Source organism: Mobula birostris, chromosome 9 (genome assembly GCF_030028105.1).
Source record: "Mobula birostris isolate sMobBir1 chromosome 9, sMobBir1.hap1, whole genome shotgun sequence".
In the NCBI taxonomy this organism is placed as follows: domain Eukaryota; kingdom Metazoa; phylum Chordata; class Chondrichthyes; order Myliobatiformes; family Myliobatidae; genus Mobula; species Mobula birostris.
Window position 1 is genome coordinate 116,631,335 of NC_092378.1, and position 144,179 is coordinate 116,775,513.

General features: G+C 41.0%; 2 protein-coding genes across 9 annotated transcripts; both read right to left on the bottom strand.

The window, feature by feature from the left end:
- Nucleotides 1–27,793: 27,793 nt before the first annotated feature.
- On the bottom strand, nucleotides 27,794–79,416 carry fbxl18 (F-box and leucine-rich repeat protein 18). 8 transcript variants are annotated; one of them, XR_011887256.1, is made up of 6 exons: nucleotides 78,894–79,415; nucleotides 63,035–64,614; nucleotides 60,745–60,882; nucleotides 56,048–56,099; nucleotides 55,761–55,881; nucleotides 54,402–54,480 (listed from the first exon to the last, which is right to left on the bottom strand). XR_011887256.1 is itself a non-coding variant. In XM_072268667.1 (4 exons), exons 1-4 carry the CDS (start codon nucleotides 79,200–79,202, stop codon nucleotides 29,150–29,152), a joined length of 2,265 nt encoding a protein of 754 aa, XP_072124768.1. In that variant the 5' UTR covers nucleotides 79,203–79,382; the 3' UTR covers nucleotides 27,794–29,149. The 8 variants fall into 8 exon arrangements, 3 of the variants coding, with proteins under 3 accessions (XP_072124768.1, XP_072124770.1, XP_072124769.1); XR_011887257.1 differs by lacking the exon at nucleotides 55,761–55,881 and having other exon boundaries at nucleotides 54,397–54,480; XR_011887258.1 differs by lacking the exon at nucleotides 60,745–60,882.
- A 48,762-nt stretch (nucleotides 79,417–128,178) lies between these two features.
- actb2 (actin, beta 2) lies at nucleotides 128,179–131,930 on the bottom strand. Its single transcript, XM_072268670.1, has 6 exons — nucleotides 131,828–131,930; nucleotides 130,466–130,601; nucleotides 130,145–130,384; nucleotides 129,222–129,660; nucleotides 128,935–129,116; nucleotides 128,179–128,808 (listed from the first exon to the last, which is right to left on the bottom strand). The coding sequence occupies exons 2-6, from the start codon at nucleotides 130,586–130,588 to the stop codon at nucleotides 128,665–128,667; spliced, it is 1,128 nt and encodes a 375-aa protein (XP_072124771.1). The 5' UTR covers nucleotides 130,589–130,601; nucleotides 131,828–131,930; the 3' UTR covers nucleotides 128,179–128,664.
- Between the last annotated feature and the right edge of the window lie 12,249 nt (nucleotides 131,931–144,179).

Sequence of the window (144,179 nt, forward strand, 5' to 3'; positions counted from 1 at the left end):
GCTTATTTTCTCTGGAGCAAAGAAGGCTGAGAAATAACCGGAAGAGATATGTAACATTACAAGGGGCACAGATACAGTGGACCAAATAGCTCTCCATACCTCTCTCATCCATGTACCTATCCAAATTCTTCTTAAATGTTATAATTGAACCACATCTACCATTTCTGCTAGTATCTCATTCCATATTTGCACCAACCTCTGAGTGAAGCTCCCCCTCAGATTCCCCCTAAATATTTCACCTTTCACATTCAACCTATGACCTCTAGTTCTAGGCTCACCCAGGCTGAAGGGAAAAAACCTATGTACTTTCAACCTACCTATACCCCTCATTATTATGTATACCTCTATAAGATCTCCCTCATTATCCTGTGCTCCAGGGAATAAAAATCTAACTTAATTAACATATCCCTGTAACTCAGTTCCTCAAGTCCTAGCAATACCCATGAAAGTATTCTCTGTGCTCTTTCAAGCCTATGGGTATGTTTTTTGTAGGTAGGTAACCAGAACTGCACACAATGGTCTAAATTAAACTGCACCATCTTCTTCAACATAACATCCGAACTCTTGTACTCAATGCTCTGATTTATTAAGGGCCATATGCCTAAATCTCTATGATCCTATCTATCTGTGATGCCACTTTCAAGGAATTATGGATCTATATTCCCAAGTCCCTCTTCTACTGCACACCTCAGTACCCTACCATTTACTGTATGTCTCATTCTGTTTGTTCTCCCTAAATGCAACACCTTGAACTTGTCTGCATTAAATTCCATTGGCCATTTTTCAGCCCATTTCTCTAGCTGGTCCAGATGCGGGTACAAGCTTTGATGGCCTTCCTCACTGGCTACTACACCTCCAATCTTCATGTCATTCTCATTATCATCCAAATTGTTCATATAGATGATAAACAACAACGATCCCTGCACCACACCACTAGTCAGAGACCTCCTGTCAGAGTGACAATTATTTAATACTATTCTCTAGTTTCTTCCACTAAACCAGCCTTGAATCCAATTGACTTCTTCATCCTGAATGCTAAGCAACTTAACTTTCTGGATCAGCCTACTGTACAGGGGTTTGTCAGAGCCCTGCTAAAGTCCATGTAAACAACATCCACCTCCTTCCTTCATCAATCTTCTTGGCAACCACTTGGAAAATTTCTATAAAACTGTTTAGACATGATCTGTCACACACAAAGCCATGTTGACCACCCTAATCGGTCTTTGTCTATCCAAATACTTATATATACTGTCCCTCAAGTTACCTTCCAATACTTTACCCATGACTGATATCAGGCTCACCAGCCTACAATTTCCTTGCTGATAAACAACATTAGCTATCTACCAGTCCTCTGGCACTTCTCCGTGGTTAAGGACTTTTAAAATATTACCACCAGGGCCCCTGCAATTTCTTCACTGGGCTCCCACAAGATCCAAGGAAATACCCTGTCAGACCCTGAAGATTTATCCATGCTAATTTGCCTCAAGATAGCAAACACATCCTTTTGCATAATCCAGATATGGTCCATGACTTCACAACTCTTATTCTTCAATTCAGTAGATTCTGTGTCTATCTCCCAAGTAAATACAGATGCTCAAAACTTATTTAGGATCCCCTGAATCTCTTTCGACTCCATGCATAGATGACCACGCTGCTCTTCAAGAGGACCAGTTTTGTCCCTTGCTATCATTTTGCTTGTAATATAACTATAGAAGCCTTTGGGATTCTCTTCACATAGTCTGTAAGAGCAATCTCATGTTTTCTTTCAGCCCTCCTGATCTCTTTCTGAAGTGATCTCTTGAATTTCTCAACTACCTCATTTAATCTTAACTGCCTATGTTCCTCCTTCTTCTTTATCAAAGTCTCAATATCCCTCAATTAACCAAAGTTCCCCAAACCTGTTAGTCTCACCTGTTACTCTCACAGGAACATACAGATTCTGTATTCTCAATATTTCACTTTTGAAGGCCTCCCACTTACCGAGCCAGAAACAACAAATCTTAATCCATGTCTACCAGATCCCTTCTAATACCATCAAAATTGGCATCAGGTTTAAAATCAAAACCTGCAGACCAGACCTATTCATCTCCATAATTATATGGAAACTAATGGCATTATGATCACAAGATCCAAAGTGTTCCCCTATACACCTTCTGTCAATTGCCCTATCTAGTTCCTTATGAGGAGATCCAGTATCACGCTCTCTCTAGTTGGGACCTCTACATATTGATAAAGGAAATTTTCCTGAATACATTTGACAAACTTTGTTCCACCCAGTCCTTTTTACGGTATGGGTTAAAATGCATCAAACAAGAGACCTGATCTCAAATGAAATGTATAGATTATTTACTGTCTTAATCTATTTGGCTGTTCTCAAGATGACCAGCCAACAGATGACAGTTCAAAACCTAAATATATCATTCAAAGCCATTGGATGGTAATACTTCATTGAACCAATCAACTAATCAAATTGAACAATTCTTCCACTTGCATTCAGCACAAACATTTTAATTGAATATCAGCATATTTAATCAAGATTAAGTTCAAATATATGGATTCTTTAGCTTTCACATGCTCGGCATGGCAACAGTGTCCTAGAACACTCAATCAATTTGGTCATTAGTGGCCATTGAGGTTCACCACCCAAAGGACAAGTCATATTGAATTTGTTGTCATATGTACAAGTACAGTGCGGTACAGGTACAATGAACAATGTGCTTGCAGCAGCATAACCGGCATGTAGATTCAGGCAACACGATTACCTACCATCAGGGCTTGTTCCATATAGCCTTTAGCATGAAGCAGGGCTGATTCTTCCCTGTCCACATCTCACTTGATGCTATGAGGTTGCATGGCATCCTGAATCATGACTGAAGTCTTCCAGGGCTCTTAATGACAGCTTCTGATGAATCTGCCCTTTGCTGAGACTTGATATTCAGCAATTGTGACCTGTTTATTAGCTGAAAAGCAGTACTCTTACGTATGACAGTTTTTGACAAGTGTATATTACATCTCTAATATGCACAAGATTGAGTTGTGAGATCTTTCTAAATGTTTCATCTGATTTTGTTCTTACTTCAGCATTTTATTTTTTGTACTTCTGCTTGATATGACTTTTCAGAAGGGAGTTAAGGGTCAACTGTTCGGTTGTGGTTATAGAGTTATATGTATGCCAGCCTAGCTAAGAATAACAGATTTTTTCCCTCAGGTGATTAGAGAACCATATAGGTTTTAAAATGAATATTTATTTACTGAATTTGAATTTCTGAACTTGCACAAAAGAGATCAAACCCATTAGTTTGGCGATACTATGTTAATCTAGCAAACTAATTCCCATTGCTCCACAAGGTCACTGGAACCTTAACCCACAAACTTGTAGACTCAGATCGAGTGTGTTAATACCAAACCATGGCTGTCACTGTACTGAGTTTTCAAAATTGAAAGTTTAAAGTAAATTTATTATCAAAGTACGCCGGTGCCTCTGTACATTTATTATCCTGAGATTCATCTTCTTGTGAACATTCATAGTAGAACAAAGAAATACAATAGAATCAGTGAAAAACTACATGCACAAACAACCAATGTGCAAAAGACAAACTGCAAATACAACCACCAAAAAAAAGGTAACTAATATTGAAAACCTGAGTTGTAAAGTTCTTGAAAGTCAGTCCATAGGTGGAGGAATCAGTTCAGTGTTGAGGTGAGTGAAGTTATTCATGCTGGGTCTGGAGCCTGACGATTGAAGAGTGATACTGTTCTTCATCCTGGTGTTTTGGGGCCTACTGCTCCTGTACCTCCTTCCCTATGGCGGCAACAAGAAGAGAGCATGACCTTGATGGTGGGGTGTCCTCGATAATGGATACTCTTTCCTTGTTGTTGTGTTCAATGGTGGGGAGGGCTTTTCTTGTGATGGACTGGCTGACCACTTTTTGTAGTCTTTTCCGTTTAAGGGCTTTGGTGTTTCCATACCAAGCTGTGATACATCCGGTTCAGATACTCTTCACTGTACATTAAACAGAGAGGGACTCAACTGTAAATCTTTCCACTCCAATAGGTTGTAAATGCAAAAAGATTGGTTATATGAAAAGACAGCCACTGGTATCCGTGCACGTACTAAGGCAATATCTTCATTGAAGAGGAGTAAATGGGAACCCGGTTCATGTTACACCTATAGTCATTGAAATTCCTACATTCAAACCCTTAATGGATTGAACCAAGAAAAGTACTATTTATGGATCGAGTAGGCTGCTCACAGCCTTTGCAGCCTACATATGTTCTGATTAAAGCACAGCTGCATTCAGTGTCCAAAACTCACTTCCAACAGAAACCCAACTCGGGCAAAATAATTTCAAAATAATGGATACCTGGGAATGATTATAAGACTATAATCTAATTATAGGGTTAAATTGATGTCATTAAGTCTAAGTGCAAACCTCATGCAGTTCATGAACATCACATCAACCCTTCAATTAGACTACTGCTTTGTAATTATTCCCAGATCTCCATAGATATTATGTACACACTATTTATTGGGAAGTTTCAGTTAAATCCAAATCATTTTTTGGGTTTAGAGTAACTATCATTTCAGTATCAATTGTCCAGATGCTTCCACGTGAATCAGCTCTCTTAACCAATTTGTGCTCTTTAGTCTTTAAGGTTTCCCAGTACTGATGAAAACCCATTGATCTGAATAATTAGGAAGTAGAAGGAAATTGAGATTCAGTGAGATTGGGCTGGTCCTCTGCCTCAGGTCCAATCCTTATATTCCAATTGGCAGGTATCATAAAATCTCTGAATTCCAAGGATTAACAGACCCCTGCACAACAGAAGTTCAAACCTAAAATCCTTTTTCTAACATGGTGACTCTCAGTTGGACCCTCAATTTTGCAGCACAGAAATGAGCCCTCAGACCGTCTTGTCTATACTGACTGAAGTGCCTTCTTGAGCTATCCCCCATTTACCTGCATTAGGCCCATATCCCTCAAAACCATTCCCATTGAAACTGACCCAAATGTCCTTTAGACATCCTTATTGTACCCACGCCCATCACTTTCCTCTGCTCCTTCCATACACCCTCCACCCTCTTTGAGAAAATCGTGCCACTCAGATTCACTTTAAAGCTTTCTCCTATCATTTTAAATTATGCCATCTAGTTTTAGGTTCCTCTACTCCGGAAAAAAAAATGTCTATGACCATTCATTTTATGTATGCCCCTTATGATTTTATAAACCTCTGTAATGTCACCCCTCAGTCTCCTTTGATCCATGGAAAGCAGGCGCAGCCTTTCCAGTCTCCCATTAAAACTCAAGCCTTCCAATCCCAGCATCATTTTTGTCTAATTGGTCTGCATCTTCTCTCATTTCATCACATCCTTCCAATAACACAGTGACCAGAACTGTGCACAATATTCTAGTGCAGACTAAAATTGAATATAGAGTCATAGTGCCACACAGCATGCTTTATGTCAACCTGACAGTTTTCAGGCCACACCAGTCAGGAACTTGTGCTAATATTATTCTTTGACTGTATGTGCTGGATTGTAACTACTGTATATGTGTTGTGTGTGACTATATGTTCTGTGCTATGCACCTTGGCCCCAGAGAAATGACATTTTGTTTCATGTCTACATGTGTGTGGTTGAATGACAATAAACTTGACCCTTTGGCAAACAAGGTCTACGCCAGTCACCGACACCGGTCCCATTTTATTCTGCCTAAATTTCCATCAATTTTCTCCAGATTGCACAACTCATCTTCGCACTGAAGGCATTTAACAGTGGCCAACAATCAGCATACGTTGAGATCTAGGACGTATCGTGAGCTCCCAGAGGATGCCCACGTGGCCACAGGGAGAATGTGCAAACTCTACACAGATAGCACTGAAGGTCAGGAATGAACCTGTGAAGCAGGAACTGTATAAGCTGCGCCATTGTGATGCCCCTATACATTACTTCAGATCTGCTTGCACCATCGCCTTATAAAATCTCAGCAAGCCTTCTTTGCAATAAATATGTTTTCTTTATTGCTTGCTATACATAAAGATTACTTCATGTACCAACATGCCCAGATCCCTCTATACTGTACACCAATATTTACTCAATGATGGGAAGGACCATAATAAAATAAATACCCTCTCATTTTTCCACATTATACTCCATTTGACACCCCTTTGCCAAATTTGACAAGCTCCCCTGCAGACTTTTTGCTCCCTCTTCACCATTTAATTTCCTTCTTTGCATTGTTTCATTAGCAAACTGGAATACATTACTCCCCAACCTTTCACATATGTCATTAATATAAATTGTGAACAGCCGAGGAGCCAATATCTGTCCCGTGGCAGTCCATTAACGGAAGTCTGACAACATAAAGACAATTCATTCATACATTCATATTCAGTTTTCTGTCTTTAACTAATATGTTATCCATTACTTCTAAACCCAAGAGCCATTACATTGCTGCATTTTGTATGATGTCTTATAAAAAAAGTTAATTTGTTTCCTTTCCTGACATATTCCACTTGGTCTCCTGTGTATTTCACTCCTTATTACTGATAATCAATGGTTGCATCAACAGAAAGTTCATCCCTGCTTTGCCTGCCTTGGTATGGCAACTACTCTGCATATGACCACAAGAAACTGCAGGGAGTTGTGGATGAAGCTTAGCCTCCCCTCTGTGGGTTCTGTCTATGCTTCTGACTCAAGGCAGTCAGCGTAATCAAAGACCCCACCCAACCCAGATATATTCCACTGGGGGAAAGATACAAAAACCGGAAAACACATACCACCAGGCTCATAGTAGCTTCTATCCTGCTATTATCAGATTCTTCAAAGGACCTCTTGTATGATAAGATGGACTCTTGATCTCACAATATAAGTCGTTATGATCATGCACTTTATTCTTCACCTGCATTGTGCTTTCTATGTAGCTTTTATACAGTCCAGCAACATGGGTGGGTGACAAAGGACATCCTCAGTCCAGGTCACCAAGCTGTGCTTGAAGACTACGCGAGCAGAAGGCATGAGAGCCGATCAGTTGATGCTCCCAATCTTGAGCCTGGAGTTTGTCTGGAATTCGGCATCACATCATCAGTTGATACTGAAGATTGGAGCATAAAGGACAACCCAAAGTCCGGAAGTTGAAGTCTGATGACTGAAGCCTGGAGGCTGGAGGACTGTCGTTTGTGTGGGTGGGTGGGATGGGAAAAAGGCTTGTTTTGCTGTTGTTGTTTTTTTGCTTGTTGTGTCAAGCACTGTGGGCATGTTACGTTGGCGCTGAAATGTGTGCAACAATTGCGGGCTGCCATCAAAACATCCCTTGGTTGTGATGGTTGTTAATGCAAACAGTGCATTTCACTGTATGTTTTGATTCAAGGTTCAAGTCATTTATTATCAAAGAATGTGGAAATCATACACTTTGAAATTTGTTTGCTTACAGGCAGCCACAAAGCAAAAGACATGAAGAACCCAATTAAAAGAACATAAAAGAAAGGAAAAAACACATACATCATGCAAACAAAAGAAGCAGTGTTCCAAACCAGATTGGGTCCTTAGATTCACTCCCCAGAGCAGCCCCAAACCTCAATCTCAGTTCATCATATTAGTTAAACTTAATAGTTAAAGTCTGTCCCGAGCCTTATAGGCCCATCAAGCCGGTGCTTATGCTGGTTTCTGTGGCGTGAAGTGACTGAGAGTACGAGACGACCCCTCCCTCCCGGGATAGGACGCCAGTCTATCACAAGGTTAACCCCCAGCATTTTGCCGGTACGCATTTTCAGCTGGGTGTCCTGGAGCAGTGTGTGGTTAAGTGCCTTGCTCAAGGACACAACATGTTGCCTCGGCTGGGGCTCCAACTAACGACCTTCAGATCGCCAGTCCAACACCTTAATCACTTGGCCATGTGCCACACATATTAGTGGGAGCAAAAATGCTGCAAAACTCATAGAGATGACAGCTGCCAGGGAGAGGAATGAACAGCATGAAAGAACAAGCAAAATCAGGCCGACCCTTGCCTCCCAGTCCTGACACTCGGGCTTTCCAGTCTATCTGGACTGGCAGTTAAGTTGTGCAGGTAGTGCCTTGCTCTAGGACCCAGGCCCCAGCATAGTGACTCACCTGGGCAGCACGGCCCAAAGCCGTTCTTGATCTCACCAAATCGGCTCAGTGCTTGGAGTGATCTAACCTCACACCTGGGTTAGGTGGATGGGCATCGAAACTCTTCTGCGTCAACCCCTCTCCAAATCGTTCACTCCAACAGTGACAGCAATACAGACTCCGTCTGCAACCCCATCTTGAACACGTTTCCACTTTGCGATATACCAGCATGGCTCATTCTTCCAATCAGCAATTTACTTTAGAAAGAGTGTTACTAGTAATGTTTTTAGTCACATTTCTTGCCTTCTGAACTACCGGTAAGCTGTCGCACAACTTCAGTACTGCCAGATAAATAAATCTGAATCTTAATCTTTATCTGCTTTGCTATTGTTTTGCCTTATTCTACCTCAAAACATTGCGTAATGATTTGATCTGTATAAATGGTATACAAGACAAACCTTTCATTGTATAATGGTACATGGGACAAATAAGTAGAAATAGGAACCTATATACCACAACCTAGGTGTGTTGTATTTTTATATATATAAGCATCCGTTAGTCTCGTGAGACCATTGATTTGCGCCTTGGAAGGTTTCCAGGGCGCAGGCCTGGGCAAGGTTGAATGGAAGACCAGCAGTTGCCCATGCTGCAAGTCTCCGTTCTCCATGGCACCAATGTTGTCCAAGGGAAGGGCATTAGGACCCATACAGCTTGGCACCGGTGTCGTCGCAGAGCAATGTGTAGTTAAGTGCCTTGCTCAAGGACACAACACAACACCTTCAGATCGCTAGACGAACGCCTTAACCACTTGGCCACGCACCAACATGGTGTGTTGTAACTGCAAATTAAAAATAGCAATATGTGTATTAAGGCAAAGGTTTCCCTATAATAAATTCATTAAATAATAATCAACTGTAATGTGAATTGTTGCAGAATTGACAGTAGTCAAGCTTTTAAAGGTCAAGAAAAGAATTTACCTGCTTGAGGTTCAGCTGACATAAAGACTAAATTACCTTAACATTTTAACATGCAGCTTATAAGGTGTAAATAAAAACAATCCAAGAAAGTAATGCCCACTGAATTAAAGCCTTATATATAATACATAAATCTAATGTACAATATTTCATCAATATGGAGCTGCATTTAATATAAACACTTTGGAATGGTAACCAAATTATCAAAACTGTGCCTTGAAAAATATCAGCTATATATTTTGAAGAAAATAATCACAGCAACCATTTTTATTAAAGGATCCCCTTCCTAAGGATCCAAGCCAGCAGTGAAATTTGATTAATTTAAAAAAAAGATTTTTTTCACATAGCAATGAGTGACATTCTGCAATAACTTTACTTGAAGGCATATGATTGCTGTAATTCTGTCGTACATGGCCAAATATTGAAGACTCCATTTTCTGAGAGGGTACAGGACTGCAAAAGACAAGAGTTGTGAGATAACTATAGTGGGGATAATTGGATCAATCCTGATAATGAAAAAAAAAGAGGTTCCAAGATAGAAAATAATAAAATGACAAAACTTCGTAGTTGGAAGTTTCGATTATAAAAGACATTGAGGTTCAAACATCTGTCAGGAACACTTGTGAGCCAGGCAGTATGAAAAGCCAAGAAATGGGAGACTTCTCCCTAACACTTGGCAATTAAGTATTAAGAACAACATAAGAACATTAGAAATAGGAGCAGGAGTAGGCCATCCAGCCCATCAAGCCTGCCCCGCCATTCAGAACGATCATGGCTGATCTGTCTGTAAACTCAGCTCCATCTACCTGCCTTTTCCCCGTAACCCTTAATTCCCCTACTATGTAAAAATCTATCTAACTGTATCTTAAATATATTTAGTGAAGAAGCCTCAACTGCTTCCCTGGGCAGAGAATTCCACAGATTCACCACTCTCTGGGAAAAACAGTTTCTCCACACCTCCATCCTAAATCTTCTCTCCTGAATCTTGAGGCAATGTCCCCTAGTTCTAGTCTCACCTACCAATGGAAACAACTTTCCTACTTCTATCTTATCTATCCCTTTCAAAATTTTGTATGTTTCTACAAGATTCCCTCTCATTCTTCTGAATTCCAGAGAGTATAGTCCCAGGCGACTCAATCTCTCCTCATAGGTTAACCCCTTCATCCCTGGAATCAACCTGGTGAACCTCCTCTGCACTGCCCTCAAAGCCAGTATATCCTTCCTCAAGTATGGAGACCAGAACTGCACACAGTACTCCAGGTGCGGCCTCACCAGTACCCTGTATAGTTGCAGCATGACCTCCCTGCTCTTGAATTCAATCCCTCTAGCAATGAAGGCCAACATTCCGTTTGCCTTCTTAATAACCTGTTGTACCTGCAAGCTAACTTTTTGTGATTCATGAACAAGCGCTCCCAAGTCCCCCTGCACAACAGCATGCTGCAATCTTCCACCATTTAAGTAATCATCTGCTCTTCTATTATTCTTTCCAAACTGGATGATCTCGCATTTACTGACATTGTATTCCATCTGCCAGACCTTGGCCCACTCACTTACCCTATCTATATCCCTCTGCAGACTCTCCACATCCTCTGTATAATTTGTTTTTCCACTCAGTTTAGTGTCATCAGCAAATTTTGCTACGCTACACTCAGTCCCCTCTTCCAAATCATCAATGTAAATGGTAAACAGCTGTGGGCCCAGCACTGACCCCTGCAGCACCCCACTCACCACTGACTGCCAACCGGAGAAACACCCATTTATACCAACTCTCTGCCTTCTATTGGTTAACCAATCCACTATCCATGGCAATACACTTCTTCCGACTCCATGCATCCGTATCTTATTTATAAGGCTCTTGTGCGGCACCTTATCGAACACCTTCTGGAAATCCAAGTATACGACATCCACAACAGGACCTGCTCTTTCTGAATCCATCTAATTCTGAATCTGTCTAATGGAACCACACCTTTCTAAGTGTTTCGCTATTTCTTCCTTAATGACAGCTTCAAGCATTTTCGCGACTACAGATGTTAAGCTAACTGGCCTATAGTTGCCCGTCTTTTGCCTACATACTTTTTTAAAAAGTGGTGTGACATTTGCTGTCTTCCAATCTGTCGGGACCTGCCCAGAGCCTGGAGAGTTTTGATATATGATAACCAACACGTCTACTATAACCTCCGCCAATTCCTTCAGCACCCTGGGATGCATCCCATCAGGACCAAGAGACTTATCTACTTTCAGGCCCTCTAGTTTGCTCATCACTATCTCTTTAGTCACAGTGATTTTTTCGAGGTTCTCACCTCCCATTTTGTCCATAACATCCTTATTTGGCATATGAGCTCAGAAAATACCATGGAACATCAGTGGACCTATATCAGCTCTGCGCTCTATGAGGCAGCAGCCCAATCCATCGGCCATAAGAGCAGGAACCACCAAGACTGGTTTGACGATAACTCAGACACCATCCACAGCTTGCTTAAGGAAATGCACAAAGTACACCGGGCAACTTTAGACAACCCTTCATCCACCAGCAGCAGGCAACATTGGCAGGCAGCTTGAAGGAATGTGCAAAAGGCAATAAGGCCCATACAAAATGAGTGGTGGACTGAAAAGGCACATGAAATCCAGTCCCTTGCCGATAATAATGACATGCATAATTTTCACAATGCTGTCGAAATCATCTACAGCCCAATAAATCGATGCATTACTCCCCTGAAAACAGCAGATGGTTTAACACTTCTGAAGAATTAGAATATCATTCTGTTGAGGTGGGCTGAGCATTTTAACACCCTGCTTAATCAGGACTTTGATGCAGACCCCACCATCCTGGACGAACTGCCTGAACTTCCTCCTATCCACGACTTCAGTCTATCACCAACCTTCCAGGAGGTTCTATCAGCTGTCCATTCCCTTAAGAACAACAAGTCCCCTGGCACTGACAATATCCCTGCTGAGTTACCGAAGAACGGAGGGTACATGTGTATGCGCACCCTCTACCAGTATATCACCAAGACCTGGACTGAAGAGAACATCCCACAGCAATGGAGAAATGCAAATATCGTTATCATTTATAAGAACAAGGATGACAAGGCCATCTGTGGCAATAGTAGGGGCATATCACTCCTTTCTGTTGCTGGAAGCATCCTGGCTAAGGTGATGCTTCAGAGACTCATCGGTAACATCACCGAGTCAATGCTGCCTGAACCGCAGTGTGGATTTAGGAAGAACAGGAGCACGATCGACATGATCTTCATAGCCCGGCAGCTTCAGGAAAAGTGCCGAGAGCAGCATCAGGACTTGCTTATGGCCTTTGTCGACCTCTCCAAAACATTCGACACTATGCAAAGAGAGCTCTTATGAGATGTCCTCCTTAGGCTTGGCTATCCCAACAAATTTGTTAACATCCTCTGCCAGTTCCATGATGCTCAGGTGACCATAGGAGGACAAGAGCCCGAGCCCTTACTTCTACGCACAGGAGTGAGGCAGGGGTGTGTGCTAGTGCCAGTGCTCTTTAGCATCTTCCTCGTGTGTCACCAAACTTCTCCACAACGAGATTGAAGACAGCAGCAGTGTGGCAGCAGACGTCAGATAAGAAGGCAACCTCTTTGACATCAGGAGGCTCCACGCAACCACCAAACTCCACAGAAGGCGGCTCCTGGAGCTGCAGTACGCAGACAACTGTGGTCTTGTGGCCCATACACCGGAGGATCTTCAGACTGTCCTTGCTGTAGCGGTGAGAGCGTACAGCAAGATGGGGCTGACTGTCAATACCACCAAGATGGAAGTGGTTTGCCAGTGGGGTACCAGTGTCCCACCCACTCTACCTGCCTTCACTGTTGGTGATGAAAAGCTGTCAGTGGTGCCATCTTTCAAATATCTGGGGAGCATTCTCTCTGAGGATAGCGGCATTGACAACAACATCCAGAGCCGCATTAAACAGACATCAGCTGCCTTTGGAAGACTTCAGCGTAGAGTCTTTCAGAACAGGAGCCTTCGTCCCTCCACAAAGGTCACAGTATACCAAGCGGTCTGTGTTACCACCCTCCTTTATAGCTGTGAAGCTTGGGTAACCTACAGCCATCACATCAAGTCCTTGGAGTGCTTCCACATAAGCTGCCTCCAGCGCATCCTGGGAATTACCTGGCGTGAGCGGATGCCTCACACTGAAATACTTGTAAAGACCAACTGCAGGAGTATTGAGGCCATGATCACCCAGCGTCAGCTTCAGTGGCTGGGGCACGTGATAAGGATGCCCTCATGTCGGCTACCCCGCAGATTGTTATACGGCCAGCTACATCATGGTCAATGCTCAGCTGGAGGGCTGAAGAAGCGCTATAAGGATCAGATGAAGAATGCTTTAAGGAAGTGCAAGATCAGACCCAAGGACCTGGAGGAGGTTGCTGCTGACCGTACCACTTGGTAACAGCTCTGTAGGGATGGGGTTCATATTCTGGAGATGGAAAGAACAACCAGAAGACAGCAGAAGAGAGCCAGGAGAAATGCAGCCATGGTTGCCACCACTACCACATATACATGTCCCACCTGCAATAGAGATTGTGGGTCCAGGATAGGTCTGCACAGTCATCAAAGTTCTCACCGTTAAAGGAATGGACATCATCATTGGATTTCGATGGACAACCGAAGAGGACATGTCCTCCACCATGAAGACCAACAAAAAGTAGTTATTCAATGCCTCGGCCATTTCCTTATCACCCAATATCAATTTCCCCTTCTCGTCTTCCAAGGGACCTACGTTCACTTTAGCCACCCTCTTCCGCTTTATATATTTATAAAAACTTTTGCTATCTGTTTTTATGTTTTGTGCTAATTTACTTTCATACTCTATCTTCCCTTTCCTTATTTCTTGTTGAGTTGTTCTCTGTTGCTTTTTAAAGTTTTTCCAATCCTCCAGTCTCCCACTACTCTTTGCGATGTTGTACACGAGCTTTTAATTTGATACTGTCTTTTATTTTCTTAGTTATCCAAGGCTGGTTCTCCCCACACTTACTGTCCTTACTTTTGACTGAAACATACTTTTGTTGAGCACTGTGAAAAATCTCTTTGAAAGTATTCCACTGTTCCTCAACTGTCCTACCAAATAGCCTGTGTTCCCAATCCACATTAGCCAACTCCTCCCTCATCCCGTTGTAGACTCCTTTGTTCAAGCATAAATCACTGGTTTTGGATCTAACTACTTCATCCTCCATCTGAATGTGAAATTCAATCATACTATGATCACTCTTTCCAAGAGGATCCCTGACTACAAGATCGTTAATCTTACCTGTCTCATTGCACAGGACTACAACTAGTATTAGTTGTGAACAGATGGGAATGGCAGGTAAGTAGCCTATTGAAAATTCCAAAACTTCACATATTGCTTTGTCCAACTAACAAATAAAAAGCAACAACATAAGTATTTGTTCATCATGCCTGTTCCCATCACTTTGAATGACACAAACCTTTAGTCCTACTCCCTTTCCCTTCCCCAGTATTCCTAGCAAATCTTTGCTTTTCAATTTTCATCAATTTCCTTACAGAAAGCTGCGCCTGAATCTACTTCACCTTACTTTCAGGCCATTCCAAATTATAATGACTTGCTGATATTATCTTCACCTTTCCTGGTTCTTTTGTAAACTATCCTAAAGCCATATCCTCTGGTTAGCAACAGCTTTACCAGTGAACCTCTTTTTTCCTCATTTATCTTATAAAAACGCCTCAAACTCTGAAAAAATGGGCACATAATCTTTAAATCTTTTGGGGTTGAGGGAATTGGGAGGCAAGACCAAAAATGTACTGGAAGATATTTTGTGCAAATTAGTACAAGATATTTACTGTGAAGTTTCCATAGCAAGACTGGTTTCAATTATAAAAATAGCATCTCTTAACATCTGTGAAATGCAAGGGAAGAGTGAGCAAAAAAATAGAACCATTATGGATAGCTGTTTGATCATGGTGAAAGTTTAGGTCGGCACTATCCAGAAAGGTCAAGTTTGAAGTTACTTTAACAAAGCATTGTACAGTACATGTACATTTTGTGGAAAATATTGTCATCTTAAACATCACAAGGAAGCTGAAGCCACAGGAACAGAAAAGTATAAGTTTATCTGGTCTGAAATTAGCCCAGCGCAGATAGTGAACTGAGGGATCATTGAAAGAATTGATTTATTTTTCCCATCAAGTGTACAAACCTAGAAATAGTGGGACAAAGGCTCTCAGTCTGTGTAGTGCAGGTTACGGGTATTCTGGTTTCTGATGTCTTCTGTCTACATTTGAACCTCAAGAATACAACATATTGAAAGACTTCTGAGTTTCAAGGACTAGTTTTCAGCATTATATAAAATCTAAAAGGATAAGGATTTACAGGTCACAAGGTGCAGCAGACCACCTTTCTGAGGCATAGTTGGGAAAAATGAGGAGCTCTAGGTAAAGAATGGAAGTTGAGATTATCTGTGGATTGTACATGTCACAGATAAAGCTAATCTTTAATTTTATTTCTAATTGGGTTAATTAATGGATGATCAAAATCAGATCTGCAGTGAAACAATGGATAAAGGAACTAGGACATTGGTTTGTGTGATCATAATAAATAAAAGGATATTAATATAATTTAGTCCATCTTAAATTGTCAGATTAAGGACATGTATCCTTCTCTAGGGAAAAATAACATCATACATTGATGCTAAACAGGAGTTCCTGAGCTCTTGTGCTTATGCCCAATCCAAGAATAGGCTTTAAAATTTGTCCCACTTTCTCACATTTTCCTATTGCCCCGTCACATTCTCCTCCTCAAGTACTTATACAATTCACTTTTAAAACTTATTCCTGAAACTGTTCCCGTTATTGTTTCAGGTAAAGTAATGCATTCCAGATCATAACTCTGTAGATTTATTTTTCTCCCACATCTGTTTCCTTTGGCAAAATCACTTCAGTCTTACATTTTGATTACCAATTGTTCTGCCAATGGAAACAGTTTCTACTTCAGTTTTTTAATATACCAAAGGATAAGGGTAATAAATCAATTGAGTTAAAAGACCAGAAGTCTTCAAATAATGGAAGATTGAGAATGGAGTTTATTGAAGCATTTCACGATGTTAAATTGAACCCTATGGGAAATGACTCACCCTGGCTCTGATAGGACACAGACAGCAATTCAGGAAAGAAGGTAGTGAAGATTTGGACTGGACCGTCCAGAAATGTGGAAGAGATAGACAGCATTAGGAATTTTAAGATAAGCTCTGTAAATTAGGTGAGAAATTCAAGTGAACCAAATGGGGACTCAATTGAACTTTGAGCATTTTAACTATGAAGCTTTTAAAGGCCCTAGACTTTCTTTTTAGCTCTGTGCATTCCTAAGTAGCTTGTCGATATAATACAGGTTGTGATTTGTCAAAAAAACAAGTATAATAGTTTTTAAACCTGCTAAAATAAGACAAAAAAATGTTAAGTGTAGCAAGATGTACACACGTTGCTTTTTATTCACAAGTGATTCATCTGCTCCAAAATAAACATCCCTGCAGTTTTGTATCATATTAGGCAACAACTGGTAAACAACCAAGGTATGCCTTGTGGGTTGCAAAGGTCTTTACCTAAACAGAAGCTCCCTTGAAACTTGATTTCCATTACAGTAGTCAAATTAGAAAGACAGCAGAACCATGTAGCATGGCCATCAAATGAAATTGAACTGGATAACCAATCTCCATATGGGGAAATATCTACTAGCAACAATTCATCTTTCCATTTCATTTGGACAGACATATCCTAAAATATTCTTGTGCTATTTTTCAGCAGAAATAAGGAACACCAAACGGCTGTTAGTCTGAAGTATTTGCAGTAATGCAGAATATACATGTTTAAAGCAGTGAAATGTCAAGGAAAACTTATAAATATCTAGAACTTATGGATAAATAGCTAAGCGGGCTTTGTGGGGAAATTCAGCTAAAATATGTAAATATGAAAAAAATTAACTTAACACAACATGCCCAAGTTTGTATATACAAAAAATAAAAGCAAAAAGAACCAAAGATAACTGAAGCAAGTACTGGGAAGTTTGCTTCATCCTTTGAACTTGAAGTCCAGTCCAGATGCTAGTTGTTTCAATGGGAAGAATTGCCGCAGCTTTCTTAGGTAGAATTAAGGCAACTAAAGCTGATGGCAATTTTTGTTCCTATTCCATTTATCCAAAAGTACATAAAGATGATCATATGTGAACTACTGGCACATTCATTTGATAATCTAGACTGGTCCCAACAAATTTCCGGGAGTCAAGAATGATTCCATTATTTAAGAGCAGATATCAAACTCAGTGTTGCTTTGTTCTTCTTAGCATATGTCCTGGGTCAAAGAGATCCACACTATTTTAGTTGCAATCAATTTTTACTATGAAATACAAACAGCACAGCAAACACAGGTGGATGTAGTTTATAAAGCTCTGAAATGTGACTTCTTTATAGTATGGAACATAAATGTTGAAATATCTGGGTTACGCTTGAAGGGAACTGCAACTGTCCTGCCGAAGGGTCCTGGCCTGAAACATCGACTGTACTTTTTTTCCCGCAGATGCTGCCTGGCCTGTTGAGTTCCTCCAGCATTTTGTGTGTGTTGCAATTGTCCAGGGAGATTTTAATCTACTTATTGACTGGACAAACTAAACTAGCAAGGTTATATAGAAGAACTTGCAGAGTGTATCATAGATGGATTCATAGAACAGTATGTCAGGGGCCCCCAACCTTTCTTGCACCGCAGACCGGTTTAATATTGACAATATTTTTGCGGACTGGCCGACTGAGGGGGTGGGGGGAGGTGTTAATCACGACCAGAATATAAGTGATAAGTCAACAATAAGTCACTTATAAGTGGCTAATACACTCAATTTCGTTCCTAAAAGGGCTTATCTAACGAATTTAATATTAAACACACAGCGCATATTTTCCTCGCATGAATATAGTGATAAATCAATTATAACAGTGGATCCCAACTACTGGGCCGCAAAGAATGCAGCGGTGCAGCGGTGGCCGGTACGCACCCAGTACAGCTTTAAGAAGAAAGCTGAAATAAACAAGCTAATTAATTAGGTGCCACCCGGCACATAAATGTTGGCCCAGATCAGAGGCGATGCAATCTGACCCCTCCCTCAGCTGCCTATCACCTCCCTCATGGTTCCGCCTCCTTCTACTACCCATTGTGTTTTCCCTTATTCCTTCTTCACCTTTCCTGCCTATCACCTCCCTGCTTCCCCTCCCCCACCCCTTTATCCTTCCCCTTACTGGTTTTTCACCTGGAACCTACCAGCCTTCTCCTTCCCACCCTCCCCCCATCTTCTTTATAGGGCCTCTGCCCCTTCCCTCTTCAGTCCTGACAAAGGGTTCCGGCCCGAAATGTTGACTGATCGTTTCCACGGATGCTGCCCGACCTACTGAGTTTCTCCAGCATGTTGTGGGTGTTGCTTTGACCCCAGCATCTGCAGAGTATTTTGTGTTTACCTAATTAATCAGCTTGCTTATTTTGGCTTTTGTCTTAAGGATGTGCTGGGTGCATACCGGCCACCACTGCATTCTTCGTGGTAATGTATCGGTTTATGGCCTGGAGGTTGGGGACCACTGAATTATAAGTCACTTATAAGTCAATAGCATCATAACATTTTAAGTAACTTTTGGATATTAAACACACAGCATATATTTTCCTCTTATGAACGTATAAAATCATTGCAACACACCAATATCACTGAATCAGTGAGAGCCCTGGGCTTGTTTTCCTGCAACAAGACGGTCCCATCGAGGGGTGATGGGAGCCGGCAATAGTCGAAGGGGGTTCCTTATGTCCAGTGTAGTTCGCAATTTAGTTTTCCTTGCATTCATTGCAGAAGACTCCACTTCGCAGTGATATGATGTTGGAAATGGAAGCAATGTTTTCAGTGCTTTCGTGGCTATCTCAGGATATTCAGCCTTGACTTTGATCCAGAATGCCGGCAAAGATGTTATGTCAAACATACTTTTCAGCCCACCGTCATTTGCAAGCTCGAGGAGTTGATCTTCTTCCTGCGCTGACATGGATGATATACGGGGACATTCACAAATGGGTCACGGACCCATTCCTTTGCAAGTCTTGGGTCACTGATGACCTCGCGTGTGTAATGACCTTGCGTGTGTTCAAGTTCAACAGTGGGCGTGACAAGGAATGAGGAAAGGTGCAGCTGACTCATATCGTCAAATCATATTGTTTTCTCGTGGCCCGGTACCAGTTCATGGCCTGGTGGTTGGGGACCACTGCAGTATATTATACAACCAACCCAGAAACAGGCCATATTAGGTTTGGTCACGAGTAATGAGAAAAGATTGAAGAGAGATCTGGTTAAAAATCCTCTCTGAGGCTATGACCACAATATGAAAGAATTCCAGATGCAGTTTGAGGGTGAACATCACAGAATCAAAACTACTGTTTTCAACTTAAATAAGAACAATTATAATGGCACGAAGGTCGAGTTATGTACGTTGAACTGGGTAAATAAGCTAACAAACAGGTCAGCAAATGAATGGGGGCATAAATTCAAATATCTAGCCCAAAATATTCAGCAAGAATTTATTCTAGTTAGAAAGAGAGATTCAGTAACATAACTGGCATGATCTTTGGTTAACAGAGGAGGACAAGGATAATATATTAATTCAAAAAGTAGGATACACAAAGTGGCAAGGACAGGTGGTACACCTGAGGACTGGAGACTTTCAGGATCAAGCACCAAAAAAACAAAAAAAAAGCTCAAGTGAAAACAAAAAATTGATTTTGAGAGAAAAGTTGCTTGCAATATCAAACAGCAAGTGTTTTTATAGATATATAAATAGGGTAACTAAGGTAGATGTGGGACCTCTAGAGAACAAGGCTGGTGAATTGATAGTAGGAAACAAGGAAATAGCTGATATGCTAAATAAATCTTTTGCATTAATTTTCACTGTGGAGGACACTGAAGATATTATTCAGTTAGCAGATGGACTCATTTCAAAGAACAGGGAGAAAATTATAATCATCCCAACCACAACAAACAGAAGGCTTAGAAAAACTGCATGGGTCTAAAGACAGGCCAACACCAGGACATGAGGGACTGTAAACAGACTGCAGTTCTAGAACTTTGCAAGTTTTTAAAGAAGGCTACCAGAAGATTGGAAAACAGGCACTATTACTCCCTTGCTCAAAAAATACAAATATCAGAAAACTATAAGCCCAGCAGTTTAAGATTAATCATTGGCAAGCTGTTAGAGTCAATAATCAAAGAGGAAGTAACTAATCAAATATGAAAGCTGAATATAGTCAAAGTTAGTCAGTGTTTTTTGAAAGGTAAATCATGTTTGATACTTTGCTCAAATTCTTTAAGGATGTGACAGGGAGATCTGAAAGAGGTGACTATGTAGATGTAGTGTACTTAGGTATCATACAAGAGGCTGGTGCATAAATTAAGAACCTGAGTATTGGAGGAAGTGCTTTAACATAGATTGAAAGTTGGCTGTCACATTAAAACATAGAATGGGGATAAAAGGGCTCTTTTCGGACTGGAGGGATGCAATTAGTGGAGTACCCCAGGGACTGATTCTTGGTCTTTAATTATTTACATTAATTAACTTGGAGGAGAGAATGAAATGTAAGGCTTCTAAGTTTGCTGATAATATAAAAAAAGAGGAAAGAGACATTGTGATCCTACAATAGATTCAGTGATTGTGCAAGAACCTGGAATGTGAGGTTTAATGCAAGCAATGAGGGATCATGCACTGCAGTAAGAATCAAAAGGCAGATTATCTGAATGAAGAATTAAAATGAGAGAATATCAGAGAGATCAAAATATTCTTGTGCATGAATCGCAGAAAGTTTGCATGCAGTTCCAACACAGTTAAAAAGACAAACAGCACATAGAGCTTCATTGCAAGGGGTTGGAGTTTAAGAATATTGAGGTTTTATTGTGTTTGTGAGGCTATCTATGGAACACTGCGTAGTTTTGATCCACTTAGGTAGAAATGATTCACCAGCCTAACTCCTGCGATGAAAGGGCTGTCCTGTCAAGAGAGGCTAGACACTTTGCATCTGTATGCTTTTGAGCTTAGATGAGTGAAGAGTGATCTTATTAAAACATACACAATCCTAGGAAGGCTCAATAGAGTCATAGAGGGACACAGCTGCAGAATATTGCAAGTCAGTCATTTAAAACTGAGCACATAGAAATTTCTTCTCAAGAGGGTAGTAAATCTCAGAAATCCTCTTCCCATAATGATAGTGGAGGCCAGATCGTTAGAAGATGAAGGTATTTAAATATTTGAACACAGAAATTTCTTCACTCAGAGGTAGTGAATCTCTGAAATCCTTTTCCTATTATGAAAGTGAAGGCCAGATCATTAGAAACTACAGTATTTAAATATTTGAAGGATCACAGAATTAAGAGTGATGAAAAACTGGCTACTGGTGCAAGTGCTGAGATCAGCATAGGTCAGTCATTTTCAGTTTGAAAGGTGGGACAGGCTTGAATGATTTGGTGCTTATTCATGCTCCTATTTTCTTGTGTAATATTGGGATGTGGGGGAGCTGGGGGGTGGTGGTGGGTAGAAATCACAAAATAGATGAATATTTCAAAATAATTTAGAAAAATCAGCCCCAGGTATGACAGATAACTTTCCATAACGAAAAGTACAGCATTGATTTGGTAAATAAAAGCCTCAGGTATGTCTACACCTTGAGGGGTACAAATTAACATACAACAGTATGAAATACTTAGGGTTAGTTGACAACTCCATCAAAAAGAACAGGCATTGTAGGTTAGCTAAAGGGAGATCAAATAATTATTTAGAGAGTTTTTTTTGGAAAATTATAGGCTATACAAAGACTTGTTACATGCATACTTCATCCAGTACATGTCAGTCAGTTTTGGTCTCCACACACATAAACCAGTATGTCAAATATTCTAAGTATGATGAAAGAGCTATCACATTAACATGTAGATTTAATACAAGTGAAATTATTTACAGTCTAACTTTATCTTTAGCAAGGAAGAGATTGGATTCAGATAACTGGGTAGGCTCCAGGTGGTTTGAGATATTGGCTCTGGATGGCATCTTAAAAAACTCAGTGAAATGTGAAGATAAATCCTAATAATACAACTTAGTTGGCATAGAATGGAACCAGAATATACTTGGTTGACAGATTCACAATATTACTCTAAAGTAGTGCCCCACTAGTGACACTCTGCAAGGATGTCTTGGGGCTAGAAATAACTGATACCAATTAACTGGACATGCTACAAAAACTAGGACTGAAAGAATAAAATGCTGGAAATACTCACCAGACTGGAGGTATGTTTCTGGGAATTTTGACCATCTAGGATGATTTGTTTTAAGATTAGGATATTGAGGTGAAATAGGGTAGTCAAAGAGGAATTATTCTTGCTGCCTGGGACTATATAGGACTAGAACATAGAACAGTATAGCATATTATGCGCCTTTCGGCCCACAATGTTGTGCCGACCTATAAAAATGTACTCCATAATCAATATAACCCTCCCCTCCTACATAGTCCATAACCCTCTATTTTTCTTTCATCTAGGTATACATCCAAGAGCCTATTAAATGTTCCAAATGTATCAGCCTCTTACCACCACCCCCAGCTGTGCATTCCAGTCACTAATCACCCTCTGTGTAATAAAAATCTACCTTTGATATCTCCCCTAACCTTTGCTCCACTTATCTTAAAACAGGGGTTCCCAGCCTGGGGTCCACAGACCCCTCGGTTAACAGTAGAGGTGCATGGCATTAAAAAGGTTGAGAACCCCTGCCTTAAAAGGATGTCCTCTGGTATTACACATTGTCATCTGGGGAAAAGATGCTGGCTGTCCACTCTAGTTATGCCTGTTATCATGTTATACACCTCAGTCAGGTCTCTCATATCCTCTTTTGCTCCAAAGTGAAAAGCTATAGATTGCTCAACCTTTCCTCATAAGAAAATTCTCTAATCCAGGCAGCATCCTGGTAAATCTCTTCTACACCCTCTCTAAAGCTCCCATTGCCTTCCTATAATGAGGCAACCAGAACTGAAGACAATATTCCAAGTGTGGCCTAAGCAGACATATAAAGAGCTGCAACTTTACGCCATGGCTCGTCAACACAACCCCCTGACAAATGAAGGCCAACACACCATACACCACCTTAACAACCTGAGCAACTTGGCAACTTTGAGGGACTTGTGGACTTGGACCCCAAGATGCCTCTGTACCTCTGCACTGCTAAAAATCCTACCATTACTTTACACTTTTGCAGATTGAGCTGTACCTGTGACTTCTCAGCCCAACTCTGCATCCTATGTCCCATTGTAACCTACAGCAACCTTCCATACTATGCACAACACCACAACCTTTGTGCCATTGCCAAACTTACTAACCCACCCTTCCATTTCTTCATCCAAGTCACTTATAAAAATCACAAAGACCAGGAGTCTTAGAACAGATTCCTGCAGAACACGACTAATCACTGACCTCCAGCGAGAACATGTTCTATCTACTACCACCCTCTACTTTCTGTGGACCAACCAATTCCGAATCTACATTACTAAATTTCCACGGATCCTATGTCTCATTATTTTCTGGATGCCCCTACCATGGGAAAACTTTAGTAAAGTCCATATACACCACATCCACCACTCATTTGAATATAAGAAATGGGAGCAGGAGTAGGCCATCTGGCCCGTCCAGCCTGCTCTGCCATTCAATAAGATCATGGCTGATCTGACCATGGACTCATCTCCACCTACCTGCCTTTTCCCCATAACCCTTAATTCCCCTGCTATGCAAAAAACTATCCAACCTTGTCTTAAATATATTTACTGAGGTAGCCTCCACTGCTTCATTGGGCAGAGAACTCCATAGATTCATGACTTTGGGACAAAAAAAGTTTTCCAGTTACTTTAGGACAGAGAGCATTATTAAATGCTGCATTGAAATCAATCACGAATGTGAAGTCTACCCTACTGTCCTTTCCCTGTCTCAATGGGATAAACCCATCCAGAACCCCATGCATGCTCCTTAAACAACCTCCACGCTCCTGCTGTGTCCCTGAGAACATCTGCTCCAAATTTACGCTCCCAAGTTCCTGCCCAATACCCTCGCAATTAGCCCTCCTTCAATTAAATACTTTCCCATACCATCTGCTCTTATCCTTGTTATGAATATGCTAAAGGTCTTTTCCTTCTGCCCTTTTACATAGTTAAGGATTACACAGATCTGTTTAGTAGTTGCTCCATATCTAATACAAGATAGTAGTCAGTTCAATGTCATTTTCATACATTTACAATCACAATTGAACATTGACAGAACAGAGGGAAAAAAGGTTCACCTATTTTCAGATATTGTTTGATTCAGGATCTGCACTGAACAGCTAATTGAAGGAATTAATAAAACAACTAAGAAAGAGAATGGGCAAAATAAATCTATGAATCTGAAATGCTAGCACTGATACAGGTAAGCCATAAGTCAAATGGCTTCCTTTTATAATGTAATTAATCCTATACATCAGAAAAATAATAGGACCATAAAACAAGCAGTATGTAAAACATAAATGGTTTTGACTCACTACAATACCATTATATTTAAGGTGATGTTGCTATGACACCACAGATATTTAATGTCTTGGGTGCTCAGCCAACAGGAGCTTAACAGTACTGCAACAAGTTGAGGCTACCAATCCAAAACAAAAAACACTTGGATTAATATCAGGAAGTTTGACATTTGGCTCACTAGTGTGGACAACCCTTCCCTGAATCCTCTTGCCCATGCTGGTATATGAGGTGCCCATGTCAACAGTTAAGACTCTTGAAAGAAAAATCCATGGTACGTTTGAAGATGGCTGGCCCTCTCACGTAGCCTGAGCAGCATTGCTCTGTACAGGAAGAGGAATAAACTGAGCTTTTCTTCAGCAGTCTGAACGAGGAGATCATGGTTTCCCATACAAGAGAATTGCTCCTGTACAGAGATTCTAGTGACCCTAAGGTCTCATCAGCAGGCATTGGGGTCTAGACAGAGAGGAAATGGAAGGCCAAGGACACAGTGCAGATGGCTGTGTCATGTCTGAGGCACAGGAATCTGGTAGGGACAGTGACATCTGGTTAGCTTCCCTTCAACCCGCTTTGACAGGGCCCAGAGCAGGGACAGACATAAACTGGTCCAGGAAGAGGCTCAAGCAGCTATTGAGGAAGTACCTACCACCAGGATGGTAGGAATGGGACAGCAGGGAGCTTGGACAAGGTGGGAGGGTGTGCTGAAGCAGAAGATCTCCTGGTCCTACAACAGAGAGACAGAACTCCAATGCATTAAGTTCATAATCCGGGCTGTGTACGACATCCTGCCTAGTCCATCGAACCTTTTTGCTTGGGGCAAAAGTGAGGCACCATCACTGTCCTCTCTGCTCTGACAGAAGGACCCTGAAACACATCCTTAGAAACTACACAAAAGCCTTGAGAGAAGGACGCTACTGCTGGTGTCATGACCAGGTGCTGAAGGCAGTGGCAGAAAGTACCTCCTTGGCCATTAACAACAATAAGCACCTCCGCCAACCCAGAAAGCCCATAGCCTTTGTCAACAGCTCAGCCCAGATCACCAGCAGGCTTGCTCACCATGGCGTCTGACTGGCAACTGAAAGTCAATTTTGGCAAGCAATTAAAGTTCACATCGTCATCCCTGAGGCCTGACATGGCCATTCTGTCACAAATCTCCTAACAGGTGGCCACTGTGGAACAGGCAGTGCCTTGGGAATATCAAAATGAGGTGTTTGAAAGTAAGAAAGTCAAATACCAGGAGCAGGTAGAGCAACGCCAGAGACAGAGGTGGAGGGTATGATGGAAGCATACAGAGGTGGGGTGTAGAAGTTTTGTTGGCTGCTCGCTGTGCAGAATGTACTCTCTCCTTGACCTTATGGGGGCTGCAAAAAAAAAAGCCATCAGGGCTGTCACAGAGGCAGTTGTGCAAGCCTCCAGATGCCTATGGATTAAGAGGTGGACCCATGGACCAATATTGCTGGGACACGTGAGAGCCTGATCATTCCTAGCTGGGTTGCCTGAGCAAGGATGTCAGATGTTGAAAGACCCAAAACACCCAATAGCCATGGGTTACATCACTGGTCTCTCAGTGCATCTTAGGATGTATCTCAGCATCACGTAAAAGTTATTCCTACAAGCATCCAAAATCTATTATATAATGTCAAGAGACAGCTCCCACCACCACCAAATGATATCTAGATGTTTAAATCTCAGCAGTCTATCTAACTTTGGGATACAAATCAGGAATTCTGCCTTTCTGCATTGTGTTCCCACCCACCCCCATCCCTGATCAAGGAAGCCAGCTGCAAGTATAGGTTAATGGCCCCAAGACCAGCTCCCTTGCATGACCTTGTGGGGAACCTGGAAACTGGCTGGTCCGTATGCATGGGAATTTCATCTATCACTGGAACCCTGAAAATGGTTTCGTTATTAGCCAAGTAATTCCATTCACGCACATCATACAATGAATTTCTTTTCTGAGGATTGTTACCTTGTTGAGGTGCAGACACTTGTGAGTTCCTGAGATCACAAGAGCGATGCCAACTGGAGCTTAGCACCTGGTAGGGTCACCCATGGTGTTAAGGTCAAGGGGGAGGCTTCAGACAAACAGTGATCCAACCAAAACCTCAACAGTGGAGCTGGCGGAAGATGATGGCATTACAATGGCAGTAAAGGCAAAGGAAAGCTGCAAAAGTGAAGGATCGCCATTCATCTGGCATTCCATGACACTGGACCCTGACCCTGATCTGTCGAGGACAATGTTGTGACTGCCCGTGCATCAGCCTCCACACATTTAAAAAGAAGTCCTGCACAGGCGTTCTCCATTAAGTGAATAACCCCTTTGGAGAACATCATACTCGACTTGAATGATCACACACTACTACTACCACCACCACCACTATGAAATGCAGTCACACTTTATCTCAAAGATGGTGACGAATCAGCATATAAGAGGGAGATTGAAAATCTGGCTGAGTGGTGCCACAACAACCACCTCTCACTCAATGCCAGCAAGACCAAGGAGCTGATTATTGACTTCAGGAGTAGGAAACTGAAGGTCCATAAGTCAGTCCAATAGGGGGATCAAAGATAGAGTGGATCTTTAAACTTTAAACTCCTCAGTGTTATCATTTCAGAGGATCTGCCCTGCGCCCAACATGCAAGTGCAAATACGAAAAAAGCACAGCAGCACCTCTACTTCCTTATGAGTTTGCGGAGATCCAGCACGATATCTAAAACTTTGACAAACTTCTATAGATGTGTAGTGGAGAGTGTATTGACTGGCTGCATCACATCCTGGTATGGAAGCACCAGTGCCCTTGAATGAAATATCCTACAAAATAATAGTGAATACGGCCCAGTCCATCACAAGTAAAGTCCTCCCCACCACTGAGCACATCTACATGGAGCACTGTTGCCAGAAAGCAGCATCCATCATCAGACACCTCCACTACACAGGTCACGCTCTCCTCTCGCTGCTGCCATCAGGAAGGTGGTACAGGAGCCTCAGGACTCATACCACCAGGTTCTACCGCTCAATCATCAGACTCTCGAACCAGTGGGATAACTTCATTCAGCTTCACACTTCCCATCACTAAACCGTTCCCCTAACCTATGGACTAACTATCAAGGACTCTTCATCTCATGTTCTCTGTATTTATTGATTTATTATTCTCTTTTTATTTGTACAGTTCGTCATTTTTTGCACATTGATTGTTCGTCCAGCCTGTTGCATGTGGTCTTTCATTGATTCTATTACAGTTCTTGGATCTACTGAGTATGCCTGCAAGAAAATGAATCTCAAAGATTGAAAATGATGGCATATGTGTACCTTGATAATAAGTTTACTTTGAACTTTGAGAATTTCAACTTTTATAAATCTCAGGAGCAGAAAATGCAGAACCCAATAAACAATTTGCAAACTGAGCCTTACCACACTAGAAATAACACGGTCAATAAAATACTATTCACTAGTGCTAACAGAAAAACGCGGCAATAAACTGTATCAGTTCTGCACCTACATTCAAATAGAAAATGCATTTAGCACAACAAAGTATGAAATATAATCAGTTATGTTGAAGAATAAGCCATATAATCACTTAAGAAAAATGGAATAAGAGAAATACTCAGGTTTGATGAGAAGCAGGTGGGAAGTAAGTCATGTGGATAGAATGCTGGGATGTGCTGGTTGGAAGAAATGGCTTTTGCTGTGTTCTAAACTGCCAGCAATGGGCATAACTGTGTAGCAAGTTGTATTGAGGGACATGAAAAGAGAATTGAAGGAATCATGACTTATAACATTGACAATGAAACTAAAAGCATTTTAATTGCCAAACAGAATGATAAAATATTTAGCCAGAACAATATAAAGAGACTTCAACACACTGATCAAAACACACTTGAAGTGTATTTAATTTGGTTACCAAATCACAAAGAACACACACAAATATTGAAGAGTGTGCAAAGAACTAAAATGATCCTCATATAAAGTATCTCAGCAGAAGGAGGACTGAAGTTCATGCACCGTCTAGAAAAGCACCAGTTAACGGGGACACATGCCAAATTTGGCTTCATCCAGATTTTTACAAGATCAGCCAAGAAAAGTAGAACCAGAGGATATAATCTACTGAAACATTAGTTACCTTTAAAACAGAATGGAATGCTATTCTGGGAGAGTTACAGCACAAGAGCGATGACAGCTGATGGATTATTACTTGTCCTTGGCTACGAGTTCTTAATCTTAATATTGTGAAGACTACGGCAGGCACAACAAAAAAAAAATTACCTCACAAAATCCATCACTATTGGTGCTGACCCAAATTTTGTAAAGTTTTTCAGGAAAATGTGGCAATGAAAAAAAACACAAAACATTTATGCAGCTTTCCAAACTTTTGACACTTTTACAGTTTTCACAAGACAGAAAACATTGTGCGTTTTTATTTTAAAATGACAGCGTCATCACCAGGCAGGGGAGATTCATGAAGATAATCACACACAGGATTACACAACACCAACAGATACAATTCCTCTTCCTTCACCACCAGAGATGCTGAGGGTCTTCTGCAACACGACTTTTAAACAAAGTTATTTCATCCAAATGCATCATTGGAACATCCCGGATGACATCAGCAAGTCCTTCATGTAGTAGTGGGAATATGGCCACATTCAATGCTGGCCGCTCAGACTGAAATCTGGAGGGAAACATAAGGCAACATGTTAGCAGCGGCAAAGTAATATTTATCTCCTTTAAATATTTAATGGCATTGCTGATGGTGGAGATGAATCTTTAACAGGTCAGAGTACAAGGAAACGGGATTGTTTTTTACATTCTGTGGGATAATTGCCTCTCCTAAGACGTCTGGAGGGGACATTACCAGCTTCAATTTGCTACTAATCAATATAATTTTGTACTCTATGACTTCCTTCGCTATCAGAAATTTTCATGTCATTTACACACATACTAATTGTACCTTCTACCTTCAAATCTCAGTTGTTAAATATACACCCTGACCAGCAAAGGCCCCAGCACCGATCCAATGGTTAAATACTCACAGAAAGTTCAGGTTAAAAAAAAAATGGTCTTTCACAAATGTAAAGAATAGGACAAAGTCAACTAGTTTATTGTACTACACATAAAAGTGCAAGAAAAAGTTGTGAGCCCTTTGCAATTACCTGGTTTTCAGCATTAATTACTTATAATGCTGAATCTGATCTTTATCAAAGTCACAATAATAGACAAACACAATCTGCTTAAATAACACACAAATAATTGTACTTCTCATCAATACTGAGCACACCATTTAAACAATCACAGTCCAGGTTCAAAAAAGGATGTGAACCTCTGAGGTAATGCCTTCCACAAAAACTATTTGGAGGCATGTGCTCCAATCCATGAGGTGAGATTGGAGGTGTAGGTTGTAGAGGTTAAGTCAGGTTACTGACAGAGCCTGCTCTTCTCAAGAAAGATCTGTTTATGTGCACTATGCTCAATCAAAATAACCTTCAGAGGACCTTAGAAGAATTGCAGAGATGCATGAAGCTGGAAAAGGTTGCAAAAGCACTCCCAAAGACCTGAATGTTCATCAGTTTACAGTACGAGAAATTGTCTACAAATGGAGGAAATTCAGTACTGTTGCTACTCCCTCTAGGAGTGGGCGTCCTGCAAAGGTCACACCAAGAGCACAACATGCGAAGCAGGAGGTGAGAAATAACCCAAGGGTAATGACAAAAGACCTGCAGAAAACTCTGGAACTTGCTAAAGTCTCTGTTCATGTGACCACTATAAGAAAAACACTGAACAAGAGTGGTGTTCGTGGAAGGACACCACGGAGGAAACCACTGCTCTCCAAAACAAAACATTACTGCATGTCTCAAGTTTGCAAAAGATCACCTGGATGTTCCACAATGCTTCTGGGACAAAGTTGAACTTTTTGGCAGAAATGCAAACCGCAATGTTTGGAGGAAAAAAGAGCCATGCACACCAACACCAAAACCTCATCCCAACTGTGAAGCATTGTGGAAGGAGCATCACGATTTGGGGCTGCTTTGCTGCCTCAGGGCCTGGACAGCTTGCAGTCTTTGAGGGGTCAATGAATTCAAAATTGTATCAATTTACAGGAGAATGTCAGGGTAGCGGTCCATCACCTGCAGCTAAGTTATAGTTGATGATGCAACAAGACAATGATCTGAAACACAAGAGTAAATCAACAGGATGGTTTATAAAGAAGAGTATTCATGTTTTGGAATGGCCAATTCAGAGTCCAGACCTTAACCTAATTGAGATGCTGAGGCATGACCTTTAGAGGGCTGTTCATGCTAGGTACAGCATAGGCATCCGTTAATCTCATGAGACCATGGATTTGTGCCTTGGAAAGTTTCCAGGGTGCAGGTCTGGGCAAGGTTGTATGGAAGACCGGCAGTTGCCCATGCTGCAAGTCTCCCCTCTCCACGCCACCGATGTTGTCCAAGGGATGGGCATTAGGACCCATACAGCTTGGCACCAGTGTCGTCACAGAACAATGTGTGGTTAAGTGCCTTGCTCAAGGACACACACGCTGCCTCAGCCAAGGCTCGAACTAGCGACCTTCAAATCACTAGACAAATGCCTTAACCACTTGGCCACGCGCTAACAGAAATATCCCAGAAATACTGATGAACCGAAAATGAAGGAATGGTCAAATTCTTCCTTGCCATTGTGCAAGTCTGATCAGCAGCTACAGAAAACATTTGGTGGAGATTACTAATGCGAAAGGAGGTTCTACCAAATATTAAATACAAGGGCTTACACACTTTTCTTGCCTGGAGTGTGAATGATTAAGTAATGTGTTCAAAGGAATGAACACATAGGTGTTTTGCCTTGGTGGCAAAAACAGGAAAACAGATTACTATCTGAATGATGGCCGATTAGGAAAAGGGGAGGTGCAACGAGACCTGGGTGTCATTACACACCAGTCATTGAAAGTGGGCATGCAGGTACAGCAGGCGGTGAAAAAGGCGAATGGTATGCTGGCATTCATAGCAAGAGGATTCGAGTACAGGAGCAGGGAGGTACTACTGCAGTTGTACAAGGCCTTGGTGAGACCACACCTGGAGTGTTGTGCGCCGTTTTGGTCCCCTAATCTGAGGAAAGACATTCTTGCCATAGAGGGAGAACAAAGAAGGTTCACCAGATTGATTCCTGGGATGGCAGGACTTTCATATGATGAAAGACTGGATCCACTAGGCTAATACTCTCTGGAATTTAGAAGATTGAGGGGGGATTTTATTGAAACGTATAAAATCCTAAAGGGATCAGACAGGCTAGATACAGGAAGATTGTTCCCGATGTTGGGGAAGTCCAGAACGAGGGGTCACAGTTTGAGGATAAAGGGGAAGCCTTTTCGGACCGAGATGAGGAAAAACTTCTTCACACAGAGAGGGGTGAATCTGTGGAATTCTCTACCACAGGAAACAGTTGAGGCCAGTTCATTGCCTATATATAAGAGGGAGTTAGATATGGCCCTTGTGGCTAAAGGGATGAGGGGGTATGGAGAGAAGGCAGGTACAGGGTTCTGAGTTGGTTGATCAGCCATGATCATACTGAATGGTGGTGCAGGCTTGAAGGGCCGAATGGCCTACTCCTGCACCTATTTTCTATGTTTCTATGTAAAAGTGCAATTGTTTGTGTTATTAGTTTAGGCAGATTGTGTTTGTCTATTATTGTGACTTAGATGAAGATCAGACCACATTTTATGAGTAATTAATGCAGAAAACCAGGTAATTGCAAAGATTTCACAAACTTTTTCTTGCAACAGTAGATGGGATGTGGATTATTGCTTGTTTTTAATTTCCTCTGATATGCAGTTGAGCAGGCTTGTTCATTGCTGGACCAATTTAGTGGGCAATTTAGAGTCAGCCACATTGCAGTGAGTGTTAGAGGCAAGGAGAGCATATTCTCTCCCACAGAAATTACTTTGATGATGCAAATAGATTTTTTACAATGCCTATGAAAAGCCAGCACTCCAATCTTAAATTTAGATTTGGATCCAGAAGAACAATGTGTTAACACACCTTTTGGATCAGAGTTATAGTTTAAAATAAAGGTTCCTTCAAGGAAAATGCAAAATTTTAACAAGAAGCGTTAAGGAATTGTGAAAGTTTACGAACTTGAGTGGAGGAACAGAAATTGAAAGCAGTCTTTCAATGGAAAGAAAAAAAATTCTAGAGAATATGGAACCATTCATTCTAGATTCTAACTACAGGAATTATTTACAGGAACTAGATGAACTATGTGCCTTTGCTGGTCAAAGTATTGCTGCTTTTCTTTGTAGATTACATTTGAGAAAACTTTTCAATCAAGATAAGGGCTTATCTCATGAAAAGCCGACTTTTTAAAAAATCTGGATCAGTTACATATGGGGTTTGTTTTTAAGCCAGGCCAGTAGAGTTCCAAATTTTGTGCAGGGTTCTATATTTTGTTTGGCAAAGATTCTGTATTTTTCCTTCATAAAAAGAATGAGAGGTAGAAACAGTAGAAACCATAAAACATCAAACTGACAGGGATGGAAGAAGCCATAAAGCATCAAATAATTATAGAATCCAATCACATGAAATATCAAAATTATAGTTCACCTGTGGAAATACTACATTAAAAAAATACCTGCAGATGTACAAAGTATGCCCAATTTATCATAAGCAAGGCAGAGCATTATTTTCAAGCTATTTTGGAATAGAAATTCACATTTAAGACCAATTGAAACAATTTTGCAATCTGCTTTATTTTTCTGCTCTATATTAAGGCTAGTGTTTCCTTCAATACTGTATAGCAAAATTGTTTAATGGTTTTGGCATTTACTTGCAACACTGAAATTATCCATTGTTCCCATTTTAAAATCTAGGACAACATGATGATATTCTTTTTTTTGCTTCAACCAAGGGCCTGGAATCAATCAAGTATTGTTTGGCTTACAGCTCAAAGCACCTCCAACATTCCACAAGTAGGACCACTTTGGCTTTTCATTTGACATTTAAGGATGAAAAAAGACCAGAAATACTGACAGTATGTGTTGAAGCAGTATGCAAGTACTCCATAGTACATCATGCACAGCACATCTTCTTCAACAAGTCCTGACTGCATGATATGACAAGCCAACTATATTCATGTGAACTTTATATTTGGCAGTGGAGGGGCATGTGACAGGAAGCACAAACTGCAAACTCAAAGAAAGCTGGAGACCAAATGGAGAATCATTTTACTAGCTCAAATAAACAAATTAGATGGTGAGTATGTCAGCACCTGAATTCAGCTACTGAACTAATAATGTATTAACTTAATCAAAGTAAGAAATAGCGCAAACACGTTAGTCAGGCAGCATCTGTGGGGAGAGAAAAAGAATGAACATTTCAGCTCAATGAGCTTTCATCACAACATGAGTAAGCTAGAAATTTGACGAGCTTTCAGCAAAGGAGTCCTGGAAAGGTAGGATGGCAAATGGAAACACAGCAAAATCCTATCAGAAATAAGAGCAGACTTCTTAAAGGGGAAGTGGCTGTGAACCAAACAAATCCAAGAACCAACAATAAATCTTAGAATTACCAGGTCAAGTATCATCTGTGGAAGACAGAAAAAAAAAATTAACGATACAGGTCCACAATCTATCTGGCCTGCTGAGTAGCTGAAGAATTTTGACTTGATTTCAAGATTTGTAGCATCTTCAGTGCTATACTTTTTTAAAAAAAAATCCTTAATGTAATTAATGTAAACAGATATTTGCAGTTTTTAGTTTACTCTCTTTAAGTTCATGAGCCAACTTTATAGAAACATGCAAAATCCTGGCTACCTACCTAAAGGCACACATGCATTTCCAGCAAGCAGGTTAGAGACTAACAAACTGACTTTTCTGCACTAATTTTTTTTTAGACTGCAGGTGCTGGAAATCTGAAATAAAATAGTAAATGTCATAAACACAGCTGATTAGGCAGCACCAATAGAAAGAAAAACACCTAATGGTTCAAGCTGAAGACCCTTTGATAGAAACTTACCATATGTTTCAGTGCAAGTTCACAAAGTTTAGTCATTTATTTTTACCTACTGAGGTCACGGGATTCAGCCTTGATAACAAGTTTGGGTGATTTACTTTGCAGAGATTAGAATAAGACAATATCCATTAGGCAAGTATCTCACATTTACCAGACCTGCCAGGGCCATCAATAAAAAATGTCAACCAAGATATTCCATATTACCAGTTGTTTTTTTAATCTCCCTTTCACATCATGAATTTTTTTTCAACATTAACATAACTTGCACTTGCATAATACATTATCAGACAGCAAGCAGCAACTACAAGAACAATAATTAAAAACACTCTGGTCAGTAACATTCTCCAGCCACCACATGATGATTTGTTTAACAATTTTCTGGTTGTTATCTGAACTCTGAGTAAACCAAGTCTTAAGGATATTATATTTAAGATCAGAGTTACTATGCAATTTTGGGACTCTAACCTCCACCACCAGAAAGTAAAAAGAAATTCTGATTAACTGTGAAACATCAAAGTGTTAAGGAGGACAAAAACCAACATGAAGGACACCAATCTGAAGGAACTGATCGATAAAAATTTGAGTATTTATATAATAGGGTTAGACGAAAGTGTTTCATGCTTTAAAGCTTTTGTGAGAAACTGCTTTGATGTTCAAAGTTTTACTGAAAGCAGTACTCTCCATGAAAATGCCAAGCTCCACCAATCCCCAAGTTTGACCTTTCTCCTCCACTTCGAAAAGTGTGGAATGCATAGTTCCCACCTGTGCAAATTGTGGAATTTATTATAACAGAGGGGAATTACATTTATATTAACTTAAAATGAGATATTAAGGCAATTGTAATTAAGTTGCTTTTTTATTATTCCATATGTGAATCTTAAAGTCTTTGATAGCAACTGCATGTTGCTGATCAAAAGCTTTTAAAATTTGTTCAAAAGCCTCAAGGTTTTCTCAGAACCTTAGCAATTGAAGGTTTTATACAGATATCCCCTGCATAAAGGAGAAAAGAACAACTCGGCCACCTCATTTATTCCTCAGAAACTTGCAATGTTATATCAGATTGTTGTCTGTATGCAGAGGTTGGAAGTTTGAAGTCTGCTAAGAACAGGGATGTAATCTTGAACAATCTTTTTGACACCCACCAATAGGCAGGAGGTACTTTAGCATTAGGAAAGAACTGTTAGGATGGGAAACAGCTTCTCCCCAAAGGCTATAAGACTATTGAACTCCCTGCCATCACCCAGATCTCATCAAGTATGAAGCACCAGCAGTGTTATGCTGTTTACTTAAGCTTAAAATTGTATATGCATGTTATATTTTGTTAATTTATTTGTGGTATTCATTTATTTATTTTGTGTTATGTGTGTGTGTTACATGTACTGTGTTGTACACCTTGGTCCAGTGAAGTTGTTTTGCTTGGTGGTACATGTATATACAATTGAATGACAACTAAACTGAACTTGAACTTGAAAATTAACTACACAGCTACAAGTGCAATGGACCCATCAGCCTGCTGTATGGCAGTATTCCTTACGGTACAGTGCTAATTCAACTCAGAATGAGTTCAAACAGTATAAATGGCCCATTTCATTATTTAGCAACCTTTGACTAAAAGAGGTTAAAAATAGGAAATAGGAGGCGGCTATTCAGTCCTTCATTTATGTTCTGCCATTCAAGATCATGATTAACCTTTTACCTCAGCTCCAATCTCTGCACCATTTCTTTTGACTCTTTTGGTAAACACCAGCTGCCATTCTGACACCCCACCCCAGTCACAGAAATATCAACTCTACCTATCAAGCTCCATAAGAATTTTGCTTGTTTTGATAAGATCATCACATTTCTTCTAACCTCAAGTGTATGACTAGTTGGCTAAATTTCTCCTGCATGATAATCCTGCCATCTCTGGGATCTATCTGGTGAAAATTCATTGCACTCCCTCTTTTGCAAAATATAACTTTGCTTGGGTAGGGATACCAGACTTGTACACAATATTCCAGATGCTGCTTCACTGGGGTTTCTATATAACTGCAGACATCCTTCCTCTTGTACTCAAATCCTGTTGCAATGAAGACCAATATAGCAGTTGGCTTCTAAAAGTGCTTGCTGTACATTTTTGTTTATATTCAGTTGTTTACATTACAGGATAACCCAGGAAACTACAGACCAGTGAGCCTCATATCTGCAGTAGGAAATCTGTTGGACAAGATTTATGTTCACTGATTAGAAGTCAGTAGAGTTTTGGACAGGAGAGATCATCGCTCTCAAATTGATTGAGATTTTACTTGAAGTAACCAATAAGACTGATGAAGGCAGGGCAGCACAAGTTGCCTACGTGGACTTCAACAAGGATTTCAACAAAGTCTGAAAGGGACAAGAGATCCAATGCATATTGGTGTACTGGATCCAAAACCGGCTAGGTGATAGAAGGCAGAGAGAGGTAGTGAATGGATGGGTTTTTTTGACTAGATATCTATAATACATCATGTACCATAGGGAATGATGCTGGGGCCTTTGTATACGTAAATGATTGGATGAGAATATCATGGGTATGATTCGTAAGTTTATAGACAACACAAAAATTGGTGGAGTTGTAGATAATGAAGAAGGCTGTTTAAAGATACAATGGAATATCAATCAGCTGGAAAGTGGGTCAACGCAGTGACAAATCAAATTTAACCTAGACAAGTGTGACATGATCAACTTTGGGGGCTAAATTCTGTTAAACGTATCGCAAATAAATGGCAGGGGCCTTCAGAGCATTTATGTGCAGTACTTGGGGTGTATTTCATAATTCTCTGAAGGTGATGACACAGGTGGACAGGGTAGCAAAAAGGGCATTTGGTACACTTGGTTTCATAGTGATGCCATGTTGCAAATGTATCTTGGTTAACCTGCACCTAGAGTACTGTGTTCCGTTCTTGTCACTACGCTACAGGAAAGATCAGATAGCATTAGAGAATGGGCTGTACTTATAGAGAATGAATAGGCTAGATGTATTCCCACTGTAATGTAGATAACTGAGGGATAACCTTATGGAGGTTTACAAAATAATGAGGGGCACAGATAGAATCTTTTTATCAGAGCAGGAGAGTCTACAACCAAAGAGTACAGACTGAATGTGGGGTTAAATTTTTCCATACAGGGAGTGGTGAATATCTGGAACGAACAGCTAGAGGAAGTGGTGGAGAAATATTGCAATATTTAAAAGATACTTGGACAGGCACTTAGATAAAAAAATAAGTAGAGGGTTATATACCTAATGCTAGCAAACGGGATTAGTATATCTAGACATCAGTTGTTATGGAGAAGATGAAGTGTAAAGGCCTGTTTCTGTGCTATGAATTTCTATGAACGTAACACCAACACTTTCAATAAATTCTCTGCCTTTTTTAAACCAAAGTGGATGACCTCATATTTCTCAACATTGTATTTCATCTGCCATGTCCTTCTTCTTACTTCTGTACATCTCCAAAAAACATCACTGCATCCTCTCCATAGTCCACAGTGCCATCTAGCTTTGTATCATCAGCAAACCTTTTACCTTTATCCAAGTCATTAATATAGATGGTGAGCATACAGGCTCCCAGCATCAATCCCTGCAGCACCTGATAGTCACAGAAAACAGCGTCTAACCCTTCTCTGATGTCTGTCCATTTATCAATCTTCAGTCTGTGAGGATTCAGTGCAGTCCAATTTTGTTTAGTGCAAGCTGTGTTCTTTCACTTTGTCAGGGAACCATTTTAACTTTAGCTAATCTTTTTGTTTTTATTGATCCTTAAATGTTCTAGTTTGTTTTATTTTTTCCCCCACTATCCTACCCTTCTATTCTACTTCTCCCTTCTTTGTCACTGTCTTGATGATGCATTGTGGGATTCTGAGCTTTTCCCAATCCAGAGATTTATTGCTGTTTCTGGCAAAATCATACATTTTTTCCTTTCATCATTAACTATTTTTAACTCTTCTTGATTACCACAGCTGGATCACGTCCCCCAATGAATTTCTTTTGGTCGTAAGTAGGTATATTTTACTGGTAAGCTATATTTAGTAAAATATGAACTTTGTTTTATTACTGCAATACCTCTTAACCTACCGTATAGCTAGTTCATGCTTTTGTAGTTTGTTTTATTTAGATTTAAGATTGATTTCAGAATGAACTAGAATCACTTTTAATCTTTAAACAGAATTTGTAATGGTTTGCTAAAGGCCCTTTAACTATAGTCAATTAACCCTTTCTTATTACATAACACTAGATCCAAAGTAGTCTATCCTTCATTCCCTTAATATACTAATATAGATAATCATATCTTATACTGTCAATGAACTTGTGCTCTTCATATTACTGCTTATTTAGATTGGCTTGTCTATATGGAGGCACTTATTGTATTGCCTTTGTTAGAGGAAATTTTAATTTCCTGAATTATGTTTATGGCATGCATGATTGCTTGGGAGCCTATATACAACTACCAATGTCTCTTCTCTCTTGCTGTTTCTGACTTCTACCCAAAGTTGTGCCATTATTTGATTTTCTGAGCTCATTTGCTTTCTCTCTCTTTAGCTCATTTTTTAAATTTAGAAAAGTACGTGCAGAATCAGGCAAAAGAACACAGGACTCAAGAACTATGCCCCACCCATGGGTGTGCACACATCATTTAGAAGTACAAAAACAATTTCTATTTTAATCTGTGTTCAAAAAGACCGGCATTCTTTTTCTCACTTCTTCACTGCACTGACAGAAGAAGAAAGGATGACATTTCAGGTTGGAATTTTTCCACTGGTATTCACTACCAATGCTCAAAAATCAATGAAACTAACTAAAGCAGGGTCACAGGAGGCAACTTTTGGACACCACCTTTTCTTGTTCTCTCCTCCTCTAAAAAGCTTACCTCATGAAACGTAAAGTGGAGAGAAAGCCTTGTAGAAAGGTGATAATTCCTACAATTGAGAGTGCATGAATGTCTGCAGGATATATGGTCCAACCTATGATTGAAAAGAAAATGCAAACCCCTACAGAAGGAATTCAAACATAGCAAAAAGGGCGAAAAATGCTTATTCAATATAGGCTTTAATTACACTGACATTGTGAATGTTTGAAATGAGAAAGCTGCCTACTGTTCCTTGCCTCTGTTTACAGAGTGTACCTGTGCTCCAATAGGTTAAATTGTTGCTCCAATTCTTTCATAATTGCTCAGTGACTAGTATCTAGACCTGCTCTGTCCCACTGAAAGGACTCTGCCAAGTCACTTCAAAATGAACCTCTTGTGCAATAAAATAATTTGGAAGCTGGTCAAACAACCAACCAACACTCAATAGTCTGACTCACACACACAACAAATGGTCACAAGGGGAGTGCCAAAAATGTGAGTGGACAAAGTCATCCAACCAAATTATGTCCACCTCAGAACCAAAGAAAAGAAAACAATAGACAGAAGGTTGGCAGATGAGAGATGGGTGGAAAAAAAGAGAAAAGGTAATGACATATTAAAATATAATTCAAACTGTACACAACATTACACTGCTAAGGTAAGTCTTCCTGTAAATTAGCCTCAAATTGGTTGCTGTAAAATTACTTATTAGTTAAGGAGCAAACACAAAAAGGGTTGGTCCTTTTTTTTTTGAGGCTAACTATGAAACACAGCACATAATTTAATTCAATATATTGCCAACCATGGCCAGAATACTGTTAATGGTGCATCCCATAGGAAGCGATGGAAAGTCTTCCTGGCTCATCTCACCAACCTCCTAGTGAGTAATTACAGACTGCCACTGGCAGTGTTCTGGCAGCAAACCATCTGGCCACTCTTTTGGATGAAGACTTGACAAGATGCAAGATCTGAACTGAACACAAAATTCCATAGAAGATTTAAATTGTTATTCTAACTTTTTTTGGGTTTTGATCAGAATTTCCCTTTTAATATTACATTTTCCACTAGAAAACAGAAATTCTTATTTTTCTACTGTTAAAGTCCGTTCATGAACATCCATTTTATATTAGCTGTCAAGCTTTTAAATAAATCCATGTAAAACCAGGGGTAAAGAAAATTGCTGAAATATCATTTCATTCAACTGTGTTAAGTATACAATACATACTATACTACTGGAGTATAAACTATTAAATTCTACATATTAAACCATGCCACACACTGGTACTTAAAGGGATACTTACTGTTACAAATTGCTGGGACTAAACTGGCTTCTGCAATAGACACCTTACATGCCCAATTACTAAGGTAAAGGTGTTGGCATAACAACCAACGTTAGACTAGAACTACTGAAATATTGAGTCTTAGCATTTTTCACCTTCAAAATAGACACGAAACATCCCTGTAATTTATGCAGTTACACACTGCTAGGTTTGATTACAGTTTTCCCAATTCCCTGCTCCTTCGACCTTCTACCGAAACATCAAATAGAATATGCCAGGATAACCGGGAAGAATTTATTGTTAAGGTAACGTTCAATGCAGATCAAACAAAGCACATACATTTAGTATTTTTGGGTGATAAGTTTGATTGAGCACCAACAGTACACTTAATGCAAAAAAGTTTAATTTTTAAAAATTTTTGAATGAGCAGATTTATCACATCCTACTGGCTCACAAACAAAAACAATGAAAAATTCACCAGTGGGCAATAAAGAAAACTTGCATTTAATTTTCCACTGCCTTTGGTCTTTACAGCCAATTAAAGTACTTCAGAAGTGCTTAACATAGAAACATAGAAAATAGGTGCAGGAGTAGGCCATTCAGCCCATCGAGCCTGCACCGCCATTCAGTATGATCATGGCTGATCAACCAACTCAGAACCCTGTACCTGCCTTCTCTCCATACCCCCTGATCCCTTTAGCAACAAGGGCCATATCTAACTCCCTCTTAAATATAGCCAATGAACTGGCCTCAACTGTTTCCTGTGGCAGAGAATTCCACAGATTCACCACTCTCTGTGTGAAGAAGTTTTTCCTCATCTCGCTTCTAAGAGGCTTCCCCTTTATCCTCAAACTGTGACCCCTCGTTCTGGACTTCCCCAAAATCCGGAACAATCTTCCTGCATCTAGCCTGCCCAATCCCTTTAGAATTTTATACGTTTCAGTAAGATCCCCCCTCAATCTTCTAAATTCCAGAGAGTATAAGCTTAGTCGATCCAGTCTTTCACCATATGAAAGTCCTGCCATCCCAGGAATCAATCTGGTGAACCTTCTTTGTACTCCCTCTATGGCAAGAATGTCTTTCCTCAGATTAGGGGACCAAAATTACACACAATACTCCAGGTGTGGTCTCACTAAAGCTTTGTACAACTGCAGTAGTACCTCCCTGCTCCTGTACTCGGATCTTCTTGCTATGAATGCCAGCATGCCATTCACCTTTTTCACCACCTACTGTACCTGCATGCCCACTTTCAATGACTGGTGTACAATGACACCCAGGTCTTGTTGCACCTCCTCTTTTCCTAACCATTCAGATAATAATCTGTTTTCCTGTTCTTGCCACCAAAGTGGATAACCTCACATTTATCCACATTAATTTGCATCTGCCATGAATCTGTCCACTCACCTAACCTATCCAAGTCACCCTGCATCCTCTTAGCATCCTCGTCACAGCTAACACTGCTGCCCAGCTTCGTGTCATCCACAAACTTGGAGATGCTGCATTTAATTCCCTCATCCAAGTCATTAATATGTATTGTAAACAACTGGGGTTCCAGCACTGAGCCTTGCGGTACCCTACTAGTCACTGCCTGCCATTCTGAAAAGGTCCCGTTTATTCCCACTCTTTGCTTCCTGTCTGCCAACCAATTCTCTATCCACATCAATACCATACCCCCAATACCGTGTGCTTTAAGTTTGCACATTAATCTCCTCTGTGGGACCTTGTCAAAAGCCTTTTGAAAATCCAAATATACCACATCCACTTGTTCTCCCCTATCCACTCTACTAGTTACATCCTCAAAAAATTCTACGAGATTCGTCAGACATGATTTTCCTTTCACAAATCCATGCTGACTTTGTCCGATGATTTCACCACTTTCCAAATGTGCTGTTATCACATCTTTGATAAATGACTCTAGCATTTTCCCCACCACCAATGTCAGGCTTACCGATCTATAATTCCCTGGTTTCTCTCTCCCTCCTTTTTTAAAAAGTGGGGTTACATTAGCCACCCTCCAATCCTCAGGAACTAGTCCAGAATCTAAAGAGTTTTGAAAAATTATCACTAATGCATCCACTATTTCTTGGGCTACTTCCTTAAGCACTCTGGGATGCAAACCATCTGGCCCTGGGGATTTATCTGCCTTTAATCCCTTCAATTTACCTAACATCACTTCCCTACTGACATGTATTTCCCTCAGTTCCTCCACCTCACTAGACCCTCAGTCCCCTGCTATTTCCGGAAGATTATTTATGTCCTCCTTAGTGAAGAGAGAACCAAAGTAGGTATTCAATTGGTCTGCCATGTCCTTGTTCCCCATGATCAATTCACCTGTTTCTGACTGTAAGGGATCTACATTTGTCTTAACCAATCTTTTTCTTTTCACATCTATAAAAGCTTTTACAGTCAGTTTTTATGTTCCCTGCCAGCTTTCTCTCAATCTTTTTTCCCTTTCCTAATTAAGCCCTTTGTCCTCCTCTGCTGGACTCTGAATTTCTCCCAGTCCTCAGGTGTGCCACTTTTTCTGGTTAATTTGTATGTTTCTTCTTTGGAGTTGATACTATCCCCAATTTCTCTTGTCAGCCAAGGGTGCACTACCTCCCCTGGTTTATTCTTTTGCCAAACTGGGATGAACAATTGTTGTAATTCATCCATGCAATCTTTAAATGCTTGCCATTGCATATCCACCCTCAACCCTTTAAGTATCATTTGCTAGTCTATCTTAGCTAATTCACGTCTCATACCTTCAAAGTTTACCCTCCTTTGTTTCTGAATTAACTATATCACTCTCCATCTTAATCAAGAATTCCACCATATTATGGTCACTCTTACCCAAGGGGCCTCTCACGACAAGACTGCTAACTAACACTTCCTCATTGCTCAATACCCAGTCTAGAATGGCCTGCTCTCTAGTTGGTTCCTCGACATCTTGGTTCAGAAAACCATCCCACATACATTCCAAGAAATCCTCTTTCTTAGCACCCTTACCAGTTTGGTTCACCCAATCTATATGTAGATTGAAGTCACCCATTATAACTGCTGTTCCTTTATTGTACGCATTTCTAATTTCCTGTTTAATGCCATCCCCAACCTCACTACTACTGTTAGGTGGCCTGTACACAACTCCCACCAGCATTTTCTGCCCCTTAGTGTTTTGCAGCTCTACCCATATCGATTCCACATCCTTCCGGCTAATGTCCTTCCTTTCTATTGCGTTAATCTCCTCTCTAACCAGCAATGCCACCCCACCTCCTTTTCTTTCACGTCCATCCCTCCTGAATATTGAATATCCCTGAATGTTGAGCTCCCATGCTTGTTCATCCTGGAGCCATGTCTCTGTGATCCCAACTATATCATATTCATTAACAACTATCTGCACATTCAATTCATCCACCTTGTTACGAATGCTCCTTGCATTGACACATAAAGCCTTCAGGCTTGCTTTTACAACACACTTAGTCCTTACACAATTATGTTGAAAAGTGGCCCTTTTTGATTTTTGCCCTGGATTTGCTGGCCTGCCACTTTTACTTTTCACCTTACTACTTTTTGCTTCTACCCTCATTTTACACCCCTCTGTCTCTCTGCACTTGTTCCCATCCCCCTGCCACATTAGTTTAAATCCTCCTGAACAACAGTAGCAAATGCTCCCCTTAGGATATTGGTTCCAGTCCAGCCCAGGTGCAGACCGTCCTGTTTGTACCAGTCCCACCTCCCCCAGAACTGGTTCCAATGCCCCAGAAATTTGAATCCCTCCCCCTTGCGCCATTTTTCAAGCCACATATTCATCTGAAACATCCTCCTATTTCTACTCTGACTAGCACGTGGCACTGGTAGTAATCCAGAGATTATTACCTTTGTGGTCCTACTTTTTAGTTTATCTCCTAACTCCCTACCTTCCCTGGTTCACTGCTATCATGTAGAATTTCAGCGGCTGAATTGTCTATAGTGTGGTTACATAAACTTCAATGTTATGATGACCAGATAAACCTTGTGATATTGGTTTGAAATATTAATGTTGCTAAGCCTTTGTTTTATACAGTTGATCATAACTTTGACTTGCCCTGAACTACAAGATTTAACTAATGGAATGATGCACAAATGGAATTTCCTAATTTTAAGATTGGGCAATGCATCTTTAGGTTCCAATAATATTATCAGTAACAACCATGACTGGTAGTTTATTCATTTCTTGATTTGAAATTTTGTCCAAACCAGGACCATTGACAACAGTGTAGATACTCTTCCAGACCATGCACTAGACATCATTAAAATATTAGCATTGAAACATCAAAATACTGCAAGCCAAAATTCATATTCATTGTACTCTCTCACCATGAGCATAGCAATCCAGCAAAGCTACTTCAACAAAGGAATCATTGTTTAAATCAATGGAAATCTTACTGAGCTTCAGTTCGTAGTATTTGTACCTTGACACTAAATTGGTCAAGCAAGCTCAAGTTGCTTAAGCAGCTGCTTTTGCCCGTATTCAAATGATAATTATAGTGAACTATATACTGATGCCTTGTTTTTCTGTTACTTAATTTGATTTTAATTTATGCATTTGATTGCCAACTGAATAGATTACATACTGGTCATTCAATTTATTATGCATTACCTAGCAGAATTGGTGCGATATGATTTTCCAGAATAAGCTCAAAATCATCTATTCCTATTTGCATTGTTGATCAAATAAATGGTATCATTCAAGTCAAGATATATTTTACAATTGCAGTGCTGAAGACATGAGTTAGTTTGGTTTGCTTAAACTCAGTATAAGTTATATTAGTACTTACTGGCAGTCTGCATTAAAATACATGATTTGAGGTAGCGGTCAGTGCCACCATTAACCAGGTTATTACCACACATCAATAGTGAAGATGAAAAACAACTCAATCCCTCACTGGCTTGCTTATCTTTCAATAAGGAGCTTTTAGAACAGTGAGTTATGGCTTAATGGCAGCATACTCACCTCCGGCAGAAAAGGTGAGGGGACCAACTATCCCCCCTCAGGTAGACATAAAACTTTCCATAGTGCTATCCTGAAGATCAGGGGAATTTTCCTCTTGGTATCTAGGCCAATAATTATTCCTCAACCAGAACCAAAACACAAATTACTTGCTCACAACACCTGCTTGAGAGCTCAGAGTGGAGAAAGCACTCTGGAGCAGCTGGAAGTTGTTAAAGGTATTTGCATTTTATGAATTCTACTGTAGGATGCCTCTTCCTGTGGTTCAATGGATAAATGAACATTGAGCTGTGCAAACTAGAATAATCCCATTTTCCAATTCCCACTTTCTGTTTCACTCTGCATCCATTTGGTGGTGACGGAAAAACAAAACCACCCAAGACTCCTGCTTCTCTAAAACTGTCCAAGCAATCATTTTGGACTCAAATTCCACTATTTAACAACGTACCCAAATTCTAACATGAGACTTCTATTTTGCTCTGTAAGCTTTCATTTGTTACTTAGGGATTCAGAGGAAAGGTGGTTAAAATCCTTGCTAAATGAAACAGAATATATTCAAATAAATTCATCAATTGACAGAAGAATTTTAAACACAAAGTTATAAAAATTATTACACTTCTCTATAACATTTTGTTTGAAGTTAACATCCTCCTGAAAAACTTATTTACTTCAACACATTTAAAGAGTCTCAGAATTAACCACTGCTTTCAAGATTGTGCTTGTTTTAAGAGCACGAGATCTCCATTTTTTGCAGCTAAAATGTGTTTTGTGAAATCTAGAGCCACGTTTTAAAAGGTACATTACAAAACATGTTTCCAACTCCTCACAATCTGAAGCAATAACAATATTAAAATCCTATAAAAGTTGTATTAAACATTACCATATCCAAATTGCCTGGGCCAAAAATACTCAAAATTAGAAAAATTAAGAATCACGCCGTTGTCCACAAACAGTTGAAGGCGTCTCCCCATTTCCCAAGTAAATGAATGCCTGTACGCCACCGGTAAATCCATCTAACTTAGTTAGTTGCCAGTGATGCTCATGCTGCAGAACAAAGGCTGCCTTATTTTCTTGCTTATTCTCATCTTGCTGCCGAGATTGTAGTTGACAGACACCGCTAGCTGGGCCTAGAAATCTGGTCTCCAATGAGGCGTAATGCATGGCTAATGACTGAGGAGCACATCTGTGCTTTTCTCATGTGTCAGGGCATGCTGTATTTGTGTTATAATTCTTCAGTACGGCTAAACGCTCTTGGGTTCACAATCTCGCTGATCTTATATACATATAATTTCCAAGGAAAACTACCTTAAAAAAGTTTAACATCGTAACACGAGACATACCTCCATATATTTTGTAATATAAAATATACATTAGAATTACAAGGTAAAAGGTTGTAGTCCTTAATACCAATCTACAGCAAACAAGCGGTTCAAAATTGAAGCTTTACCTTGAAGGCAAAATTCTAGGTGTCTAAAAATTATATTTCAGGATTTGAAGTAAGTCTTAACCATTTGTAGTGAAAAGAAAAACAGAAATGAACAAGAATATGAACAATGCATCCACAACATTAATTATCCTCAAGGCAGGAGTTTCTTTCCCCTCCTTCATCTTTCTTCCTCTTCTGGAGGCTGCAACTTCAACACAGTATGGATTACTGCTGAACTAGCAGCCTCATCTCTTTCCAATGGCCAATCTCCAGCCAGGATAACAAGATAGCAAAGTACATAGATTTTGTCATACATACCAACTCCTGTGTGAGTAGATATACTTTCACCACTGCTACCTTCCACATCATCCAATTCCATGATCTTGATCAATATGAAAAAGTACCACACTTAGCCATTGAACAACAGAAACTTTCATGTTAAATACAACTTCAGAGCTTGGAGACTTAGTGGTGGGGTTGAGAATAGTGTTGCGCAGTTGGAACTGGGTATCATCAACATAAATGCAGACATTCACACTGCTTGCTTGAATGTTGTAAAATTCAATGAGGTTGAGGGCATATCTTTGTAAACACAAGGGTAACTGCAAAGGCACAGGAAAATGAGCCATTTTAGCTGATTGTTTGGATACAATGTGATTGATTTGAATGGAACTGAGCACATATGATCCCACTCAGCAGGTTACTGATAGAGACACTAGAGAATGATTATCTGGCAACAGTCCCAAGACGTTCAAAATAGGTTCAGAGCACCACAAGATATTTATATTGGACTTCTTGATGACTTGATAGGGGTCCATTTTGTATTGTGACTAGAGAAGGAAACACTGTTGAAAGATTATACCCACTCAGTGAATAAATGGCACTAGAAGAGAAACTTAAGGAAGAAATAGAGGTAATCCTGGTAGAACTGCATGATGTTTTTTTAAAAACTTAATCATAATAAAAGCCAATACCATTAAGAAGTTGATAGCTCCGCAGATCAGTGAATCTTCAAAACTGCTTAATGCAGTTCAGCAAATTTCTAACTGGTCAGATTCTGCTGAGCCTCTAGGTGGCGTGCTTGTTCATCAATCAGTCAAATGGCACTGACTTAAATCACTGATCATTTAGTGGACTGGCCTTTCCATGCCTGCCCATCACCGAGTACATTCCAAAGCCATTGCAGATGACTTCAATACCAATGATTTCAATGAGCACACCTTCCAACCTATTTCAGAGTACTCCACTTCTATCGCCTTCAAATTAAAACAAGCAGAATCAAGTTTAATATCACTGGCATATGTCGTGAAATTTGTTGTTTTATGACAGCAGTACATTGCAACGCATAATAATAAAAGCTATAAATGACAATTAAAAAAACCCCACAAAATTAATTAAATAAGTAGCACAAAAAGTGGAAAAAAATACTGAGGTAATGTTCATGGATTCATTGCCCATTCAGAAAGGGCAGAGAGAAACAGCTGTTCCTGAAATGCTGAGTGTGTGTCTTCAGGCTCCTGTACCTCCTCCTTAATGGTAGTAATGAGAAGAGGGCATGTCTTGGGTGATGGGAGACGTTAATGATGGATGCCACCTTATTGATACATTGCCTTTTGAAGGCAAGCTGGATGCTGGGGAGGCTAGTGCCCAAGATGGAGCTGGCAGTTTACAACCTTCTGCAGCTTTTTATGATCCTGTGCAGAGTCCCCCCATACAGACGGTGATGCAACTAGCTAGAATGCTTTCCACTGTACATTTGTGGAAATTTGTGAATGTCTTTGGTGACATAGCAATTCTCCTCAAACCTCTAATGAAATATAGCTGCTGTCGTGCCTTCTTTGTAATTGTTGGGCCCAGGACAGATCCTCAGATATTGACACCCAGGAACTTGAGACGGCTCACCCTTTCCACTTCCGATCCCTCGATGAAGACCGGTGAGTGTTTCCTTGACTTCCCTTTCCTGAAGTCCATAATCAATTCCTTGGTCTTACTGACACTGAGTGCAAGGTCATTGCTATGACACCACTTAACCAGCTGATCCATCTCGCACATGTATGTCTTCTCATCACCATTTGAAATTCTGACAGTAGTTGTGTTGCCAGCAAATTTATATATGATGCTTGAGCTGTGCATAGCAGCACAATTGTGGGTACAGAGAGGGTAAAGGAGTGGGCCAAGCACACATCCTTGAGGGGCACCAGTGTTGATTGTCAGCAAGGAGATGTTATTCCTGATCCGCACAGATTGTGGTCTCCTTGTAAGGAAGTCAAGGATCCAGTTGCAGAGGGAGGTACAGAGGCCCAGGTTTTGCAGCTTGTTGATTAGAACTGAGGGTATGATTGTGTTGAAAACACTGAAGTGTAATCAATAAACAGCAGCCTGACATAGACCAGGTGATCCAAGGCCAAGTAAGGAGGCAGTGCGACTGCATCTGCTCTAGACCTATTGCAGCAATAGGCAAGTTGCAGTGGGCTCAGCTCCCTTCTTAAGCAGGAGTTGATTCTAGCCATGACCAACCTCTCAAAGTACTTTATCACAGTAGATATCAGTGCCACTGGGCAGTAGTCATTAGGGTAGCTCACCCTGCTTGTCTTGGGCAATGGTATGATTGTCATCTTTTGAAGCAGGTGGGAACCTCTGACTGCACTAGTGAGAGATTGAAGATGTCCTTGAATATTCCTGCCGTTTGAGTGGCACAGGTTTTCATAGCCTCATCAGGTACACGGCTTGCAAGATTTCACCCTTTTTTAAGATGTTCTGATGTCAGCCTCTGGGACAGAGATCACAGGGTCACCAGATGCTGCAGGGATTTGTCCAGGTGTAGTTTTATTATCCATTTCAAAATGTGCATAAAAGGCAATGAGCTCATCTGGGAGTGAAGCATCACAGCCATTTATGAAGTTAGGTTTTGCTTTGTAGGAAGTAATGACCTGCAAACTCTGCCATCCAGTTTCGTCTCTAACTTCAATCAGAATTGCTTTTTATACCCTAAAATAGCTTTCTGTAGGTCAGACCTGGACTTCTTATATAGTTCTGGATCACCGGTCTTGAATGCCACAAACCTAGCCCTCAGCAGACTACTAATCTCCTGGTTCATCCACGGCTTTTGGTTTGGGTATGGCTGGTATGTTTTCAAAAGCACACAATCATTTACACGTCTTGATGAAGTTCCTGACAACTATGGCATATTTATTCAGACTTGAAGATGATTCCCTGAATATTGTCCACTCCACTGACTCAAAGCAGTCCTGTAAGTGCTCCTCCACCTCCCTTGACCATAGCTCTTGGTGCTCACCACTGATGCTGCAGTCTTTAGTCTCTGCCTATACTCTGGGGGTAGGAGTACAGCCAGATGATCAGATTTCCAAAGTGCAGCCAAGGGATGGCACTGCAAGTGCTCTTGATGGTGGTATAACAGTGACCTACTGGCTTCTCTGGGTGATACGTTGGTTGGGATTTCTTCGAGCTGGCCTGGTTGAAATCTCCCACTATGATTGGGAGGGCATCAGGACGTGCAGTTTCGCGCCTACCGATGGCATTGCTCATCTCCTCCAGTGCCTGCCTGACATTGGCCTGAGGTGGAATGTACACCGCTATCAGGATAATGGCGGAAAACTCCCTCAGTAGATAAAATGGACATCTGACTGCTAGGCGTTCCAGGTCGGGTGAGCAGGACCCAGAAATAACCACCATGTTTGTGCAACACGATGAGTTAATCATAAAGCATACTCCACCTGGTCTGCCTTTAAAAGACAAAGCTGTCCTGTCTTTATGGAGAATCATGAAGCAGGATTATCTTCTGTATTGAACTTCTTTGCCTACCATACATGTTCAAAATACGTCATATTGATCAATCCCTGTATGGATGTTAAGATCCAAACAAAAATGCAGATAGTGGAAATCTGAAAAATATAAAACAGCAACTGCTGAAAATGTGCACATCAGGCAGCATCTATAGAAAAGGAAATAGAGGTAATATTTCAGATTGAAGAAACTTCATTGGGGGGGAGGGAGAGAGAGAGAGAGAGACAGAGACGGAGAGAGAGAGAGAGAGACAGAGACAGAGAGAGAGACAGAGAGACAGAGAGACAGAGACAAGAGACCAGAGAGAGAGAGAGAGAGAGAGAGAGAGAGAGAGAGAGACAGACAGAGACAGAGACAGAGACAGAGACACAAAATGGGTTAGTTTGAAATTGCTGGGAAGGTGAGGAAAAGACATTATTCTTCTGAATCTGTTATGGACACGAATCTAGTTGGTAAATCAGAGTTGTCCCTGACCAAAACATTAAAAAAGAAAGCAATCAAATATCAAGGGTGGAAATGAACGACAGACAGGAGTGCCAATTGGGTACAGATTACTGAATTAAATCATGATTGTTGAGTGGGAGGAAACAATTAAAAAAAAACTTGGCAATTACTGAGCAATAACAGCAGTGCTCATCTCAAGCCTGAGGAAGAATTACAAATCTGATTCATAATTTCTGAATTGGATTTTTCTCTTTTGCCAGTGAAGCTACATATTAATTTTTAATTCTTATCTATTTTCTACATTAACCCTTTATAATTCTATTGAAGCAGAAGCTCTCAGATAAATAGATGTCATGCTTAATGTACCAAGCCAACCATCATATTAAAATTATCTGCCAGATCTACACAGCATGACTGATAACCCATCTCATGGATGCACCGATAAATGTGGCAAGCCTGCCTGACTAGCTCCTATGCATACTCCCACCAAATGATCTGTGAAATTACAGGAAATAAACCATGTATCATGAAGTTACTGCAAATTAAAATCACAAGGGGCTGATGGTAAGATGTTCAAGAATTCGAAGCTACATCCCAACATTCACCGTAAACTAATAAGATCAATCAAACTCAAAATAAAGTGCAATGCGCTCTATTTTTAAAAGAATTACCCCTTCCACAATTCTATTACCCCTAGAAGCCAGTAATCAGTACATTTTGCCTTGGCACGAGGATTGTCACAAATAGAACTATTGCAAAGCATGTTTTATGTCAAATAACAATCCCATCACTGTATTTGGTGTGAATTTCAATGCAGAAGAAAGTGTGAACTAAGAATGCTACTGGACTTAAAGCCAGCACAGAGATGCCTTTTCCTATGATGCTCATTAATCCCACTGTTCCTCTTGTGACCGGCTGTACTGCAGTGAAAGTATAGCATGCAGAAGTGGAGGAAAAGAGGGTGAATGCAATTTTAAGAAAATAAAATAAAAATCAGCTTCAGGCTGTCTTTTCAAAAAGACATCCATAACTGAATCAGTGATTGATTCTCCAAGGGCAACATGAATTAAAATCTAAAGACATTCACCAAACAGATCTTTATTCCAATGAAACCTCAAGGAACTCAAAAGCTGACTTTACAAACCTTATGTTTCTTAAGGAAGAAAATGTACTTAATTCAAGCCTTTTGAATTAAGGGCTTGAATTAAGTATTGGAAAAGAAAGCAATTTACCATGCTGCTACACAATATATATTCTCTGCACCTCTGGTCATAGCTGTTAATTTTCACCCAATACTTCTCGACTGTAGTCTTTCCCCCTCCTTTCTGCACTTTACTATTCCTTGGTCTGAAGCCATTAATTTCTGCTTTCCCTCCTGCTTCTCCTTGCAGAGTGCAGTTACCTCAAACGCACATACATCACACATAGGAATGTAGATTACAGATAACATTTTCAGGAAATCCAGAGGGATTAAGTACCTCTATCCATTATGAAAAGGATAATGTACACATGAATCATTTATGAGTCCACATCGACCATATAAATCAAACAATCCACTAATAACTTTGCAGCACTGCTGCTCTTTTATTCACACAAAAATGTGCCTGGGTGATGCAGTACAAGAGCAAGATAGTAAAGGGAAAAATTCTGTGCTATTTGCAGCCTTTCTGCTGAAACATCACTTACAGAATATGTTCAACATGTCAGTATGCTGCAGTTAAACACTTTAGACCTATTCATATTCAGTTAGAATTGAGATTGAAAAACAGGCTCCAACTGACTGACAGCCATGTATAGAAAATGGAAATGCAACTACAAATGCCTCTAACAATGCTGCCCCCTGCTGTCAAAGCAAATAAATCTCAATATATTTACTGATTTGACTGGGTTCAAGGAGGAAAATCACTTTTGTTCAAATTAAAAATGCAGAGCAGAACGTGATAGCATTTGGGCCTGGTACTATTTTCCAGAATGGAACAACTTAAGTCAAACACAGCCTAATACATGCTTCAAGAAATTTTTTCCAACTATATAACATGCACATCACCCACTGTAATGACTGTACAGTGTTGATATGGACTGTATAAAATCCAAATAGTAGGAGCCAATTGCATTAACACAACCCACTTATTTCCAAAAGAAAATCGTTTTGGACCTCAAATTAAAATTTCTTATGCAAGTCAAGCTCCATTGTCACTGTTTATAAGGCTGAAGAATATGCTATACTCCGGGGAACTGGCTGTGACCTTCACTCATGAGAATTGAAGAGTGAAACAGACTACATGACCAGGATGAATACGAGGGCAGGGCAGTTGGAAATCAAACAATTTACTAATACAAATATAAACATATTGACTTTTAGCAAAAATTATTACAGTAATAATAGTATTTGTAGTTGACTATTTCCTTCTTCCATAGCATAGTAACACCGAGACAACCTGGAGCTAATCAAGCAGATCTGTATGCAAGGACCAAATGAGACAGGCGTTGTCATCTGCTACAAATCTGTATCAGGAAGTATAGGTACCTACACCTTAGTGTTAAAGTACCAAGTCTCAGAAAAGCTGAAAACTAGAATAGGAGATTTTCACCATGTGGCAAATTCATAAAATGTGCTAATTATGAATTTTAAAATAATGGTTCATTCCTTTAGCAAGCATTTTTAAATCCATAAAATGTATAATGAGATACAAAAATAAGCTGCTGGCTAATCAGTGCAATTTGTTTATCATTTAATGGACATATTAACCTCTGGGTATCAAGAATTCTTACTTCATTACTTCTTTTTGCATCTCATTGGTAATTTACTGCTTGTGAACACAAGCCATCTCTTTCACTTACCCTCGAATCAGTGCCTGCTGGAGCTTTTTGCAAGCCACTAGAGTTTCTCCTGTGAACATGTGGCACATGATGACATCCGGGCAGCTAGTCATAAATGAGATAACTGCATCATGCTGGAAAGTTCCATGACGAGAAACTATGCATAATCGTTTCAGTGATGAGCAGTGGCTCAGCGCCTGGAAGAATTGTGCACAGGCTGACAAGTATGGCTGTTCTAGTCTGCAGGAGAAATGAAAAGCAAACAATGAAATCTAAATCTTACAGAAGTATTCTACAGATTTATGAAGTGCTAAGTATAAAAAATCCACATAGATCTACCCCACATAAAATTTCAAATGTAAAATATTTGGCTAATAATAATGAAAAATAATAAATGTGCATCTTGAGCCATCCATAGTACTAAAGAAACTAAAGAAACCATATTGAAATTCAGAAAAATCTTACATCTCCATAATTCTCATCAGTTTCTCCAAATGAAATCCTATCCCCAATACCCAAAGTTTTAACAACATCTTTGATGGAAATTCATTAGGCAACAGTACTTCAAAATTCCCTCTCCTACTTTATCATCTTGAATCCATCAGTAAATAGCCATTGAGAATAATCTACAACTGTGCTTGCAATGCCTCTGTAAAACTCACTGAATACAGCAAGAGCACTCTTGAGCAAGGAGGGGCCTTGCAGGTATACACCTGGGATTGTATCTCAGCTTCTGTCAAAATCTTCAGATGATGTTTGGAGAATTCTGGAAGGAGGATGAAACTGTGCATGCCTCAGATCTTACAGACCCAGATAAAACATTTAGTTTTGTGATTTTGTTTTTAAAAGCACTCCCATTCAATATCATAAAGTGCTGGTTTTTATTGGAAGAAGATTTAAATACAAGAGTAAAAGCATCATATTGGCAAGTTCATAGGACTGCACATGAAACACCATATACAGGTCTGGTCGTGTTATTCATGGAAGAATACACTTTACGACAAAAGGTATAATACACTGATTTCTGGGGATGAGAGGATTGTCCTATAAGAACGGATTAAATAGGCAGGACCTAACCTCCACAGTTTACACAAATAAGAGGCAATGTCATTGCACTACTCAAAATTCTTAAAGAATTTGACAGGGCAGATGCATGGCTGGAGTGTTAAGAACCAGGGATCATAATTTCAAAACATGTGGTCAGCCATTCAAGACAGAGATGAGAAGAAATTGTAACTGTTATAAATCTCAGGATTTCTTGATGCAAGTTGGCTACAGATGCCTAGTCATTAAGACAGAGATCAACATACTTTGGATGTTAATAGAATCAAGGGATATGGAGCTAGAACTAGAAAGTGGCACTGAGGTAAATGATAAACCATCAATTTATTGAATTACAAACCAGGTAAAAGGGGCAGAATGTCCTACTGCTACTTCTACTTTTGGTGTTACGTTGTTATATTTAAGGGGAACGTGTTCTGTTCACCTCATCAGTCCAGTTAATCCATTTCAAAACATACATGAATATGGTTTTGAAGTACTTTACTGTTAAGCAGGGATTCAAAGACCATTAACCAGCGTATAGCAGAAGTGCAGCGTAAACATGCACAGTCGTGTGAGGTGGCTCACATACAGCATGCTCTGCAATAAAGGAGAAAGGGAACACTGTAGATGGAATCAGAATCAGGCTTAGTATCATTGACATACTTTGTGAAATTTGTTGTTTTGCAGCAGCAGTACAGTGTAAAACATAAAATTACAAGTTACAAAAATGAATAAACAGTGTAAAAGTGATGATGGATATGACCTTAAAAGTTACAGGGTTCTGGCTTCTGTGGAACTCTTCATTAAATCATTTCCTATAAAGAAAGACCAGAGAAGGAACAATTTTGAAACCATGCCTGCAGTTATCCTCTTTCACTAAATAGATTCCAAATTCAAATACCTAAATACTACAAAAACAATAAATTCCAATAACATCCCATCTATTGGAGCCTTGCTCTCCACATCTCTAGCCAAGCTTCGCCAAGCAACAACACAAACATTTACCCTACAAAATGGAGACCATTCAGTGGTGCCATGCCCACAATGGTAGTACAAATCCAATCCAAACAATTGCTAACCTAACTGCTGCTCTCAACAATCTGCTAAGGAAGTAGTTGAGAATGTAGACTCATTGCTCCATTTGGGATCTCTCAGGATTACTAGATTCCAAATATCATCTAGCTTGGTTCAAACACAGGCAAAAATGTCTGAATTACAGAGGAGAGCCAAGAGAGTTACCCCTTGATATTAAGGCAGCATTGAGCCCAAGTAAAAATGAAGTCACAATGTGATTGAAATCACACCGAACATAATGGAAGACATATCAGCTATTGTTCCATTGATGACCAGATGACTCAGAAGGCTGCCCATTTAAGATCCACTCTCGAAACTGAAGCACACAAATCTGGATTCATTTTCAAGTGAAATACAAGGAACTGCTGCAATCAAGGGTAGGGTTTTAAAACAAAACCCTTTCTCCACTCTTGGATAGACAAAAGGTCTTTCCAACTAAGTGTAAGTTACTGCTCTTCACTGGAACTTCATGATGCCCCTAGATATGAAAGATATTACACAAATGCAAGTATTCCCTGTTGGACAGCCACCTTCTATCCTCAGAATATCAATGTACAATCTCCCTAGGACTATATTTTCTTCCAAGCGTCTTTAGTTACTGCAAAGATTTTTTCTTCCTCATAACATGAGGAGTGGATATTTCATGAAGCAAGGTCTGCGCAAATTCATGCTTAACACATAATATTTGTTTATGCCCCCTAGGTTACTGAAAAGCAACTTAACTCAAACAAGTTAAATCTTTCCCTCATTATGTTCACAGGCTTTGCTGTCATCAAATCCACTAACCACCTGCCAGGAGGTTGGAGGAACAGTGGGCTGTACGGGGTTAATGCTGTACCTATTGACCAGTTTAATTAAACCTGGATTATCGTCACAATGCTGCAACAGCAAGTTAGAGACTGAATATACAGTGGCAAGTGACTCCATACCCAAACTCACCATTGCCTCCCTGTCATCTAAAAGTTAACCTGTTTGAATTATCACAGCACCAACAGCTCAAGAAACTTGAAAATCAACATTCACTATGTCCACTACTATTACACAGTAGCTGTTTATGCTCCAATTACAAATTTCAATGCAACTTACAGCTTCTTTGAAAGTACATTTCAAACCTAGCTCCTCAACTATCCTGAAAGATAGGGCTCCAAGAGATGTAAATGACACTTTTCAAATTGGCTATTGGAACTGCTGGCAGTTTCTTCACTGCAAATGAGTTAAAATATCAGAACTTCCTACCCAACTGTACTACAGAAAGATTTCACTACACACTCTGCAAAAGTTCAAGAAAATGGATAATCATTCTGTCCAGGGAAGTTATTTATACATTGACTTTGACAAGGCTCACATATGCAAATAGGAATTATGAAACTAGATTTCTTCCAGTTCCCATACCAACATTGACTCTTCCAGATTTTCCCAGGCCATGTATATCCACTTCTGCTGCCCAAATGTTCACCTGAACTTTCCTATATAACCTTCCCATGTAGTAGTAAACATCATTTCATCTTGTCTCTGGTATCATGGTTGAAATAGATAATGTTGTTAAAGGGTCTATGCCTGTGTTGTACGTTCTCCAATTTCTTTGATCCGGCTAGCGCAATGATAACCTTGCAAATAGTTCAGACACCAACATCTTCATAACAACACTTACAGTATACTTGATCACACTGTGTGATTTCAGTTTTCCAAAAGCCATTATTTTCATTATCATTGACTCCAATGCACAAATTAAGTCACAGTACTACCAGTTTTTCTCCAAGTCCTTTCTTCCCTTACAATTCATTTATTTCAATACTGATTGCAGCTACTTCTTAAGAACACACCTCAAATCTGGCTTAATCTGTTGCCATTTTGTTACACATCCTGGGTTTTAAAATAAGCAAATTGTACACAATCTGAACATTGGAACAACCGAGAAAGGTACAGAAAAAATAAATTAGAAAGAGACTTACATAATTACAAGAAAAAAAAAGACCACAATGACACTGATAACCAAACTCTGAAAACTGTGAAGGATTAGTACAGTGAACACAGTGGAGATCTGAAACAGCAAGACGATTTTCTTCTCACTCCTCTCCTTGGAACATCACAGAGCAGCTTGTGCTGTGCAATGCAAATCTACGGTTTTTAAATAGAGTCATAGAACACTGCAGCATAGAAACAAGCCCTTTGGCCCGTCTAGTCTGTGCTGATCTACTATTCTGCCTAATCCCATCAACCTGCACCTGGACCATAGCCTTCAATACCCTTCCCATCCATGTAACTGTCCAACTCTCTTTTAAATGTTGAAATCAAGCCCACATCCACCACTTCCACCGGCAGCTTGTTCCACACTCTCACCACCCTCCAAGTGAAGTTCATGTTCCTCAAACATTTCACTTTTCACCCTTAACCTATGACCTCTAGTTCTAGTCTCATCCAACCTCAGTGGAAAAAGCCAGCTTGCATTTACCCTATCTATACCCCTCATAATTTTGTATAGCTCTATCAAATCTTTAGGACCATATCTACCTGTGACACCACTTTCAGGGAATTATGGATCTGTATTCTCAGATCCCTCTACTTTTCCACAATCCACAGTGTCCTATCACTCACCGTGGAAGTCCTACCCTGGTTTTCCCTCCCGAAGTGCAATACCTCACACTTGTCTAATTAAATTTCTTTCCATTTTATCAGCTGGGAAAATCCAGATCCCACTGCAAGCTTTGATAGCCTTCTTTTCTGTCCACTAAGGCCTAATCTTGATGTTATTGGCAAATTTGCTGATCCAATTTACCGATTTATCATCCAGATCATTGATGTAGATGACAAACAACAATGGTCCCAGAAGCACACCACTAGTAACAACCCACCTGTCACAACCATTCCACTATCTGCTTTGGCACTCTGGTTCCCATGCTCCTGCAACCTTAACTGAACACCACCCACCCCCACAAAGTACAGCACTAGCAAACCTTCTTGCAAGGACATTAGTACCCCTCCGGTTCAGGTGTAAACTGCCCCGCTTGTACAGGTCTCACCTTCCCTGAAACAGAGCCCAATGATCCAAAAATCTGAAGCCCTCTCTCCTGCACCACCTCCTTAACCACACATTAGATTGTATAATTTTCCTATTTCTGGCCTCACTAGCAAATGGGTACCAATATGGAAATCACAACCCTGGAGGTCTTGTCCTTTACCTTAGCAACTAGCTCCTTGAACTAACTTGGCAGGACCTTGTCAACCTTCATACCCTTGTCATCAATGTTGACGTGGACCATGGCCTCTGCTCACCCTCTTACTTAAAAATTCTGTGGACTCAATCTGAGATGTCCCTGACCCCGTCACCTGGGAGGAAACATAGCATCTAGGAATCTCTTTTTCATCCACAGAACCTCGTGTCTGCTCCCCAAACCACTGAATCTCCTACCACTGCAGCTCACCTCTTCTCCCCACCCCCGACCCCCTCCCCTTTGAGCCACAGAGCCAGACTCCTAACCACTGTGGCTTTCCTCTGTTAGCTCATCCCGCCCCCAAACAGTATCCAAAGCAATATGCTTGTTATTAAGGGGAACAGCCAGAGAGATACCCTGCATTGGCTGTCCACCCCTTTTCCTCTCCTGACAGTCATCTGTGTCCTGTGCCTTAGATGTTACTGTCTCCTTGTATCGCCTGTCAATCAACCCTTCAGCTTTCCAAATGATTCATGTTCATCCAGCTCCAGATCCCATTCCTTAACACAGTCTGTAAGAAGTTGCATGCACTTCATGCAGGTGTAGTCATCAGGGACACCAGAGGTCTCCCTTCTTTCCCACATCCCACCAGAGGAGCATTCAACTGTCCAGCCTGGCATTCCCACACTGCTCTAATTGTGCAATGAGAATGAAAGGAACTTGCCTGAAATCTACCTACAGCCTCCTGAGCCTCGAGGAGCCAAAGCCTCAACATTCCATGCTAACACCGACCCACTCCAACAATGGCCTCTCTGCTTAAACCTAACTTCTCTTTATTGGACCTTGCCAAGTGCCTAATTACCCTGCAATCTGAAACGTGCAGAATGTCTCGAATGTCCCTGCTTGCTTCTGTTAAAATCTTTTATTCAACACAAGATAGAAAACACCTATTACAATTGGATCTCTCACACACACAAACACAAAAATCATAATTATCTTAACCTTCAAAGAAACCAATCTAAGATGATCTCTTTTTCTCTCTCTCCCTACCATAACTGGCTACTTCTCCTCCGACAGCATCCTGTTGGTATACAGTATTTCATTTCACATTCCCTTTGATGTAGTGAGAAGCACCATGAATATCAGTTTACAAGTATTTTAATTAAAAAACTGGACCAGCTGAAACTGGATCCAGCCCACTCTCTGGAATCCCCAGCTGCCTGCCCACACTTACCTGGTCTAGATGTGGAGCGCCAAGCAAGCTCAGCCTCTGCACCCGAGAGGTGAGCAGCGTGGCACAGCAAGATCTCAGGATTTATAGCCAGGGCTCAAACACTCTCCCTCCCTGCACTCCAAAATTGCCTAGATCAGCCTTCCACGGAAGTAAAAGATAGGTGGAATATTATCTGAAATCAAATGACTATGACATGCAGAATATTTTTAAAACTTTAAAATCGCTGTGAAGAATTAAAAGTAATATTAAATGCATATTAAGCCATTATGAAATAATTATAAATTAAGTTGAAATTAAAACAAAAATTTTTTTTTTAAACTTACTGTTTTCCTCCTAATCTGCAGTCTAGAAATCTCTTTTCCAACGAATGGGGACTGACAAGAGGTTAGGTGTGACAGGTTCAGGATCGGAGAGACAGCTTCCCCAGCTCTGTTAACCCCGTGCCTGTCAGAACCCTGAATCTGTAGCAGTTAGTTTCCGTGGCAGCAGTTGGGACTGCTGTCTACAGCTTGAATGATTAAACCCATAATTTTCTCTCCCACCTGCACACCCAACACCATCCCACACCACCCCCCTCCCACAATCCCTGCAACATGATAACAGTACTTCCAGAATTTTCTTACTGACAGATCAGGTACAAGCAATGGATAGACATGCAAAGACGCCATTTAAATTTCTATTTGTAAGCTTAATTGAGTCACTGAGAGGAGAGAAATGCAAGGGCCAGGAGTACTTAAAAAGGGAAAACAACAGGGTCAACAAAGAATGGAGAAGGCATTTTAGGGGCAATATAATGTAGAGCAGTGGTTGTTAATGGACTAGCACTTAGTAAAATGAAACAAAAGGATTATCAAAAAAAACCCATCTATTTCACTCCTTTAGGGAGGGAGGGAGAAAGAATATGTGGATGGGGTGGATGTTGTGTGGAGAAGATGAGGAAGCAATGACATAACTAAGAAAAGGAAAAATCTTGAGGATGAGGAGAGGGAAAGTGATCAGAATGTGGCAAAGAGAAACCACATTCCGACAAAGGCAAGACTGAAATACAACGTAAACTGGGAGAGATTGCAGAAAAAGGGTCGTTGGCAATGCTTTCTTCTGCCAGGGAGGAAACAAGGAGAAAAATAGCAACACATGACAAATAAAACAGACTCTTGCAATATATAAATTAATAAAGCATGCAGCAGTAAGGCTACAGCCACTTGGTCAGCTCAACTAGCATTAGGTAGTTAATAATTTGTGGCAATTAAAACCTACAGATTTTGATGCAAAATTCCCCGTAGCCACAACTCTAGTCTGATCACATAAACATTATTCAAATGTGCAGTATAACTTATGTTAATTGGACACCAGATGAATAAGCATTTATTGGGACAAAAATATTACTCCTGGGGGTCCAAGTATGTGAAGTAAAATTAACCTTCAAAATTGAACACAGCAGCACTGAACAAAACTGCTCAAGAGCAGAACAGTTAAAATGCAGTAGAAAAGAAGTAACTCTCTCTTTGATTGCAGTCATATCATTTTCCATTCTTTTAACATAAAGTAAGCAGAACATGCCAAAAAATCAGACACAGCTGATGAATAGAGTTTTGAATGCAACTGACATGCAAAGACGACCAAAACATGATGTGTCAAACAATGAATGTAATACATGGGCAGTAACAATAGTTCTACATATAATTTTCCTTCACCCAAATTTTTGACTGAACATGTGGACTGCTGACAACTAAGAAAGCTTCTGACCTGACCAAAAGATGAACTGGCTTTTTGAGATGGTTCATAGGAATGCCTGGGCACTTGGCTACTTGAGGCCTGTTTAGAATTGCTGTAAGCAATTAGTTCATCGATATCCTTTTATGAAAACGTAAATATGTTCAGCTTTAATTAAATCACCTCCTTTCCTCATAAATTTAAATTCAAATTTAAATTCTTCAGCCACTATAAAAAGGATTTGAACCTAGTTTCTCCAGATTAATTCTAACGTCTAGATTTCAAAACCACTATTGTAATGACAGCACAATTATACTTTTTATTTACCACAGTGCTACATGTGGGACTTTCCATGCATTTTACTGCCATACTTGTCAATGCAGAAAACAACTTAAAATCACAGGCTCTGATATCCTTGCAGCAACCCTAGTATTTAGTAACAATTGTTATGAAAATGGGAGCTCTCCATTTCACATGGAGGATTACAAATTATTTAACAATAAGATATAAAATTCACCCATCATTTCTGTAGTACATCTCCAAATCAGATTTCAGTAAATATACTGTATATGCTCACCTCAAGTCCTTCAATTGTTTGCAGTGTTTCAACATTTCACACAAGGCTGGCATGTAGGCAACATTCCCCAACAGACCAAGGTTTGCTAGAGACAGCGTCTGTAGCTGCTGACACTTCAATCCTATGGCAATCAGACCTGACCCAGTAAGAATGCCAGGAAGCTGAGCCAAAGTTAGAATGCGCAAGTACTGCAATTTTCCAATGAGCATCAATTCTTCATCTCGGATTCGCTGTGCTCGCTCGCAGGGTGGTTGCATGTTCCTAATGGCAGGCTCATTTCGAGGCACATTCGAGGAAAAACTGGACCCAATCAGTTCAAGTTCTTCTAAAAAGGCAAGGTTTTCCACCAGAGTTCCAAAAACAGTTGAAGGTACATTCAGTAACTGCTGCTCCTGAATATTCTTTGGATAGGTTGGAACGCCAATTCGAACCTTCTTCCCCAGACCCCGTCGCACTGACTGTGTACCCAGAGCAGACACTGTGTGATTTGGCAGCTTGTCAACATTTTTGGCACTTTGCACAATGCAGCACACAGGGAGTGATAATGAACGCAACTGTTTCAATCTCGCTAACAGCAGGCACAAGTGTTTACCTGACCCCTCGGGGCTGTGGTGGTGAGCTGCAGAAAGATTCAGGTGCTTCAGGTTAGGACAACAGTTTACCAGTGCCTCCACCACATCAAAATCAATATCATCTTTGGCCTTGCGAAAGACAGAGCAGTCTGACAGTAAGCAGTGGACACAGCCACTGAGATTTAAGCTAACCAACGACTGAACATTTTTGCCACCATTAATTATTTGATGGCTCAGCTGGCAGCCAGAGAGTATGCAGTGGCTGAAGTTTAAATACACTGGGTTACTCAAGGTAATGGTATGCAGAAGTGAGGAGTGTAGAAGTGATGACCCATTCAACCAAGAACGAGGGAGTTGCAACGCCTCCAGGCTGAAGTTTTTGGTCATGCAATCTAGGAAATTCCGCGTGGAGCATCCAGTGTCAACAAATATCCCAGGGACAGACAGGATAAAGGCATGCAGGTTCTCAGGAGTCCGAATACTCAGGACCGACAGGTAAAACCTCCCAACTTCTTGGTTAACGTAGCCTGGTGATAACCTTGCATAGAATACCTTGAGGTTTTGATAGTGGGGGATGTTGCTTTGTCCAACCATCAGCTGGCCCGACAGCATTTCACCCTCCCGAGTCCGGTCAGGGATTTCAAAGTAAAGCAACAGCCGCTCCAAATTGGTACAACAGGGTACAATGCCGTAGGAAGGGGTGAACAACGTCTGCTTGAGTTCAGTCACTTTGCCAAGAGTCGCCTTACATTCACTGCTAAGCTGGCCAACATCAAATCCTTTGTTGACATCTAAAGCAAGAGAGCGAAGATTCTGTAGTACAGACAGCATCCTAGAGAGTCGCAGCGATGTCATGGGGCATCCCGTCAGATCGAGTTTCAGGATGTTTTTGCACTTTGCTACCAGATCAATGGTTGAGCCAGACAACCAATAGCAGCCACTCAGTTTCAACAACTGAATATTACTGGCTATTTCTTTCAGTAGTGAGGTCACCTTTGCATCATTTTCCTAGGAAAGAAAAGCAGAGTTTAGTTTAATACTATGAAAACAGGAAATATTTAAAGAAGAGACTCATCTATCACAAAAATTACTCTACTTCCTTATGGGTCAAGGTACCACTTTGTCAATTTGTTTACTGTCTGCTTGTGCTGCACCCAAACTTCTGCATTCATTTTATCCTAACTACCTCACAAATGCAACTCCTCAGCCATCAAAAAAAACTTGTCAATAGGTGAAAACTTGGCAACTTAGTTAAAAGATCATTTATTGTAACAAAAGTTTGTAATTATATCTAGAAAATCCAAGTTCAGAGCATGGATTATAGTTCAAACCACTGTTGAAAGTGCTGCATCTTTGTCTTAGGGAGTAGAAACACAAACAATGGACAAAGAATATTATTTGCATGCCCTTTCAAACAAACAAATGAATTAAAAGCATGTTTAGGAACACTTCGCCTCTTTAGCCTGCAATGCCATTCAAGAAGATTACAGCTAATTCTGTGTACTTCTCAGGGTGGCAATCAGTGGTCAGCTGGGCTCGCAATTGTTGATGATATACATTAATGATCTGGAAGAGGAGACTGAGTGTAGTGTATCTAAGTTTGCTGATGACATTAAATTGAGTGGAAAAGCAAACTGTGCAGAGTATACGGAGAGTCTGCTGAGAGATATAGATAGGGTAAATGAGTGGGCAAGGGTCTGGCAGATGGAGCACAATGTTGGCAAGTGCAAGGTCAACCAATTTGGAAGGGACAAATGGAAGATCAGATTATTATTTAAATGGTAAAAGATTTCAGCATGCTGCTGTGTAGGACTTGGTACTGCTCATGCATGAATCGCAAAAGGTTAGTTTGCAGGTGCAGCAGGCTATCAAGAAGGCAAATGAAATGTTGGCCCTCATTGTTAAAGGGACTGAATTTAAGAGAGGGGAGGTTATGCTGCAACTGTACAGGGTACTGGCGAGGCTGCATTTGGAGTACTGCATGCAGATCTGATCTCCTTACTTGAGGAAGAATATACAGGCTTTAGAGGCGGTGCAGAGGAGGTTCACCAGGTTGATTCCAGAGATGAGGAGGTTAGACTATGAGGAGAGACTGAGTCATCTGGGACTGTACTCTCTGGAATTCAGAAGGATGAGAGGAGATCTTATAGAAACATATAAAATTATGAAAGGGATAGATAGAGGCAGGAAAATTGTTTCCACTGGTAGGTGAGATTAGAACTAGGGGACATAGTCTCAAGATTCGGGGGAGTGAATTTAGGATGGAGATGAGGAAGACTTCTTTTCCCAAAGAATAGTGAATCTGTGGAATTTTCTGCCCAATAAAGCAGTGGAGGCTACCTCTACATATACTTAAGACAAGGCTGGATAGATTTTTGCATAGTAGGGGAATTAAGGGTTATGGGGAAAAGGCAGGTAGGTGGAGATGAGTCCGTGGTCAGATCAGCAATGATCTTATTGAACGGCGGAGCAGGCTCGACAGGCCAGATGGCCTACTTCTTATGTTCTTATGTAAACTCAACCGTTAATTCCTACCAACCCATGATAACCTTTTGCTAATAAGGGATCTATCTGCCTATTCTTTAAAAATACTCACTGCTGCCAATGCCTTTGAGGGACAAAGTAAAAAGCTCTTGATGTCAGCACCTCAGAGAATGTATCCTGGGCCAAAACACTAATGCAATCATGAAGATGGCACACCAGCAGCTCTATCTCATTATGTATTTGAGGAGATTGGGTATGTCACCACTCTTGCAAACTTCTACAGATGTACGATGGAGCACATTCTGACTGGTTGCATCACATGCTCCAATGCACAGAATTACAAGAGGCTCCATCACAGACACAAACCTTCCGCCATCAAGGCCACCTTCAAGAGGCAGTGCCTCAAGGCGGCAATATCCATCACTAGAGACCTTCAACAACTGAGCAATGCCCTCCTCTTGTTCCTACCATTAGGTAGGTGACATAGCAGCCTAAAGACCCATATTTATTTATTTAAGAATGGCTTCTTCTCCTCTGCCATCAGATTTCTGAATAGTCTGTGAACCCATGAACATTACGTTGTTACTTCTCTTCTTTTTCATTTATCTTGTAATTTATTGTAATTAAATGAATCTCAGGCTTGTAAATGGTGACATACATGTATTTTGATAATAAATTTACTTTGAACTTTAATTTTTATCTTTGCAAAAAAAAAAGCACTCAATCTGTCTTAAATGGCAACCTCTGATTTTTAAACAGAGACCCCTAGTTTCAGATTCTACCATAACAGAAATATCTTCTTTGCATTCTCCTCATCAAAACTGCTTAGGATCCTAAAGATTTCAATCAATTCCCTCAATTTTGCTCCCCAGCCCCAGTACTCACTCTTCTAAATTCAAGCAGATTCAAGCTTGGATTGTCTGATGTTTCCTCATTACACAAGGATAAGGAGGATTCAGACATCTGAATCCCGGCAGACTAATTTTGGTTTCAGGCCCACACATGGACACAGGTGCAACATAACACATATTTAGTAACGTGTGCAGAGTTGTTCATTCCTGTAAGACGGCAACTGAATTTTCTGAAGCTTTCTCCACAAATATAGTCTACAAAGACAACTGAAAACATAACTTTCAGTGCCATATTCTAGGATTCATTACAAAGAGTTAGTTATTCATTCTGACAAAATTCAAACACACCAATAATACACTTCCTTCACCATTTTCCAGGCTTGTAAAGGCCACAAACAATATGTAATCATTATCTTTGCTTGCACGATTTCACAGCCGTAGGCAAGTACAATAATGCAAAATACAGTAACAAACACTGGGATAACAGAGGGCCTTTTATAGTAACACACATCAAAGTTGCTGGTGAACGCAGCAGGCCAGGCAGTATCTCTAGGAAGAGGTACAGTCGACGTTTCAGGTCGAGACCCTTCGTCAGGACTAACTGAAAGAAGAGCTAGTAAGAGATTTGAAAGTGGGAGGGGGAGGGGGAGATCCAAAATGGTAGGAGAAGACAGGAGGGGGAGGGATGGAGCCAAGAGCTGGTCAGGTGATAGGCAAAGGGGATATGAGAGGCTCATGGGACAGGAGGTCCGGGGAGAAAGACAAGGAGGGGGGAAACCCAGAGGATGGGCAAGGGGTATAGTCAGAGGGACAGAGGGAGAAAAAGGAGAGTGAGAGAGTGTGTATAAAAATAAATAACAGATGGGGTACGAGGGGGAGGTGGGGCATTAGCGGAAGCTAGAGAAGTCAATGTTCATGCCATCAGGTTGGAGGCTACCCAGACGGAATATAAGGTGTTGTTCCTCCAACCTGAGTGTGGCTTCATCTTTACAGTAGAGGAGGCCGTGGATAGACATGTCAGAATGGGAATGGAATGTGGAATTAAAATGTGTGGCCACTGGGAGATCCTGCTTTCTCTGGCAGACAGAGCGTAGGTGTTCAGCAAAACTATCTCCCAGTCTGCGTCGGGTCTCGCCAATATATAGAAGGCCACATCGGGAGCACCGGACGCAGTATATTACCCCAGCCGACTCACAGGTGAAGTGTCACCTCACCTGGAAGGACTGTCTGGGGCCCTGAATGGTGGTGAGGGAGGAAGTGTAAGGGCATGTGTAGCACTTGTTCCGCTTACAAGGATAAGTGAGGTGATGGTGAAAGAAGCATCACCAGCTTCCTCATGGCAGCCACACTGAGGGACAGAAAGAAAAGTAGTAAAGGTGGAGCTACAAGAAAGCTCTATCAACTATTGTGGGCAACTTAACCTTGATAAAAATCATACAAATCAAAGTGGCAAAGGTAGCCTAAAGAATGAGGCCTAAAGAATATATTCAGGACAGTTCCTTTGAAGAATATGCTCTGGAATCATCCAGGGAACAGGCCATTTTATAGGCAATGACATGGATTATTAACTTCAAAATAAAGGATCTTCTGGGTAAGAGTGATCACAATGTTATAGAATTGCATATTCACTTTGAAAGTGAAAAACTTAGGACTGAAACTTGTGTGTTGACCTTTAATAAAAGCAGTTTCCCAGGTACAAAGGCAGAGTCAGCTAAAGTGGTCTGAGAAGATAAATTAACAGATAAGAGTGCAGATAAGTAGTGGCATTATCATTGAGATATTTCAGTTTTGAATAAATATATATTCCATTGAGAAATAAAGATTAAAAGAGGAGTAATCCATCTACAGCTATCGAAGGATAGTGTCAGATTGAAAGGAACAGTAAATAATATTACAAAGATTAGTGGCAATTCAGAAAATTGAGAAAAATATTAGAGCTCAGCAAAGGATAACTAAAGGAAGGAGAATATCAACGATAAGTCTAAAGTACCAAGAAATATAAAATCCAACAATAAGAGCTACTACAAATACATAAAAGAAAGCAGCTTTGCAGAATGAGATAAGGGTATTAATAATGGGGAAGATAATGGGGAAGAGAAAGGGCAAGACTTTGAACATATACTTTGAATCTGTTTAACTAGAAGATTAAAAGCAATATAATAAAAGTGGAAAATCGAGGGAAGCGAGGAAGGGAAGCAAACAGAATAAAGGCCAAACCAGAAAAGAAGTATTCAAACAGACCCAAAGGCTGAGAAGAGATCTAGAACCAACAGCCTGCATCCCAGGGTACAAAAAGAGAAAGGTCGATGCAAATAGTTCTGACCCTCTAAAACAGTGGTCCCCAACCACCGGGCCGCAGAGCATGCGCTACCGGGCCGTGAGGAAACGATATGATTTGGCGATAGGAGTCAGCTGCACCTTTCCTCATTCCCTGTCATGCCCACTGTTGAGCCATTACGCACGCGAGGTCATTACCCACGTATTATCCGTGCGTCATCCATGTCAGCGCGGGAAGGAGATCAACTCCTCGAGCTTGCAAATGACGGCGGGCTGAAAAGTATGTTTGACATAACATCTCTGCCAGCATTCCGGATCAAAGTCAAGGCTAAGTATCCTGAGATAGCCACAAAAGCATGAAACGTTGCTTCCAACATATTTCTGCGAGTGGAGTTTTCTGTAATGAATGCAACAAAAACTAAATTGCAGAATAGACTGGACATAAGGAACCCCCCTTCGAGTATCGCTGTCTCCCGTCACCCCTCGAGAGGACTGTCTTGTTGCAGGGAAACAAGCCCAGGTATCCCACTGATTCAGTGATATTGGTGTGTTGCCATGATTTTATATGTTCATACGGGGAAAATATGCGCTGTGTGTTTAATATCCAAACATTACTTAAAATGTTATGATGCTATTGACTTACTTACATAACCATATAACAATTACATCACGGAAACAGGCGATCTCGCCCCTTCTAGTCCATGCCGAATGCATCCCTCACCTAATCCCACCGACCTGCACTCAGCCCACAACCCTCCATTCCTTTCCTGTCCATATACCTATCCAATTTTTCTTTAAATTATAATATTGAACTTGTTTCTGCCACTTTTACCGGAAGTTCATTCAACACTTACTTCAAGCTCCCCTGTCCTCCCCTGATAATTGACTTATCACTGTATTCATGCGAGGAAAATATGCGGCGTGTTTCATATTAAATTCGTTAGATAAACCCTTTTAGAAACGAAACTGAGTGTATTAGCCACTTATCACCGATATTCCGGTCGTGATTAACACCCCCCCCCGAACAGAATCGCCAAAATCGATTTGCAGGGGGGAAAAAAATCGGCAGGCGCACACATGCCCAGGTCACGCATGCGCACTGGTGCCCGCGCAAGGCTTCATGGTCATTGTAGTCTTTCTCGGGGTAAACACAACGTACTTGACTGCTACTCTTGTCCATTGGCAATCCTTCCCCCACCCCCCCAGTTGGCCGGTCTGCAAGACTATTGTCAATATTAAACCAGTCCGCAGTGCAAAAAAGGTTGGGGACCCCTGCTCTAAAATTCTCTAGATTCTGGATGTGAAGAAAATTGAAACAATAAATTTAATTCAAGAAAAGAAAGAAGCAGGAAGCAGTAAACTAAAGGTCAGTTAGCCTGGCATCTGTCATTGGGAAAATGCTAAATCCATCATTTAAGGCAGGTCATTATTAGACCCTCCCTGGGTTACAATCACCCAGACCTACAAACAAACCCCCATAAATATTAAATTCCAATGAGAACTAGTCAAAAAATCAAACACAAGAAATTCTGCAGATGCTGGAAATCTAAGGCAACACACACAAACTGCTGGAGGAACTCAGCAGGTCAGGCAGCATCTATGGAAATGAATGAACAGTTGACGTTTCCGGCTGAGACTCTTCTTCAGGACTGGAAACAAAGGGGTAAGACAACTGAAAAAAAAAGGTAGGGGAAGGGGAAAGGGGATAGGGGATAGCTGGAAAATGATAGTCAGGTAGGTAGGAAAGATTAAGGGCTGGAGAGAAAGGATTCTGATAGGAGACAAGAGTAGACCGCAGGAGAAAGGCAATGAGGAGAGAACCCAAGGGCAGGTGATAGGCCGGTGAAAAGAGGTTAAAGGGCCAGAGTGGAAATTAGAAGGGGGGGGGGGGAGAGAGAGAACTTTTTTTAAACTGAAAAATCAACATTCATGTCATCAGGTTGGAAGCTGCCCAAACAGAATATAAAGTGTATATAAAGTGTTGCTCCTCCACCCTGAGTGTGGCTTTATCGTGGCACAATAGGAGGCCATGGACTAACATGGCAGAATGGAAATCGGAATTAAAATGCTTGAACATTGGAAAGTTCTGCTTTTGGTGGAGGTGCTTGACAAAGCAGTCCCCCAATTCAGAACAGGTCTCACCAATGTAGAGGAGGCCACATCAGACACAATAGACAACGCCAGCAGATTCGCAGGTGAAGTGTTGCCACACCTGAAAGGACTGTTTGGGGCCCTGAATGAGGTGAAAGAGAAAGTGAAAGGGCAGGTGTAGCACTTTTGGCCACATGCAGGGATAAGAGCTAGGAGGGAATTTAGTGGGGAGGGGTGAATGGAGGGCCCGATCCCGACAGAAAGCAGAGAGGTGGGGGAGACGGTAAAGGTATGTTTGGTGGCAGGATCCCATTGGAGATCTCGGACATTGCGGAGGATGATGGGTTGGATGCAAAGGCTCATGGAGTGAAAGGCAAGGACAAGATGAACTCTATCACTGTTAAGGCAGCGAGAAGATGGGGTGAGTATGGATGTTTGGGAAATGGAAAGATTTATGGGTGAGGGCAGCAGCAATGATGGAGGAAGCCAACCCCGTTCTTTGAAGGAGGAGCATATCTGTGACGTCCCAGAAAGTCGCATCCTGGTAACAGATGCAGAGGAAACAAAGGAACTGAGAAAAGGGAATAGCATTTTTACAGGAAAGAGGGTGGGAAGAGGTACAGTGGCATGCAAAAGTTTGGGCACCTCTGTCAAAATTTCTGTTACTGTGAATAGCTAAGCAAGTGAAAGATGACCTGATTTCCAAAAGGCATAAAGTTAAAGATGACACATTTCTTTAATATTTTAGGCAAGATTACTTTATTTCTATCTTTTACAGTTTCAAAATAACAAAAAAGGAAAAGGGCCCGAAGCAAAAGTTTGGGCACCCTGCATGGTCAGTACTTAGTAACACCCCTTTGGCAAGTATCACAGCTTGTAAACACTTTCTGTAGCCAGCTAAGAGTCTTCCAATTCTTGTTTGGGGGATTTTCCCCATTCTTCCTTGCAAAAGGCTTCTAGTTCTGTGAGATTCTTGGGCCACCTTGCAGGCACTGCTCTTTTGAGGTCTATCCACAGATTTTCGATGATGTTTAGGTCGGGGGACTGTGAGGGCCACGGCAAAACCTTCAGCTTGTGCTTCTTGAGAGTCCATTGAGGATTTTCAGGTGTGTTTAGGATCATTATCCTGTTGTAGAAGCCATGCTCTTTTCATCTTCAGCTTTTTTACAGATGGTGTGATGTTTGCTTCCAGAATTTGCTGGTATTTAATTGAATTCATTCTTCCCTCTACCAGTGAAATGCTCCCTGTGCCACTGGCTGCAACACAAGCCCAAAGCATGATCGATCCACCCCCGTGCTTAACAGTTGGAGAGGTGTTCTTTCCATGAAATTCTGCACCCTTTTTTCTCCCAACAAACCTTTGCTCATCGCAGCCAAAAAGTTCTATTTTAGTTTCATCAGTTCACAGGACTTGTTTCCAAAATGCATCAGGCTTGTTTAGATGTTCCTTTGCTAACTTCTGACGCTGAATTTTGTGGTGAGAATGCAGGAAAAGAAAGGTTTTCTTCTGATGACTCTTCCACAAAGGTCATATTTGTGCAAGTGTCACTGCACAGTAGAACAGTGCACCACCACTCCAGAGTCTGCTAAATCTTCCTGAAGGTCTTTTGCAGTCAAACTGGGGTTTTAATTTGCCTTTCTAGCAATCCTACGAGCAGTTCTCTTGGAAAGTTTTCTTGGTCTTCCAGACCTCAACTTGACCTCCACCATTCCCGTTAACTGCCATTTCTTAATTACATTATGAACTGAGGAAATGGCTACCTGAAAACGCTTTGCTATCTTCTTATAGCCTTCTCCTGCTTTGTGGGCATCATTTATTTTAACTTTCAGACTGCTAACCAGCTGCTTGGAGGAGCCCATGGCAGCTGATTGTTGGGACAAGGTTTGAGGAGTCAGGGTATTTATAAAGCTTTGAAATTTGCATCACCTGGCCTTTCCTAACGATGATTGTGAACAAGCCATAGTCCTAACAAGCTGATTAAGATCTGAGACCTTGGTAGAAGTTATCTGAGAGCTCAAATCTCTTGGGGTGCCCAAACTTTTGCATGGTGCTCCTTTCCTTTTTTTCACTCTAAAATGGTACAAAACAAAAATAATACTTATCTTGCTTAGGAATCAGTAGGTTTATAAAATATATCGGTCGACAGCTTCTCCTGAGATGGAGACAGAAAGGTCAAATAAGGGGAGGGAGGTGTCAGAAACAGACCAAGTGAATTTAAGGGCAGGGTGGAAGATGGAGGCAAAGTTGATTAAACCGATGAGCTCATCATGGGTGCATGAAGCAACACCAATGCAGTCATTAATGTAGCGGAGGAAGAGTTGGGGAGCATTATCAGGGAACGCTTGGAACCATGGACTGTTTTAGGAAAGGGCAGGCATGGCTGAGGCCCATGCATGTGCCCATGGCTACCCTGTCAGTCTAGAAAATGCGGGAGGAGCCGAAGAAAAAATTGTTAAGGGTGAGGACCAGTTCTGACAGACGGAGGTGGGTGGTGGTGGAGAGGAACTGGCTGGTTCTTTGAGAAAGAAGTGGAGGGCTTTAAGGCCATCTTGATGGGTGATAAAAGTGTATAGGTACTTATTGAGAAAGAAGCGGAGAGTTTTGAAAAAAAGTTTGCATGTGACCTCGTCTGGATACCATTTTTGCTTAAGGCTTTAAGTTAGGAGAGTTGCTTTGGAAATTGACAAGCAATCACTTCCACTGATATTTGTGCAAAGATGCTCTATTAAACAACTTAACATCAATTATACTTCAAGCCCATCAAAAAGAATTTCAGAATGTATATTGTATACATTTCCCTGACATTAAATGTACCTATTGACCTACTGAAACTGAGCATGGGGCATTCGAATTCTGTACCCTTGTAATGTGAATTAGCCCTCATCAACAGCATTCATATCTGAAGAGACATGGTTTCCATATTAAGTGATGTTGTGCATTTTCAGATTTATTAACAAAATCAAACTATCGATGTCTATAAAAAATAGAGCCTGTTCTTAACTTGGAGGTGGCCTGTAAATATCAAGGTGCCTCTTAAATGTTGTTACTGTTCTTGCCTCTACCACCTCACCTGAATCTCCTCTGGCAGATTATTTCAAATGCCAATTACTCTCTGTGTCAAACATTTACCCCTCAGATTCCCTTTAAAGCACCTCTCTCTCACCTTAACTCTCGGACCACTAATTTTAGACACAGCAGTCATGGGAAACAGAGATGGCCATCAACCTTATCAATGACACCCATCATTTTATACACCTCCATCATGTCGCCTCTTAGCTGACTTTACTCCAGGAAAACAGACTCACCCAACCAATCTCTCCTAATATCTCAAGTGCCAGTTTATTGTCATCTGACTATACACATACACAATCAAACAAAACAATGTTCCTCTGCTGTTCCAGGCAACACCTTTGTGAATCTTTTCTGTACTCGCTCTGTCTGATCATGTCCTTCCTATACTGTGGTCTACTAAATTCACCATGGATCCCATGTTCTCTAACCTTCCACATCATACAGAAACTTGTCAAAAGCCTTACTAAGGTGCATGTTGACAACATCTACGACCCTAACCTCAATTTTCTAGGTCACCTCTTCAAAAAATAACTCAATCAAATTCATCAGACACAATTTCCCTTGCACAAAGGCACATTAATTATCCTTAAACAGTCCTTGTCTTTCCAAATGCAAATGAATCCCGTCCCTAACTCTTCCAATAACTTTCCTACCAGAAAGGCACGGCTCACGGGCCTGCAGTTCCCTTGCTTCTGTATTGCCATTCCACCAGACAGGCAGGGAGGGCAGCTGCTCCCCCAATCCAAGGTAACTGATAACCCCACACTACTGACTGCCAGTCCACTCCTCCTAACCCTCAACGGGGCAGGTACTCATCCTATCCCTGGAAACCAATAACCCTACACTCCTGACTTCATCCCCTACCCCTCCCTAAGGTAGGGTAAAGAATCAGGAATTCATTTTCCCCATTCACGACCACATTATTAATACTACGATCACGTTAGCTAATATCACCTCACAACTTTCCCAAAATCATAAAAACTTGATGCACCTCATCATCCAAGTGTCCAGACTTGTGTGCATAATTTTATACTATCCATTGTGTTTACAAGTGAGTTACAAGGTTAGCAAAAGATCTTTGTTTAAACAGCACATTTGATAAGAGTACATTGTTGCTTACTATGATTTAGGTATCACAAGCAAAATTGGCAATTAATTGAAACTGGTGGATTTTAAAGTCAACTGCAATGAAACATTATTACATAATAAGATAAATTTTAGATTTTTATAATTAACAATTCAAAATATAAAGAATAATAGGAAATATTTTTGATGTTGCCTAGATAGAGAAGCAGATACAATATAGAAACACAGAAGGAAAAAATTGTAGGTTTTTAAAAATCAGAATGAAGGTCTCGACAGCACAACTGACCTTGACCTTAAAATCCTTGAAATAAACAATGAGAAACAGTGTCCAACCTCAAACCCCCAAGTAATTGTTTTCTTGAATGTGAAATATGGACATGAAGTATAGTAATTTGTATTTCTTCAGATCATTCCAATTTTGTGTTGGAATTAGATTATCCAACAGCATGAAAAGCAAACAAGGTGAGCAAACAAGGAGCGGAAGGCAGTGTGGACAGGGCCAATGAACTTAACCTGTTCTTTAACAGATTTGACAGTGTGGCCCCTGCCCATCCCACACATGAGCAATCTGTTGTCGGCCCCCAACCAACACATATTCCACTCTCCCCTCCTACCCCTCCTCACAGTCCCCCACCCTGCTCTCATGACTATACCCCTTCCCCACACGAAACCACCACAGTGGGCTTCACAGCTGAACAGGTGAGAAGACAGCTGAAACGTCTCAACCCAAGCAAGGCTGCAGGACCGAATGGTGTCAGTACCAGGGTGCTCAAAGTCTGTGCCCCTCAGCTATGTGGAGTACTTCACCATGTATTCAACCTGAGCCTGAGGCTCCGGAGGGTTCCTGTACTGTGGAAGACGTCCTGCCTCGTCCCTGTGCCGAAGACGCCGCGCCCCAGCGGCCTCAATGACTACAGACCGGTGGCATTGACCTCCCACATCATGAAGGCCCTGGAGAGACTTGTTCTGGAGCTGCTCCGGCCTATGGTCAGGCCACACTTAGATCCCCTCCAGTTCGCCTACCAGCCCCGACTAGGAGTTGAGGATGCCATCGTCTTCCTGCTGAACCGTGTCTACACCCACCTGGACAAGCCAGCGAGCACTGTGAGGGTCATGTTTTTTGACTTCTCCAGTGCGTTCAACACCATCCACCCTGCTCTGCTGGGGGGAGAAGCTGACAGCGATGCAGGTGGATGCTTCCCTGGTATCATGGATTCTTGATTACCTGACTGGCAGACCACAGTACGTGTGCTTGCAACACTGTGTGTCCGACAGAGTGATCAGCAGCACTGGGGATCCACAGGGGACTGTCTTGTCTCTCTTTCTCTTCACCATTTACACCTCGGACTTCAACTACTGCATGGAGTCTTGTCAGCTTCAGAAGTTTTCAGATGACTCTGCCATAGTTGGATGCATCAGCAAGGGAGATGAGGCTGAGTACAGGGCTACGGTAGGAAACTCCGTCATATGGTGTGAGCAGAGTTATCTGCAGCTTAATGTGAAAAAGACTAAGGAGCTGGTGGTAGACCTGAGGAGAGCTAAGGTACTGATGACCCCTGTTTCCATCCAGGGGATCAGTGTGGACATGGTGGAGGATTACAAATACCTGGGGATACAAATTGACAATAAACTGGACTGGTCAAAGAACACTGAGGCTGTCTACAAGAAGGGGCAGAGCCATCTCTATTTCTTGAGGAGACTGAGGCCCTTAACATCTGCCGGACAATGCTGAGGATGTTCTACGAGTCTGTGGTGGCCAGTGCGATCATGTTTGCTGTTGTGTGCTGGGGCAGCAGGCTGAGGGTAGCAGACACCAACAGAATCAACGAACTTATTCGTAAGGCCAGTGATGTTGTGGGGATGGAACTGGACTCTCTGACGGTGGTGTCTGAAAAGAGGATGCTGTCTAAGTTGCATGCCATCTTGGTCAATGTCTCCCATCCACCACATAATGTACTGGATGGGCACAGGAGTACATTCAGCCAGAGACTCATCCCACCGAGATGCAGCACTGAGCGTCATAGGAAGTGATTCCTGCCTGTGGCCATCAAACTTTACAACTCCTCCCTTGGAGGGTCAGACATCCTGAACCAATAGGCTGGTCCTGGACTTATTTCATAATTTACTGGCATAATTTACATATTACTATTTATGGTTCTATTACTAGTTATTATTTATGGAATGAAAACTAATTTCCCTCCGGATTAATAAAGTATGACTATTAAAGCATTGCTTCCAACAAAAAGTTGCAATTAGTAACTTCACTTTTCCTCCGCAGGAGGAAGTGCTTGTCAGACCAACAAGCACTTCCAGCATCTGCTCTTTGCATTTCAGAGAACCTCATCACAGTCAATAACACCAGTCACAATCTGCTAACTTCCACAAGGACACTGGCAGCACCAAGTTCTATGTCACAACTACTTCACTTAATTTCTACACTGACTCATATCTGTCCAAATATTAGCCTACTAATCAGGAATAGAAATACTTTTCAACTATTTTCACTTTCAAAACTATCTTTTTTGGTCCCTAATTTCATTCGACAAAGAAACACACTTGCCCTAAAAAGTTCATTTTACTTCTCCTTCCACAGATGCTGTCTGACCTGCTGAGTGCTCTCAGTGTTTTCTGTTTTTATTTCAGGTTCCCAATATCTACAGTTCTTTTGTTCTTATCTCCCTTCGTTATGCTGACATTTTCATTGAACAACATCAGACTCTTTGCCACAGTAAACATCAGCACAACTTGGCACCAACATCAGCCAATTTGCACCTCTGTGTGGTTCTCTTAATTCGCCTGTTGTAAAACAACCATCCTTGCTTTTGTGTTGCCCACACTTGATTATTACAGCATTCTGGCTGACTTCCCTCATTCTTCTCATCCAACACTTGGGGGCCAAAGTTCCACGTCCCTAATTACATTTTCCTATTCACACTTTGCCCTGCTGACCTATATTGCTTCTGTAAACAATGCCACGCTGTTTAAATCCTACTGTTGTTTCTAAAGCTTGGTCACACCCATCCCCATGTCTATATTCTCCTGGCTTTAACTCTCCAAGATACCAGTACTCCTCTATTTATCTTTAGATGTCATACCTCACCAATGCCACATATGCTATCAGCTGCCAAGACCCTCAACTTAGAAAATCCCTCGCTAAACCCTTTGGTCTTTTTTCCCCTATTCTCTGTAAGCACCTAAAAATCTACCTCTTTGATACAACTTTTGCCAATTGTCTTGAAATAAGTATTATGTAGACAAATATCAGTTTTTGTGTAATCACCCCGAAACAAAAACACTTGGACTATTTTTCTGATTTAAAGCAGTTGTTGTTAGAATATAATAACTAGAATTGCATTACTGGTGCCACAGGGTTCTAATTAGGTCGCAGTGAACCGTGATCCCCGCCTGGTAGGACGAGTACTTACCTGGTACTCTTTGTGCAGAGAGATATAGTTGACCAGGCTCTTATCCACACAGAGGGCCGCTAACTTTCTGCACACTTTCCTGACATTCAACAGCAGGTCACAGCTGGGTACGAAACCCAGTATGTTCAGTAGGATCTCGTCCGAAAACTCGGTCAGGTTAAGGGATCCTCCTTGCTTCTGCTCGGGCTCTTGTCCCTGCTCTGTCGGTTTCTGCCTGTGCTCTGGGTCCGGGTCCGGATCCGGATCCGGATCCAGGTGCAACTCCAGGTCTAGCTCCAAATCCTGCTCCGGGTCCTCCCCGCTCTCCATCACCCTTCAACACTCACTCTGCACCTGCAGGACCCAGCCAAGCCAATGTTAAAATCAACAATTTATGTTTGCTTGTATTTAACAGCGGCTTTCCAAATAACACCCACAATAGCGTCGGGTGCACTGTCCCGGCGCGGAGAAACTGACGGCGTCGCTCCGGAACTTCATTCGCACCCACGCAGCCCTGTTTCCGGCGAACGCAGCCCGGCCAAGCGCAGAGACAGCGCCGCCATCCGAGGCTCTTCAGCCCGTCTCCTTGATGTGGAGGCCGCGGTGTTGCCCTCCGGAGAAGCTGACAAACCTCCCTCCCTCCCTCGTGTGGGGGCGCAGAGTCCATTACGAAAGCCTGCAAAATAATAAAGGAGTGCACCCATCCAGATATTCAGCCCAGGTTAGAAACATATTCCAGTCTTATTTAGGAATTTATTCCGTTGAATTAAAAGTATACCCTGCCATATGACGTTGTCTCCGACTGAGGATGGACTCCAGCCTGTGAGGTGCCCTACAATCGTGCCATCTGTTGGGAACCATGTGTCACCTTACCAGTGCCAGGTAGAACTATTCAATTAGTCCCGTTGCCCGATTCACTTTCATAGAATCCTAAAGCACAACAAATGGACAACAAATCCAGCCTTTCGTGCTAAAGCTGGTTCTACTCAAATAAACCTCTTCTATGAGTATTTGCCTTTGAAGTTTCTATCGAAGCTATTACCGGCTTTATAGTTCAAATAAATTTATTATAAAATTATATATATGTCACCACACACAACCCTGAGATTCATTTCCTTGTGGGCTGTTACAAGAAACACAAAAGAATCAATGAAAGACCGCACCCAACACGATGGACCATGACCAACATGCAGAAAAGAATCAACCATGCAAATACAAAAAAAAAATGGATTAATTAACAAACAGACAAACAAGCAAGCAATAAATATTGAGAGCATGAGATGAAGAATCCTTGAAAGTGAATCAATAGATTGTGGAAAAGTTCAGTGACAGGGTGAGTGAAGTTATCCCCTCTGGTTCAAGAGCCTGATGGTTGAGGGGTAATAACTATTCCTGAACCTGGTGGTGTGGGTCCTGAGGCTCCTGTATGTCTTCCTCATGGTAGCAATGAGAGGAGAGCATAGCCTGGACGGTGGGATCTTTAATGATGGATGCTGCTTTCCTGCAACAGTACTCTGTATACTTGTGCTCAGTGGTGGGGAGGGTGTTACCCACCATGGACTGGGCCATATCCATGACTTTTTGTCAGCTTTCTCTACCAGGGTATTTGTGTTTCCAAACCAGGCCATGATGCAACCAGTCGATATACTCTCCACCACACGTCTATAGAAGTTTGTCAAAATTTTAGATGACATGCGGAATCTTTGCAAACTTCTAAGAAAGTAGAGGTGCTGCAGTGCTTTCTTCATAAGATCACTTACGTGCTGGACCCAGGACAGATCCTCTGAAATGATAACACAGGGATCTGAAGTTGCTAACCCTCAGTACCTCTGATTCCCCTGATGAGGACTTCCAGTTTCCTCCTCCTGAGGTCAATAATCGGCTCCTTGGTTTTGCTGACATTGAGTGAGAGTTTGTCGTGGTACCCCACTCGGCCAGATTTTCAGTCTCCCTTCTTTATGCTGATTTGTCACCATCCTTGATTTAGTCAATGGATTCCGAGATCATAACAACCATTAAAGTTAAAAGGGTCAAACACAAGCTCCACTACGGACTCCCAGTCTGGGAATGAGTGCTGAGTACTGTTAGAATTAACGTCTCTTAATTGCAATGTTAAACAAGTTCCATCTGTCCATTCAGATTTTTATAAAAGCGTTAGTTTAAAAAAGCAGGAGAGATTCTCTCCAGTATTATGTCCAAAATTTATCCCTCAAATTATGTCACTTTTATTGGGCTGTTTTTCACAAGATTATGTTACGTACAATTGACTGCAATATTTCTACATTACAGTGTTGTACTCCACTAACGCTAAGTTGCATTTTGTGTGTCTAGTGGATGTGAAAGATGCTATATAAATGAAGGCCAATCCAGTTTACTTCATCAGGATCTTTAACTAGGGCACCAGTTGTACCAAAATTGAAATCTGCAATTTTCCTAATGGCAATTCTGAATGACCTACTAGGGGACGATCCATGACGTCATAGTCAAGTGGTGGTGTATTAACTGAGCTCAGACAAAGAGATGGTAAGAGAACTTCCATGCATATCTGTATTGTGTGTCAGGAGGTCAGGGTTCCTTCTCATTATCATTGATATATTTTAACAGTCTCCAATTTTTGTATTTAAAACAAAACATTCTTATTTGTGTCTGCAAAACTGCCTGATTTCTGAACAGGCATTTTTTTTCCCAGTGGGAGTTAAGTACAGGTATAATAACGTCGCTAATGTCCGCAGAGCCCAACATTAAAGACTGTGTCACAGCACCACCTACAGGTGTCAGAGAAAATACAAACACTTTCACCAAGAAACAAAGCTGGGAAATCTGAAATATAAATATAGTTTTATGTTTATATAAACATATAGTTATATAAGTATAGTTATATAACTGGGAAAAAGAAATATAAATAATGCTGGGAATAGTGAGCAGATAGTCTTTCAGCTGTCTGATCGTTTGTCAAAACTATCATACTAGAATTGTCCGTAGGATTATAGATTGGCATTGAAAGTTTAAAATTGAATTGTGAGAGAATGTTTTAGTTATGATTAAATGTTGTTCATCGATCAATAGCTTTTCTTGAATGCTAAGTATTCAATTGTTGTTGAGCAACACGTATGTATCTTATGTACCTAAATATTCACGTACTTCATATGGTTAGAATTTAGACAGTTCTGTCCTCTGTATTTTAGGTCATTCAACCTCTTTCAAATCTGGAATTTCATTATAAAATATTACTTGTTACGCATTCCAATGCTGTCTTCCCCAATGCCTATCAAGTGACAACTCACACATTTTTTCAATACTTGAATTTAAAAATTAACATTCAACTCCATATAAGCATAATCAAATTGAACTTCCAATTTTACTTTGACTTTGATTAATTACTGATTTTCCTTGTCAACAAAGTATTACAAAGTATTTCTCAAAAATATCCAGAGAATTATGCTAAGTTGGGAGACATTTCACAAAGACTAGTCATATAGCAGCTGAAATAGCCATACTCACAGAAGCATACCCTATAAGCAATGTGACAGACTCCTTCATCAAAGGTCTAGATAACTCCTGTTCCACAGTAGGACAAATCTTAACAAAAGGGGCAGACAGTGGTATAAAGGCAGGAGGATGTCATTAATGGATATACATCTCTGCTTCTTAGACTATAAGATCATAAGAGATAGGAGCAGAACTAGGCCATTTAGCCCATCGAGTCTGCTCCGCCATTCCATCATGGCTGATCCTGGATCCCACTCAACCCCATACACCTGCCTTCTCGCCATATCCTTTGATTCCCTGACCGATCAGGAAATGATCAACTTCCACCTTAAATATACACACGGACTTGGCCTCCACAACAGTCTGTGGCAGACCATTCCACAGATTTACTACTCTCTGGCTAAAAAAATTCCTCCTTACCCCTGTTCTAAAGTGTCACCCCTCAATTTTGAGGCTGTGCCCTCTAGTTCTGGACACTCCCACCACAGGAAACATCCTCTCCACATCCACCCTATCTAGTCTTTTCAACATTCGGTAGGTTTCAATGAGATCCACCATTCCTTCCACCCCCCCAACGTATTCCAATGAGTACAGGCTCAAAGCTGCCAAACGCTTCTCACGTGTTAATCCCTTCATTCTCGGAATCATCCTTGTGAACCTCCTCTGGACTCTGTCCAATGACAACACATCCTTTCTGAGATACAGGGCCCAAAACTGTTGACAGTACTCTAAGTGTGGCCTGACTAGTGTCCTATAAAGGCTCAGTATTATCTCCTTGCTTTTATATTCTATTACCCTTGAAATAAATGCTAACATTGCATTTGCCTTCTTTACCACAGACTCAACCTGTAAATTAACCTTCTGGGCTCTACTCTCTATATACACATGATTGTGTGGCTAGGCCACAATTAAAATACCATCTATAAATTTGCTGATGATACAACCATTGTTGGTAGAATCTCAGGTGGTGATGAGAAGGCGTACAAGAGTGAGATATGCCAACTAGTGGAATGGTGCTGCAGCAACAACCTGGCACTCAACGTCAGTAAGACGAAAGAGCTGATTGTGGACTTCAGGAAGGGTGAGATGAAGGAACAAATACCAATCCTCATAGAGGGATCAGAAGCGGAGAGAATAAGCAGTTTCAAGTTCCTGGGTGTCAAGATCTATGAGGATCTAACCTGGTCCCAACATATTGATGTAGTTATAAAGAAGGCAGGACAGCAGCTATACTTTATTAGGAGTTTGAAGAGATTTGGCATGTCAACAAATACACTCAAAAACTTCTATAGTTGTACCGTGGAGAGCAATTCAATATATATAATTGATTTACTTGTTTATTTATTTATTTTTTTTATCTTATTTATTTTTTTCTCTGCTAGATTATGTATTGCATTGAACTGCTGCTGCTAAGTTAACAAATTTCATGTCACATGCTATTGATAATAAATCTGATTCTGATTCTTGCACAAGGACTCCTAAGTCCCTCTGCACCTCTAATGTTTGAACCTTCTCCTTATTTAGGTGATAGTCCGCACTATTGTTCTTTTTACCAAGATGCATTATCATACATTTCCCCACTGTATTCCGTCTGCCACTTTTTTGCCTACTCTTCCAATTTGTCTAAGTCCTGCTGCAATTGCATTGCTTCCTCAGCACTACCTCCCCTTCTACCTGCCTTCGTATCATCTGCAGATCTGCAGGTCTCTTCCTCAGATCCCCACCATTACAGAAGTCAGCTCCATGTGGTATCAAGAAATAGTTGAGCTCAGTATCATTTTATGTGATCTAGTTCAGATTCAAAGGCTATTGTACTAGATAATGTCTCAACTGTACACTGATAATTTGAACTCAAAAATTATCTGCAATCTAATACAATTGTTACAGTACAGTTAGACTCAACAATGTGGAAAATTGCCCAGGTATACCTATTTACAAAAAGCAGGACAATACTAAACAGGCGTAATTACCACTTATCACTCTACTCTCGGTCATTAGCAAAGTAACAGAATGTGTCACTGACAGTGCTATCAAGCTGCACCTACAAATGATCGAGCTGCTGGTGCCACGTTGGCACAACTAGTAGAGCTGCTGCCTCAAAGCGCCAGAGACCCAGGTTCAATAATGCCCTCGGTTGTTGTTTGTGTGCAGTTTGCATGTTACCCCTGTGCAACACAACGCAAAGTGCTGGAGGAACTCAACTGGTCAGGCAGCATTATGGAAATGAATAAACAATCAACATTTCAGGCGAACACCCTTCATCAGGACCTTCAAGATCTGTAGCATTAAGGGAGGGGGAGGAGAAGATGGCGGCACGACGCAGCGCGCGGGGCCACTCCGAAATGATATCGTATGTGTTAACTAGGGTCCGTGCACAATCCTGATTTGATGGAGATGGACGTGAGAAGCACAGAGGAACACCTGGAGAAACTTCTGAAATGCCTGCTTCGTTGCCACTGCTACTGTGCAATTGAGAATCTCTGGAAGGGAAGGCCCCAAATTCTCGGCTTTGCCTACTGCCTGTTGCCGGGGCCGGGGTTGAAGCGCTCGGCAGAGATGGTGCTCGGTGTCGGAGGGCTGGTCGGAGGCTCGAGGTTTTTGGACGGACTCAGGAGTCGGCTGTGGTCGGGTGCTTCCAGGATGCTGCATCAGCAAGTTTGTGGCGCTGGAGGTTCATGGCAGGGAGTTTTTTTTCTTCCTTCTACTGTCTGCATGAGATGATGGGACTTTCGAGAGACTTTGAGACTTTTTTTACCGTGCCCATGGTCTGTTCTTCATCAAATTATGGTACTGCTTTGCACTGTTGTAACTATATGTTATAATTATGTGGTTTTTGTCAGTTTTTCAGTCGGTTTGTCTTGTGTTTCTGTGATATCATTCTGGAGAAACATTGTATCATTTCTTAATGCATGCATTACTAAATGACAATAAAAGAGGACTGCGTGTCCTCATAATCTAATTATCAGGTTTCCAGCATCTGCAGCACCTCCTTCCTCAGAAGAGATCCCAATGATCCAGAAATCTTAAACCCCGCCCCTCTGCACTAATTCTTCAGCCACACAAAGAGGAAACCAGAACACACAGAGGAAACCAAAGCAGTCACAGGGATAACAGAAACACAAGAGGTGTACAAAAAGGATGGATGGCGACCAATATCCTCGTGGGCAGGTTGGCTGGAGCTGTGCGGGAGGGTTTAAATTAATTTGGCAGCGGGGTGGGAACCTGAGTGAAATGGCTGAGGATGGGGCAGTTGGCATGCAAGTTGATGCTGTATGCAGTGAGACTGTGAGGAAGGACAGGCAAAGTGGCTTTCAGTGGGATGAATTGAAATGTAACATGGGAGCAAAATCAAACCGTGATGAGGGTGTTGTATTAGAATTCGCAGTATGCAGAATAAAGTAGATGATATTGTAGTGCAGTTTGAGATGGCAGATATGACATTGTGGGCATCTCTGAGTCATGGCTGAAAGAAGATCATAATTGGTAGCTTAACATCCAGGGATACACATTCTATCAAAAGGACAGGCAGGCAGGTACAGGGGGTGAGGTGGCTCTGTAGGTAAAAAATAGAATCAAATCCTTGGAAAGTGGTGACATAGAATCAAAGATGTAGAATCCTTTTGGGTAAAAGGGGAAAGAAAAGACCCTGATGGGAGTTATATACAGGCCTCCAAACAATAGCCCGGAAGTGGAGTACAAATTACAATAGGAGATAGAAAAGGCATTTAAAAAGGGCACTGTTATGATATCAATATACATATAGTTTGGGAAAATCAGGTTGGTCCTGGATCCCAAAAGAGGGAATTAGTAGAATGTCTATGAAGCCCCCTCACCAGGCTTGTTGCCAGCCTGGTTAACAGCCATGGTTCTCAGCAGTGAGAAGGCCACCTTTGATAAACAATAGGCATCTAGGGTTGGTGTGATTTGGAGTTCAACCAAATATGAACGTTGTGATGTTCCGATTAAAGAAACCTCAATGCTGCGTAAATACAGCCCATACACAATTATCGGTCAGCAAGAAATAACAAAACATACACTGCATAAAGTTATAAAGAAAGAATATGACAAATATCAGCTTTAGTAGGAAAAAAGGGCCCATTGCAATTAAACCAGTCTAAATGTGCACATCAGTGGAGCTCATTTTGAAGTTGTCTTTTACTCACGATCTGGACCCATAGCCTCCATGAAAGCGCACACCACATCCCGAACATCCCTCGAAATCCATCTCAAATGAACAGGTGCTCTCTCTGGAGTATTGGCCCTTCCTCATTGGAGCCACTCATCTGCACAAAGCACCTTGTGCAATGGGGATGGTCCTTCCCAAAGCATCCTCAGCCATCTTCCCTCCTGTCCTCTCTGCAGCTCCCACCAAAAAGACCACAAACCCCACCAGTGTCTGTCACAAATCTCTCTCCATCCAGCTTTCTCTAAAACCTTCTCCCAATTCCACCATCCTGATTGGCTGACACAACATTCCTAAATTGAATATCACCCCCCCCCCCATCTTTACCCAAAACCTATACATGCTATCAGCAAGACACACTACTTCTACAGAAAGCTACTAAATGAAACAACCTACAGCATCAGCAGTAAAAATCTTAACCAGGGCATTACGTTCTTCCCCCAACCCCGCCCACCAAAAATAGTCATGTCCTCATGACATTGAAATTTATCAAACCATCATTAGTAACACAGTATTCAAAGGAATTTCGTGATTTTAGGACCCCCCCCCAACCCATTTATAAATGGTAGTAACCTATCTCACTATGGGGATAGACACAACACTCTGTTTCCTTGGTGCACCATATACCAGCCCATCTGGAGGTTTCATGACTCTCTGAGACTTCCTTATCTCATCTCCAGCTTCTCCAGCTTCAACGACTCCTTGTGACCCTTCCTGTCTGCTAGATGGTGCCTCACCCTGTCTTTCACTCATACCTTCTGGTGGCTGAGGTCCCCCTGCTCCAGGACTGAACTTATCTTCCTTCAGATTAAGCAGGTGCTGCAGAACATCTTCAACCTCCACTGATGCTCTCTCAGAAAGGGTTGTCCTCGATCAATCTAATAGTGTGGGAAGTACTTTTGGAGCAACCAACAGACTTGTCAATAGAAAAGGCATCTTCACGTTCCATCATCTTCTCAGTTAATCTTCTTTTCCGTTCTTCAGGCATGACTTTGATGTCGACTTACTTGATCCAGAGACTGTTCTCTTTCATTTCCTCAGGAAAGCTAGGCACTTCCATCACAGGAAAAAGAGGGACAGTCAGCACCCCATGTCTGAGGGTGCCCTCTCTCCCTGAGGTGTCCCTGATAATCACTGTCGTCCTGTTTGTGTAGACAGCTGAAGATCTCTGCAGTTCAGGTCTCACCAGCACTCCTGCTGGTAAGTGTGATTCTTCTTCCGGATTATCAGGAGCATCCACCTGGATGGCCAAGGCATTGGGCATTCCGACAATTTGGGGGTTCCTATCACTCTAGTCACTCATCCAGGACTATAACATGACAGGGTTAGACTGGGTTTACCACACAGGTCCTCGTTTTTGCTCATCATCCTGCTTAGGAGGAACTTGCACCTTCTCAAAAGCAGCTCTGAACACAGGGTTAATGGACAAGGTTTTCAGGAAGTTCTCTCCATTACTCTTCTTGCATGCTCCCACGAGCCCTCTCATAACGGAAGTATTTGTTCTCACAAGAATGGAAGCTCCACCCTTTTTGACTGGATCCAGGCAGACCAACACGTGTGGATCAATAGTCTCAGTTACTTCAACATCTGCTTCTGAAAATTACAGAATCAATGACAAGTAACCATTGTATGGGTACTCATCAGTTTTAAGCCCCCAAATCTCAAGGGCACTGAGTGGCGTCAATGGTAAATGCGCCAAATACCGTTGTAAAAGGATCTATAAAGCAAAGTAACGTGAGAACCTGTGTCAAGTGTGGCTCTAGCATAAACACCTTCAATCCATATGGATTGATCAGAGCTTGATCCCACTAAACCTTCAGGAATAGTGCTTTGTACTTTAGATCTTCCCTTGATAGTCATAGTCATAGTCATAGTCATAGTCATAGTCATACTTTATTGATCCCAGGGGGAAATTGGTTTTCGTTACAGTTGCACCATAAATAATAAATAGTAATAGAACCATTAATAGTTAAATAGTAATATGTAAATTATGCCAGTAAATTATGAAATAAGTCCAGGACCAGCCTATCGGCACAGGGTGTCTGACCCTCCAAGGGAGGAGTTGTAAAGTTTGATGGCCACAGGCAGGAATGACTTCCTATGATACTTTGTGCTGCATCTTGGAGGAATGAGTCTCTGGCTGAATGTACTCCTGTGCCCATCCAGTACCTTATGTAGTGGATGGGAGACATTGACCAAGATGGCATGCAACTTAGACAGCATCCTCTTTTCAGACACCACCGTGAGAGAGTCCAGTTCCATCCCCACAACATCAATGGCCTTACAAATAAGTTTGTTGATTCTGTTGGTGTCTGCTACCCTCAGCCTGCTGCCCCAGCACACAACAGCAAACATGATAGCACTGGCCACCACAGACTCGTAGAACATCCTCAGCATCGTCTGGCAGATGTTAAAGGACCTCAGTCTCCTCAGGAAATAGAGACGGCTCTGACCCTTCTTGTAGACAGCCTCAGTGTTCTTTGACCAGTCCAGTTTATTGTCAATACTTATCCCCAGGTATTTGTAATCCTCCACCATGTCCACACTGATCCCCTGGATGGAAACAGAGGTCACCGGTACCTTAGCTCTCCTCAGGTCTACAGCAGTTCCTTAGTCTTTTTCACATTAAGCTGCAGATAATTCTGCTCACAGCATGTGACAAAGTTTCCTACAGTAGCCCTGTACTCAACCTCATCTCCCTTGCTGATGCATCCAACTATGGCAGAGTCATCCGAAAACTTCTGAAGATGACAAGACTCTGTGCAGTGGTTGAAGTCCGAGGTGTAAATGGTGAAGAGAAAGGGAGACAAGACAGTTCCCTGTGGAGCCCCATTGCTGCTAATCACTCTGTCGGACACACAGTGTTTCAAGCACACGTACTGTGGTCTGCCAGTCAGGTAATCAAGAAACTATACACAAGAATCAAGATATACTGATAAGAATGTATCCTCTCTGAAACAGCAGCCTATTCCTTTACTGGGTCCCTCTGTAGTTTTGCCTCTTCCCTGTTTGATTAACTGCTGACCTACTTTTCAAAGATTTTCCTATCCCTCATCATCTCACTTGAAATTCCCATCTTCTCCACAGATGTAACAGAAAATGCCCATCACCTCTTTCATCAAGAGACCCTTCCCAGCAGCAGTCTGCTGCATCATTAGTCCTACAGATGGGTGGGTTTTCCCAACAGATGTATCATGTTTAGTTGAAACATTAGCAGACATCCATCAAATCAGCTCAGCTCAAAGGTTTTCCACCTCATTCCTCAATAGCTCTAAATCTTTGGCATCACAGGCCACTTTAGCAACAGAGGCAAGAGGTAGCACTGAAGACACTGCTTGACTTTTGGAAATGTCCCACTTCTCAATCATGTTTTCCTCTTCTCTAACTTCTCTGAATAACTCCTTGCGGGTCATTCGAATATGTAGAGCAATCAAGTCATGTGTCTGCACACCCTTCACAACTTGCTCAATCCTCAAGCAATTTTTCTCAGACAGTTGAATGCCCCCTTTGTGGCACAAACAATGCAGCAGTTTCTTCAACCTGAAAAGGTAGGCAGACAACTTCTCTCCTTCCTCCTGGAATATGTGCCTAAACTTCATCCTAAGATTGGCTGCACTTTCAGCAGTGCCAAAAACATCTTCCAGAGCTTGCAGTTAATTAGCTAACATGGCTAATGGATTTTCTGCCTTTAAGAACCTCACTATATCAGCCGCCAAACCCTTTAAACACTCTACCAGAAATTGTTTTTTCATATTACCTGAGCACTGCTGTTCATCCAGTAACTGAGATGTCTGCTTAGCCCAAGCCCCATATTCTTCATCCTCATCAAGTGTGGGCTTGACCCTAAAGAACACTCTGAGCCGACAATAACTTTGGCTCTCTGCAGATACACTTCTGCATTTTCAACCAATGATGTAATAGCCAAAACCAGCTCAGTATTTAAATCAGCTGCTGAAGAACCTATTAGACTTTTCACATCAGACAACTCTTTTCTCTCACTTTGCAGAAACAAGAGCAACTTGTCTTTAAAGTTTTCTCCCCTCAACTACGTGCCCCACTTCTCTAAAAATATGGATTGCCCATGACCCCGCCTCTCTAGGGTCTCCCAACCTATTAGGCAGCGTGACTTCGGTCACTGCTGGTCTGGATTAACATGACATCCTCACCAACCAATTAGTCAAAATGCCATTTAATCAGTGTAACTTTCCCCAAAATCTTTATAGAATTCAGCATTGCTTCATTGGAAATTTGGACATTCACCCTGTTCAAAACAAAAGCATTATTTGTGGATAATGTCTTTGAATTGTACCAACCCTTAATCCCTGTGGCATCCATAATGAAGTACCTTTGTCACTTTCCCCGACATTAGTTTACACACAGGCTTAAACACACAAACCACATAATCAATTCTTAACAGCAATTAAACAGCACTCTGTGAATCCCGAACAAGCCCCCACAATGTAGCCCCCCTCACTGGGCTCATTTGGAAACTTGGCTCCTTGCCAGCCCCACTTGCCAGCCATAGGACTCAGTGGTGAGAAGGCCACCTTTCATAAACAATAGACACCTAGGGTTGGTATGATTTGGGGTTCAACCAAGCACGAACGTTGTGATGTTCCGATTAAAGAAACCTCAATTTGAGCAAATGCTGCGTAAATACAGCCCATACACAATTGTTGGTCGGCAAGAAATAACAAATTGTACACTGTCTAAAGTTATAAAGAAAGTATATGTACGGAAAAAATAAAAGGGCCCTTTACAATTAAACCAGTCTAAATGTGCACATCGGTGGAACTCATTTTGAAGTTGTCTTTTACTCATGATCTGGACCCATGGTCTGTGTAAAAGTACACAGCACATCCCGAAATCCATCTCGAACAAATGGGTGCTCTCTCCAGAGTATTGGTCCTTCTTCCTTGAAGTCACTCATCTGCACAAAGCACCTTGTGCAATGAGGATGCTTCTTCCCACAGCATCCTCAGCATTTTTCCTTCCTGTCCTTTCTGCAGCTCCCACCAAAAAGACCACAAACCCCATCAGTGTCCATCACAATTTTCTCTCTGCCCTGCTTTTTCCAGAACCTTCGCCCAATTCCACCATCCTGATTGGCTGACACAACATTCCTAAGTTGAATATCACATGCCTTATCTTTACCTGAAACCCCAACATGGCACCAATAAGACACACTGCTTCTACAGAAAGCTACTAAATGAAATACCCCACAGCGTTAGCAGTGAAAATCTTAACCAGGGCATTACACTTACAAGATGGCTTTTTAGAACAGCTTGTGGTTGACCCCCACGAGGGGAAAAGCAATTCTGAATTGGTATTATAGAAACATAGAAAATAGGTGCAGGAGTAGGCCATTCGGCCCATCGAGCCTGCACCGCCATTCAGTATGATCATGGCTGATCATCCAACTCAGAACCCTGCACCAGCCTTCCCTCCATACCCCCTGATCCCTTTAGCCACAAGGGCCATATCTAACTCCCTCTTAAATATAGCCAATGAACTGGCCTCAACTGTTTCCTCAGGCAGAGAATTCCACAGATTCACCACTCTCTGTATGAAGAAGTTTTTCCTAATCTCAGTCCTAAAAGGCTTCCCCTTTATCCTCAAACTGTGACCCCTCGTTCTGGACTTCCCCAACATTGGGAACAATCTTCCTGCATCTAGCCTGTCCAACCCCTTTAGGATTTTATACGTTTCAATCAGATCCCCCCTCAATCTTCTAAATTCCAACGAGTATAAGCCTAGTGGATCCAGTCTTTCATCATATGAAAGTCCTGCCATCCCAGGAATCAATCTGGTGAACCTTCTTTGTACTCCCTCTATGGCAAGGATGTCTTTCCTCAGATTAAGGGACCAAAACTGCACACAATACTCCAGGTGTGGTCTCACCAAGGCCTTGTACAACTGCAGTACTACCTCCCTGCTCCTGTACTCGAATCCTCTTGCTATAAATGCCAGCATAACATTTGCCTTTTTCACCACCTGCTGTACCTGCATGCCCGCTTTCAATGACTGGTGTATAATGACACCCAGGTCTCGTTGCACCTCCCCTTTTCCTAATCGGCCACCATTCAGATAATAATCTGTTTTCCTGTTTTTGCCACCAAAGTGGATAACTTCACATTTATCCACATTAAATTTCATCTGCCATGAATTTGCCCACTCAGCTAACCTATCCAAGTCACCCTGCATCCTCTTAGCATCCTCCTCACAGCTAACACTGCCACCCAGCTTCGTGTCATCCACAAACTTGGAGATGCTGCATTTAATTCCCTCATCCAAGTCATTAATATATATTGTAAACAACTGGGGTCCCAGCACTGAGCCTTGCGGTACCCCAATAGTCATTGCCTACCATTCTGAAAAGGTCCCGTTTATTCCCACTCTTTGCTTCCTGTCTGCCAATCAATTCTCTATCAACATCAATACCTTGCCCCCAATACCGTGTGCTTTAAGTTTGCACACTAATCTCCTGTGTGGGACCTTGTCAAAAGCCTTTGAAAATCCAAATATACCACATCCACTGGTTCTCCCCTATCCACTCTACTAGTTACATCCTCAAAAAATTCTATGAGATTCGTCAGATATGATTTTCCTTTCACAAATCAATGCTGACTTTGTCCAATGATTTCACCGCTTTCCAAATGTGCAGTTATCACATCTTTGATAACTGACTCTAGCAGTTTCCCCACCACCGATGTTAGGCTAGCTGGTTTATAATTCCCTGGTTTCTCTCTCCCTCCTTTTTTAATAAGTGGGGTTACATTAGACACCCTCCAATCCTCAGGAACTAGTCCAGAATCTAAAGAGTTTTGAAAAATTATCACTAATGCATCCACTATTTCTTGGGCTACTTCCTTAAGCACTCTGGGATGCAAACCATCTGGCCCTGGGGATTTATCTGCCTTTAATCCCTTCAATTTACCTAACACCACTTCCCTACTAACATGTATTTCACTCAGTTCCTCCATCTCACTGGACCCTCTGTCCCCTACTATTTCTGGAAGATTACTTATGTCCTCCTTAGTGAAGACAGAACCAAAGTAATTATTCAATTGGTCTGCCATGTCCTTGCTCCCCATAATCAATTCACCTGTCTCTGTCTGTATCTGTAATGATCCATATTTGATTCAGGAACTTAAGGTAAAGGAACCCTTAGGAGACAGTGATCATAATATGATAGGATTCACCCTGCATTTTGAGAGGGAGAAGGTAAAATCAGATGTATCAGTATTAGAGTGGAGTAAAGGGAATTAAAGGCATGAGATAGGGGATGGCCAAAGCTGATTGGAATGGGACACTAGCAGCGATGACAGCAGAACACAATGGTTGGAATTTTTTGAAGCAATTCAGAAAATGCAGGATAGCTACATCCTAAAGAGGAAGAAGTATTCTAGTGGGAGGATGAGACAACCATTGCTGATAAGGGAAATCAAACACAGCGTAAAAAGAAAAGAGAGGGCATATAACATAACAAAAATTAAACGTTTAGGAAGCTTTTAAAACCAACAGAAGGCAAACAAATAAAAGCAATAAGGGGAAATCTTGCCTGACAAACCTGTGAGAATTCTTTGAAGAAATAACAAATAGGATAGACAAAGGAGAATCAGTGGATGTTGTTTACTTGGATTTTCAGAAGGCCTTTGACAAGGTACCAAGATAAGAGCCCACGATATTACAGGAGAAATACTAGGTAGGAGATTGTCTGACTGGCAGGTGGCAAAGAGAGGGAATAAAGTGGGTCTTTTCTGGTTGGCTGTTGGTGACTAGTGGTGTTCTGCAGGAGTCTGTGTTGGGACTGCTTCTTTTCACATGATAATTTGGATGATGTAGTTGATGGCTTTGTGGCCAAGTTTGCGGATGATACAAAGATAGGTGGAAGGGCAGGTAGGGTTGAGGAAGCAGGGAGTCTGCAGAAGGGCTTAGACAGATTAGGAGAATGGGCAAAGAAGTGACAGATGGAATACAGTGTTGGGAAGTTGTATGGTCACGCACTTTGCTAGAAGGAATAAAGGCATATGCTATTTTCTAAATGGTGAGAAAATTCAGAAATTGGAGGTGCAAAAGGACCCAGAAATCCTTGTGCAGGATTCCCTAAAGGTTAACTTGCAAGTTGAGTTGGTGGTAAGGACAACAAAAGCAATAGACTAGAATATAAAAACAAGGATGTAATGCTGAGGCTTTATAAAGCATTGTTTAGACCGCACTTGGAGTATTGTGAACAGTCTGGGTCCCATATTTAAGAAAACGTGTACTGGCATTGGAGAGGGTCCAGAAAAGGTTCACGAGAATGATTTCAGGAATGAAAGGGATAATATATGAGGAGTGTTTGATGGCTCTGGGCCTGTACTTGCCAGAATGAGGTGGGTGGGGGGGGGTGATCTCATTGAAAACTATTGAATATGGGAAGGCCTAGATAGAGTGTACATGGAGAGGATGTCTCCTATAGTAGAGGAGTCTAGGACTAGATGGCATGACCTCAGAATAGAGGGATGGCCCCTTAGAACAGAGATGAGGAGGAATTTCTTTAGCCAGGGGGTGGTGAATCAGTGGAATTCATTGCCGCAGACAGCTATGGAGACCAAGTCATTTTTTTAAAGCAGAGGTTGCTAGGTTCTTGATTAGTAAGGACATCAAAGGTTATGGGGAGAAGGCAGGAGAATGGGGTTGAGAGGGATAATATATCAGCTGTGATGGAATATTGGAGCAAACTCAATGGGTTGAATGGCCTAAATGTGCTCCTATGTCTTATAGTCTTATGGTTTCATTGTCCTCTAAAATCCTAAGGATATGTGGGTTGGTAGATTAATTGGTCACAGTAAATTGTGCCTAGTGTGTAAGGAGTGCCAAAATCCAACAATTGAAGATAATGTGGGAAATATTATAAAATGGGGATTAATGTAGAATTGTTGTAAACGGATGGCTGGTTGTATGTTGGCACAGGCTGTAGGCTGTAGGGCCTGTTTCCATGCTGTATATCTATGCGTCCAAGATTCTATGATGCTCAGTTTGAGTTTTTGCCAGGACCTCTTGGCTCCAGTCCTCATCACTGCTTGATCCAGACATGGATGAATGAGCTGAATTTTGAGCTATTCTTTGCATAAGAAGGTGATTGTGATTGCCAAAGAACAAACATCGCATCCCCAGGACATCAAAGTAGGAGTTGTTAGTATTGTCCGATGCCCAATCATTTTCAACTACTCTATATCATCAGTGTGACTAAGGAGGCAGTAAGTGAGATTAGAGCCAAATTTTAGCAATTGCAGTATTATTGATTTCATTTGGGAGAGAATTATGACAATCAAGTTTCTAGTGCTAATGAATCATGACAGAAATTCAAGGTTAAAATTTCCCACCAGGCACTAAGAAGTCAGAAAGCCTCTGCAATATTGTTCTATTCCAGTTAAGTCTTTTACCAGTCTATCATTATTTTAGCCAGAGCTTTGCAGAGGAATTTCTAGGCTATTTCTGAATGAGTTGAAAAATTACTGAAGAATTTAGAATCTTTGGAATTCTACCCGATATTTTAAGGCTGGGGTGCTTGTCCTTCAGCAACCATGCCCACCTTTCTTTGTATGAGGTGTGACTCCAAACACTGGAGTATTTTCTGAAAAATTGTAGGCACAAGCCTTCCCAACATCAAGAACATCTTCAAATGCAGTGCCTTAAGAATGTGGCATCCATCATTGAGGTCCTTCACCACTCGGGACATGTAATCTCCTCATTACTGCCATCAAGGAGGAGGTAGAGGAGCTTGAAGACACATACTCAATCTTTCAGGAACACCTTGTTCCCCTCCGCCATCAGATTTTTGAACAGTCCATGAACACATGAACCATTGGCTTCATTGTTAGTCCTTTGCACAGTTTACTTTTCCTATTTTTTATTGTAATTTTTAATAATTTTTTATGGCTTGTGCTCCCTGAAAACAACAAATTTCATCATGTGTCAAGTGATAATAAACCTGATTCTCATTCTGATTACTCACAGAACAATTTGCTTTTGCTAAGCCTATTTCCCTTAAAATCATGCTTCTTAAAGAACCAATATTGAAACCACATTCTCTACTCTCACTGAAATGTGGAAACACAAGCTCATACTGTATATGCATCTGAATTATTTATTCTATGGAGGTCAAGATAATGTCACTATCAGCTTCCTAGCCTTTGGATTATTCCAGATTGCTGCAATTGACTCCTGCAATGCTTTTTCAGATTGCCCTTCACTGCATTTTGGAGGCTGTTCAAACTCTATACTGAAGTTGAGATGAGTTTAGTGCCCCTCCTCCCCTTCTTACCCCATCCCTTATTTATTTTTATTCCCCCCTTCTTTTTCTTTTCTCTCTGTCCCTCTCACAATCACTCCTTGCCTGCTCTCCATCTTCCTCTGGGCTCCCCTCCCCCTTTCTTTCTGCCTAGGCCTCCTGTCCTATGATCCTCCCCCTTCTCCAACTCTATCCCTTTTGCCAATCAACTTTCCAGCTCTTAGCTTCTTCCCTCCCCCTCCTGTCTTCTCCTATCATTTCAGATCTCCCCCTCCCCCTCCCACTTTCCAATCTCTTACTATATCTTCTTTCAGTTAGTCCTGACAAAGGGTCTCGGCCTGAAACGTCGACTGTACTTCTTCCTATAGATGCTGCCTGGCCTGCTGTGTTCCACCAGCATTTTGTGTGTGTTTCTTGAAGTTCCAGCATTTGCAGATTTTCTCGTGATTGTGTTGAGATGAGTTTGTCCACTTTTCCTTTAGGCCACAGCATAGGGATTTGCTAGAATTGTAGGCTTCCAGGAACTGCCATCAGTTAGTGTGGTTCTAGGCCTGGTGAGTCTCTGTAATCCTTTGGATAAAGAAAACTCCTTATTTGGGTAAAGTTTATCCAGGTTTCCCTTAGCTCCCTTAATCTCTGCAGAATCCCAAATTTATTGGCTGAACTTTACTGGTAATTCTCTATCAGAAATTCACTACCCCGGCTGGTCCTTGGATGAAGTGCAATAGTATAACAGACTCCTGCTAAAATTGTCCAGCAATTACATTGGCAAACTTGATCTCAAAACATGGACCAGATTAGACAGTGCTGGTTAACAATCCCATTCATTTTAATAGAGCTTTTATGGCTGTGGAAAAACTGAATGGTATGTATTTTAAAAAAGCAAGTGCTTACAATATATATTTTTTGTAATTGTCTTAAAATGCTTATTTTTCTTAGGTCTTTCTTATACTTTTATGTTTTAAATTGCTTATTTTATTTAGAATATATATTTTTTAAATATATATATACACATACATACACACACACACATTCATTCTTTCAACTTATCTGTAACGCTTACTATCTTCCTTGAAGTTCACTGGTTCATTGCTCTTCCTAGTTCATGTCCTCTGCAAACTTGGAAACTTTTCTGATCCTCAGACAACACCACTGAACACTTCCCTGCAGTTTAAAAAGAGACCTGTCATTACATCTCTCTGTTTTCAGTTACTTTATAAATTTTCTATCCATAGTTGCTGCCTTCTCTATAGATGCTATTTCTCCTCTTTACACTTTTCTCTTTTAGTGGCATACACAACTTATGATGGTTTCTATCTAGATCTGGTGATTTGTATAATTTAAGCACATTTTTTCCTCATCTTACTTCAAAATAACCCTACTTTAGACCAGTTCTAGATTTCTTGGCAAGGGGAAATATCCTCCCTGCCTTCCTCATTCTGAGATCTCCTTAAGTATTTTACTCATCTCAACAAGGTTACCTCATTCTTCTAAATGCGAGAGAACGGAGGCCTAGCTTACTTATATCTCTCATCATATGAAAATCCCACAAACCCAAGAACCTGTCATCATTTAAAAATATCAAAATTTACTATTTATTGTGCTAGCATTAGCTATCTTTCAGTCCACAATGCAACTTTTTCTCCTTCTCAGTGTTTTAATCTGATGTCCTTTCTAAACTGGTTTAAATACCCCCAGCAATAGCACAAGCAAATCTCTTCACAAGAATATTATCCTAGCTCTGTTGATATACAACATGTCAGGTCTGTACCAACACCACCTGACTGAAACTGACCCCAATACCTCAAAAATCAAAAGCCATCTCACCATCTTGTATATTCATCTGTGCCAGTCATTTTCTATACTCAAAAGTAGTAACAGGAGTAATTCAATATTGTTAGCATCCCTTAAATAAAAGTTATGAAGCTATAGATCCTGTTATTAGATGGTAAAATTTTATTATTCTTTGCCAGAAATTACTTAATATGTTTTTAAATATGACGCTTGCTTTAAAATTGTTCAGATCAATAAACCCATCCCTAGGCTATCAAAACTCAGAAAAATTAGAAAATACTCTCTGGAAATCTAAGGTACTTTTCTTGTCATATAACAGTTATTAGATACCTTAGATATATTTCTATCTACAAAATAAAATGTGGAAATGCCACAATAAAATCAATAGTCCTGTTGTTATTAGGTTAATCAAAGGAATCAATCATGGTTTCACAAAATGTGATAGCATTACTAACAATAAAAGTATCACTGATTTTCTTTCTTCTATTTTCCTTATTCTGGTCAATGTTGTAAGTAAGTATTTATTGTAATACTTTCCAAACTCGCAAAGATGACAAGGGGCTTATAATATTCACACTACTTCTATTTTTGCATTTTGGGCCCCTTATCTAAGAAAAGATGTGCTGGCATTGGAGAGGATGCAAAGGCAATTCACAAGAATGATTCCAGGAATGACAAGGTTATCATATGAGTAGTGTTTGATGGCTCTGGGCCTGTACTTGTTGGAGTTTAGAAGAATGGGGGGGTGGGGGGATCTCATTGAAAACTATTGAATATTGCAAGGCCTAGATAGAATGGATGCAGAGAGGATGTTTCCCACAGTAGGACCAGATGACATCCCTTTAGAACAGGGAAGAGGAGGAATTTGTTTAGCCTGAGGGCGGTGAATCTATGAACTTCATTGCTACAGATGGCTATGGAGGCCAAGTCATTGGGTATATTTAAAGCGGAGCTTGACAGGTTCTTGATTAGTAAAGGCATCAAAGGTTATGGGGAGAAGACAGGAGAATGGGATTGGGAGGGATAATATATCTGCCACAGTGGAGCAGACTTGATGGACAGGCCAAATAGCCTAATTTTGCACCTTTGTCTTACGGTCTTTCAGCACCTAGTTGTCAATAAGAGATACAAAAAAAGCAAGATCTAAATATAGTTATGTAATTAGTTATTAAAAATATATCAACTTCTCTAACTCCATGAGAATGCAGCCAACATAGTCCTCTGAATATGCCTAGGAGTATGATACAGACTTCACTTCCAAAATAAAACCATGTTTATTCTTCCTAATTATGCTGACGTGCTTCCATGTACAATACACACATGCGGCTTCCCAACTTTTTTTATGCCATGAACCAACACCAGTAAGCAAGGCGTCCATGGACCCCAGATTGGAAACCCCCTGCACCATACCAAACTGGTTCCTCAAAAAGGAATGAGACTGCCTCTGGATAAGAATCTCCAAGCACCTGTTCCTAAAATCATAAAGTGAAACTGAATAATTTTGTCACTTTCTCCCCTTTCCCATCAGCCTCACTTCATTACTATCAAAATTCAAGATGACTATTCTCCCACATACCCCTAAGCACAGAGCTATTCAAACTCATGGACAGCATTTGAATGATTTCAAAATGCATACACCAAAAGTTGCCAGAAACATACAGGTGATAAAAATTATTTGTGGGCAGTTTGGGATTGGAGAGTGAGAATAGGTTTTATCACAATCTACAATCACAGCTGAGGTAACTAATCTCAATGCTAACCTGGCTTTCAAACCATAATCTCTGATTCTATTGAATACAGTAAAAATAAAGATAAATAGTAGTTTCCTTAAAGGAGACAGGAGTGAGAATCACTAATGATGTGACCCTGTGACCCTGACAACCCAAGTGACTTGGGTGGAAACAAAAGATCACTCTGCCTTTTACAAATCTATGAGCAAATTGTCTGACTTTGCTATGTACAAACTAATCCGAGAATTAAGGATGGAAAATATTTAAGGAGAGGGAAATTGATGGACTGGTGTGTGTGGTGGAGAGTGAGAAGGTCATGTGTATAAAAGAGGGAAATGTTTCAGACAGGTTTACAGAATTAGCAGTTCAGTAAAGGAGCTAAGGAACAGGGGGCAGTCAAAAATATGCCTACCTGTGAGACAAGAACATTTCTCAAAGACAAGAAAATCTGCAGTTGCTGGAAATCCAAGCAACACACACAAGATGCTGGAGGAACTCAGCAGGCCAGGCAGCATCTATAAAAAAGAGTAAACAGATGACATTTCAGGCTGAGACACTTCATCAGGACCTGAAACATTGATTGTTTACTCTTTTCCATAGGTGCTGCTTGGCCTGCTGAGTTCCTCCAGCATTTAGTGTGTGTATACCTGTGTTGGTCTGGGTACATGTACAAAGTGTGTCTGTTTATGGTTAGAATATGAGTATATGTGTTTCATTCATGCACTAGAACCTCATCTCCAATTGTATTAAACCTCTTAACCACTGGATCTCTGAGCCAATATTTTTATTCTGTCAGGATAAAATGGTAGCCTGTGTGCAGTTTAGTGGGGCCAAGTCATTCTTCACCTCTGAGGGACAGGCTAAAATGAAGGAGACCTGGGAGAGAGAAAACTTCTCCATATAGACCATCTATGCCTATGGTAATTTGAAACTGAAAGCTGGTATCCATAATATTGAACATAAAATTACCCAGTTGTAAAAACTCACCTGGTTTACCAATGTCATTAAGGGAATCCTTACAGTATATGCCCTATATGTGCTTCCAGACATTTGGTAATGTACTTAACTCTAAATTGGTAATGGTTATCAAGTTGGTTAAAACAAAATTAGTAAAAATAAAGATACACAGATCATCTGGCATCATATTCAGACATCATATGATCTGTTTAGTTGACATTGCACAGTTCTTCTCACAAACATCTGTGATTTTATCAAATCGCAGAGAGAGCTGTCCCACCAACTAATCAAAGAATATCTTGCCATAGTCTCACTTGTGGAATTATAACTTTCAGCTAACATTCAGCCTCTTCTACGAATACTTTCGTTGGATAAATCCAAATTGGCGATGAGTCAGTTTATTGGAGTTAGATAGGTCACCTGTTTGAGTGCTACAAAAAAAAAACTTTCACTCAACATCGGCAAAACCAAAGAACTGATTGTTCACTTCAGGAAGATGAAGGAGAGCAAGTATGCACCAATCTACATTAGGGGACTGGCAGTGGTGAGAGTCAGAAGGTTTAAATTCATGGAGTTAACCTATCAGATGACCTGCCTTGGGCATAGATGTGATCATAAGGAAAGCATGGCAACCTCTTTACTTACTTAGAAGATTAACGAGGTTCAGCTTGTGACCGAACACTCTAACAAACATCTATAGATGTACTGTTGACAGTATCCTGACTGATTGCATCATGGGTTAATACAACAATTTAAATGCACAAGGAGGTAAGAAACTGTACAGTGTAATGGACTCTGCCCTATATATCATGGGCATATACCTCCCCACCATTGGTAGAATCTACAGGAGGCATTGCCTCTAGAAGGCAACATCATCAAAGATGCCCACCATCTAGGCTATGCAATCTTTTTGCAGCTGCGATTAGGCAGGAGATACAGAAGCCTCAAGTCCCACACTACCAGATTCAAGAACAGCTACTTGGTTCTTAAACCAACTGGCAAAACTGTAATCACAATAGTTTAACCTAGTCACACTGCAAAGTGATCACTTCCATCACTTTGCACTAAAATGGACTCTTTTTGTTCTAATTGTATAATTTTATATAAATGCTACTTACATGATGCTACCTCCTATGTCTCTGTGATACCGCTGCAGGTAAGATTTTCATTGCACCTGTGCACACATGTGACTCTCATATGACAATAAACTCAGTTTGACTTAACATTACTTGATTTGACCTGTCCTAGCATGACAGACCCACCAAAGGTAGCCGTTTTGTTTTTGAGCCCCCCAAACTAAATCCAGACCTCATTGAATCCAGTGGCTTTATTTCAAACTTGGGCAAGTTCACCTCCTCAGCTGATGTACCAATACTCTGTCAATTGGAACACAACTTGGAATAAATATTTAGGACAAGGACTCAAAATTACTCTAGATGGGAAATTTAATGTCCATCACCAAAGGGAGCATCACCATAGACTGCACGAGCAGAGTCATCAAGACAGGGCTATCAGAAGTGCCTTCGGCAGACTCTGGGAAAATCAATATGGGAAAAGAACTTGCTTCACTTTTTTATGGCCAATTTACTTGTTGTGAATGCAGCTGTGAAACTGTGCATGACAATATATTGGTAGGATTGACAATCATGCCGTTCTTGTGGAAATGGAATTCCAATCTTCACAGTTAGGTCACTTGCTATTGTATTGTCATCTGCTTTCACTATATTAAATAGGACAGATTCAAAACACATCCAGCAACTCAAGCTGGCATCTATAAAATGGGTTATGAAAGTAGCTGAATAAGGTTGTCTCATTTCACCACATTATCATCATGGCAGGGGAACAATCCTGGTTCAATTTCAGGAGCATTACCTACAACTGAGCTGCCTGTCTTTCAAAGCTACCACACAGATACGCATATATTCTGGATAGCTAGTTAATTGGACAGGAAAGAATTGAAATTAAAGAGCAGTAGTTCAGTAACATCCAATCCTATATGAAGTGGGCAATTAACCAACAAGGAGATGAGAAGGTTCTAAGACTACCCCATCCTCAATGATGGTTGAATGTAGCAGGAGGAGCAAATGACCAATATTCAGCAGTTGACATCATCTTCAGCTATAAACTCAATGGATGATCCATGCCAGTCACCTCCTGTGATCCAATTTGCCTTCCCCATAGATTGCTCCATGTTATATCAATAAACAACTGAAGTCACTGGATTTTCTATAGCCAATTTCCATTGTTACAATGCTGACACCTAGCTGACAAAATGGAAAACTGTCTACAAAAACTTAGACAAATGTCATCTGTCAATTATTCTAAGCTTAGTCATCAATATTGCGATGGAGAGTGCTATAATATGGCACTTAGCAGTAACCTGCTGATTAAAGCTCTTGTTTCTGCTAGAAATCTTGATTCTTGCCCTCATTATAGCCTTAGTCCAAAAGTGGGGAAAAAATTATATATGCTTAGTTGATTCTTAATGTCTGTGAACATTCATTGCATAAAGTGCAAGCTTATATATGTGAAACATGAAGAACTTGAAGTGTGCATTTTTATTCAAGGCCCCTTCACTGACTGCTCTCTGAAACATTTACAAAATATGTTGCAACTCAGAAAGAAAGCAGTTATATTAAACAGTGCTTAAAAGGATGATAACTTTAAAATAACACTCATTGTTCTCCGCCAACATTACTTTGCTTAATTTTGCATTTTTGAAATGAAAACTAAAATTAAAATATACAAATTTTACATAGTTAAAGATTAGATTAGCTTTATTCGTCACATGTACATCAAAACACCAACACAGTCCGAAGATGTGCTGGGGGCAGCCCACAAGTGTTGTCACGCTTCAGCGCAAACATAGCATGCCCACAATTTACTAACCTGTAAGTCTTTGGAACGTGGGAGGAAACTGGAGCACCTGGCGGAAACCCACACGATTATGGAGAGAACATCCAAACTCCTTACAGACAGCCGTGGGAACTGAACCCCTATAACTGGCACTGTAAGGCGTTCATTTAGCTGTTACACTACCATGTACCAGTTTTTGCACTTATAATGATCTTTGCAGAACTGATGGTTTAAGAACTTTTAAGATATGGTCAGGGAACATTGCTCATTGCCTACCACTTTATTAAGAGTTACCTTATAATCTCCAGTCGTTTTGGATTTAGATACCACCTTATAGCTGACATTTTGTGGGACAAAGTGACTTGGTGTTAACCACAATGAGGTACAGAGAAAAATATTATTTTATGTGCAATCTATACAGACCATTTGATCACATTAGTGCGTTAAAGTTGTATAAGGGGAAATCAGAGAAGGTGAGTGCAGGCAGGAAAAAAGGTGCAGGGCCATAACAAGGTAGATTGTGTGGTCAAGAGTCCATATTATTATAATAGGGACTATTCAGTAGTTTTATAACAATAAGATAGAAGCTGTCCTTGAGACAGGTGGTACATGCATTCAGGCCCAATAGAAGAGAGAGGAGAAGAGAGAATATCTGGGGTGAGTGGGGTCTTTGATTATGCTGTCAGCTTTATTGAGGCGGCAAGAATGTAGAAAGCATCCATGAAGGGGGCTGGTTTTGTGATGTGCTGAGCAGTGTTCACAACTCTGCAGTTTCTTACGGTCTTGGACCGGGCCATACCAAGCTATGATACATCCAGACAGGATGGTTTCGAACGTACATCAATAAAAATAATTTTGTAAAATTAGAAAGAAATACCATTAAATCTATGCCGACTATTTAACCTGAGTGAGAATATCAAGGAAGAACATAAAATCAAAGACATTTCCTCAAATGAGTCTAACTGTTTGAGGGGCACAAACATGTGATGTTTCCAATGAATATTGGTGTGAGATGATGTTATTAAGATAGAGATGAAATGATTGTGATGAGAGACCCAGGTGAAGATGGTTAGGACCCAAATGCTGGAGTATCGGAGACGAGAATCAAGACACAACCTGAGACTGAAGCAAGGACAGGGTTCTGAACTAGACACTAGATAAGAATCCAAAGTAGAACTGACAACTGAGCACCGAATCTCAGTTCAGGTGCTCTTTAAATATTAAAATCTTAGTGCCAAAACGTGGCCCCCAATTAGTGGGGTAGGCCTGAATTTTTAAAGGGGCTGCACCAACTATCCATATTCTGGAGAGTCAGAGTGTCTAAACCCCGGAAGCTGGCGTAGTCGGGTGCATATCGTAACAGGACCACTCCCCTGTGGCTGACACCTGATGCCCCTGGCTGCTTGGTCAAGGATAAAAGCCAGATTCAAGATGTCCCTTTCAGGATCCCATCACCATTCCTTGGGTCCAAATCCTTTTCGGCACAAGGAACTGCCGAACACCCTGAACAGTTTGTGAATCCAGAATTTTTTATAGTGAAGACCTGTTCCCTATTGACAGACCTAGGTGGCAGTGGGGCTGATGGTGGTGTGGCTAAAAGAGTGTGCTTACAGGTTTTAATCTGGAAATGTGGAAAGTGGGATAGATCTTGAGGGTCTTGGGGAGCTACAAGGTGTAAGCCACTGGGTTTACTTTCTTGAGAACTTTGAAGGATCCAATGAACTTGGGCACCAATTTCCTAGACTCCACCTGGAGAAGCAAATCCTGAGTAGACAGCTAGACCTGTTGCCCAGGCTGCATAGCCAGTCCCTGTCATCTCATGCGGTTTGCTTCATTTCAGCCTTCTGAGAAGAGGCCAACAAAATCTCCCTTGCCATTTTTCCTTGCAGCCTCAGACAAGATCTTCAGCCACAGGTACCCTAACCTCGGCCTCTTGCTCAGGGATGAGTGACAGGGAATACTCAAATTAGCATTTGAATGGCAACATCTCATGCGCAGAATGCTGTAAAGTGTTGTGAGCGACATCTGCTTACATCACATGGTCGCACCACTCACCTGGTTTTTCTGAGGCCAGGTATCTCAGTGTTAGTTCCCCACCTTGGTTCATTGGACTGCAGATGAAACCCAACAGAAAGTCCTGCTGTAGCCCTGATCAGTGTACAGAATACCCTCCAAAATTGTGATGTGAATTGTGGACCCCGATCTGACACAATGTGCACTGTGGATCCTGAAGACTTGATGCAGGAAATCTCAGCCATCTCTGCCGCTGAAGGTAGTTTGTCCAATGCAATGGATGTGCAGGCTTTTGAATAACAACCTACAATTTCCATGATTGACAGTCTTCCCATTGGAAGGCGGAAGACCCATGACAAAGTACATGGAGAAGTGCGCCTATGATCTGTCCAGAACAAGTAGAGAGTAAAGGCACCCTTGAGGTTGGGTGCAGGGCTCCTTGCTCTGGGAACACATCTCGCACATTTTGCACATATTAACCGCATGTATTGTCAAACTCTTAAGCCATTCCAGGCCACCAGTATCTTCTCTTGATGAACTCCAGGGTCCTGGCAACACCTGGGTGAGTGTTCATTCTTGATGCATGTCCCCATTGGAGTACCTTAGACCTGGCAGAACTCAGGACGAACAGGCGACACAGAAGGTCATTCTTGAGAATCTCCCCTTGCATCTGGGCATTGCGAACAAGTGCATCAATTTCCCAGCGAATGGGCGCTATCACCTTAGTTTGACACAAAATGATGGTAGGCTGCTCCTCTCTTTCGGGTTCGTCGAACTAACAAGACAAAGCATACGGTTTTTGATCTTTGACCCCAATCGCTAGGTCAGAAAAAAATTGAACTGGCTAAAGAAAAGAGTCCACCTGGCATGCCTGGAATTCAGCCTTTTGGCCTCCTGAGTATAAGACAGGCTTTTATGGTCTGTCCATAATGGTGATGCCATTCCTCCAAAGTCAACTTGACTGCAAGTAGCTCCCTATTTCCGATGTATTTCACTTCTGCTAGGGATAGCCATCTAGAGAAGAACACACACAGGTGCAGTTTATTGTCTGGAGGTGTCCATTGAGACAACACTGCACCCACTCCAATGTCCGAGGCATCCACCTCCATGATGAAGTGAAGGTCCGGGTTAGGTGAAACCACAACGGGATCTGTCGTGAACCACTGTTTGAGTTCGGCAAAAGCAGCCTCCACTTCAGTCGTGCGAACAAAAGGGCCCATGGATCTCTTAGTTAGTGCTTGTAGGCGGAGCTGCCATTGAGCTGAAGTTCCTGATGAACTTTCTGTAAAAGCTGGCAAATCCCGGGAAACGATGGACTTGTTTCAAATTGGATGGTTGTGGCCAATCTCTGATGGCCAGTGTCTTAGTAGGGTCCATCTTGAGACTGCTATTAGATGAGATAAAACCTGAAAGTGAAATGGTGCTTACATGAAATTCAAATTTCTCCAGCTTGACATGTGATCGGCTGACCTCACCAGGACTGCCCATATCTCTTATCAGGTGGGGGAAGGCCCAACAGAGGCTCTACTTCCTAAGGAAGCTAAAGCACGCTCTCCTCCCTCATCACCTGCTGATCAACTTCTATCGGACAACTATAGAGAGCCTCCTGACGTATTGCTGTGCAGTGTGGTTTGCCAGATGCACAGAACAGAACAGGAAGGACTTGCAGCGGGTGGTGAGGGTAGCAGAGTGGGTTATTGGCACAACAATACCCTCCCTGAGAGACATTTATACTGGCAGACTTCAAAAGAAGGCTACTTGTATTTCAAAGGATCCCACTCATCCTGCGCATCACCTGTTTTCCCCTCTACCTTCTGGGAAGAGATACAGAGCACTAAGGACGAAAACAAAGAGACTCCTTAACAGCTTCTACCCACACGCAGTGAAAAGTATAACACCCCCTTCCCTTCTCCTGGCCCCCCTCCTAAGACGGCGGCAGCTAAATGCATCACACTTCCAGGAATGGCAGGTGTGCAATAGTCCTACCCCCGCATCCATATATTATTAATTTTGGACTGCACTCCTGAGGTTTTAGAGTTTACTTTATGTATATATTCTTTGTCATGCTGCAAAACGTTGAGCTGCTAAACTGTGCTTCATTGTTCCACAACAATGACAATAAAGATATTCTTCTTCTTCTTCTTCATCTAGAAGCCTCTTTAAGATATCTCTGATGTGAGCGACGTGCTGCTCCATGGACTTCAAGAAAACTAGGATGTCTTCTAAGTAGACAAAGGCGTACTTATGGAGAGAATCCATCATATATAAAGGCTTGGAAAACTGCTGGCATGTTCACAAGGCCAAAGGGCCTGACCAGGTACTCATAGGGCCCTGCTGGTGTGTTCAATGCAGTCTTCCACTTGTCACCCTCCTTTATGCGGGCCAGATTATACCCGTTCCACAAGTCTAGCTTCGAGAATACTCTTGCCCCTTGGAGAATCTCGAAGACAGTGTTTCTGAGTGGAAGGGGGCAACAATTCTTGGTTGTTATATGATTCACCCCTCTGTAATCAGTGCATAGCAGCAGGCTCCCGTCCTTCTTCTGTATGAAGAAGAAGCCTGCACAGGCTGGTGAGGTGGAGGGCTGAATAAATCCCATGGCAAGAGCCTCCTTTACATACTGCTCCATAGTGCTTCTCTCTGGGCTTGAGAGCGTGTATAATCAACCCTGTAGAGGACAAGTACCAGGCAGTGGATATATTGCACAGCCATAGGGCTGGTGTGATGAAAGGGCCTTTCCCTTGCTGAAGACCTCTTCCAAATCCTTGTAAATAGAAGGGACTTCAACCAGCTTGGGTGTTGCAACTACCCCCAAACATCCCTCCGAGGATGATCCCAGAGGCTTCTTGAGTAGCGGAGGTGATTCAGCAGACCCCAAGAGTTTCTTCCATAGGTTCACATGAGTCTTTTGTTGCAATAGAGACCTAATGAGAGTCCAAATCCTCATTTGATGATGGCAACGAGATGCTACAAATGGTCTTTGTGCTCCTGGGACTAGGCTCCAAGGGTCTATGTTTAGGAGCTTTTACCTTAGATGGGACCTGGCAACTGATTTCCTTAGGCTTAGCTTCTAGGGCTCCAGACTGAATGGCCACCTCCTTGGTGGGCTTCTTGGCTTCAGATCAAAGTTCAAAGTAAAATTTATTATCAGACAACCCTGAGATTCTTTTTCCTGTGGGCATACTCAGAAAATCTATAGAACAGTAACTGTAAACAGAATCAATGAACAATAAACTGTCCAAATGCAAAAATAAATAAATAGCAATAAATGATGAGAGCATGAAATAACAAGTAATAACAAGTAATAACACCAGAAATAGAATGACTTGCTCCTGAACTATAGACCTTCTCTCTCCAGTTCCAGTGCATCCCCGACTAGACAGGGACTCACACAATCTTGTCGACTGGAGCTGGCTTGTCTGGCCTTGGAGGCAGGATTGGGTCTCCTGAAGGCTTTAGGTTACCCTGAGCAAAAGTCTGCCTCGTTGTCAGCTGCTAGTCTCAGGGGAGTCTGGGAGTCAGAACACCAAATTGAAAACATTCCCTCTTGCAAAAACTTGACCATGCGATGGTTCTCCCCCTTCCCAGTTCATGATTGGACAGCCAAGGGTGTCTGAGGATCAGGGGTATGTGAGGAGAATTAATGATATGGAAATAAATATCCTCCACATGTTCCTCTATCCTCATTCACAAAACTGATGTATGCTGCAGCATCTGCTCAGACCAAAGATGACGACCATCCAGGGCAGTTGCAGTCACGTGCTGGCTCAACTCCCGCAGAGGGACATTGAGTCGATGGGCTGTCCCAAGTCCAGGAAATTTCTGGCTTCCCCAGAGTCCACAAGGGCATTCACCTCCCGTCGGTTCTTTCCTCAGGAGATCTCCACCTTCAGCGTGACCCCAGAATCAGTAGGGTTGGGAGTATCAGTCCTCTTGATGGCTGCAGCTTCGGACATTTGGCCCACAGGTGACCTGCTCCCTCATAGTAATAGCAGCAACCTTGACTCCAACGGTGGGACCTCTCATCGGCAGAGAGTCTTGTGCAGTCGATTGCATTGGCTCGATAGGATTTTGTTCAGGAAATGGGCTGGTCATTGTCTGAGGTTGGGAAGTGAAAGTGTGATGCGTTGAGGTCAGGCTTGAGCTAGCCCCCTCGACCTCTTGAGATAGTCCTACTTTTGCTGCGCCAGGTGATTATCAAAGCAGATGGACTGATCAATCAGATGCTTTTAAGTCTTCCCCCGGCTCTTCCAAGGCAAGGACATCCTTTAGTTCACCTTGGGGTCCGTGGCGGTACGGAGTGGCCAAGGCCTCCCTGTTCCAGCCACGCTCCCTGGCCAAAGTTCATAACTCAATAGCATAGTCGGCTGCTGACTGACTACCTTGATGCACCTTCATTAAATGGTCCTAGGCACTGTTTGCTCTGGCGGGATAACAGAACAACTTCTTCATGCCATTCATGAATTCCTCCAAATCCAAGCAAATCTCCGAACTCTGTAACCAGTGCATGGTGGCCCAGGCCAGGGCTCTTCTGATCAGGAGAGAGGTCATGAAGCCCACCTTTCCATGCTCTGTAGGGAACCAGGATGTCTGGAGTTCAAACACCAATGAACACTGAGTGAGGAAGCCGCGGCAAGAGCCCAGGTCACCGCCGAATCTCTCCGGGTTCGGAAGACGGACTGACTCTGCAGTGATCTACAACACCACCCAAGCGACCCTGGTTTCCTCCTTGCATAGTTGGCGCATGGTGACCTGGAGGTTGTGTATCTCCAGGCTCTATTGAAAAATCTTCTTGCTGTGGCTGGCCATAGCTGACACGAGGTTCTAATATCATGCTGGGTTAATTGTATTGTGACCCAAGGACCCAGGTTGTTGGAGTATCCAAGACTAGAATTGAGACTGAAATGAGGACAAGGTTCGAAACTAGACGCTGGATGAGAATCCAAAGTAGAGCTGATGACTGAGGACCAAACCTCAGTTCAAGTGCTCTTCAAATATTAAAATGCTCGTGCCAAAACATGTCCGCCAATTAACGGCTGCCAGCTATCCATATTCTGGAGAGTCAGAATGTCTAAACCCTGGAAGCTAGCACAGTCAAATGCGTATTGTTAACAATGATACTCCACCGTAAAAGTGGTTTTTAGTCAACATTCAGTCTCTTTATGTGCTGCTTCTTTTAACCTCATGCGGCATCTCAAATTTGCTATGGTTACTCCTGAGCATCTCAGACTCATTGTGTCAACATAACCGTGTAGTCACTCAATGTCTGTAATGCATTGTTTTACTGTAACCGGTTATAATTTTTTATCATCCTGTTTGTTAGTGACAAATATCTGTTCTCAACGAGTTCTTGACCTTTAATAAAGTCCTTTGCAAAGTCCTACACCAACAACACCCTGAGTTGAAGGATTGAAGTACCATGTAACTAAAAGTTTAGTATCATTCTTGGGTACTGAATGGAAGTGTTCTGGAAAGCAGTCACCCCAAATGTATTGCACTAAAATGAACGATTAACAAATTAATCACTGTTTCATCTGGAATCAGAGTTTGGTTTCTTATTTAGTGGGTGGGGTTGAGATAAAAGTGCACATTTCTTCCACTGACTTGAGATGGTACTCTGTGGATGTTTGGGAGTTGGTGGAAAAAGAAAAGTAAGTCAGGAGGTCATGATGGGAGAAGTCCATCTAAATGCTGTGAGGAAGGAAATTTGTGTTTGATGGCAGCAAAGGGTTGAAGGGGGCAGATATTACAGAAAATTTTCTATTGAATGTGGAGCCTGGTAAGGTGAAAGTGGGGACAAGTAGAACTTACTAACAGCAGCAGAGAGAAAACCTCAATAAGGAAAAGTAAAACATCTCAACACACTGGTGGGAAAGGTGCTTTATCAAAGCAGATATGACAGAGCTGGAGAAACAGGGAGAATGGGGGAATCTAATCTTTGGAAGTTGGTGGGGGGCATCACTGAATGTAATTAAGGAGGTAGATGTAATTCTAAATACAATGTGTATCTTAGAGGTGTGGGCGAAAGCAAGAATATGTTACTGAAACAAAGGATGATGTAGTGTGGTGGATTAGACTAAGTGGCCTATTCTGAAGATATTTTCCTTTTGCTGTGCTTCAATGCTGAGATCCTGATGAAGGGCAGACCAGGCATGTGTCCTACCTTATATTTATATTTATAGTTATATTTCTTATATTTGTACATGCTGCTATTGCCATTGCCTGGGAGTGGAACAAATTTACCTCTTCCTTCTACAAACACACTTTTAGGGGAAATAGAATGTCTTATTATATCACTGTGTGATGTCTAAGGTGGTATTCACAGCATTAAAACCATGTTTACTTTCGTTGGATCAAACATGTCTACTTAAGCAATTCAACAGTTTTATATAGTGAGTACCTGAGCTATAGAGACCACCATATTGCCAGATTTGATCTGTGGACAAAGTTCTTATATATCCAATAACTTCTAATGAAAATGGATTGTGTACTGAAAAAGTTTTGCCCTTTCCATACTCCTCCCCTTTAATGAAATATCAAAAGCTTACACAAAGTAGTGTGCACTTTCAGATAAATCTTACAGAAGGCTAAATTCAGGAAAGATTCCAGCAGACTGGAGAATTTCACTCAACACCACTGTTAAAATAAGGACAGGGGAAAGTATAAAACTATGGGTTAGATAGTCTAACATGTGTCATTGGGACAATTCAATTCATTACTGCAGAAGTAATATCAAGTTTTGTCTGTATTAGTGGTAAGGCCTGCATTTATTGCCCATCCTTAATTTCTCTTAAAATGATGGTAGTGAGCCATCTTCAAAATCAAAGTCAACATCAAGTTTATTATCATATGCACACGTACAGGTAAACACAGGTGCACTGAAAACCCTGTGTTCATATGTGGTCAGTGGGAAAATTATCCCTCTTGTGTTTGTCAATCTCAATAGTGGAAATTCAGTGTCTCTGGATCCTGCCACTTTGGAATTGTCCACACCTTCATGAACCTGGTTCTACTCCACTTCCTTTCTTGGAATCTGTCTTTATTAACCATTTATCTTATTAAGAGTGAGAGGGAATGCTAGGTATTGTCATATGTGTATGTGTACAAGGTGGGGGTGGGTGAACTAGGCAGGAGGATTGGGGTGGGGGGGCTCTTGATTCAAATTGTGCATGTGTGGTGGTGGATAGTCTTGAGAGTCAGTGGGTGTTTGCTGGGGATGCCCAGTGTTAATGGGAGCATTGCCCAAGATTAATGGGGTTGCTATGGGTTGGGGGATGCAGTTAAGATCTGGGGGTGCAGTTAGGGCTGTTAATGTCAGGATTAGGGTTAGGATTAGGAACTTGCAGCAACATAAATCCAAATGGTATAGGAGCGGAATTAGGCCATTCAATCCATTGAGTCTGCTCCACCACTTTGGAATGGCTGATTTACCATCCCTCTCAACCCCATTCTCCTGCCTTCTCCCGTAACCTTGACACCCTGATTAATCAAGAGCCTATCAACCTCTGTCTCAAATATATCCAATTACTTGACCTGCACAGCTGTCTGTGGCAATGAATTTCACAGATTCACCATCCCCTGGCTAAAGAAATGTATCTCTGTTCTAAATGGATATCCCTCAATTCTATGTCTGTGCTATCTGGTCCTGAATTCCCACACTATAGGAAGCATCCCCTCCACATCTACTCTATTTAAGCCTTTAAGTATTCAGTAGGTTTCAATAAGATTCCCCCTCATTCTTCTAAACCCCAGTGTGTAAAGGCCCGAGCTATCAAACACTCTTCATATGTTAACCCTTTAATTCCTGGCATCTCCTATGGACATGGAGATGCCCCTTCCCAATGCCAGCACATCTTTTCTTAGATAAGGGGCCTAAAACTGCTCACAATACTCCAGGTGTGCCCATTTCCCCATTCTATCTAAGTCCTTCTGCAGATTCCCTGTTTCCTCAACATTACCTGCCCCTCCACCTATTTTTGTATCACCCGCAAATTTGGCCACAAAGCCATCAATTCCATCATCCAAATCATTGGCACATAAGTTGAAAGAAGCAGTCCCAACACCAAACCCTGCTGCACACCACTAGTCACTGGCAGCCAACCAGAAAAGGCTGCCTTTATTCCCACTCTTTGCCCCCTGCCAATCAGTCTAACTTCTATCCATGCTAGTATCTTGACTGTAATAACATGAGCTCTTATCTTGTTAAGCAGCCTCATGTGCAGCACCTCATCAAAGGCTTGCTAAAAATCCAAATAAACAACGTCCACTGACTCTCCTTTCTCTATACTGCTTGTTATTTCCTCAAAGAATTCCAACAGATTTGTCAGGCAAGATTTCCCTTTTGGAAAAACATGCTGACTTTGGCCTATTCTACCATGTGCCTTCAAGGACTCCAAAAACTCATCCTTAATAATGGACTCCAACATCTTTCCAATGACTGAAGTCAGGCTAAGTGGTATATAATTTCCTTTCTTTTGCCTCCTTCCCTTCTTAAATAGTGGAAAGACATTTGCAATTTTCCAGTCCTCTGGAGCCATTCCAGAATCTAGTGATTCTTGAAAGATCATTACTAATGCCACTGCGATCTCTTCAGCTACCTCTTTCAGAACCCTGGGGTGTAGTCCATCTGATCCAGATGAACTGACCTACCTTCAGACCTTTCAGCTTCCCAAGTATCATCTTCTTAGCAATAGCAACCACACTTGCTTCTGCCCCCTGACACTCCCACATTTCTGGCATTCTGTTAGTGTTTCCCACAGTGAAGACTGACACAAAATACTTACTAAGTAAATCCATAATTTCTTTGTGCCTCATTACTACCTCTCCAGTGTCATTTTCTAGTGATCTGATATCCCCTCTCATCTCTCTTTTATTCTTTATATGTCTGAAATAATTTTTTTGTATCTTCTTTTATACTGTTGGCTAGCTTACCTTCATATTTCATCTTTTCTCTCTTTATGGCTTTTTTAGTTGCCTTCTGTTGGTTTTTAAAAGCTTTCCAATCCTCTACATTTCCACTAATTGTCACTATATTATTTTTTCTCTCTTTTGCCTTTACGCTATCTTTGACTTCAATTGTCAGGGAAGGTTGCCTCATCTCCCTTTAGAATACCTCTTCATCTTTGGGATGTATCATGTGCCTCGGCAGTTGGCGGCGCCTGGAAGTTTATGGCAGGGAGAGTTTCTCCCTTCTGCCGCCTGCTACTGGGACTATTGGGAGTCGGTTGGAACTCTGAGACTTTTTTTTTACCGTGCCCATGGTCTGCTCTTTATCAAATTACAGTATTGCTTTGCACTGCTGTAACTATATGTTATAATTATGTGGTCTTGTCAGTGTTAGTCTTTGACTTGTCCTTTTTTTTGTGATATCACTCTGGAGGAACACTGTATCATTTCTTAATGCATGCATTTCTAAATGACAATAAACGAGGACTGAGTGTCCTCATAATCTAATCTGCACCTTCCAACTTTCCCCCAGAAACATCAGCCATTGCTATTCTCATTTTTAAAATCCTTTTATTGATACATAATCTTCTACAGCTTTAAAATGGTACAAGATTTCAGCAAATTGATATATATGCAGTTAATAAAGCTGAAGAAAAAAACTTATCACAAAAGAGTAATATATGATAATGAAAAAAAAAATTATAAAGAAAAGAAGGAAAAAGAGAACCCCAACTAATAAAGAAAAAAAACAGTAACTACAAGAGAAAGAAAAAGAAAAAAGAGAGAAAAAAACCATTAGGAACCAACTCCCAGAGCAATACATCTTACAATCATCTATATATATAAAGAAGAAAAATCATCAACTGCCAATTCACATTTATATAAAATAAGATTGGAAGGAAACCATATAAGCTAATTCAAATTAAATGATGATATTTGGCAAAAGAGCCCCATCTTCTCTCAAAATCGAATCGAGGATCAAAAGTTCTACTTCTAATTCTTTCCAAGCTAAGACATAACATTACTTGAGAAAACCATTGAATTAATATTGGGACAGAGGTATCTTTCCATTTCAATAAAATAGCCCTTCTTGCCAACAATGTGACAAATGCAATTACGTATTGGTCTGAAGATGAAATACCCTGAATATGATGCAATTATGATATTATTCCAAATAAGACAGTCAATGTATTAGGTTGTAAATTAATTTTCGGGGCTTTAGAAATTGTAGAAAATAAAGATTTCCAAAAAGATTTTAATGAAGAACATGACCAGAACATATGTGACAAAATGGCTACTTCAGTTTTACACCTATCACAATAGTTGTTTATGTTAGGAAATATTTTGGATAGTCTCTCCTTTGTTAAATAATAACGGTGAACAATTTTAAATTGAATTAAACAATGATTGGCACATATCGAAGAAGAATTGATCATTTTCAAAACTGGCAACCAATCTTCATTAACAAAGGTCATATTAAGTTCTCTCTCCCAATCTTGTTTAATCTTTAGTGAGAGGTTATCTTTTTGTAGTAAAAATAAATTATAAATTCTACCAATGGAACCTCTCACTAAAGGATTCATTTTTAAAATAGTGTCCAACAAATCAGATTCTTGCATATATGGAAACCTAGATAAGTATTTTTGTAAAAAATGTCTAGCCTGAAAAAATTGCAGGAAGTGTGTCTGAGAGAGAGAATATTTGCTAATTAACTCTTCAAAAGTCATGAATCGACCACCACAAAATAAATCTACAAAAAAACAGATCCTGTTATTTCTCCGTAAGAGAAAAACGGGATCGGTTATTGATGGTTTAAATAGAAAATTTCGATATAAAGAGCTAGACAATTTAAATTGTTTAAAATAAAAAGAGTTACAAAACTGAAACCAAATCCATAAGGACTGTTTAATTACAGGGTAGAGATTTAAATCTGGAATTTTAGCAAGTTGTAAAGGTAATGAAACTCCTAATAATGAGGTTAAATGAAATTGTTTGATAGCTTTTAATTCCAAATCAATCCAAGCTGGTTTTTGGCTCTTATCAAGCTAATATGGCCAAAAACGTAATTGTCAAATATTAACAGCCCAATAATACAATCTTAAATTAGGTAGTGCAAGTCCACCATCTTTTTTAGATTTTTGTAAATGATACTTATTAATTCTTGGTTTTCTATTATTCCAAATAAAGGACAAAATAATAGAATCAATTTGATCAAAATTTTTTTAGTTAAAAAGATAGGTATATTTTGAAAAATACATAAAAATCTGGGTAAAATAATAATTTTCACGGCATGAGTACGACCTATTAAAGAAAGTATAAGTGGGTTCCATCTAGAAAATAATTGTTTCGTAGAGTCCATTAAAGGAACTACATTAGCTTTATAAAGATCTTTATATTTTTTAGTAATGATAATACCTAAATATTTAAAAGAATTCACAATTCTAAATGGAATATCGTTTATATTATAAAAACAGGAGCATTTAATGGAAACAATTCACTTTTATTTAAGTTAAGTTTATATCCTGAAAATTTTCCAGAATCATTTAATGTTTCCAAAAGATTAGGGATAGATTCTTCAGGGTTCGAACTATAAACCAAAAGATCACCTGTGTAAAGAGAAATCTTACATGTGGTCCCATATACAGTATAGAGATAGCATGAATATTTTTAGCTTCATAGAGTATTATAGCCAAAGACTCCAGTACAAGATTAAATAATAAAGGACTTAATAGACATCCTTGTCTAGTACCTCGTGAGAGTGAAAAAAAAGGAGACCTGAAATTATTAGTAATAACAGTAGCAATTGGATTCTTATAGATCATTTGAATCCACTTATTAAAATTATTACCAAAGCCTAGTTTTTCTAATACATTAAACAGATATGTCCATTCAACTCTATCAAATGCCTTTTCTGCATCAAGAGAAATAACACTTTGGGGGTATCTTGGATAGTGATGAGTATATTATGTTCATCAAATCTCCAAACATTGGAGAAAGAGTAACGGCCTTTAATAAAGCCTGTTTGATCCATAGAGATGATTTTAGTTAAAATATTTTCCAAACGATTAGCCATTATCTTAGAAAGAATTTTTGCATCCAGATTTAATAGCGAAATAAGTCTATATGATAAACATTCAGTACGATCTTTATCTTTCTTAAGGATTAAGGAAACAGAAGTTTCATAAAAAGGAGGTAAATTACCTTTCTCAAAAGATTCATGAAATATTTCCAGAAGATATGGAGAAAGTAATTTTTCAAATTTTTTGTAAAATCCTACTGAATAACCATCAAGTCCAGGAGCTTTACCTGATTGCATTGACAGCACAGCTTTCTGAATTTCATGCTCAGTAATTGGAGCATCAAAGATCTGTTGATCTTCAACAGTAATTTGAGGAAGTTTAATCTTATGTAAAAAAGCCTTCATTTTGGAGGAGTCTGCAGGAAATTAAGATTTATAAAGATCAGAATAAAAATCCTGAAAAATATTATTAATGTCTTCATGATTACTTGCTATATCTCCATTATCTTTACGAATCCTTAAAATTTGTCTTTTAGCTCTAACTGCCCTTAATTGGGAAGCTAAGAGCCTATTATTTTTATCCCCAAAAATATAAAACTGACTTTCTGCTATTCTGCTGCAATCCCTGCTAGTGTCCCCTTCCAATCAACTTTGGCCAGCTCCTCTCTCATGCTTTTTCAGCTTCCTAAATACTTCTACTCCACTGAAACACTGATATATCCAATTTTAGCTTCTCCATCTTAAACTGCAGGGTGAATTCTAACATATTATGATTACTGCTACTTAACGGTTCCTTTACCTTAAGCTCCCTAATCAAACCTGGGCCACTACATAACATCCAACCCAGAACTGTTGTTCCCCTAGTGGGCCCAATTGTTCTTAAAATGCCATGTCATAAGCATTCTACAAATTCCCTTTCTTGGGATCCAGCACCAAACTGATTTTCCCAGTCTACCTATATATTGAAATCCCCCATAATTATTGCAACTTTGCACTTTTTACATGCCTTTTCTATCTCTCTTTGTAATTTGTAGCCTACATGCTTGCTACTGTTCGGAAATATAGCATCTTATAAGCAGCATTCACAGGACAAACAAAAATTAATCATAAACTATACAAAACTTTACATGAAAACAAAAAAGAACCAAAAATAGTCCATTTTAGTGCAAGATGGTCAAAGAGGTCATAATGTTGCAAAACTGTAGCGATTAGGGCTTTGCTGGTTGGTTCAAGAACCGAATGGTTGAAGGCAAGTTGCTGTTTTTGAACCTCGTAGTCTGGGACTTCAGGCTTTTGTAACTCTTACCTGTTGGTAGATATGTTTAGATGGCATGGTCCAGGTGATGGAGATCTTTGATGCTAGATGTTGCCTTCTTGAGGCAGCACCTCCTGTAGATAATGCCAATGGTGGGAAAGGATATTCCTGTGATGTGTTGGGCAGAGTTCATTACTCTCAGCATGTTCTTGCGTTCCTGTACATTCCAATCTCCGTACCAGACCATAGAGTCATAGAACACTTCAACGCAGAAACAGGCCTCAGCCCAACTAGTCCAGGTCAAACTATTACTCTGCCTAGTCCCATCAACTTAAGTTGGCAGCTCGTTCCACACTCTCAACGCCTTCTGAGTGAAGAAGTTCCCTTTAAACATTTCACCTTTCACCCTTAACCCATGCCCTCTAGTTCTGGTCTCACCCTATCTCAGTGGAAAAAGCCTGCTTGCATTTACCCTGTCTATACCCCACATAATTTTGTATACCTCGATCAAATCTCCCCACATTCTCCTTTGTGACGTGAAATTTCAGAATCAGAATCAGGTTTATTATCACCAGCATGCGATGTGAAATTTGTTAACTTAGCAGCAGCATTCAATGCAATACATAATCTAGCAGAGAAAAAAAATAATAAAGTAAAAATGATAGAAATAATAAATAAACAAGTATATCAATTACATATTTTGAATAGATTACCAAAAAAGTGCAAAAACAGAAATACCATATATTAAAGAAAAAAGTGAGGTAATGTCCAAAGATTCAAAGTCCATTTAGGAATCTGATGGCAGAGGGGAAGAAGCTGTTCCTGAATCACTGAGGATGTGCCGTCAGGCTTCTGTACCTCCTACCTGATGGTAACAGTGAGAAAAGGCCATGCCCTGGGTGCTGGAGGTCCTGAATAATGGAAGCTGCCTTTCTGAGACACTGCTCCCTAAATATGTCCTGGGTACTTTGTAAGCTGGTACCCAAGATGGAGCTGACTAGATTTATAACCTTCTGCAGCTTCTTTTGGTCCTGTGCAGTAGTCCCTCCATACCAGACAGTGATGCAGCCTGTCAGAATGCTCTCCACGATACAGCTATAGAAGTTTTTGAGTGTATTTGTTGACATGGCAAATCTCCTCAAATAAAGTATAGTCGCTGTCCTGCCTTCTTTATAACTACATCGATGTGTTGGGACCAGGCTAGGTCCTCAGAGATCTTGACACCCAGCAACTTGAAGCGGCTCACTCTCTCCACTTCTGATCCCTCTATGAGGATTGGTATGTGTTTCTTCGTCTTACCCTTCTTGGAGTCCACAATCAGCTCTTTCGTCTTACTGATGTTGAGTGCCAGGTTGTTGCTGCAGCACCACTCCACTAGTTGGCATATCTCACTCCTGTATGCCCTCTCGTCACCACCTGAGATTCTACCAACAACAACAGGGAATATGAGAATAAGGTCTAACCTGTTCAACCTTTCCATATAACTCAGGTCCTCAAATCCCAGCAACATCCCTGTAAATTCTCTCTGCACTTTTTCAATCTTATTGATGTCTTTCCTGTAGGTAGGTGACCAGAACTGCACACAATACCCCAAATTAGGACTCACCAACATCTTATACAACTTCAACATATCATCCCATGATACAACCAGTAAGGTTACTTTCAACAGTACATCTGTAGTTCATTAGAGTGTTTGATTATAAGCTGAACCTTTTCAACCTCCTAAGAAAATAAAGACGCAAATATGCTTTCCTTATGATTGCATCTATGTGTTGGGCCCAGGACTGGTCATCTATTATGTTAACACCTAGGAATTTAAATCTGCTAGCTCTCTCCACTGCAGATACCCCAATGTACATCAGTGCATGCTTACCCTCCTTCCCTTCCAGAAGTCAACAATCAGCTCTTTGTTTTGCTGGCATTGTGTGAAAGATTGTCGTTGCAGCACCACTTGTACGGATGACTTACCTCACTCCAGTGTGCTACTCCTCATCATCTGTGTCGTCCAACGACAGTGGTGTTGTTGGTAAATTTGTAGATGCCATTGCAGCTGTACTTAGACACACGTTCATGTGTACTCAGAGAGTAGAGCAGGGTACAAGTTGCGTTGCTGATCAGCGAAGAGGAGATGTTGTTACCAATCCTCATGTTGGAATGACTTGCTTGTCCATTTGATTTAATTACATTAGGTCTAGGGTCACAGCCAGAAGGATAGTAGATTTGCAAAGGGATATGGATTGAGTGAGTGGCAAAAGACTGTCAAATGAAAATTAATGTGGGGAAATGTTAAATCATACACTTCAGTAAGGGAAATCACAAGGCAGATTATTATCTTAATGGAAGAACACTGAAAGTGAGTGAAGTGCCCAATGGCAGTAACATCATCCTGTATCCTCTCTTCCTAAGAGTTCAAGAGTTGTAATATACTGACAATGATCACCTGCCATTAAGTATGAATTTTAATAGCAGTCTTTTACACAAGCTACTGATTGCAGCGCATATAGTCTGTCCAAAACCAATTGCATTCTTACATCAGTATAATGAAACTATGGACCTGAAGGTAGAAGGAGTCAATTTTAGAAAACCTAGCACATTTATTTCTCAACATAGTCCCCTCCTACATTTACACACTTAGCCCAGCGGTCATGGAGCATATGGGTCCCTTCTTTGTAGAAGTGGTCTACAGCAGGGGTGATTGACAAGTTCGTGGCCTAAGGTAGAAGGCGATGAGTTATATAGCTCTCGTTACATGCATATGCAGTTCAACTCTGAGTGAAAATGCAGAAAGTTTGAAGTTAATAACTCATCTCCTTCTACCTTAGGCCACAAACTTATCAATCACTTGTGGACCACTTTCTGGAGGTCCAAGACGCCGACTTCTACAAAGGAGGGATCCGTATGCTCCATGACCGCCGGACTAAGTGTATAAATGTAGGGAAAATAAATGTGCTAGATTTTCTAAAATTGACTCCTTCTACCTCAGGCCACAAACCTATCAATCACCCCTCGTATATTAAGGACTTAGATGAAAGGACCAAACATATTGTTGCAAAACAAAAGCTGAAGATGCTGGAAATCCCAAACTACAGCATATGTCATAAGTCAGACAGTATGTGTAATGAGAGAAACAGAGTTTTCAGGTTGATTCATGAAGAAAACCCATTAATCCGAAATTATTAACAATGCTTTACACTCCATAGAGGCTGCTATATTTCCAGCTGTTACTGTATTTTGAATCATAGAGCAATATAGCACAGGTATCGGCCCTTTATCCCAATGAGTCCGTAGGGCTCACCTGCTAGTCCCAATTGCCTGCATTTGGCCAACGTCCCTCTAGGCTGCAGACCTGCATGTACTTGTCCAAGTGTTTCTTAAATGATACTATTGTACCTGCGTCAACCACTTCCTCTGGCAAATCTTTATATATATTCAACACCCTCTGAGGAAAAGTTGCCCCTCAGGTCCTTTTAAATCTTTCCCCTCTCACCCTAATCTATGCCCCTAAGTTTGATCTCCCCTAACCTGGGAACAAGTCTGTTACCAACCACCTTAATCGTAAAACATAGCGCAGTACAGGCCCTTTGGCCCATGATATTGTGCCGACCTTTTAATCCATTCTAGATCAATCTAACCCTTCCATCCTACATAACCCTCTATTTTTCTATTACCTATGTGCCTATCTAAGAATTTCTTAAATGCCCTTAATGAATCTCTAACCCCTCTAGCAGAGCATTCCACAAACCCACCACCTTCTGTGTAAAAAACTCTCTGTGACATTCCCCCCCACAATGCCTTCCTCAAATTACCTTAAAATTATGTCCCCTTGTATTAGCTATTTCCATCCAGGGAAAAGTATGGTATCCACTCTATCTACTGTATACCTCTTATCATCTTGTTTACCTCAGTCAGTTCTCTGTTACCCTCCTTTGTTCCAAAAAGAAAAGCCCTAGCTTGTTCAACCTATTCTCATAAGACATGCCCTCCAGTTCAGGCAGAATCCTTGTAAATCTCCTCTGCACTCTCTCTAACACTTCCATATCTTTTCTATAATGAGGTGACTAGAAATGAACACAATAATTCAAGTGTGGTCTAACCAAAGGACTAACATTTGCCACCCTCCAATTATCTGGTATACCTCTCATAATTTTAAATATTTCTATAATGTACCCTCATTCTCCTAAATTCCAAGGTAAACACCTAGCCTGGCCAATTTCTCCCTATAGATCAGGCCTGCCAGTCCTGGCAAAATCCTCATAAAGCTTTTCTGCACTCTTTCCAGGTTAACCACATTTTTCTTATAATAGGGTGGCCAAAATGACATAATACTCCAAGTAGTACATAAAAAATTCGGGAGGAACTCAACAGGTTAGGGAGCATCTATAAAGGAAAATGAACAGCTGATGTTTTGGCTGAGACTTTCCTAATGCAGACTCCTCCTAATCATACTCTGTCTATCCAAATGCTGGTAGATCCTGGTCCCTTAGTATTCTTTGCAGTAATTTCCCCACCACTGATGTCAGGCCCATTGGCCAGTAGTTCCTGGCTTATCCTTGCTATCCTTTGAAAACATGAGCCAACAGTCTTCTGGAACTTCAGCACTGGCTAGTGATGAAGCAAATCTCTCTGCAAGAGTGTCCTACAAAGTCCAAGGATGCATTCTGTCAGGCCCTGGGGTTTTATTTTGTAGGGTTGTAAATACCTTCTCTGGTAATATGAGTGTCCTCCCAAAAGTCTCCACTTGTTTCCCTTATCTCTTCAGTAACCAGGATTTTCTCCTCCGTAACCACTGAGGAAGAATATTCAATAAAAAAATCTCACCCCTCTCCTGCAGCTGAAGACTTGGGTGGCCCTGCTGATCTCTAGGGGGACTTACTCTTTTCCTAGTCATCCCACTATTACAACTTGGGACATTGCAGAGTTTGGAGTTCAATTTCGACGCCGTTCTGTAAGAAGTCTCTGAATGTCCTCCCTGTGAAATGCGCGCGTTTCCCCCGGATGCTCCAGTTTCCTCTGAGTCCAAAGATGTACCGGGTGGGTTACTTAGTCATTGTAAATTCACCTGCGATTTGGTTAGGGTCAATCGGGTTGTGTAGTTGATGGGGCGGCGTGGCTCAAAGGGGCTACTCCGTGCTGTAAGGCTAAATAAATAAAATAAAGTGGCTGCACGTGGGTAGCAACTTTTCCATAGCATGCAGTTAACTAGCTGGATGGAAGATTTGCAGGTACTTGATGTGATCTACTTTGGTCAACAAAAACATAAAAATGTTTAAATGGAAGTTATTGCAGAATGTTGTACAATGTTCTAAATATCTTTGTATATGAAACAAAATTTTAGCAGACTCGGCATCTAATAGGAAGTGGAATGTTGATATAGAACCAAAGACTTTCTACAAACAGTAGTTTTGAGTACTGGTATGGAGGGACTAGGGGCTTCAGAGTTATAGACTCAGCCAACTCCATCACAGGCTCAAACCTCCCTCCCAACTGAGGGATCTTCAAGAATATGACATCCATCACTAAGGACCTTCACCATCCAGGACATACCCTCTTCTCATCAGGAAGGTACTACCGGAGCCTAAAGATCCACACTTAATGACACAGAAACAGCTTTTTCTATCCACCTTCATTATTTCAGAAAAGTTGTGAACCTCACCTTATTCCTTTTATTTGCACATTTACTTTTGAAATGTCTTTGTACTGTACTGTTGCTACAAAGTAAGAAATTTCACAATAAATCTGATAGATAATTTGTAAAGATTTGATCACCTATATGTGTGTAGTTACTTTGGAAGCTGTTCAAAGTGTGGAATTCCTGGGATGAAGGAACTTTATGATGAACAATTGAGCACTGCTGTTCAATTATTTCTTAAAAATGAGAACTGATGTTCTTTAAACATAATAGTCTGAGGTTTGATAAGATACATGGGTTTTGGTTAATAGGGAAAAGGTTAGGGGCACAGGAAAATGGAATTTAAGTCCAATAATACATCAAGTATGTCTTTCTGAATATTACATGCTCAGATCTGCATGAATTGCTCCTGCTTTTTTGTCTTACAAGTCATAACTTGCTCCTCTAATGATCAATGTCTGTGCATCATTTTAACTTTGAACTATTAAAATGCTTATGGAATCAGGTTAAGCTGCAAAATTGCAGCACAAAAGCTTCGTCACTCTTAATTTTTTTAATGGCTATCAGTAGATGCACCATGATTCTGATATTCCAGTAGTTTTCATATACGAGGGGTGATTGATAAGTTGCCTAAAGTAGAAGCAGTCAATTTTAGAAAACCTAGCACATTTATTTTTCAACAAAGTCCCCTCCTACATTTACACACTTAGTCCAGCGGTCATGGAGCATACGGATCCCTTCTTTGTAGAAGTCAGTGCCTTAGACCTCCAGAAAGTGGTCCACAGCAAGGGTGATTGATAAGTTAGTGGCCTAAGGTAGAAGATGAGTATTAACTTCAAACTGTCTGCATAATCACTCAAAGAGTTGAACTGTACATGCATGTAACGAGAGCTATATAACTTCTGGAGGTCCAAGATGCCGACTTCTACAAAGGAGGGATCCGTATGCTCCACAACTGCTGGACTAAGTGTGTAAATGTAGGAGGGGAGTATGCTAAAAAATAAATGTGCTGTTTTCTAAAATTGACTCCTTCTACCTTAGGCCACGAACTTATCAATCACCCTTTGTACAATCATTAGCTTCAGTGTAGAATTTCACTATAGCTGAATAATATGAACTGAAAGCACCTTTCATTATACACCTGCAGAAATATAGTATTATCTCAAGCCCTATGAAACTGAACTTTGCCATACAAAACAGCAGGTAAAACTGATGTAGCAGAGCATCTTTAACTTGTTAATGATTTAGACACCCAAAGACTGATCTGAGTAGCCACTAATTATTTCCATAATTTATTAATTCTTACATTTCCAGACATATTTCTGAACATTGAACATGAATCAGAAAATTTGTGGATGACACAAGATTGGGAGCGTGGTAGAGTGAAGACAATCAAAGCTTGCAGCAGGATCTGGGCCAGGTGGAATTTAATAGACAAGGTGTCACACTTTGGAGAACTGTGAGTGATAGGGTGATCTGGGACTGCAGATCAATAATTCCTTGTGAGTCATCACTCGCAGATAGGGTCATAAAAAGGGCTTCTGGCACATTGACCTTCCTTTATCAAAATAGGGAGTACAAGAGCTAGGATGCTATAGTGGTACAATTTACTGATGAGGCATAATAGTATTGTGTTCAGTTCTGGCCACCCACCCACAGGAGAGCAGAGAAAATTCCAAGGATGTTTCCAGGACTGGAGGACTCAAGTTGTAGAAAAGATTCAAAACAGAATATGGGCGATTTGATAATACACTTAATTCTGCAGGGGTATGGGTGATGCAAATGCACTAAGTTTTTCCCCCACTGAGATTGGGTAGGACTAGAACTAGATGTGATGGGTTAAGGGTGAAAGGTGAGAGTTGAGGATGAACTTCATCTTGAGGGCGGTTATTAAACAAGCTGCCAGAAGATTTGCTGGATGTAGGTTAAATTTCAACATTTAAACAGAAGTTTGGATTAAGTATATGGAGGAGTATGGTCCAGGTGCAAGTCAATGGCATGGACTGGACAGTTCATCCTGGACCAGATGGACCCAAGGGCCTATTTCTGGGCTGTATAATGGATGATCATAATTCACACAAATCTAAAGGGTAAGATGTATTGAAATAAAGGTGAAGATAAATGAAAAAAATCCTGCTAAAACTAGTGTAATAACTTAAAACATCACTCAAACTATGCTTTAGCGCACTTTGATCCATTCATTTGGTTCTGGTACATTAATTTTTAGTATGCTTACATTTTCCCCAACTTACCATCCTCTGAAACAGGCAATTAGAGAAATAGTGACATTTGTACACTTTTGTAATAGGTGAAAGTTTTAAAAAGCTTCTTGACCACAGGGAAGAACTAACCAGTTAATCTAATTAATTCTTAACTTTCACAGTTTAGTTAGCATTTGCTAACTAAAACAATATTTCTGAATGAAATGGCAATTGACATTCTGTAATTAGGCCAAGTTTACTAGGGGTCCATTAATTGGGAGTTAGAATTCTGCTTCTTAATCCCAATGATCTAAAGCCCAAACTTGCCTAGATCTTCAGGTGGGAAAAATACCAAGCCTTCAATGGTTGGAGAATTTAAAAACAAAATGCCTGCAGAAGTTGGTCAATTCAGCAGCAGCTGAACTCATTCCCCCTTCAAGAGGACCACAACCTTGACATTGAGTTAGACAAACCTCCAAACACTATGACCCAGTGAGTCAGGGCCTTGTTTTGGCTCTTGGTAGGGGCACCCACACCAAAAAGGTCAGAAGACTGACAACAAGTGGTCCTCCAGGTTCAGCTCAGCTAACATTGACTGGTCAAAAACAATTGTTACAGAAACAGCAAGAACCTTTGTTACTGCCTTTCCATAAGGAAGCTCATTCCCACTAAAGAACACTGCAGTGGAAACAATTACTGTGAAATCTAAATATTAAGACAGCATTGCCTTTTCACTCTTTTGACCATTAGTAAGAAGAAAGAAGTCACCCCTTTGGGGTAAAGCCCCACCTGAAGAATGATGCATCTTCTACTCTCCATTGCCACGCAAGGGCACAGCAATAGTACAACTTAATATGGAACAAAGTAGATTAAATAGACCAGCCTGCAAACAAATCTGCACAAGGAATTCAAGTCAGCACAATAAGACAGTTGTCTTAAAAAACTGCACAAAACTCTATTTTCCATTTAAACATGTGCACTTTATTGTATTAGTCAGTGTAGGTCCCACAATCTGGCATCAAGTTTTAAATGGTTTGTTTTGTGCCCAGGGATGTAAACCTCACTTGTGTTGTATAAAGGTAAAGCTTTTGCATACCAAAATCAAAGAGGACCGAAAATTTAAGGCGGAAGAGTACAAAACTGGACATTTTCTCGGTTACATAATTTACATATAAGCAATACTACACACAAGGTTAAGTATTTGCTCCCACTTTTGGGCAGCCTTCACAGAGGCTTTATAACCTTAAGACAATGCAATCCTTTACATCAATATTTGGAATGCCTAATGTACAATTCAGTCCTTGAAACTCATCGCGGAACTTCTGGGATGCTTGTTGCCAAAAATACCACCAACACTTTCACTGTTCCAGTTTTTATTCCTGAGACAAGCACTAAAGCCATGCCAATTCATCTCGCGCAATCATTTGTGACAGTTACAGTCCACTTAAAAGCATTTACGGTGGACAATGGAAGGTCCAGACTCATCATACTCTTGTTTGCTAATCCACATCTGCTGGAAGGTAGACAGGGAAGCCAAGATAGAACCTCCAATCCAGACTGAGTATTTGCGCTCAGGTGGAGCAATGATCTAGAAACAAAAAATTCATTAGTACACTTTAATGGCTGACATCAGACAAGCTTTTCACAACCACAAATTTTAACCAACACTACATATTTCCTCATGACTACACAAGATTCACAAGCCTATAATTACCTTGATTTTCATGGTGCTTGGAGCTAAAGCAGTGATTTCCTTCTGCATTCTGTCTGCAATACCAGGGTACATGGTGGTACCACCAGACAGGACAGTATTGGCATACAGGTCCTTCCTGATATCTACATCACATTTCATGATGGAGTTAAAAGTGGTCTCATGAATACCACAGGATTCCATACCTGTTGGAACAAATCATTTTAATTAGCAAATTAAACAGCCAGCATCTTAATCAGCAGTACCCAACCACTAGGACATTTACTGCTTGTGTCAGTTCATTCACATACCCAAGAAAGATGGTTGAAAGAGCGCCTCAGGGCATCTGAATCGCTCATTGCCAATGGTGATCACTTGACCATCAGGCAACTCATAGCTCTTCTCCAGAGAAGATGATGAAGCAGCAGTGGCCATCTCTTGTTCAAAGTCCAGTGCAACATAGCAGAGCTTCTCCTTGATGTCACGGACAATTTCTCTCTCAGCTGTAGTGGTGAAAGAGTAGCCTCTTTCTGTCAGAATCTTCATGAGGTAGTCTGTCAAATCACGACCAGCCAAATCCAGACGCAAAATAGCGTGGGGCAGGGCGTAACCCTCATAGATGGGCACAGTGTGGGTTACACCATCACCAGAGTCCATCACGATACCAGTGGTTCTACCAGAGGCATACAGAGACAGCACAGCCTGGATGGCAACATACATTGCAGGGGTATTGAAGGTCTCAAACATGATCTGTAAAAGATAGTGTGACGGTTATTGGCCAAAATTTCAAATGGAATACCAAAGAATTAAGGGTATCAACATGCTAAACTTTGAGACAGTGGTACAGCAGAATCAGAAGTTAAGCATGCAATGATTTATAGCAAAATTACTACTCTAAAGAGCTAGTCAAGACTCTTGCAATTATTTACAAGGACTTAAATCCCTCCTCCCTGAACTCCTGAAATAATGGAAACTAATTAAAGTCAATAAATACCCAAATTCAACCTGTTATACCAACAGTATGCAATTGAAGATTAGAATAGCACACAAAACATGCATAAGTTAATGGAACTCAAAAGTGAGAAAGCAAATGAAACCTTGCAATTTCCAGGAAAGAATGTCATCTTTGAAAGATTCCCTGTGAACAAGGATAGGAAAGAATGAAAGGGAGTTTTCAGAAAGAAAAGTAGAGGGCAACAAGGTGGTATAATGTGGTCATTTTCAATTTCAGTACCTGTGTCATCTTTTCTCTGTTGGCTTTGGGATTCAGGGGAGCTTCTGTAAGCAGGACTGGGTGTTCTTCAGGTGCAACTCTCAATTCATTGTAGAAAGTATGATGCCAAATTTTCTCCATGTCATCCCAATTGGTTACAATGCCATGTTCAATAGGGTACTTCAAAGTCAGGATTCCTCTTTTGCTCTGGGCTTCATCACCAACATAGCTATCTTTCTGTCCCATTCCAACCATCACACCCTAAAAAGAACACAGGGACATCTCATTAGTAACTAGCTGTCAAAGAAATTGTACCTTGAATGCAAGCAGTCATTCCTGTACCTGATGTCTTGGGCGACCAACAATGGAAGGAAAGACAGCACGTGGGGCATCATCTCCAGCAAAACCAGCCTTGCACATACCAGAGCCATTATCAACTACGAGTGCTGCAATTTCATCATCCATGGCTGTTTATTACCTATAAAAGGAATGTACAATGTTCAACGTTCCAATTCATAAAAACGAACATAGGGAATATGCAAGGAGAAATTAATTTCTGGGTCTGAAAGATGTGTAATTGTTGCTCGATACTAAGTCAATCAGTGCCAGAGATGTAATGGTTACAAGAGCTCCTTCCCCACCCGAGTCCTCTTCGGACCGTCTCCGCCCGGACGCATGCGCGCACGAACACTAGAGGGCGCTAGCACTGCAGCGCCAACGTTTCGCCGGCAGACAAAGGAACGCCGCCGACTGCCCCTCCTGTTGCCATAAAAGGCAATGCTTGTACCACTAGAAGCAGGCAGTGGATAAGATCCAACACAACCTGCTGCCACTCCCTAAACGGAACAAAGTCCTCGCACCACAGAGTACGCTGCCGATACTCAACGCCAACTCTCCCAAGTTAGAGAGAGATGATGCTGGGAGAGCTAGAAGATTCCACGCCAACCCCGCCCCCGCCTGGCCCGCTGGGGTATGTAGTTTTACCGGCATAACGCATGCGCCGAACGCAAGGTTGCGGCGCCGCCAAGCAGAGAGGTACCGTTATCTGTGCTACAGCACCCGCCCGGCTAAGGGACGCGCTGGTACGGAATGTTGACGCTTCGACCCGGTCGGGAATCCAACCACCCCGCCGCAAGTCCTGAGAGAGAACCACGCCCAGACGTGCTCCGAGTGGGAACCGGCAGATGCACCTCACCGCCCGGCATATTACACCCATCCCGGTGGCAGCCGCCGCTGGATGGGCCAACCGGCAGCGGGCATTTAAACACCCCTCCCTCCCACACACACATCTTTCCGGCGCACAGCAGGCCGGATACCGTCACCAGTCGGTCACTCGCTCCGTGGCACAGACTCCCAGTAGCTGGCGCTTCCAGAAAGATCCACCATCATCCCGCCCCTCAGCCACTCTATCCGCCCGTCCCACCATCCCATATAATGCATACTTCAACGCCATTGTCAATGTTTTTCCCTCTCGTTAAGACTTTCATTATTCCTAGACTCCAGCTTTAATTCGTCCCTGTTAACGCAGCGCTTAGTTAATACCCACCTCCAATAACCCCTCCCGGGAACGAAATACTCCATGATGCTCCCGTGGAATCTCTCATTCTCCCCTCCCCACTATGTTTGTTCCTGCAATCCCACAAACTTTTTTTCTAAAAAATGATCTTATTGATGGGATCTTTCTGTTGCATTTTGAATCCTTACCGTTGGTTTCCCTTCACAGGTGCAAGCCTGGCCTCGCGATCAGCCGGTGAGTTCAAATAAGCCTCAGAGTGCCGCGAGCCGGCGTGTCCGTCCCTCTTATACCGGCTCCGCGCGAGGGTCCCACCCACACCCTTCTGTAACCATAAAAGGGAAGGTTTGCGAAAGCGCAGCATCTATTGGCTGAGCGTCACCACTTTTCCCCCTCCCCTTTTCCCCCCTCCCCACCGGCAACTCCCTCTCCCACTCTAACTCCCTCCCTCCACCCCCACTCCTTCCCACCAGTGACCGGGCCGGGATCATTGCCCTTCTTCATGGCCACCCGCCTGCGATATCCGAGGCTCCCATTGCCACCCAATAGATACATACAAAATGGGAATGGTCGGTTTTGCCCCTCCTTTTGTTGGTGCTTTTATTGTCATGTAGTTGCCTAATATGCAAATAGGTGGAAGCAGGATGCGTTAGAGTTTTAGCGAAGGTCAGTGCATAAATAATTGAGGGATGTAAAAACAAAGGAATCCCAAAGAAAGGGCGGTGTGAAACTGAACTGTTTTTTTTCAGTATTGCAGACACGATGGACCAAATAATCTTACGGTGCAGTTCTCCCATTCCACGTTTGTTAATCACAGATCACTGCGCCGCACTTGAGGAACTGAACAATCAGTCGGGGCTTATTGTAAAACATGGTAGTTTACTGAAATGGGAAACCGGTAATACGTAGTAAAATATTACTGTTTAGTCTCTTAACATTATTTACCAAAGGATGGTTTATAATCAGTGTAACAGGATAAGATTAACCCACTATTATATGTTTAATATTAAACTACTTATGATTCTTAATGCAATGTTTCTGTGGGGAAGATAAGCCACTACTTTATGCACTCTAGAATTGTGAATCTGTTAACCACTTGTCCTGTTGCAAAAGAGGAAATTGAGGGTAATTGTGACAACGATAAAACATTGGATATAATACATTAAATATATATTTGCTGAGTATCTGATCAGCAAAAGACCCTCAAATTTCGAATGAAGTGCAATCAAAAATACCTTGGCAATTGTTCATTGTCACATCAAAATAGTGGGTGTGAAATTTTAAAAAATATTTTAATTATTATTAACATAGATGAGCGCTACTATCAATATTTAGATTAAAAAGTATTTGTGAGATAGCTGCCCACTTAGTTAAACTACTTGTAAGCAAGTATGCACAAAGATTTTTCAACAAGCTAATACTATCTAGTATTTATAACATTAGAGCAACCTAAAACATCAAATCCAGCATTGGCTTGGGTTCTATCTCCAATAATTATAGAGAAGTCAGTTGAAATAATTAAGTCAATTAAGAGAACCACTTGATTTATCAATACCAGGATGGACCATTTTCACTTCTGCGCTAACTATGGACTTAGGTTTCTCAGCAAGAAAGTATGTTACAGATAATTGTGTAATCTGAAGCATCTTTCTTGTCCTCAGGATGTTCCAGTGGAGTGCAGAAAGATAACTATCCCAAAGTTATTTGCAATCCATGTACAGTACATAAAGGGCAGATTGTAGTGTATCCATATTTGTTGACAATGCAAAGCTTGTTGGGAAAGTGAAATAGATTTGCTTGAAATATTTAGAAGGTCATGGAGTGTCCATGGGGAGAGGAACAGGGTTAATATTTCATGTTGTTGGCCTGTAATTTTATCTCATAATTACAATGATACGGAAAGAAGCCATTTAGCCCTTGCTGGCATCGAGAGGAGGCATCCTATTAGTTGCATCTTGCTTCTAATTTCCCTGAACCCCTACAAATGATTTTCTCAAACATGCGCTTTAGCTTCCCTTTTGCTTCATTTCGCCATTAAGTTTCACAAATAAGTGATTTGCTTAAGCCAGTTTACCATATAAGAGGAAACCAAAGCACCAAAAGGAAACCCACATGACCACAGAGAGAACTTGCAAACAATGTGTGGACAAAATTGAACCACTATACCCAGATCTGAGGCACTGTGCCAATTATTGGAAAGTGAGCTGAAAGAAGACACGGTTTACAGAGAAGTGAAAAGTGGTCAATACCATAGTAGATGGAGCTTAAATAGGGAAAGGTGAAGAATAGGTAATAAACTAGTAAGTGTGGTGTACAAAGAAATCTGGGTTTGCAGGTATATAAAATGTAGAAAGTCAGCAAATTATTAGGAAGGCAAATGGTAATATTAGGTCTTATTGTAAGGGTATTGAAGTACTAGTGTAAATAAACCATGGTGAAATTATAAGGGAATTTATTGAGATTACAATTGGACTGATATTTTATGTGGCTGAAGAAAGCTATTACATCTGAGGCAAAGAAGGGTAGATGCACCAGGTTCATTCCTGAAGAGAAGAGGTGCTTCTGTAAGGGTAAATTGTGTGAGATGAGTCAATTAAATTTAAAGGAATGAGCGATAATCTTACTGAAGCATGAGATACTGTTAGGGACTGACTGGTAAATGCTGAGAGACTGCGTTTCTTCTCCCTGAAGTGTTTAGATCCAGGAATTGTTGGCTTAAGCAATGTCTTACTATATTTTAGTGATGTTTAAATGGTATCATTTATTGCCTAAGTGTTGTTTTCTAAAATCCCACAAAGACAATGATCTTCAGTTGCAAATGTTTTACAGCAGTCTTGTTTACCTGTGCAATACTATCCTGTGTTATTTTTCATTCCTTGTTAATCTGTGAACAGACACGCTTCTATAGTAGTTTCCACTCTACAATGAGCATACTTTATGCTACTGGGACAGACTTCTGCATAAAGAATGATGATGCACTAATGGGAATCAGAAGTTTGAGAGAGTGCTCCTAATGCTTAGAGTAACCTGGACAGGCTGGTAAAACAGTGCAAAGAGGCACAGAGAGTTGTCAGGCACTCAACCATTTTAGATAATTACAGTCAATGGCTGCCTGCAATTCCTATGCTGCCGTGTGCAAAAAGAAAAATAGACAAAGTCTTCTTTGCTTAGAAATGTAGTTCCGGTGATCTATCTGATGCAGGAATAAGAAGCCTTCTGTCAGATTTGCTAGAGATCAGCTCAATGGTCTGGAATGATACTTAAGGTCAAAAGCTGAGAGTAGCAAAACATTGACCTCCATAGGAAAAGCATTTCAGATCCATGTGTGATCTTGCATTTCAGATTTATGAGGCTACAGATCTCAGGATGGATAAACAATGCAGTTTTTAACACTGGCCCTTTAGCATGGTTTTGGAGAAACAAGTTTGGTGAAAGCTGTTTGCTTTGTGGGTAAACAAAAACAGTTATTTTTCAGAAAACCCTCCAGTGGTAGTGTCATATTACGTAGATTTCTCAGCCTCAGTGCTTGGTGGGAAATATGAACTTTGTTTTTTCAATCAGAATTTTCATTAGCATTAGAAACATCTCCTATAAACTCCCACAAATGAATTCAACAATAATGTAATAATGAAAATTTGTCCCCAACCTCACTTATAAGTTCACAAGTCTAACTGATAAGTAAATGTTATTCATCTATTTGAAAGATTAGTACACCTGGGACACAGTACTTGGTACTTTGCATTAATGTCTTGAGGCTAGAATGTTTCACTTCAATAACGCAACCACATTCCTTTGGTTGGGGAATGTTTTCTCATTGCCCATTATCTACAGTTTTACTAGGTCTCCATGATTTACTACAGTTTTACTAGGTCTCCAAATGACACTCAGTCATTTTCTGCTCTGATGGTAGGGATGGCCATGTAATTTCTCCTGAGGAATTTGGCACTTTGGTCCATGTTTGGATTGGATTGAAGTCTAGAGTCAAGTGGTCCTTTCAGATCCTAGCTAAGCAGAGGTGTGTAAGTTATCGGAAGTAAGTACTACACATTATATAGATTAAAACTTTGATGATTGAGAGTAATTAGCTGGATTGGATTTGTTGCACATTTTATGGATAGGGCATGTTGGACAATTTACCATATTGTTAGGGAGATGCCAGTGTTGTAATGACTGGCAGCTTAGTGCTGGACAGAAGTCTGGATGTTGTATATATAGTCACATAGTATGTGCCATATTCTGGGCATAGTGATTTCTCTCACTTGAAGATAATTGATCGAAGACTGGTTTCTGTGATGGTGATGGTTTCACAAGGAAGCTGAAAATGTTCAATGTTCAACGTAAAATTTATTATCGGAGTACATACATGTTACCACATACAACCCTGAGATTCTTTTTCTGTGGGCATACTTAGTAAATCTATAGAACAGAAACTGTGAACATCAGGAACTGTAAACAAACTGCAAATGCAGGTATTAATAATAAATAGCAATAAATAATGAGCATGAAATAAATGAGACTGGGTCCTTAAATGAGTCCATGAATGAGTGTAGCTCTCCCCTTTTGTTCAAGAGCCTGATGTTTGAGTGGTAGTAACTGTTCTTGAACCTGGTGGTGTTTGTCCTGAGGCACCTGTACCTTCTTCCCGATGGCAACAGCGAGAAAAGAACATGGCCTGGGTGGTGAGGATCTTTGATGATGGATGCTGCTTTTCTATGGCAACATTTCATGTAAATGTGCTCAATGGTTGGGAGGGTTTTACCTGCGATGTACTGGGCCGAATCCACTACCTTTTGTAGGATTTTCTACTCAAAAGCATTGGTGTTCCCATACCAGGTCATAATGCAGCCAGTTAGCACACTTTCCAGTACACATCTATATATGTTTGCAGTGGATCATTTATTTGGTACTTGTAGTTGAAGAAGATTGAAGACACTTCAGCTTTTTCATAGGTCATGTGCTGAGACCCACTACCATTGAGGATGTAGATGTTATAGAATCTCCGTAAGTCATAAGCTATTTAGCTGTTCACTACTATTGATGACTAGATTTGGAAAGGCCACGGAACTTCTATCTAATCTGTTTGTGGATTATTTAACTATGTCTGTTGCATGCAGTATTTGTTATTGAGCATATGTGTTGTCTTCTGTGCCAGTTTCACCGGCTGGGATCTCACTTTTAAATATATTTGGCACTACTCCCAGCGTGCTCTTCTGATACATCATAGAAAAAGGATTTGTCCCTGGTTTGAAAGTAATGGATATCATTCTGTTGTTGATCTAATCTCTAGTATAACTAATTTAGACAGCAGTGTGCAGATGTATATGAGGAGCACTTTGGAAGGTCATCTGGACAGGAGTTAATTTTTGATTTTTGTTGCCTTCCGTTTGGGGGAGTTTCATGGGGAAATGCTTATGAAATTCCTGATAAAGTCAGAAATTCAATCTTGTGTTGGTGCTGGGTGGTCCATCCAGTCTCACTTTCATTCTTTTTTGAACAGCAGTTTTAAAGCAATTGGCCGTTTATATAGCATTTTATAGGATAATAAGCATCAGTAGAGGGTGGATCCATGTCAGTGTTTTGTATTCATTTAATTTTCTCATTTAAATTTATCAGCCCAGACCTCTAATCTCTTTTTCCCTTGCATGCTTATGCAGCCTGCATTTAAATAGTATTTATTTCAACCATTCCTTACTTCTCCGCACTCTTTAGGTAAGCATGTTTCCTCTGACTGAATTTCCGACCAGATTTCTTGTTGAGTGTCATAAATTGATGGTCTCTATTTATGTCCCTTTTCAAAAGCAGAAATGCTTTCTCTGATTCCCTTCTCTGAAGCCATTCATAATTTTGAACACCTCTTTTGGTCTTTTTCATAGAGGAGAGATCCAGTGTATCCATCCCTTCCTGATATGTTTATCCTTGTATTTCTGGTATTATCTTTGTAAATTGCACTGAATCACAAAATTATTGCAGCATGGAAGGGGGTGATCTATCCTACCAGATTATACTGGATACATGTTGATTATTTCCCCTACCTTGTCACCATATATCCCTGCAATTTCTTTTTCAAATACTTGTCCAGCTCCCTATTAAGCACTGTAATCAAATCGGCCATTTCTACCAGTCATAGGCAGTGTATTCAGACCTTTAACTATATGTGCATGCATGCATAAAATTGTATGTATCAGTTTTGGTTCTTTGTCAACACCTTCATTATACTTTCCCTGATTTTTGATCCCTTCACCAAATGAGGCACCATTCCTACTTCCAACTAATTTAAAGGCATGAAGAGTACAGACAGAATAACTTACTCTGTTCCATGAATCTATCCATAGAACTATAGTACCCTATCTCCAGAATCATTATCCTTAATCTCTTCTCTCCTCTTCATTAGATTAGATTAGATTATGAGGACACGCAGTCCTCTTTTTCTGTCATTTAGTACTGCATGCATTAAGAAATGATACAATTTGTTCCTCCAGAATGATATCACAGAAACACAAGACAAACTAAGACTAAAAAAACCTGACAAAAACCACATAATTATAACATATAGTTACAACAGTGCAAGCAATATCATAATTTGATAGAAGAACAGATCATGGGCACGGTAAAAAAGTCAAAGTCTCTCGAAAGTCCCATCATCTCACGCAGATGGTTGAAGGAAGAAAACTCTTCCCGCCATGAGCTTCCAGTGCCGCAAATTTGCCAATGCAGCATCCTGGAAGCACCCGACCACAGTCTTGACTCCGAGTCCGTCCGAAAACTTCAAGCCTCCGACCAGCTCTCCAACACCGAGTCTCTGCCGAGCCGACCCCGACCCCGGCAACAGGCAATAGGCAAAGCCAAGGATTTGGGGCCTTCCCCTCCGGAGATTCTGGATCGCACAGTAGCAGCGGCAGCAAAGCAGGCATTTCAGAAGTTTCTCCAGATGTTCCTCCGTGCTTCTCACGTCCACCTCCATTGAATTAGGACTGTGCACCACCCCTATTTAACAAATACGATATCAATTGGAGCGGCTGCGCACGCCGTGCCGCGCTGCCATCTTCTCCTCTCCGCCTCTTATTTCATGACACTAAATTTCATCTACTACCTTCCAGCTAAAACCACCAGTTTGGTTACATCTCCAGGTCCATTGCTGTTCTGCTCATAGTTCACTCACTATACCTCCAAGTTCTGCAAATTTGGAAATTCTGCTCTGTGTTATTAATTTATAATAAGTATTATTAATGTATAAATCATTAATTTATATTAAGAAGACCAGTGGTCCTAGGAAACTACAATTTACTCTTTTGTCCAGCATGAAAAATAACCTTCAGTACTCTTATATAGCCATTCCATCTGCCCTAACACTTTTTGTTGTATGACCTTTAGTTATGATTACAGCTTATTTTGTGGCACATTAACCACTCCTTTTTGACAAACGTATAACAAATTTCTCTCACCAATCCTCTTTGCTACTTCATTAAAAATTTAGATTTGATTAGCCTTTAAACAAACCACAGTTGGGTGATTCTGCCTTGATTATTGTTGTTAGAACTTCTCCATTGTTATGGTTAATTGATTGGTCTGCAGTTTGTTCCCTGTAGTTTTTTGAACAAGGGTCTTAACATTTGAAGTTTCAGTAGTACTATCTCTGAATCTCTAGAAGAGAAGTTTAGCAAATTGCAGCCAGGGTTTTTGCAATTCCATCTCCCCACCCCCCCCACCCCCCCCACCCCTGCATGCCATATCACACCATACACGGCAACCTATATAGCATCTCATAAGAAGCAGGTCTAAGTACAGCTGGACTTTCTGGTAGCTCCTCCTTATCAAGTTTTATCAATTCCAGAATCTCAACCATATCTCTATCTTAACTCTAAATTGATTGACTAAATTGTCCTGCAGTATTCTTCTTGATCAATACTGCCACTTCCTCCAGTTCCCCCTTCCCAAATATCCTGTAACTAAGAATATTTACTGTATTTTTTTGCCAGCCTGTTGTTGGCATGGAATTGTGATCCCATCTGGTAAATTTTGCCTGCAACTCACCAGTCGGGTTCAGTATGCTTCTTAGGTTTGGAATATATGTACATAAATCATCTTAGATTTTCTTGTATCCTCATTATCTGATCCAATATAAAACACTAATTATCTCCTCCAATCCTTTTTGCACCTGATTTTCATTTACCTCCTCATTATTGACCTCAATTTGATATTATCTGAAATTTAGAAATTATAGTTTTGATTCCACAATCTAAAGCTTCAATGTAAGTTGTGAACTACCATTTACTGTGGTTGGCTATCCGCTACTCCCATGAGAACTCTATTCTGTTACTTGTCTCTTGATTCGGCATTCTGTGATCTCAATCTATTATGGAGTACCTTATCGAAGTTCCTTTTTATCCTAGATAACCATGTTCATTAGTCATTATTAAACCTTTCTGCAAATTGTTTTATTCTGGTAAGGATTCTATTACTTATACTACTATTGAAGTTAAACTGACTGATTTTTAATTCCTTGAACATTAATCCTCTTATTCATTGAAGGTATTACATTAGCTATCCCTCAGTCATCAGGCATGACCCCTTAGACAAATTATTAAATATTTGCAGTAGTTCATCTTTTATCTCTAATCTAGATTTTTTGTAAATACATGGATGTAATCTATTTAATTCAGGGATTTTATCGTCTCTGATTTTGACCAGTAATCTGTGACTAATTATTTAATATATCCCCTCTTCCTATTAGGAATGCACTCATTCCTTCATCCAACGTCATGCCCACCTGTTCTTTCTCCATAAAGAGAGAAGAGATAAAGTTAGCATTACTTGTCACATGCACATCGAAACATACAGTGAAATGCATAATTTGCAACAATTCAAATTAGCAAGGATTGTGCTGGAAACAGCTTGCTGGTGTTGACATGGTTCTGGCACTAACACAGCATGCCCACAACTTACTAACCCTAACCATATATCTTTGAAATGTGGGAGGAAACTAGAGTACCTGGAAGAAAGCCACGTAGTCACAGAAAGAACATATAAAGTCATTATACTCAGGGTAGGAATTAAACCTAATTTGGTGATTGCTAGCACTATAAAATGATCACATTAACCACTATGCTACCATGCCACCCCACGATAAAATAAATACCAAAACAAAATAATGACTTAATATTTCTCACATCTCCCTACCTAATATCTGTGGTATTATCCTTAATGGCCTTGTTTCTTTTTCTATCCCAACCTAATTTTTAATGTGTCAATAAAGCCATTTCCTTTTTGCGTTCTGTTCCTTGATACTTTAATTTTCTATTTACTCTTTGTCAGCCCATTATTTTCTTCTTACTTTTTTCTTCCTCACTTCATATTTTCTTTGAAGCCAAATTTGTCCTCGCGATGTCTTATACAACTTCAACATAACGTCACAACTGCTGCACTCAGCATTTAAGATTTATGAAGGCCAATGTGCCAAAAGCTCTCTTTACGACCTTATCTACCTGTGAAACCACTTTCAAGGAATTATGGATCTGTATTTCCTGATCTTTTTGTTTCACCATACTTTGTTCCTCAATACTCTGCCATTCACTGTGAATTTCCTATGCTGGTTTGTCCTCTCAAAGTGCAACACCTCACACTCGTCTGCATTAAATGCCTCTGCCATGTTAGCAGCTTGTGCAGATCCTGCTGCAAGCCTTGATAGTCTCCCTTGCTGCTTACTGCAGCTCCAATCTTGGTATCATCCAAAAATTTGCTGATCCTGTTTACTACATTATCATGCAGATCATTGACATAGGTGACAAGCAGCAATGGACCCAGAACAGGTCCCTGTGGCACACCACTAGTCATGGGCCTCCAGTCAGAGAGACAACCATCTACTACTATTCTTTGGCTTCTCCTGCTAAGTCAATGTTGAATCCAATTTACCACTTCATCCCTAATGTCAAGCTAGTGAACTTTCTTGACCAGTCTCCCATGTGGGACTTGGCCAAAGGCCTTGCTAAAATGCATGTAGACAATGTCCATTGCCTTTCATTTATCAACTTTCCTGGTAACCTGCTTGAAAAACTATAAGCCTGGTTAGAAATTTAATTGCACATTTTACTAAAGAGTTGAGTTGAAAGTTTACACTTCCACAGTGGAACACAAAATTGTGCCTTCAGATGAATACACTCCAATATTTAACCACTATGTTACGTATCCATTAATATTTGTAGCATCTATCTTTTGCCATCTTGTTACAGTTGAATTGAGTTATTTAATAAATAGGTTATTTCTGGTAAATTGTGTTTGTTAGTTGCGCTCAATAAGGAGTTGAAATATTAATTTCTTGCTCAACAATGTGTTGGATCAAACAGGGAGAATATCAACAGCTGCAGATTCAGATTTATTTATCACATGTACATCAAAACAGACAGTGAAATGCGCCGTTTGCGTTAACAGCCAACACTACTTAAGGACGTGCATGGGGTCAGTCTGCAAATGTCACTACACATACCGGCACCAACATAACATGCTCACAGTATTCAGCAGAACAACATAAGCAACACCAACAACAGCAGAACAAGCTACTTTCCCCACCACCCACCACCACCCCCCCCCCCGCCATTTGCACACACTGATAGGCTTCCAACCCTGGACAGGCCCCCTCTAGACCTCTGACCTCCAGTTGCTGGCTTGGATTTGCACACATCAGACCCCTGATATCTGACAAGTCGATGCAGAGAAATTGACATTCGGGCTTCGACTTCCATACTTGAGGCCTCTGGACTTCGTGATCCTCTGGATATTGACTCCAGGACTTGATCGTGGGACTTTGACCTTCGGGCCTCAACCACCAGATTCACACGACCCTTGGACCCTGGAATTCACCGATCTGTGGGATGTTCAGCCCTCATGCCATCTGCTTGCACGGATCTCCAACTGCAGGACTTGTTGACCTAAGGGGGTCACTGACTCTTGATTTCAGGACCTACCGACCTCACTCCTTGACCACATGGATCACTGTTCTTCATCCTCAGCATCTGCCGACCAAACCTCCACCCTCGGGGACTGCTGACCTTCAAATGGTCACTCTGACCTCGAGGGCCTGCCCCTGACCTCTAACTTTCTCTCATCCCTGTCTCTAAACCTTAACCTAACACCCAAAATCGTCCTTACAAATCTAAAAAACAATTAAGTCTGAGTCACTACCTCCATTGACATCACAACTCAACGCCATCTTAATTGGAAACCATCCACTGCTGTCACTGTGCAGAGTTTTGATGCTGAGAAGAGAGTTTTTCACTCAAGACTATCCACTCATTAGGGACCAAAGTGACCTGAGGACCTAACTTATTTCTGGCCCTTGCAACTTCCTTCCACAACAGGAAAACATGCTTTTTGGTGGCTGTTAAGGTGATAATCATTATTTTACCACTGAAACATCCCAGGGTGCAACTCTAGAAAGCTTATATCATGCAGTCAGCAATATGTAAGCGTACCAAGAGGGATCATTCCAAGAAGTCATTTTGATTTTTAATGAGTGGCAACAGTGAAGGTGAAACACCAATAGCTGGCAACTCTGTGTAGAATGCTGCTGATTGCAATCATGGACAGCTGGCCTTTTGAATGGCAAGTTTCGTTCACTACCAATCCCATCTCATGGTATATATCTTCCAGAGGGATATCATTATCAAAGGTAACTTCATTTTGATTGAGTAATAACAGTCAGAATGACCATGAGAGTCTACCCATATGTAATTGACTGAAGTAGCTGTGTTCTGCAGTTGCCTTGACTTGTAATTGCCTGTGGTTCACTGAGGGGTACAAGTGAAAAACAGTTACTCTGTTCTAATGAATCTGCAGTTTCTCTATACAGAATCTAAATTGCCTGCTTTTTTATTTTCCACTTATTTCCATCACCATCCACATGTAGGCCACAATGTTGGTGCTTCCTTTTGCTACATAGAGAGTTTTAGGTGGCAAAGAGGTGAGTTTATATTTGTAGCTTCTACATGCAATGTGTATGAAAAAGTTAATCACTTAAGTATTATTTGAAGAAGTGATATTAAGCAGTTAAGTGGTAATTGAAAGAGCAAGTGGAAAGTAAGTGCTGTAAGTAGGAACAATGAAGGTAGTGAACAGATAGATGGAAGTGTGTACAGTGGATTCCAGTTGAGCCAGCGGTTAATTAGGGAAACCACTTATTTGGGACAACTCTTAAAGAACAAAAATTAATAATGAAAATAGCCAGAAGTCCCTTTGTTTATTTGGGCCATTATGCTGCTTAATTGGGGCAAGAGACTATTACCGAACAATCTCTAACTAGCATCAGACAAACACACTTGTGTGGCCGATAGACATTACACAGTGCTTTGAGTGAACAGTGTTTAAATAGTGACAGATGTGTGTGCTTGTGTTCAAAAAACAATGATTTTTTATCACCGATAGTCATGAGAAATAAGCAGTAAGACAATTCAGAAATGTTTTGCTCACTGTGATTTCAAGCATTCAAGTTTGTAGCTGTCAAAAACAGCCTGGAGTGAAAATGAAATGATCTCACTATTTCAACAAGTTAGG

Bases quoted from the DNA above. Each gene is read 5' to 3' on its own strand.
- fbxl18 (XM_072268667.1), bottom strand. From the start codon at position 79,202: ATGGAGAGCGGGGAGGACCCGGAGCAGGATTTGGAGCTAGACCTGGAG. The intron at 64,615-78,893 runs GTAAGTACTCGT...TTTCTTTCCTAG, and splicing joins CTCTGCACAAAGAGTACCAG to GAAAATGATGCAAAGGTGAC. The intron at 54,481-63,034 runs GTGAGCATATAC...TTTCTCCTGCAG, and splicing joins AAACAATTGAAGGACTTGAG to ACTAGAACAGCCATACTTGT.
- actb2 (XM_072268670.1), bottom strand. From the start codon at position 130,588: ATGGATGATGAAATTGCAGCACTCGTAGTTGATAATGGCTCTGGTATG. The intron at 130,385-130,465 runs GTACAGGAATGA...TGTTCTTTTTAG, and splicing joins TTGGTCGCCCAAGACATCAG to GGTGTGATGGTTGGAATGGG. The intron at 129,661-130,144 runs GTACTGAAATTG...TATCTTTTACAG, and splicing joins ACAGAGAAAAGATGACACAG to ATCATGTTTGAGACCTTCAA.